Consider the following 144,179-nt stretch of genomic DNA (forward strand, 5'->3'; position numbering starts at 1 on the left):
CAAACCTTCCCAGTGCCCCTCTCCCCTTACCAAATGTTTCCTGTCCTGCAAGGTCCAGTCTACGAAACCATCCTGATGCCACTAGCTGGACCCTCCTAGCTGCTCTATCAAACTAAGCCCCTCAGCTTGACTTTCAGTCCTCTACCAGCCTGGCCTTCTCCCGACACCCAGCACGTAGCATCCCCTTTAAAGCAGGTTCCTTAGTTGTCCCCAAACAGAGATGCTTACCCCTCTCAAATAGGCTATTTCCTGCCAGGCTGCCCCTCACCTCCTCCAGGCAGCCTTCCCTGACTGCCTCAGCCCTGTCAGTGGCACACAGGTCACCATTTATTTCTTCCTAATGAGCCTTGCCACCTTTGTTCATGTCCTCAGATAACCTGTTCTAGGGCAGGGTCCACAGGATATGCTGATGGGTAGACAGGCGCTCCTAATTCCCGACTCCATGAATTCTCCCTTTTAATGTCCACCCCTGCCCCCTTCTGAGTTGTTCAGGAGCTGACTCAGGCCCGGCCTATTTGGAGAACAGTTAACTGGCCTCTCTGGGTTCCCATTCACCTCCTATCTTTGTCCCTGCCTGGGAGAAGAAAGGCAGGCAGAGGCTGCAGCAACTCACAGACACACCAGGCAGGTTGAATGTCAAGTGCACTTTACTGGTTCCAATGCTATCCTCATCGTGCCTGGGGTGCCCCTTCCCTACACTGCCAGCTGCACAGGAAGTGGGGTGGGCGGAGGGAGCACACGTGGAGTGGCTCATTCTCCTGCTCTGAAGGGTCTTGGGTGATGTTGGGCCTCAGCTGTGCGCCTCTCCCCTGCAGCCCCCATCCCATGCTAGACTCTTCTTGGGGTAGAGAAGGGGGATGCCTGGGCCTTCAGCACAGGAAGCTGGCCTCAAACCAGGCACCAGTTCCTGCTTAAAATGGGGCAGGGGACCATGTGCAAAGCTCTCCCAGGGGCAATGGTGAGTAGAAGGGGCAGCACCCTGTTCCTGTCAGGGAGAGGGCTGGGTAGCCCTGGGAGCCAGGCTGGCCTTTTCCATCAGGCCCAGAGGAGCTGGTGGTTGAAAGAGTGAGGTTCAGCCAGCTGCGGCTGGAGGAATGGCCAGGAGGGGCAGCTGGTCCAGCTTGGCACCCCCTCCCCCAGTCGTGGGTCACCAGTCCCGCTCAGCTGGTTCTCGGTAGGGCAGGCCTAAGAGCCTGAAGACGTCCTTCTCAGTGGGGGTGGGCAGTACTTGGCCAAGCCCCACCTTGAGGCCTTGGGTGTCCCGGACCACAGCTGTGCTGAGCGCATGCTCCGACAAGCTCATGCCCTTGGTCTTGGCCAGAGCCCGCATGGAGCGGTTGAAGTGGGCAGAGCCAGTGAAATAGAGCAGGGCACAGGCAAACTCGCTGTAGGGAACCACAATGATGTCCAGTCGTCGGTGCCGCCGCCCTGGCCCTGGGAGCTGGCATACACCCAAGTACTTCTGCTGCTGGCCGTTCTCCTCCTGGCTCACCAAGTCATCCGTCAGGAACCCTGGCCCAATACAGGAGGGCTGTTGGGAGGGCAGGGAGCCAGGCCCTGGGCTGCCCAGCCCTGGGCCGCCTAACCTCCCAGGCTTCTCCTGATTATCCTTGGGTCCTCTATTCCCAGCTCATCTACTTATTTGCTGGGCGACCTTGCCCTCTCCAGGTCTGTGTCCTTTTCTGTAAAACATGCAGAATAATTCTTCTCCAAGTCCCCCACAGGGGCACAGAACGATCAGAGGAGGCACTCAAACTGCAGCTATTACTGAGCACCTCTTGGGAGGTAGGGGAAGCTGATTCATCTCTTCCCTGAAGTGGCTCTGGCCACAGGAGAGAGGTGGAATTTTCATGAAGCAGGCTTCCCCTGCTTCCTGCCTAGAGATTGCCACTCTGAGGTTCTCCCTCCTGGGGGCCACGCCTCCCCTGCCCCCCAGCTCACCCAGGGGTGGGGCTTATACCTCGCTGCCGGAGGCTGTCCAGGAGGCGGCTGAAGATGCCCTGGTGAGACCGGCCGTCCGGGTGGGTGACCAGCACATCCACGTCACCACAGGTTGCCTTCCCCCGTCGGTATGAACCACATGCCACGCACAACAGCCCAGGGTTGAAGGCCTGAGCTGCTTCCCGGACCTGAGAAAGGACAGCGAGGGAGGTGAGGCCTGTGGGATTCATCACAGCAGCGCAAGGGCCTTCCTTGACTCAGGAGCCCACATGCCCCCTCATGCCCCAGGCCAATCCCTGGATGCATGATCCAGCCTGGGGGAGAGAGCCCCAAGGAACAGAGGCAGAGCTCCACCCTGGAGAGTGGCAGTTCTCCACCTTGGCTAGGACAGAAGAGAAGAAAACGTGCTCGCATCACCGGGGGTGGCCTGAGGAGAGAGATGAGAAGATGAGAAGATGTGCTCGGATTCTGAGGGAAGGCACCGCTCTTCAAGAGCAGAGAGACATATCTTCTCTGGGCTTCTGTCCCAACCCATGCACCCAGGTCTGTGAAACTCCACTGAGGACAAAGGGCTGGGTGCCGAGAAGCCCTCAGCCAGGTCTCTACAGCCCCAGGTGTCTTTGGATTTGAAGCTAAAGGCAGAGTGTGTGAGTTGGGGCTTGAGGCCTGACAGATGGCTGGCAGGGTGCCCCAGGCCCAGGCCTCGGGGGAGATGGAGCCTAGAAATACAGCTGCACGTGTAACAAAGGAAAGGAGGGAAAGCAAAAGGGAAGCACTTCTGAGCCAATGCCCACATCCTTACTTGAAGGAATAGGGCTCGGTGGGGAGGGAGCTGAGACAGAGGGAACTGTCAGCTGAAGGATCATCCCTCACTGAGGGGGGATAAGGCCATTAGCCTCCACCCCAGAAACACTGAGGTCTTTCATAGGCGGATAGCTCTCTCTCTCTCTCTCACACACACACACGCACGCACGCACGCGCACGCGCGCGCACACACACACACACACGCCCACTTCCTCCCCGGGACACTGAGATTTCTGGGGCCCTGGATACCTCAATTCTCCTGACAGGCAGGCTCCGCTAATCCCCTCAATTCCCTTCTTGAGCCTCCCAAGAGGATGGAGGAGGCCTAGGATGAGTAATCCCATCAAAACCTCCTAAGGCTGGAGACCTTAAATGGGGAGAGTGGGCCAGGTGGGGAGCCACTTCTGTTCCAGTGGGTCAGGGCTGGAGGCTCGCTGGGGCATTCTCTATGCCCAGATACCGTGGCTGAGTGACAGGTCATCACTAGCACCAAGGCCTGGTGATGGGTGGACAAAGGGGCTTGCCTGTCCCTCCCACACTAGCCTCAGAGTCCTGTGGCTGGGAGTAGAGCTGGAGGCTGATTTCAACTAAGCTGGGCCAGAGTCTCCAGGGAGTCCTACCCTATCAGAATCATAGACCAAAGTAGGAGCAAATCAGCCCCTACCCCTAATGCCAACTGAACAAATGTACCCTAGTCTCCCTCTAATTTAGGTTTTATATGAACTGAATCCCTAACCCAGCTCTACACCAAACACTAATCTTGGCTGAACCTTATTTCCAGGACAATCACAAATTTTAACTAAAAGCATCCAACACTAAGAAAACCCTACTCCTAATTCAGCTTTCCTCTAACCCCAAACCTAGTCCTATTGGCACTGTGCTTCTACACCAACCCTAACCCAAACCCTGAACCAGCCTTGGGTGACCTGCAGAAGGTGTGTACTTCTGGAGATATAAAATTTTGTACATGTAAAAAAATTGTGGAGAGAAAGAGTCCATGGTTTTCATTAGGTTCTCAAAGAAGTTTGTGAATCAAAAAATGTTAAGAACCTCTGCCCTGATCACCCTAACATAGCCCAGTTCAAATCCCAATATCCTTGAGTAGTTCTGACCATAATCCATCTCTAATCTAGCCCTAACATTAACCCAGTCCTAACACCATTCTAGCACCTAAACCAGTGCTAACTCTGCCCGATACTGAGAACCATACTGCAGAGAGCTAATGTTGCAGCCCTTTCCTACCTAAGCCAATTGCTCTTTCCCCACTAGTCCCAACCTCTGGCCCCCCCATAGCTTCCTCTGCCTGCTGGGCTCCCCTGCTGAGGGATCCGGAGTTCTTGGCTTTGAGCCAGGCCCTGACGTTGTAGTAGGACCTGGCTCTCCTTACTCGTCTGGGACACCTGCTTACTGTCTGCTCAATCTCTGCAGCCTCCTCCCTGGGCATGCGATCCAGGAAGTCATCGTAATGCTTCAGGCCAATGGCCTGCTGGGTAGTCAGAGAGGCCTGGTTTTGGATGTCTTCTAGGTTCCGGAAACCCTGAGAAAATAGCCAGATGGGAAGGCTATGAGGATCCAGGACCAATGAAGAGGCAGTGAATAAGCACACACACAAGGCTTCCATCACCCCCAGACTCCATGGAAAGCCTGAGGCAGGACCAACCCCAGGAGCGGTTGGGTCTGTAATCAGTGGGACTTGGGAAAGGCAGAGGGCATGGAAGACACACCTCAGTCCAGCCCTACCACAATCCTAAAACACTGGTTCATGACTCCATCGATCTGGGGGTGATTCTGGGCATTGCTGGGTTTGGGAACCACTGTTCTGGATACTCAGCCCAGAGGCCTGGTCTCCTCAGGAAGGCCCCTGCTGGTCTGGGGGACAGATCTTGTCTCTGCCTACACCACAGATTAAGCCTCAACAATACCAAGCAACAGGGCAGTTCTGAGAGCCAAGAGAGGGATCTGCATGGGCCCTGGTCCCTTTGAGAAGTGGTCTCTCTATAGTCTGGGTTCATTCTCATCAAAGCACAGCGTAACAGGACTGTGGGACAGGAGCTCTAAGATACAGTAAAACTGAAGTGGGGGCTGGGACAGGGTGTGACCTGATGGTACCACATCTGGGCAGTCTTGGTTCCAGCTCCCCAGATGTTAGAGAAGAGCTCTAAGACAGGCACGCTTTCACTGATGTGGTCCAGCTTCCGCAGATGCCCGCTCTCCAGGATCTCTACGATCTTTTCAGCCATCCGCTTTCCAATTCCGGAGATACTGAAGGCCTCCTAGAGGAAGGGCAGGCAGAGGCAGGAAGGAAACTGACTCCTTTAGCAGATGTCTGAGTAAAAGCCAGTATGGCCGGTGGGCAAATGATAGCTGTATAAAGCTTGGGCAGAGTTGAAGATAAGAAGTTTGGATGGAATGGGCTGGGAAACTTATCTGCTGGTTCCCAGAGGGATGGAGGTCAGCACAGGAAGCAGAGGAAAGGCAATAATGATGACACTAGTCCCCACTGCCATCATAACAGAGGAGCTAATATTTATGAGGCTTTACCCTGTATCAGGTCCTGCATTACAGGGGTCATCTCGTTAAGTCCTCATGGGAATACTGTGTCTGTTACTATTCTTAGTCCCTTTTTACTTTTGAGGAAACTGATGCTCAGAGGGTTTAAGTAACTTCCTTTAGGCAAGTTACAGTTAGTGAATGATGGGAACCAGAATTCAAACTCTGGTCTGTTGACCTTCAGAACCTGAACTTTTAAAAAACTTTTTATTATGGAAAAAATTCCTAAGGAGAGAGAACAGTATACTGGACCCCAAGTACCCATCACCCAGCTTTTATAATTATCAAGGTTTTGACAAGCCGCTTTCATTAATCTCCCCATTTTTTTCTTTTGTGCAAGTCCCAAACATCAGAGAACCTTAATCACTCCACCTGATCCCCACTTGTGACTGGTGCTTCCACTGACCTCTGGCCAGTAAAGAAAAGACCCCCCCGGCCCCCCACATACCCTCCCCTGACCCCCAGGTACCTGGTAGGAGGTGACAGGCTTGTGGAAGCTCTTGAGGGCATTAATGGCCTTGGCATAGCCCAGGGCTCTCCACTTGTCCCCCTGAACACTGTAGGCCTTGGCCAGCACTTCCAGCTTCTCTGTGATGTGGCGGTTGTAGTTGGTCGCCTTCTGGCTCGAAGGCTGTGCACAGACCCACTTATCCAGGCCCTCAGGGGCTGGGCTAGGCTCACCATCTCCCTCAAGGGGGGTTGGGTAGCGGCCGCTGATCAGGGCTTCCAGATCAGCTGCGCCAACCTGGGTCTCTTCCCCATCACTGGTTTCACCACCAGAGCCGGGCTTGACATAGGGAAGGAGAAGAGACAATAAGTTCATGCCCCCCATGAGGAGAGCTCCTCAGAGGTGGGGGCTGAGTTTCCTAGTCAGACCCGAGAAGGACGCTAGGTCTTCTGCAGCAGATTTGGGTTCCATGTCGCTCCCCTTAGGGCCCAGCCCTAGGATCCCCAGTGATATGTGGTGGATATGGCCTGGGCAAGTGCAGGAGTGATGACTGTTGAGAAGAGTTAAATGGCTTCACAGTAAAGAGAGCCCTCCTCTCTCAGGGGCCTGGGACATTCTGAACAACCATCAGGCTCTCCCTGTTTCTGTGATCTAGTTCCCAGGAGAAGAGAGCTGTGGGGCCTGGGAGGCTCCTCACCTGTGCTTGGAGGCTTGCGACTTCCTCTGCCCTCCAGGAAGGAGATACAGGTCTGGTGCGAGGAGGGGAAGGAGAGAGGGCTGTCCTGAGCTGAGCCTCACTAGCTCCAGGAGGAGTCGAAGAGTCTTGGTCTGCTTTGCTGAGCTGTGCTTGATCCAGGTACCTGCAGGATGGTGATGGGAGGTTAAGACACCAAAGTCTCACGCTACCTCTGTTCCCAATCCTTCTCTACTCTGAAATCATGGTTTTTTAATGTGTCCAATTAAGACGATGAGAATTTAATAGCTCAAGAAAACATCTGAGGAAAGACTAGGACCAGCCTACCTCTTGGGGATGAAGATGCTGAATCCTGCTGTGTCCACGAGCCTTCTCTCCTGTAGGCACGAGCTCAGCCAGGCTGACTTCACCAGCTGAGCACCTGGGGGCAGCCAGGGCAGTCTAAGGAGGCGGAGGGCTCGCTCACAGTCCATGCCTTCATCCACCACAATGTGAGTGACCCCTGGGGCCTGGGCAGGGCATATATGGCCACCATGCTGGACAATCTGCTTCTCAAAGAGTTCTGCCCGGGCTCGCCCAATGCCAGTGGGTACAACATGCGCCCGCACGGAGCTCAGCCACTCTGTGGAGGGGACATCCAGATACCTACTGTCATACTTTCAGACATGATCCCAATGAACCCTTCACAGTCCCCTCCCCCCAATCGTTTTCCTCCACCCAGACAGCCTGCCTTCTGGGGATTCCATCACAGGCATACAGTTAATTTCCTATGGGCCATCACTTGATGTAAGGGGCAAGGATTCTGATACGTCCTGTTCCCTGATATAACCTAGAACAGTGTCTGGCACCTTGTAGTTACCCTGTAAATCACTTCATTTGATCATTTATTCTTTCAACACATATTAGTAGACACTTATTATGTATCAGGCACAAAGCACATGTTTTGCCATTATAAGCCTCACAGTCTAATAGATTCCCCTCCCCCAACCCAGCCCACCATGTAAGCTTTTGCCATCTATTTGTCAATTTGGCTGCAAAATAACTTGTAAGTCTGGGGACCTAAGAAGGATCCCCTCCCCGCAGCAGCAGGCAACCTCCTAGAGAGCAAATGATTCTGCCAGTCATTTCCTTAGGGACCAGGGAGTATTTTCTGATTTATGGAGGTCTCAGGGTGGGGTAGAAGATAAAACAGCAAGTCGCCTGTCAAAGACTGGGGACCAAGCCTAGGACAAGGCAGGTAAAAACAAACCTGCAGGCTCTGGGCGGACAGAGTCAACTGCAATATCTGATTCTGGGCATGAACGAAGTAAGAAGCCTCAGGCTCAAACACATGAGGGTTCTGAGGCTGGGTCCACTCACCTCCTGCTTCTTCTCCGTCTTCCCTCTTGGGAATCTTTGCAAGTGCTTTTGATGATGGATTGGTATGAATTTTCTTCCGCTTGGGAAATGCCTTCAAGATGCCCCTGGAGTCCATTGAGGTATGGCTGGAGCCTGGCCTTTCTGTTGGAGGGTTGATCAGGGCAGCTGTCATGTGGAAACCCAGAACTGAGGCCCCTCAACCCCTTTGACTATGAAGGTGGGGTCTCTACTGACCAGGCCTTGGGGACAGTAGCCAAGTTCCCAGGAGTCTCCTGGGTGGTTTAGCCTAGCTCTATACTCACCACTTTCAGAGTACTGGGGAAAATAAGGGGAAGAGTGGAACTATTGGGGGAACTTTTGATGGGTACCAAACGATATCATTCCTCAGGGAGTTGCTCTGAAGATTAAGTGTGCAGTGTCTGCTCCTGCTGCATCCCACTTCCAAAAGGCTTTACCAAAACGAGATGCCAGGCTAGGAATGGAGCTCCATCTTTAGGAAGGACTTGGGCTCCCAAAATGAGTGGGGACTCGGGGGGACCTGTATATAATCTTTCTCTACCCCCATCACACACCCGCAGATGGCAGGTGGAGATTAGGAGGCGGCGTGGGGGAACGCCCTGCACCTGCCCTGGTCTCGGACCTCTCAGCACGGGGGGAGCGCAGGCCCGCAGCTGCAGGGAAATGCACGACTGCAGCAGGTGTGGGGCGCCTTCCCGGATTGGGGGAGTCTCGGCCTCACAGCTGGGGGTGAAGAAGACGCTGGCAGGTGTGAGGCACCCGCCGCGAACGCAGCTGGCGCGCGCCCGGGACTCCCCCAGCTGGGGGCCAGGCGAAGGATGGACTGTCTGGATCCTGCCCTGAAGGCTCCTCCCCACTCCCCAGGTTAGTTGCCGGTTGGGGTCAACTTCAGGCCGGACGGGTCACCAGGTGTGGGCAGGAGTAAATTACTTACCAGAGCAGCCAATGAGAGCAGACGAAGGGCGTGAGGGGTTGCGGGGTGGGAACACGCAAATGTCCAGAACTTCTTCCGGGTCATCCGGAAGTGACCCTAGGCGGAAACGGTTGCCATGGCAGCGGCCGGGCACGCGGCTGAGCTGAGGGAAGATGGCGGTGACGGGTTGGCTGGAGAGTCTGCGGGCGGCAGAGAAGACGGCGCTGCTGCAGGACGGTAACTCGAGGCACCCCGCGAGCACCCTCGTCCTTTCCCCCAGCGTCCGGCCCTCCGCTCTGGCGCCTCCGGGAAGGGCCTCAGCCCAGGACGGCAGGGCTGGAAGGTCGCGGCCTCCCTCTAGGGCAGTTACTGCATTTGCAAATGAGGAAACTGAGGCCCAGAGAGATGAGGTGACTGGAACACACGTCTCTGGACACCCTAGTTTCCTGGACACCAACTCACTCCGCTCTGAGTTTTGTTACTAATAAATAATAATTCTTTTCACGTTCACCGTCATTTGCTCCTCACCGCTGTCCCGAGAGGTGGTTTTGACCCCATTTTACAGAAGAGGAAACTGAAATCCAGGATTTTAGATCGGCCCCAGCTCCCCGAGTCAGTCAGTGGTACAACTGAATCTTGACCTGGGATGAACCTCAGTCTGGAGGTTCTGTTGCTGAAAGCAGCCTGGTATCATAGAAAGGCAGGACACCTGGGCTCTAGTTAACGACTCTGCCTTTAATTTACCGTGGGCTTCCCAGTCGGCCTCTTTACTTGTTTGAACCTCATTTTCCTCATCTGTAAAATGAGGTGGATGGATTACCTGTGTTGTCTCTGAGGTCCTTTCCAGCTGTAATGTTATCTTTGTAAGTGAACCTCTAAATGTTCCCTGGGTCTTTAGAGGAGACAAAGCAACCCCCTACCCCCACCTCGTGCTGGTCCTGGAAGAGGTGGGCACAGAGGTATGGATGGAGTTCGGACTTTCTTCCACCCTAGGACTGGCCAGTGCTTCAGGGTCCCTTCCTGGACTCACTTGGCAGCCAGAATGAATTTGGTCTGAATTCCTGTAGCTTTCGGGAAACCAGCAGGGACTGACATCCACAGGCAGAGGCCAGTCAAGAAAGCGTGGAAATTGAAGTCAGCTGGTCATTTGCTCATTTATTCATGCAGTATTTAGGGATGCTTTTTACTGTGTGTCAGGTTGTGTGCTAGAGCAGATAGAAAGAAAAAGACACGTCCCAGGAGTTCACATAGTGGTCAGGAAAAAAATGTAAATAAACAAAAGCATGTGTGTTAAATAGAGGTTGGACTCTTCTATAAAATGCTATGAGAGCACAGAGGTGAAAATGATTATCTCTTTGAAGGAGGACCTGACAGAAGAGGTGATGTTTATGGGTCCTAAAGGATGAATAGGTGTTTGCTAAGTGGAGAAGAGGGGATAGTTATTCCAGGAAGAATGACTCACGTGTAAAGGCACAGAGGTGTGAAAGTATATGGCTGATTACTAGGGGCATAACAAAACATTTAGTGAGGCCAAAGCATTCACCAGTCATAATATCTCCCTACACTGTGTAAGGTACTAGGTGCTAGGATGCAAGAGTGAATAAAAGGACGCTTTTCTCAAGCGATGAGGGGAAATGGTGGAAAATGAAGAGAGATTGCAGATAAATTGAGGTATGTTGTGATCGATCTCCTATGCCAAACCAAAGATTCTGAACATTATCTCATAGGACAGTGGGGTTTGTTTTTATTGTAAGAAGTACTTAACATAAATTTACCATTTTAGCCTTTATTAAGTGTACAGTTTTGTGGCATTAAGTACATTCACATTGTTACGCCACCATCACCACCATCCATCTCCAAAACGTTTTCATCTTCAGCTGAAACTCTATACTCATTAAACACTAACTCCCCAGTCTCCTTATCCTCAGCCCCTGGTAATCACCATTCTACTTTCTGTCTTTATGAATTTGATTACAGCAGGAACCTCATATAAGTGGAGTATACAATATTTGTTCTTTTGTGACTGGCTTATTTCACTTAGCATAATGTCTTCGAAGTTCATCCATGTTGTCGCATGTGGAAATGAGGAAATGTCGCATGTCGCTTGAGGAAAGTTTGATTTCCTCCCTTTTTAAGGTCTGAATAACATTTTTCCGTTGTATGTATATACCGTATTTTGTTTATCCACCAGTGTGTCGATGGACACTTGGGTTGCTTCCACTTTTTTTATTGTGAATAATTACTGCTGTGAACATGGGTGTACAAAATATCTATTCTAGTCTCTGCTTTTACTTCCTTTGGTCAAAGGACAGTGTTTAAACAAATATTTCATCAGTCAGGACTTCGTTAAGTTTTTTTGTGAGTAACATCACAAAACAACATTGTTAGTCCCCCCACCAAACCAAAATCAAAAGAAAGAAAACAAACAAAAAAAGCCAAAGGTGTGTATATGCCTTGTCAAACCTCTCCTGTTGATTTATCCTCCTAATGTGTATGTGAGTGGGCGTAGGATGCTACTAACTTCCCACCAAGAATCACTTCTGTTGCTAATGAGAACCCAACACACTTCTTCATAAATAATTTATGTTCATTGTGGAAATAAGAAAAATAAATAAACAAGTCACTGGTAATCCTGCCATGCAGAGATAATCACAATTGACATTTCCATACAGAAACTTCCATATTTTTTCCATGCATACAAACTCATACATATATATATATACTTTTTTATCATCTTTATTGGAGTATAATTGCTTTACAATGGTGTGTTAGTTTCTGCTTTACAACAAAATGAATCAGTTATATATATACATATGTTCCCATATCTCTTCCCTCTTGCGTCTCCCTCCCTCCCACCCTCCCTATCCCACCCCTCCAGGCGATCACAAAGCATCGAGCTGATCTCCCTGTGCTATGCGGCTGCTTCTCACTAGCTATCTACCTTACGTTTGGTAGTGTATATATGTCCATGCCTCTCTCTCGCTTTGTCACAGCTTACCCTTCCCCCCTCCCCATATCCTCAAGTCCATTCTCTAGTAGGTCTGTGTCTTTATTCCTGTCTTACCCCTAGGTTCTTCATGACATTTTTTTCCCTTAAATTTCATATATATGTTTTAGCATACGGTATTTGTCTCTCTCTTTCTGACTTCACTCTGTATGACAGAATCTAGGTCTATCCACCTCATTACAAATAGCTCAGTTTCATTTCTTTTTATGGCTGAGTAATATTCCATTGTATATATGTGCCACAAATAGCTCAATTTCATTTCTTTTTATGGCTGAGTAATATTCCATTGTATATATGTGCCACATCTTCTTTATCCATTCATCCGATGATGGACACTTAGGTTGTTTCCATCTCCGGGCTATTGTAAATAGAGCTGCAATGAACATCTTGGTACATGACTCTTTTTCAATTATGGTTTTCTCAGGGTATATGCCCGGTAGTGGGATTGCTGGGTCATATGGTAGTTCTATTTGTAGTTTTTTAAGGAACCTCCATACTGTTCTCCACAGTGGCTGTATCAATTTACATTCCCACCAACAGTGCAAGAGGGTTCCCTTTTCTCCACACCCTCTCCAGCATTTATTGTTTCTAGATTTTTTGATGATGGCCATTCTGACTGGTGTGAGATGATATCTCATTGTAGTTTTGATTTGCATTTCTCTAATGATTAGTGATGTTGAGCACTCTTTCATGTGTTTGTTGGCAGTCTGTATATCTTCTTTGGAGAAATGTCTATTTAGGTCTTCTGCCCATTTTTGGATTGGGGTGTTTGTTTTCTTGATACTGAGCTGCATGAGCTGCATGTAAATTCTGGAGATTAATCCTTTGTCAGTTGCTTCATTTGCAAATATTTTCTCCCATTCTGAGGGTTGTCTTTTCGTCTTGTTTATGGTTTCCTTTGCTGTGCAAAAGCTTTTAGGTCCCATTGTTTATTAGGTCCCATTTGTTTATTTTTGTTTCTATTTCCATTTCTCTAGGAGGTGGGTCAAAAAGGATCTTGCTGTGATTTATGTCATAGAGTGTCCTGCCTATGTTTTCCTCTAAGAGTTTGATAGTTTCTGGCCTTACATTTAGGTCTTTAATCCATTTTGAGCTTATTTTTGTGTATGGTGTTAGGTAGTGATCTAATCTCATACTTTTACATGTACCTGTCCAGTTTTCCCAGTACCACTTATTGAAGAGGCTGTCCTTTCTCCACTGTACATTCCTGCCTCCTTTATCAAAGATAAGGTGACCATATGTGCGTGGGTTTATCTCTGGGCTTTCTATCCTGTTCCATTGATCTATATTTCTGTTTTTGTGCCAGTACCATACTGTCTTGATTACTGTAGCTTTGTAGTATAGTCTGAAGTCAGGGAGCCTGATTCCTCCAGCTCCGTTTTTCGTTCTCAAGATTGCTTTGGTTATTTGCGGTCTTTTGTGTTTCCATACAAATTGTGAAATTTTTTGTTCTAGTTCTGTGAAAAATGCCAGTGGTAGTTTGATAGGGATTGCATTGAATCTGTAGGTTGCTTAGGGTAGTAGAGTCATTTTCACAATATTGATTCTTCCAATCCAAGAACATGGTATATCTCTCCATCTATTTGTATCATCTTTAATTTCTTTCATCAGTGTCTTATAATTTTCTGCATACAGGGCTTTTGTCTCCTTAGGTAGGTTTATTCCTAGATATTTTATTCTTTTTGTTGCAGTGGTAAATGGGAGTGTTTTCTTGATTTCACTTTCAGATTTTTCATCATTAGTGTATAGGCATGCCAGAGATTTCGGTGCATTAATTTTGTATCCTGCTACTTTTCCAAATTCATTGATGAGCTCTAGTAGTTTTCTGGTAGCATCTTTAGGATTCTCTATGTATAGTATCATGTCATCTGCAAACAGTGACAGCTTTACTTCTTCTTTTCCGATTTGGATTCCTTTTATTTGCTTTTCTTCTCTGATTGCTGTGGCTAAAACTTCCAAAACTATGTTGAATAAGAGTGGTGAGAGTGGGCAACCTTGTCTTGTTCCTGATCTTAGTGGAAATGCTTTCAGTTTTTCACCATTGAGGACGATGTTGGCTGTGGGTTTGTCATATATGGCCTTTATTATGTTGAGGAAAGTTCCCTCTATGCCTACTTTCTGCAGGGTTTTTATCATAAATGGGTGTTGAATTTTGTCAAAAGCTTTCTCTGCATCTATTGAGATGATCATATGGCTTTTCTCCTTCAGTTTGTTAATATGGTGTATCACGTTGATTGATTTGTGTATATTGAAGAATCCTTGCATTCCTGGAATAAACCCCACTTGATCATGGTGTATGATCTGTTTAATGTGCTGTTGGATTCTGTTTGCTAGTATTTTGTTGAGGATATTTGCATCTGTGTTCATCAGTGATATTGGCCTGTAGTTTTCTTTGTTTGTGACATGTTTGTCTGGTTTTGGTATCAGGGTGATGGTGGCCTTGTAGAATGAGTTTGGGAGTGTTCCTCACTCTGATATATTTTGGAAGAGTTTGAGAAGGATAGGTGTTAGCTCTTCTCTAAATGTTTGATAAAATTCGCCTGTGAAGCCATCTGGTCCTGGGCTTTTGTTTGTTGGAAGATTTTTAAACAGAGTCTCAATTTCAGTGCTTGTGATTGGTCTGTTCATATTTTCTATTTCTTCCTGATTCAGTCTTGGCAGGTTGTGCTTTCTAAGAATTTGTCCATTTCTTCCAGGTTGTCCATTTTATTGGCATAGAGTTGCTTGTAGTAATCTCTCATGATCTTTTGTATTTCTGCAGTGTCATTTGTTACTTCTCCTTTTTCATTTCTAATTGTATTGATTTGAGTCTTCTTCCTTTTTTTCTTGATGAGTCTGGCTAATGGTTTATCAATTTTGTTTATCTTCTCAAAGAACCAGCTTTTAGTTTTATTGATCTTTGCTATCGTTTCCTTCATTTCTTTTTCATTTATTTCTGATCTGATCTTTATGATTTCTTTCTTTCTGCTAACTTTGGGGTCTTTTTGTTCTTCTTTCTCTAATTCCTCTAGGTGCAAGGTTAGGTTGTTTATTCGAGATGTTTCCTGTTTCTTAAGGTAGGATTGTATTGCTATAAACTTCCCTCTTAGAAATGCTTTTGCTGCATCCCATAGATTTTGGGTCGTCGTGTCTCCATTGTCATTTGTTTCTAGGTATTTTTTTATTTCCTCTTTGATTTCTTCAGTGATCACTTCGTTATTAAGTAGTGTATTGTTTAGCCTCCATGTGTTTGTATTTTTTACAGATCTTTTCCTGTAATTGATATCTAGTCTCATAGCGTTGTGGTCGGAAAAGATACTTGATACAATTTCAATTTTCTTAAATTTGCCAAGGCTTGATTTGTGACCCAAGATATCTATCCTGGAGAATGTTCCATGAGCACTAGAGAAAAATGTGTATTCTGTTGTTTTTGGATGGAATGTCCTATAAATATCAATTAAGTCCATCTTGTTTAAAGTAGAATTTAAAGGTTGTGTTTCCTTATTTATTTTCATTTTGGAGGATCTGTCCATTGGTGAAAGTGGGGTGTTAAAGTCCCCTACTATGAATGGGTTACTGTCGATTTCCCCTTTTATGGCTGTTAGTATTTGCCTTATGTATTGATGTGTTCCTATTATATTTTTTTCTTTCACCAAAATATCATAGTAATAAACTTAAAATTTTTTATATTCACATACATATATACACATAGATTATGTACATATTCTATGTGTACATATGTACACATATGTACACATAGAATCTTGGGTACGGGAAGATATTCTAAGCACAACTTCTGGATAATAACCACAAAGGAAAAAACAATTGACTATATAAAAATTAAACACTTGTTTGGGAAAACCCACCTTAAACAAAGTTAAAAGGCAATTAAAACAGAACATTTGCAACATATATGACACGTGCTTAATATATACAAAGTTCAATCAGATTAGTAAGAAAAAGATGAATACCCAAATAAAATAGGCTAAGGCCTAAACAGGTAATTCACTAGAAACATGAACAATAAACCCTTGGAACATTGTTCATCCTTATAACCTTAAAGCCATACAGATATCCTAGTATGGTTATTACAGGATCAACCTTGGCCTCAAGTGGGTTTAAGCCTGGGCTGTCATTTCCTAGCTTTATGACCTTGGACAAGTTACATGACCTTTAATCCTCAATTTTCCTTACTTGTGAAATACAAGTACTGGAGGCACATAGGATTATTTTGAGAATAAATGCAATAAAACATGTAAAGTGCCTGGCCCATAGTAAGCACTGCATCCTGCCTGCACTTAAGACTGGACTCCAGGGGAGAAGAGAGTCAGGCCAGATACCCTCAGCTACTCACAGGGAGCACCTTATACCCCACTCCTGACAGGACAACCTGTTATAGCTCTATGAGCCAAACAAATGAGTAAGGGTGGTGTAATCTAGGCGCCTACTGAGAGGCCCTGCAAATTTGGGGGTGAGTTTCCCCAGAATACAAATTCGGAATGACTCAAGGGAACTATGTCTCAGAGGAGTGAATGGACAGTGAAAAGTCTTGGTAGATCAGATAACAGTTGCAAGTTTTGGCTAGTGACTGCTTTAGCTGGTTAAGGGCCTTGGGGCTCTATTCATCAAGCATTCGTTAGGTACCTGTATACCGGGCATTGGTACTGTTATTAGTCTCACTGAGGAGCCTACCTATATCTACTTACCTATCTGTAAAAATAGGGGAAATTATATAGCCACTTTTAAGAAAATGCTTAGTATTATATTACATAGGTGGAAGAGCTGGTCTAAGAGACGCCATTGGGTTCTTCTGTGCTTTCAATGAAAGATGAAGCAATGTTCATTAACTCTCTCAATCAGTATTTAGGTGAGCTCCTAAAATATGCCAAATACTATACTAAGTGATAGGGAAACCATAGGTGGGGGGATAAAACCCCTCTTACCTTAGTAGAAGAGACAGGCAATAATCCAAAAATCACACAAATACATGTAAAAATCATACCAAGGTAAATGCTGTAAGGAGAACACACGGGGACTAATATCGTATGGATGTGTGATAGAGATGGCCTAGAGATGTACAGAAGAAGGCAGAGCGAGGGCACGGCTGGAGGGAGGCCTTGGTCGGGAAACCCAGTTCAGTATCCTGAGCACATGGGCTTGGTTTTAGGAACTGGGGAGAGAAAGATAAATATGATATCATTCTTGAAACAGATGCTTTTAAAAGTATAGTATGTGATAAATGCTCCACTGTGGATATGAATAAAGCACCAGAGAGGCATAAACAAACAAGTGATGAATTTTGCCAAGGTGGTTAGGGGTGATAGTTTAGGAAGATTTCACAGTGGAAGTGACATTTGAGCTGGATTTTGAAGGGCAAGGAGGAGTTCAGCATTTGGGAAGAAGTTTGGAGCTGTTGCTGGTAGAAGAATCAGCAGAGTAAAGACATGTTCAGAGAAAGCTTAGAAAGGAAGTGAGTCCCAGGACATGTCCTAGAGTAGTGGTGGGCAATGGTTGGCAAGGAGTTCGTGGGAGGCTCTGGGAAGGTTTTTTTAACATGCCCAAGGCTGTTAGTGTTTCCCAGGTAGATCTCTTGACCTGCAAGGCCCAAGGCAAGAGGAGGCTCAGGGGTAAGGCACTCTCTGTTTTGTGCCTAGGGAGAAGGAAGGTGCACTATTTGTTCCCAGATGGGAAGGAAATGGCCGAAGAATATGATGAGAAGACAAGTGAACTACTTGGTAAGTGACGGGACCCCCAGCGGGCCCTTAGGAACACTTGGGGTGACCTAAGCACAGGTAAACACGCATAGCTGAGGCTTCAGGGAGGATCCCAGCACCACATGTGGAAGCTCAGGGAGACTGAAGCCCTTGAGGCAGGATTGTTCCTGAAAATAATCTGAGGTCAGGGCTGGACACCAGAGGTGGAGTGGGCGTCCGCTTGACCAGTAAACCTCACTCCACCCCCAGACAAATGAGAGAGTGAGTAATTCTTCTAAGGTGGGAATGGGCATGTAAAGAAACCGTTGGGAAAAAGCTTTACAGAGAAGGTGGAATTGGAAGTAAGCCTTGAAGGCTGAGTAGTGGTAAGGGCAGGATTTCACTGCAGTTTTTTTGGTCTGTTTTTTGTTTTGTTTTCTGAAGGCATATCGGGAACAAACAAGTATCAGAGGCGCAGCTTTTGACCTTGCCTCAGAAGTGACTCTATTAAATATGCCCCTCATTTTGGAGAAGGTCTGAATCAAAGGGAATAGGAGGTAGAAACGGTGATTTTGCAGCATTGTCATTTTCATTCCTGCAGCCCTTTTCCTCTAAGAATACGCTCATGAATAGGGGCCGTAGCTCAGATTTCTGGGAATTATTCGATTTGTTCATTCTCTGTTCTCAGGTATGCACATCAGCATTAACCGACTTCCCAGAGCTAGGTGGCTGGTTCTTTGACCCAGGGCCTGAGGCTGTCAGCAGTGGGAGTTGGTCTCTTTATTAAATTTCACCTGAAATGCTAAGACCAATGATGGAATCATGGGCTGGGTTATTTTCTTGTCATTATTCTTGACTTTAATTTCTTCCTGGGCCTGATCGACAGGTAGTATTGGCGGGGGAATTTCTTTTTCCCTTTTTCTGACAGCTCATAAATGTCTAGAACCGACAACACGGATTACACTGGTTTGCATTCTCTTAGTCTCCAGTCTTAAAATATGTGTCCTGTGCATGTTCAGCCGCAGAGTGAAGTGTTGATCCCTTCTTATTATGAGCTGCTTGGGTTCCAGTCCCAATTGGTTTAGTCTGGTACTATTAAAAATCTTGATGTGTTTAGCATATGACACTGATTTGGTGGAAACCAGTACAGTAGTAATATTCTCACAAATCATTGTAATTTATAGCGCTCCCAGGGGGTGACAGCCTTGGAATGCCTAACAGGGGTGAGCTTATGAAAGCAGAGGTCACGTGGGCTGACCACCACCATCACCAGGCCGGGGACTAGCGGCAGCTCTTCTCCCGCAGCCCCCAGCGTCACCTCTCTTCTCCACACAGAGCAAATAATACAGCTGTCGGGGTTGTGGCTGTAAAAACAAACAAACAAATAAAACCCAAGGCATCTTAGTTGTGCTTGGACATGAAATTAAAATGAAAAAAAGTCCAGGTCCCTTCATTTGTAGCATCCCACATGAACTGTCATTTTCCCTCTTGGCAGGTGGAGAATAGACAGTGGCCTCCAAACTCCTTTTTCTTAAAAGTAGAAATGGAGGTTCATAGGAGAACGTTGTCTGACTAAAGTTTACCTAATGATAGCAATACCGTAACTTTTATTGGGCGCCATGCTAAGTGGTTTACACGACACATTACAGCCCAGTGTGGTAGGTTACTGCTGTCTTAACAGTTGGGAAAAATGGAAGCTTCAAGAGGATAAGCACCTTGCTCAGAATCACACAGCTGGTTAGTTACAGAGCTAGGATTTAAGCCTAGGTCTATCTGATGAAGAACCCATGCTTTAATCCACAAGAACATTCTGTTGGGAGTTGAGGTTATTTAATCCTGTTTTCTTTTCTTACTAAATCTTGTTCTCCCCAGAATGACCCGGGTAGGGGCTGGAGGGAGCAGGACAGAGATGGGCGGCAAGGAACACCCCACTCAAACCACTGGACCCTTTGAACAGCTGATCCTTTTCTTACCCGTCTCCAACCACCCCACCCTACCTCCGCCAGCTTGCAAAATACTGTTTGTTTTTCATTTTTAAGTATAAATAATCCCAGGACCTGAACTTTCATTTGTGCATTCTTTGAAGCAAAATATGGATGGGGTTTTTGTGGGTGTAAATGGGAATAGTTTCCGTTTTTTCAGCTAATTATACAAATTGGATAATTGGCCAAACTGGTTTTCTGTCCAAAAAACCCAGAAAGTAATTTACAGAGAGAATTACCGATAGGACATCTGTCTGGGTTGGAGCTCTTCCGGTCGGTGTTAATAAGCATAGTAGTGTCATATTTTTTTTCTGCCCTCTCAATGCTATTCATTCCCACCCCCCACAGTGAATGCTGTATGTGTATTCATAGAGGAAAAAACTGAAGGGCCCCATAACAATGATCGGAACATCAAACCAGCCCTAGAAGAACACAGCATGTCCAGGGGGGCAGAGGCTGAAGGGCAGGCCGTCCCCCAGCGATTACATTCGGATTACCGGCTTAATCTGCTTTGGTATTTGACCGCCAGCCTAACCACCCCAGGCTGCATTTGGAGGATATTGAGCACTTTCATCCCCAAGCACTTCACCGGCTTTATAAATGACCCACTCGATTCCCTTCAGCCTCCTCAGGGATGGGACGTGGCAGCTGTTTAATAGCCACATAGCAATGTTGCAGTGTTTTAGGGCAGAAAAGAAGAATCCTGCATCCAGTTTAAGCTGCAGGGAGTACTTAGGAAAGGGGAATGTAATTATCCACATTGGAAGTGGGCCAGGGCTTGGAGCTCTGGGGAAAGAGGCCTTTTAGGACCTCCACTTTCTAGCCCACCTGAAAGATGGGGCCTCCTTTCAGCAGTCTGGGACATCAGCCTGCTTCCTGCTGACTTAGGAAAAAGGCCCCAGGCGCTGCCTCCCTCATATATTCCCCATCAGACCCTTTACAGGGTCATTGAAAGTCTCCTTTCCAAGGACTGGCCCTGGCTCAGCCAGGAAGATATGACAGCGTCCCAGGGAGCTGCCTTGCACACACCAGTTTGGGTTTAACATATAATCAAATCAGAGTGACAGCAGGTGCAAACAGTCTTCTGTTGCCGCAGGAGCTGTCCTTGAGTTCAGGAACAAAGACAGGACAAGAAAAGACAAAATGTATTTGCATGTGTGCATTCATGCCCACGTCCATGGGAGAAATAACAAGGACTTCACCCATTCATTTGTTGGATCTTATCTCACAAGGGAATGAATACGGAGGCTTTCTTCATATTCTAACAAAGAATTTAATTCCAAGGTGCTAAAAAAAAAAAAAAGACAAAACAGCCAAGGGTCCAAATTTCTGTGACCTGAGTGGCTTTCAAGGTCAGCAGTAAGGAAACCAGTAGCTGACTTTCCTCCTCCTTAGGGTACTCCTTGGGAAGGTTTCTGTTCCAAACCCAGTATTCCATGGATAAAAGAGAAGACAGGAAATCCTGGTATCGGAATTGCCTCTCCTGGCCACACTGGCATTGTGCCTCAGGACAAATGATTTAACAGGGTCCATGATTACAGGACGCCTCACTTATCAAGCCCCAGATAGTTAGGTTTTCATAACTTATCAATACATTTTCAAATAATTGAAGCTTTTCCTTTAAATGCTAAAATATAAAAAAGAAATAGAGCTTCATTTTTTTTTAAGTGAACCTTTTAAAATATCATGTATGCTTATTGAATGTTTATAGAATACAAGTTAGCCTTTTACTAATGATTCAAATTCTGGTCTTGAAGTTAGGAGACCTGAATTTTAGCTGTGTTTTTTGCAAGTTAGTGTATCTTTCTGAGCCTTGGTAATTCTTCATACTCTCCCCTGAAGAGTGGTGGCAAGGGTTGAAGGAGAGCAGGCAGGGAAGAAATGCTGTTTCCCATTTGAAAAATACAGGTATTGGACTAGATGCTTTCTAAAGGAACCTCCACCTTTAAACTCTGTGATGACTGTGTTCTATTATATCGTGATCCTGTCAGGGTCTAAGGATGTTTGTTTGTCCTCACACCAAATGGTCCCACATCCTTTTTAGTTCTGTCGCTGCCCTTGATGTGAGCTATCCCGTCATGCTGTTGTCAGTATGCCTGGGAAAAAATTAATTTCCTGCCTTATTCTACACATAGCATTTTATACATGTCTGAGAATCTGGGAGTGATCTTTCCTACAATAAAGAGTGAGATACATGGGTCTTGTCACAGGAAACCTCCACTTAGAGGCATTTGTTGCTTCTGAATTTGCAACTGTGAACACTGCAACCCAGAAGGCTGGCTTCCAGTTAAATAAGCAAAGTATTACATGAATAGATTTGGATATACTTCTGGTCACAGTCCATTCACTTAAGAGAGAAGAAGTATTTGTGAGAAAAAGAAAAAAGTTGCCTTTAAAGTATATTTCCAAGTTTTACTCTTCCTTATTTATTTGCATTGTAAACTTGGAAATGTGTTTCTAGGGAGAGTTTTTGGCCCTGAGACATAATAAAATCACACTGCAGAAGGCACCAGACCTTATAAAAGCACATATTAAAGGGAAAATTCGAATTGTGCAGCATACTTTTGTGTTCAGCTTGTGTGCCTTACTTAGAGCAGTGAGGGTGTTTGGGTTTGGCACAGCTGCCCAGAAGGTCTCAAAGAAACCCATCCTGAGAATCGCATTGCAGCTCTCACCACCCCGGCCCAGAAAAAGGAGCAACTGCAACAGGACTCCAGGCACTTTCTGAGTTGTTTAGCTCCTCACAGCAGCTTCAGGAAGGCTGCTGGCCTGGAGCAACGCTGGGACTGCCACCTGGAAGACCCCCATTGCTGCGGGCAGGGAAGGAACAGAGGGGTCGCACTCGCGAAAGCCCCCTGTGGCCATGGGCGTGCTGACAGCAGTCACTGTGACAGGGCTGAGCAGGGTTCCTGAGCATCCCAGCAGGGGCTTTCAGTTAGTGTTTACTGAATTAGTCTTTTCACTTAGAATTTCCATAAAGTATGTGGCTTAATTGAAAAAAAAAAATCTTATGCAAACATCTGGGTTGTAAAATAGAGATGATTATTTGCATTATAAAAGGATGATTCCACTCTACAAAAAATGTACATTAGATCTTTTATAAATAATGCATTTAAAATATGGTGTGTGCCTAAAATTTCCTGTAAATACAACTCTGGGACTTTTGTTTTAAGCCATGTGCACCTGAGATGAGTGAATTTCTATATTTGGACTTTCTGAATCATGAGACAAATCTGCCTATCAGCTTTCACCCTCTTAATTCATGTTTCCTCTGCCCATTTTTAGAGGGAAAAATGCATGTCACATTTTTGGGGATCCACATTTTCCCTGTTACTGGTAGCTACCCTTTTCCTAACATTCACGTCTTCCCTTTGCATGAAGTCACACCTGGGGTTTTCTAAACTCCACTTGGCGCCTTTCAGAGCTTTGTCCTAATTCCTTTTGTCTGGGCACCCATGATATGGGCTTTACACGTTGTCTAATATTGAAATACTCTCCTGAGATTTCAGAGGTTGTGAGGTCCCTGCTCAGATGGATAAAGCCAGTGTAAAAGCCTGTAGCTCCCACTTTTATCCTGTTCCAGTTACCTAATGTGATATTGATGATTCAGCAGAAAGAAGCAGAGTACCTTTCTTCCCCATAATCCCACTGCTTCCTTCTCTCCTCAGTGAGGAAGTGGCGTGTGAAGAGTGCCCTGGGCGCCTTGGGCCAGTGGCAGATTGAGGTGGGAGAGCCAGCACTCCCAGGAGCAGGGAGCCTGGGGCCTGAACTCATCACGGAAAGCAATTCCAATGTATGTCTGTCTGTCAGGTGTCTTGGGGAGGCTGGGGGAGTGGGCTGCTGGCCCTCGGGGGCAGGCGCCATGTCTTGTTCACCTCCTCATCTCCAGTGTACCCACCTGGACACAGTGCTCTAGAAATGTTTGCTTGAATGAGTACCCAAAGGGTTTTGGCTTAGTCATCCCAGGGCGAGGGCTCCAGGCCTAGAATGTCACAGCAATGGCAGTATCAGAGGGGAGCTGTAGGGAAGAGCTGAGGGTCTCCCATTGTGCCCCTTGATAGAGCTTTGTGGAGGGGGGAGCCATCCTTTCCCACCCCCCTCCAAGAATAGTCCTCAAGTTGGCTTTGCCTTCTGCAGCCCATCTTCATGCGCAAGGACACCAAGATGAGTTTCCAGTGGCGAATTCGAAACCTCCCGTACCCTAAGGATGTCTACAGTGTCTGTGTGGACCAGAAGGAGCGCTGTGTTGTCATCAGAACAACCAACAAAAAGTAAGTGGCATGGTGGGCACCTGCCTGCTTGTGTATGAGCAAGGTGGGGGTGGGGTTTGACCTGAGGTTAGGGCTCAGATGGCTCCCCACCTCAGAGGGCAGAGAAGCCTGCTGTCCAGCTCTGAGGGAGGTAGGAGGGCTTCACTAAAGCCCTGTAGTAGGTGCTAAAAGCTGAAGGGCTTTCTCTCTGCAGGACCAGCTTGAATATTGTAATCAGTTCCACCGGGGCAGGGAAATTTGAACAATGAGTATCTGGCCCAGTACTTGGCACAGACTGGGGCTCAATAAATATTTGCTGGATGAATGAGAGGTTGAGGGAATCACCCGGCCATTGCCTTGTGATCTTAAGTGGTTCTGCTGTAAGGTTATTGTGCCTTGACCTCTGGCTGGATCCAGTCCATGATGAACTTGGCCTGGTAACATCACTGTTGGAGCTGGCAGGGAGCCATGGCCTGGAAGGTGCACCTGTCTGAGGTGGCAGTTATCGAACTTTAAAGTACTGGTCTGGGAGCAGCAAACCTATCCCTCCCTGAACTGAGGGACAGTGAGCTGGTGCTTTGGCCTCTTGGAAGTCTCTTGCATAAAGTCACTTGCATTATGTTTCAAAGGGATTACTAGACTTCCTTTTGCTCCTCTTCTCATGGTCTGCTAGGGGAAGGCAAAATGTGGGGTTGAGGGGACAGAAAGTGACCAAAGTGGAGATCTAATCCTGGCAGGGCTGCTTCTGGGCTGATCATCTTGGAAATGCATTGATCTCGTTTGGGTTTCTGGAGCTCTGACTGATCACAGGAGAAGAGAAGAGCCCTGTGATGACTCGGTTGTGACCTGAGTCAGGGATTGCAGAATAGGACCAACTCCCATGAAATAGATTTGGTGCATTGAGATGGGAGGTTTTATGAGTTACTGGTCCACAGACTGTGAAGCCACCCAACATGTCTCATGGGGTGCTAAGCTTAGGCCAGAGGTGTCCCCATCATCCACTGATTTACAAGCAGTAAGGAAGACCCAGCTATTTGTCCATCTTCTCAGGTGGTGTGGTGCCAGCCTCCCGTCCCATCTCCCTCAAGGTCCGTGCCTCCCAGGCTCCCCTGGTGCAGCCCTGGGTTCTGCCCTCCTCTATGACTCCCATACCCTCTCACTTTGGCAGGGTTAAGTGGTGGGGAAGGGGTAGAGATGAATGAATTAATTTCAGGATTATTGCTGTACACACAGCCAGCAGCCCCTGAAGTGGGCCTTGTCTATAAATACAAAGTCATAATAATAAGGATTTGCGTTTATAAAGCACTTTGAAGCTCTCAGATAAAAGGCAGTTTATTCCTGTTATTGTTCTCATCATTAACAGGAGTCAGTGCCTAAAGTGGAATTTAGCAATTTCAGGCAACAGAGAAATTGCCTTTAGGAAAACAAACTCCGTGCTTCAGCAAACATTCCCTGGCGTAAGAGGCCCTGGGCCCAAATTAGGAACAAAAGTGCTTCTGATAGCACTTGAATCTGCAGCCCAGCAGTTTGTGGAGCTGGCTGCTGCCTCCCTTTTGTCCCCCAGAGGTCACTGTCGAATACAGATATCCAGCAGAAATGTGATTACCAGGGAGTGAGAAAAGAGAGGCTAGCTAGCGCACCAAAAAATTCATCTGCAGGCAGATCCTCTGGGTCCCATCTCCTGTGCGTATTCAGCCATAGGTGGCGCTCTTGACCAGGCGCTCCGTGGCCAGAGGCCCACTCCGGCGCCCAAGGCAGGGGGAGACATTTTTGAATTGATGGGTAAGGCCAGGTGGGATGCGAGTAGTGCCCCAGAGTGAGCAGGGCCGGGATTGGATTCCCAAAGAGGGGAGAGGAGTATGTGAGTGCCCACTTCAGAGCCTACAATGAGATCTCAGGTTCAGCGGCCCAGCCTGGCTCAGCACAGCCTTCCTCAGGATCCTCTGCTGGGAGGAAGGTGAGAGAGGCTGCTAAACCCCTAACAGGCTCTTCTGAGCCTAGTGGCATTTTCATCTTCTACCTGGAGTAGAAGATGTCCTATACCTTTACTACCCCGAAATATACAGAACTCAATAGCTATTCCTTTGAGCAGTGTTTAGCTTTTTCAAGATACTTTAAAAATCTGTTTTCTGATCATCACACCATCCAGTGGTGGACAGGGTATGTATTTTTATTGTTGTGCTATATATGAATGATTATCTATAAAGTCAGCATGATGAACAGACTTACTGAAGGGATAGTTAGTGATGGTTTCAGTGCCCAGGCCTCTTCAGTTTCCATCACACTGTGGCTTTTCTGATTTGACTTCCTTCACCTGGAGGTTCCATGCCTGCCCCGATCTGATATTCTGGATTATGGTTACCAGTAAAAGCCAGAGTTCCTTTGTTTATACCTGCCTTGTCTCTGAATAACTGGGTTGGCCATTTCTCTTGAAGGAATTGATTCCAGTGTATTATGTCCTTGGCCCCAGGTAATAGCAAGGGATGAATCAGGGAAGGAAGAAAGTGCTTTCCCAGGATCCCATTGTGGCACCATCTATTCCCAGTAAGAGTGTTTGTGCAGAAAGAAGGTTCCTAGCCTCAGCCTAGAAGCTGGCAGCTATAAGTGGAATGAGCTAGGATGTGGAGTAGGAAGATGTCCGCTTGAATCTGGCCTCTGCCACGTATTACCCGTAGCATTTGGGTCAAGGGTTCCTCATATATCATAGGAGAATACTCATACGTACGTCACAGATTGCTTGGGGAATTATGAAATCGTATATGTACAAACACTCAGCCCCATGCCCGGCCTGAAGCAGGCCCTCAACAATTCTTTGAAAATTAGAACCTGAGGAGAGCTTGGCTGATTTGACATCGGTAATACTAACACTGTGGGAGTGTTAATAGGCATCTCTAGAAAAGAGGATTCTGTGGTCAAATAACTTTAGGAAACTCACTTTGGTAGGACTTCTGAGTGCCTTTAGTATGTGAATGTGTGCTGTGACTCTCTACGAGGGGCTACTGTAGGCAGGGGTGACCAGTTTGCCTGGAGTGTTGATGTTTAAGAAAGAAGGGGAGATTTGCCGACTGATTCTCTAAGGGACGGACTGGCTAGAGGCTTCTCTCGACCACTCTGGCCAAGCCTGTGTGCAGGTGTGCAGAGCACCCACTGGAGGTGTGTGGGGCGTGGCCCATGTGACTCCACAGCCATACTGCTTCTACTTTCAGCCTCCTCCAGAGTCTCTCTCTAACGGCCTGGCTTCTTGTGCCCTTTCTCAGTTCACTAAAAGGGAGAATGGGTTGGGAAAGGACTGGGAATTGGGAAGGGGAGACAGCAGAGAGAGAGTGATAGGGTGCAGTGGATCATTTCTGAAATAGCCAAAGTGAAGGAGCTGTCCTTTTGGCACAGTTCGAGAGAGGTACAGAGTTGGCCTGTTCCAGTCCCTTTGACAGACAGCGACTTAAAGTTCATCTAGGGCAGCTCCTTTATTTTTAGAAAGGAATTTGGAGGAAGAAACTGAGGCCCAGAAGTTAAGTGGCCTGTCCAGAGTCACAGGACAGGGCCAGGGAGTCCTCCTGAGAGCCTTTGCTTCCACATACATCTTTTGGACACTTTTACATTCAGAAAGGAAGCCCACTCTGTGTTAGAGGGAGTGTCCAGGAGACCTGCAGGGTGGCTGGGTTCTGGGGGTGACCACCCCCCATATCTGCCCCACCCTTGGACAGACGCAGGGAACCTAGACCAGGTGGTCTGTTACTTTGAGGTGAGAATATAGAGCGATGGCGGGGGGGGGGTGAGGAGATTGGGGGGATTATCACTGTAATAAGGGTATCTCCCTTTACCAGTTTTATGACTTGGGCAAGATACCTAACTTTCCTGTGCCTCAGTTTACTCTTCTGTAAAAGAGGATAACAGAAGCAATCAACCTGAGAGGGCTGTTTTCAGGATTCAGTGTGTGTTGAACAGGGCCTGGCACAGAGTTAGCATTCATAAATGTCACCTTTCACGGTGTGGCCGAGACCAAGGACAGTGAAGGCAGGTGAGAATGGGGGTTGTTGTGCATCAGCGAAAAGTCCAGGAACCACCACACTATAAAGGCTTAGTTTCAGCAGAAACACAGGGTCTCCTCGGGCAGTGATATGGCCTGTTTCTTCTTCATCCTTAAATCCCCAGCTCATAGTTCAAGGTCTGGGACACAGTTGACGCCTAAGAAATGGTTGCTGCCTACCTAGGGCTTGCCTGAAGCTGAGCATTTGGACTTTTCCAGAAGCACAGTGGGTCCCTCTCCAGTCCAGGTGCTGGTGAGAAAGTGAAGCATGGTTCTTCTCAGGGCAAACCCCAAGGCCAGGGATGGAGATAAGGGAGTGTGGGCTGCTCCCTGAGGAGAGAAAGCAGATGCCCCGTACTCCCTTGAAGACTGCCCATCAGAAGCCCCTGAGGAAAATGGTTTAACCTCAGCCAATAAACTAAATCCATTAGAATACTCATAACAGAGCTGAGCCTCCAGACCTACTCTGCCTCCATCCCCCCACCTCGTGAGAGGTGATGGGAGTAGAACAGGGAAGCTGGGGTAAGTCATGCAACTCAAGTTCCCTTTGATCTTGTCATTGCTGTTGAGAACAAGCCCTGGGACTCTTTCTCCAGTCCTACTACCCCTGCCTGGGGAATGTGCCTTGATGGTGCCCCTCTGAGAGTACACAGGTGTGTCCCTGTCCCCCCTCCCCAGCACACAGCCAGGTAGGCAGAAAGGATGTCCCCACGTTCTGCGCAGCAAGGGCTTACACAGGCCCCCTGGGTTCGGCTGAGCTGTGTGTGCCCGGCTGCTTCTCTCCCGGTTCTGCTTCTTGTGTATGTTTGCAGGGAAGATGTTAACACTTCCTAACAAGCCTTTGTGTTCATCTAATCTCTGCTGTTTAACCTTTGACTCCCTCCCTATTATCAGTGTCTGCCACCTTTGCTGGCCAGACCAGAGGCCCCAGAAAGAGCCCTCAGCCTGGGCTGGCTAGGAAGAGGATGAAGCCGACATTCCACCCCGGTTTGTAGGCAGATGGATCACCTTTCCCTGGGGCAGAGTTTGGAAAATAAAGCAAACTTGTGGTGCCATTAGGATCCCCCAGCCCCCACTCCTTTTGAACTGTCAGCCTTTAAGTAAACATTCTTTTCCTGCCACGGGTCCCAGCACCTTGGCGGGGAGTGAGGAACCTGGAGGATAGGGGCCCTGAGAGCCTTCACTAAACTGAGGGATTTGGGCAGGGAGAGCAGGGCAGAAGTGCTTGCATTGATGTCAGCTCTCCTGAGTCCCCAGGGCATCAGGGCTTTTGAAGTGGACTGGGGGTACCTGCCACAACGACCAGGCCCCCCTGACATATTGAAAGCCCTATCCTCTCCAGGCCCCTCACTTGAGTTTGTCTGTACCTGTCTGCAGCGTTTCCCTGCCCAGCCACATACCCTTGCAGCAGCAGTGATGCCATGCCCAGGTGATAGGTCTGGTAGCCACTGGCCAGAGCCTAGGTCATACTTCCACCAAGGAAAATGCCAAACAGTCCTATTGCTAGAGGTGAGGCGGCCATTGCTTGTGCTCCAGTGTAATAAGCACCAGACCAGGATCAGGGAACTTTAATTCTGACTCTGCTGACAACTGGCTGTGAAGCCAGGCGAGATATTTCACCTCTCTGAGCCTGAGTTTCCTCTTCGGCAAAGGAGGTCAAATTACAGACATTATGGGTTGGATGTTGCTATCTGGGTTTGTTTTGTTTTGTTTTGTTTTTAGTTTTTTGGCTGTGCCGTGCGGCATGTGGGATCTTAGTCTCCTGACCAGGGATTGAACCCTTGCCCCCTGTATCAGAAGCGAGCAGTATAACCACTGGACTGCCAGGGAAGTCCCAGGGTTGTTTTGTTTTTTTACTAAAAGGGATCATTAATCTCTGGACTGTCACCTGCCATTGAGGGAGACCGAGTGTGGTATGTGAAAATGGAGGAGTGGGGTCCAGAGCCCCAGAGATCCAGCTTCCTTGATGAGTCACATGGCTTGTTCTCTTAGGGATATTTCTCCTTGTGGATGTACTCCCCTCTCTGGCCTACAAGTAGAGTCAGGCTAACAAGGCCTTCAAAGACCCCAAAGGAGGAAAAGGTAACTGAGGTCCTCAGTAAAGGGCCATGTAAGTGCCAACTGTCAGTCCCCAGCTTTCAAGGACAGCCCTAGATTTCCTTATTCTGTTTCTTGTTAGCACACATATCCCATTTTCTTCGGGTGCTGAGGAGGTAGGGCTCGCCTGAGCCAATTGTGTATTCCAGGAGGCTTCTTCCACGTGTCTTTGGGAGGACTGAGCTTGAAGTATGAGTCAGTCTGATCCCTGGTCTAATCAAGGAATTATGACTGGCCCTGTTCCATTGCTGGACTGGCCATAAGGCCTTTCTTTTTCTTCCAGGACCACTAAGCTCTAAAGTACTGGTGTTCTAACTGGCTTCCCTTCTTCCTCTTTGGCTGTGTGGGGAGAATTGTATAGAAGTTTGGCGTCAGAGGGCCTGATGCCCAGCTGTTGGGGTCACTTTGTTGGGTGTTCTCATGGCCTCTTGTTGTCCCCACAGGTACTACAAGAAGTTCTCAATACCTGACCTAGACAGGTATCAGCTGCCTCTGGATGATTCCTCGCTGAGCTTTGCTCATGCCAACTGCACCCTCATCATCTCCGTAAGAGTCATTCAGACTTCTTGGCCACTATGTCAGGGACAGGCTCCTTCTTCCCCTGCCCAGTTCCCATCCTACTGGAGTCCTCAGTTCCAGCCCCAGCTACTCCTGGGGTGTGCTTGCTAGAGAACAGGCCTGTCTGCCTCAGCATGGTGTGAGCCGGTGAAGGTCAGGAGGCTGATTTTAAAATCATAGCTGAAAGAGGATAGAGGGTGATGGGGAGGGGTAGAATCCACAGAACTGGGGTTCTAGATGGTCCAAAGGCCTACCCCTACCCAGCCATGTGACCTTCAGCAAGTCATTCAACCTTGTAGGCCTCAATTTCCTCATCTTTGAATAAAGGGGGTAGAAGGGGGAGAGAGAGAGGGGGAGGGGTGAGAGGGAGGAAGGGTGAGGGAGGGTAAGAGGGAGAGAGAGGAAGGGAGGGAGAGGGAGGAAGGGTGAGAGGGAGAGAGGAAGGGAGGGTGAGGGAGGGTGAGAGAGGGAGGGTGAGAGGGAGAGACAGGAAGGGAGAGCGAGGGGAAGGGGAGGGAGGGAGGAGGGAGGAAGAGAGAGGGAGGAAGGGTGAGAGGGAGAGGGGGAGGAAGGGAGGGAGGCAGAGAGAGGGGGAGGGAGGGAGAGAGAGGGAGGGGGAGGGAGGAAGAGGGGGAGGAAGAGAGGGAGAGGAAGAGAGAGGGAGGAAGGGGGAGAGGGGAGGGAGGGGGGAGGAAGGGAGGGAGGCAGAGAGAGGGGGAGGGAGGGAGAGAGAGGGAGGAAGAGAGGGAGGGAGGAAGAGGGAGAGGGTGAGAGAGGGAGGGGGGAGAGGGGAGGGAGGGTGAGAGGGAGAGAGAGGAAGGGAGGGAGGAAGAGGGAGGGAGGAAGAGAGAGGGAGGGTGAGGGAGAGAGGGAGGAAGAAGGAGGGAGGAAGGGGGAGAGGGAGAGAGAGGAAGGGAGGGAGGAAGAGAGAGGGAGGAAGGGTGAGAGGGAGGATGGAGGGAGGGAGGGAGGGAGAGAGGGAGGGAGAGAGGGGGAGAGGGAGGGAGGAGAGGGAGGAAGGGGGAGAGGGGGAGGAAGAGAGAGGGAGGGAGGAAGAGAGGGAGGGGGAGAGGGAGAGGGAGGATGGAGGGAGAGAGAGGAAGGGGGAGAGGGGAGGAAGGGTGAGAGGGAGAGGGTGAGGAAGGGGGAGGGAGAGTGGGAGGGAGGAAGAGAGAGGGAGGAAGGGAGAGAGGGAGAGGGAGGAAGGGGGAGAGGGAGGGTGAGGAGGGAGAGAGAGGAAGGGAGGGAGAGGGAGGATGGAGGAAGAGAGGGGGAGGAAGGGTGAGGGAGGGGGGAGGATGGAGGAAGAGAGGGAGAGAGAGGAAGAGGGAGGGAGAAGAGAGAGGGGGGAGGAAGGGAGGGAGAGGGAGGATGGAGGAAGAGAGGGGGAGGAAGGGTGAGGGAGGGGGGAGAGGAAGAGAGAGGGAGGAAGGGGGAGAGGGGAGGGAGGAAGGGAGAGAGGAAGGGGGTAGGGAGGAAGAGAGGGAGGGAGAGAGGGGGAGGAAGGGGGAGAGGGAGAGGGAGGATGGAGGGAGAGGAAGAGAGAGGGAGGGTGGGGAGGGAGAGGAAGGGAGGGAGGGGGAGAGGGAGAGGGAGAGGGAGGAAGGGAGGGAGGCAGAGAGAGGGAGAGGGAGGAAGGGTGAGAGGGAGGGAGGGAGGGAGAGAGAGTGTGTGTGTGCGCGTGTGCGTAGAGAGGGGTGATGTGACTGAATCATGTCCTCTCCTTGGCTCCATCCACAGTACCAGAAGCCAAAGGAGGTTCTAGTAGCTGAGTCAAACCTGCAGAAGGAGCTGAAGAAGGTAAAGACAGCACACAGCAGTGACGGGGACTGCAAGACTCAGTAGCGGACCCCTGAGGCCTGCACTTCCAGCGCTGAGTGTGGGTGAGGCTCTTCCTGTAGAGGCCTCTGAGACTTCAAGGCTTGGGCACTCCTAGCCCCTGAGTCGTGGTCTTCTCTCCTGAGTAAAATAATTCTGAGTCACTGTGGGTGCACTGCCCTCTTGTCCACCTCTGATGCTTCTGCCCCCCAGGGAGGGTGCTGGTGATGACATTTCCTTCTCCTCTAGCCTAGGGACCTTCAATATAGAACCTTCCACATAAACACATAAAGGGAGGTATGGGTCTTAGATGGAGAAGAGGATCAGGGAGCCCTGACCCCAGCAGGACAGGGCATCTTCCCCAACCTGTTTGCATAAACTCAGAGGAAAACCAGGCTGCAAGGGCCCCTGTGCTACCTTACCTTGTAAACCCTAAGTGAAGGGTGAGTGAGGAAGATTTTAAACTGCAGAAAACCTGGAAACAGCCCAGGATATTAAGATGCTGTGGGTGTAAAGCCAGCCTAAGGGTTGCAGCATTGTGGAGCGCTGGAGTAGGGTGAAGGAGGTCACTGCAGGCGGACAGCAGCTTAGCAGCCAGGAGCCTTTCCACCGTCCCCCTCCATACCCCACAGACGACACCCACCCTACCACCAGGGCCAAAGTGGTGGAGGGGGTAATGAGAGGTTTTCCTGAAGAAAAGAAACGTTTGTTCTCTGAGACACTGAGCCAGGAGATTGTACCCTTCCCTAGCATGCCCAGCCCCAAGTTTAAATCTGCTGTTCCTTCTCCCTGGGGTCTTGCCAGCCAGGGAGGAACCAGATCTGTGAACAGTCAAGCTTTATTTCTACAAAATGAACATTTTAGCATGTCTCCACAGCTAGCCTGAGGTTGGACTGGCTCAGAACTCATTCAAAATTTCAGGGTTCCCTTTGTCCTTTCTTGGTTTCAAAGCAAGACCAGGCCACACAGTACCCCAGGAGTGAGTCCCCAGCCCTAGAGCTTGGTCAAAGGTGGGGTCTGACTGAGGTGGAGGCTGGTGTCACAGAGTATTGGCAGCCTCCCCTCTCCTTCCAGGGAAGGGGCAGGAAGGGCCCAACTGGGAAGGCTGGAGCATCTCACCTCACTCTTGTGGTGAGCTGGCCCGGCTCTAAGAAGGGGTGGGCCTCTCTCCCCCGGCCAGATCCTTGCTCTGGCCAACAGGGAAGCGAGGCCCGGCTAAGCTCAGCTGAGCAGCAGAAGGTCCCTTCCTTCCACCTGGTTCCTGAGAGGGATTGCACCCCTGGGTAACCCCAGTGCCCAGGAGTCAGCAGCCTTTATCTTACGGTGCCTGAGTACCATGGTCACAGGTCTAGGAACACAGGCGGGGCCGGGGAGGAGGTATCACTGCACGCTGCAGACAGCAGAGGTCCCTGAGTAGCTGGCTTCTCTGGCCCACAGGCTGGGGTGGCCCTGTCACGGCGTTTGAAAGTCCAGGCCATGGAGGTTGTAAGACAGCGCAGCGTAGAGATGCCTGGTGGTGAAGCGCAGGCAGTACACAGGACTGCTGAGGGGCGTCGACGTCAGAGGGAAGGCCTGCACGGGAGGGACAGGAGTGGCGAGAGCGTCCCCACCGGGAGCTGGGGGAACCCAAACCCAGGATTCCCAGGCCTAATGCCAGGGGACAGGGGCCACTGTAGGCTTCCTCCCACCCCCTCCAGGCACACCCGCTCCCAGCACAGCCCCCAATAACAAGTCCCGGCATCCAGGAGGCCTGCAGTGGGCAGGACGCTTACGTGTAGGCAGGCCCTTTGGCGCCGGTCCCACAGTCGCACCACACCGTAGTAGGAGGAGCCAGTGGCCAGCAGGTGGTTCCCGTCTGTCTGCAGGCAGTACAGCGTGCTGTCGTGGGGCTCTTCCCACTCCATGACACACTTCCTGTCCGGGAGGAGGTGATGCAGGGGGAGGTTTGGGGGTGCCCTCCACCTCCACCCCAGCTTCCCCAGAGGCCTTAGGGAGCCACTCTGGCTGGGAGAAAGAGATGCCGAATCACCAAATTCCTTTAAAACCAGACTTAATGGGGGAAAGCCTCCTCAGTGAAGACCTCTTTCTCAGCAAGTCCCTGGCCCCAGGCAGGTTTATGCCTCGTTTGCGCATCACGTGGTTGCTGTGTGTCACCAGACTTAAGAGGCAAGAAAGGCCTCGAGAAAGCTGGACAGAATGCTGAGGGACAGCACCCTGATGGCGCCCAAGGAGGCTCTTATCAGGGCCTCGTGGCTATGGTCTCCTGGGTCACAGGACCAGGGCCGCCAAGGTGGGGAGTCTAAGCTTGATCTGACCTTGTCAGCTGCTCTCTACCAGCCCCTGATACAGAGTCTCCGTCCCTCTCCTTTGGGCCCGCCAGGACTGGAGGGAGGGCCAGGACTGGAGGGAGGGCCAGGACTGGCATGGGGTTCTCACCACCTGTCCTGCTGCCCGGCACACTCACCGGACACTGGCTCGGAGGTCCCAGTAGCGAACGTAGGTGTCGTAACCACAGGACAGGAGTGTGGAAGGGGACTCGTACATGACGTCCAGCACCCCCGCCCCTGGGGGAAAGTCACCGCCCAGGTGCGTCATCAGCTGTCCGCTGGGAAGAGAGGCAGGGCAGAGGATGAGAGCTTGTCCCACCCTGGCCCACACACATTCTTTTAACCTTCAAATGGCATCAGTTCCTGGGGAAATGCAGCTCTCCTTCCTGAGCTAGAATTAGATTCCCTTAGGAGGGAGGCCAAAGGAGGAGATGCCCTAGACTCCCACCCCTCTCCCCACTTCCCAGTCCCTGCCTCTCCCCCAGCTGAAGGCCTCCGTCAGCCACCAGCAGCCCCTCCATCACACCTGCACGCTGGCTGCCTGTCGCCCAGCCACTCCTCCTCGGGACGATGAATGGGCCGTGCAGAAGGGGTCGGCCCCCCTCACACACACACACTTGGTTACTTTATACGCCTTGATCCCGCAGGTCATGCGGTTCTGCGCTGCCTGAGTCCAATGCCTTAATTCCTGCCTGTAATCTGGGGCTCAAACCTCACTGGGGATAAAGACCACACAAAGGGAGAAGGGGAGTCCCAGGAGATGTTAAAACAAGTAAACACCTTTGTGTCTGGGGAGAGAAATCGCTGAGAAAGCAGCTTAGCAGGCTGGTCCCTGGTGTTCCTGGCCCGGCTGGCCCCCGGCCCGGGGCTAGCACGCCTCTGTGATCACAGCCACCAGCCTGCTGGGCTCCAGCTTGCTCCCCCCACCCTTGCCCCTCTCGGTGGCCGAGAGCAGATTACCGAGAAGAACAATTTCTTTGTGACTGTGTAATTCCCTCCGTGACCGCGGCAGTGGGCAGACCCCTCGCCCCAATGCCAGACCCCTAGCAACCATGTAGGGGGGCCTCCTGGCCCTAGCAACTACCCCTCAACATCAAGTGTACCCGCTAATTCCTGTGGTTAGGGGACGGGTAGAAGCGGTGAGTTTCTGCAGAATGACTGGGGGCAATGAAGAAGAAGGGGACACGCTCCAGGCCAAATTCCTCAGCTTCACCCAAGAGATGCTGGGCTCTCCCCTGTGATGTGACGGGAGAAACTGGGCTGTGGACACTTCACAGGGACACCCAGGTGAGAGGCCCCGGCACGGGTTAGGGAGGACTTTGTGGTCTCACCAGCCCAGCTTCGGCCCAGGCAGGTTTCACCAGAGAGCCTGAGGCAGACGAGGCCACCAGCCACATGTGTGAATGTGGACCTTAGCTCCAGTCCTACCTCACACAGACTCTCTGACCCTCAACCTCCCTTCTCCTCAGTGGAGCTGCCATCTTCCCTAAAGGAGTACCAAGGAGGAGGCTGTGGGTTCTTTTCTGCCCAACTCTGCCCACGAGTCCTGGGCAGTGTGGTGACCCCCAGCGAGAGCACTGTTGTTCTCCAGTCAGGGTGGGGGGCGGGGGGTAGGCCTTAAGTCAGCACCTGTGTCCCCAGCCTCCTTCCAAGAGAAGCGCTTCTTCCTCTGTGTGCTGAGGGATCAGACAGAAAGCCTTCTCCCCAGCATCTCCTAGAGATCACTACCTCAGCTCCCAAGAAGGCCCACCTTTCCACATGGGCCGCCAGCCATGATTCACCACCCCTGGGCAAGCCAGAGCCCTGAGAGGGCCTGGGGTCATATTCTTTCTGTCTGTCTCTGTCTGTCTCGTCCACTGGGTCAGGGCTATTTTGCTCCACAGTTCTCCCTCCTTCCAGATTTAGGGGCCCTGCCCCCTCCATTAGTGAGGCCTTCAGGAATGACTGAGGAGCTCGCCCCTTTAATCTGTAGAAGTAATTTCATGTTTGTCTGTTTGAAATAGAAGATGAAAGGCAGTGGAGATTGGGGGGCGTGAAGCCCAGCATGGCTCTACCTGCCCACCCCTGGTCCCAGGGCTCAGAAGGAAGGAGAGCTGGGCACCCATGGACTGAGGGACGGCAGCAGAAGGGCCACGCCCAGACCGAGTTGCCACCCTGGGCCCCTGCCCAGGCAGGGGGGCATCTGAGCCACCGCTGGAAAGTGTCATGCCAGTGTGTGCAATAAGAAACACAGAACTCTACCCTCTGGGTAGACCCAAAGGCCGAGCGAGCACTAGCCCCTGGAGACCAGGACAAGTCCCCAAAGCCCCCTGTCTGCCAGCCCAGCCTGGCCGGGGCCTGAGGAGTTTCTGCCATGTTAGTCCTCTGATTCTCTGAAAGGGCCACACACACTTTAAATGGGCCAATAAAAAGATACAGTTTCTTTTGCCTCTGGGCCTGGGACCCTCGAGGCTCTGTTGTGCAGTGCCTGTGAGGTTAAGTTCAGAGCATAAACTGACACACCAGGCTCTGGGAAATGGCCCGTCTCTTCAAATAGCAGCCCAGCGGTGCCATAGGAGCCCCGCTGGGGCTTTGATTGGGGAAAACAAACAGAAATGGCACCGTGGGCCCTCGTGGCCCCACCACAGGACCAATTTAACTAGAAAACTCTAGCTCAACTGCTCTGGTGGAGGAAGGAAGATGAGCTCAACAATAGCCCCAAACTTTGGGGGGAAGGGGGACAAAACAAGCTGTTTGTCTCCTCAGCCCCTCCTCCGGGTTCCTTTTCTTACAGCAAGTGTGTTCTTGTAAAAACGATTAGATTGCAATTTGTATAACGTGGTGACCCCCAAATTCAGACGTTTCACCCCTTTTCTCTGGAAAGAATGTTAAGAATGCCTCTCGGCCTCTCACGGTGGGGGGCGCAAGGGGGGCGTGCAGAGCCTTGGCTGTCGCACAACTTGTGTGGGAAAGGGGCTGCCGCTTAGAGCCTCAGGCCAAGACAGGAGCAAGGGCCAGCTCTGTCACTATAGAGGGCCAGACAAAAAGTCCATTCCCTTCCAACTCCTGCGCACAAAGCCGGGGCCTCCAGGAGCCACTGAGGGCTGGGGGGCCTCCACCCCAGCCTCCCCGCAGCCTGACTCCAGCAATTCTCTCTTGACCCAGGGAAAGATAAAGACAGATGGGGCTGCCCCTGTGAGCCTGATGAATGAGACACAGGCCGGGGAGACCTGGCTGTGTGTGGCTTCCCCCAGGAGTCCCCAGAGTACCTGGGTAGGAAAAGCAAGTGGAGTGTGGCCTCATCCCAGGGACCCTTGAGGAGGGGATCAGGTGAGAGAATCAGATCTCCCTGGCCCATCCCAACCTGCTGCCCAGGCAACTCCACTGAAGCTGGAGGGAAATGGGATGACAGGAACTTCCTGACAGTCAGGGAGGAGGAAATTTAAATAAGATACTTATACCACCCCCCATCACCATCTTTGTGGGGACAGCTAATTAGAGGTAGGCACTGGCCTTGAAGACCCAGACGCCCTGTCTGGGAGAGGCCCTAAGCACCAGGCTGGAGTTAGGCACAGAGGGGCAGTCCCTGGAAGCCCCCCTCCACCCTACCCCCAGTCTGGGTCCTGCAGGCCAGGGAAGCTGGGTGACTTGCGTCACTGCCTTCCTCCCTCTGAGTTCCCTCATCCCGGCCTCCACACGCCTCCCTTGCCTGGCCCGCCTGAGCTCCCAGCACAAGCCGTGGCCCATAGAAAGTCCTCCTGTGCTAAACTGCCCTGAGGGCAGATAACCCTGGCTCTACCTCCTCACCCACATCTAAGAATGCCCATGGCCCTCACACCATTGACAGCCACTGTTAACACACTGGGTTCCTGATGATGCTCCTTGGAGGTTCTATGGGTATTCATTCCTGCATCTGTTTGGGTGTGAGGATACCCCATCTGGCACGTGCAACTGCAAAAATGCAATGATGGCTTTTGGTGAGAGGGTGGAAGGGTGGCAAACACCCCACCTTCCTACATCGTCTCTGCCCCCAGGGGACAGATGGCCTGAAGGTATAAGCTGGACCCAACATGGTCACTAAGAAAATAGGAGGGTTCTGCTCCCTTCTTTCTTTCCACCCTCTCCTTCCCTTTCTTCCTTTCTTTGATCAATAACCATTTCCTGAGCACCTTCTGTATACGAGGCATTGCGCCTAATAGAAACTGCAGGGAGATGTGAGATGAGACTTTGAGGGAGACAGTCCCTTCTTCAAGGAGTTTTCAGTCCAGGGAGGGAGAGAAGTCTGTCATCTATCCAACTAACAATACAAGGGGAGGCTCAGTGGGTACCAGAAGAGAGATGAAAGAGTTTTATAAGGGGACAGATAAAAGAACATCTCTTCAGTGAGTGACAGGATCGTGACAGGCAGTGACAGGAGATGGGGGGCAGCTCAGGTGAAGGGCCAGCAACAACAGAGGTGCAGGGCTGGGGTACCTGGCTTGGCTGGAGGCGTGGGTATGTGTGGGGCACAAGCTGGTGGGATCTGGCTTCCTGACCACGATGGGCCTCCGGGTGCTCACTGCTCAGCTGGCATGAGAGGAGGGAGTGGTTGTCCTCGTCCAGCCCCCTGGTGGGGAGGAGGGAGTCAAGGGGGCAGACAGGTCCCACATATAACCACAGAGTCCGTGGAGACCAGGAGAAGCCCACCGAAGCTTCGCCTACCCCAGTCTCATCAGGTGCACGGGAAGGGCCCTTTCCAAGCCACAGGTGTCTCACATGCATGCGTGTGCGCGTGCACAGCCCCAGCACCTGCCCATGCACACGTGTTCAGACACTGTGGCTCAAAGGCCAGGCAGCCGGGCAGCCCACTTTGTACTGCTAACAAGAGGACCGTAATTACAGGAAGGGGCAGCCGGGCAGATAAAAGGATACAAAATTTCAACATCTGTTGCCATAAAGGGATAAGGAGAAGTGAAACGCAAAGTATCAGTTTGGTGTCAGCAGGCAGAGAGCCAATTTCAAAGAGTTGGGGTGGGAGGACAGAGGGGACAAGAAAGAAAAAGGGAAGGGGTGGGGGGAGAAAGAAAGAAAGAAAGAGAAAGAAATTACAGGGTTCCTCAAAGAGGTAAAGAAAAAAGAAAATGAGAAAAGCTGTCAATAATACTTTCAAAGGAGAAGGCAGGTACTTTAAAGAGGGGCAATTCCCATAATCACCCCGACTGAGGGCCAGGCCCCCTGCCCCAGGTGGAGGTGGAGGGCGGGGGCAGAGACAAAGCCACACCTGGGTGGGATGGGCACTAATGGTGCCCTCAGAGCGGCTCAGCCTGCGCTCAGGACACCAGTTCTTTCTGCAGACAGTTAGAAAGGGTTGCAGCCAGGCACCCGTTGTCATTCCAAACACCATCAGATGCCGTGACATGTGTCTCCCATGTTCAGTCCAGGGTTCCAAGATAAGTTCCCAGCCTGAAGGGAAGCTATACCAGGCCACATGGTGGCCATCAAGGGGGCCCTATGAATGCTCTAAGGTCACCAACTCCAGCCACAGGGGTGAGAATCAGGGAGGGCTTCATGGTGGAGGTGCTATTTATGCTGAAGAATGAGCAGGGTTTCAGTAGGCAGAGAGGGGGTATCCCAAGCACAGGGGTCAGCTAGAGCAAAAGCTCAGAGGGGAAAAATATAGGGTGTCTGTCAGAATATGTGAGAAGCTTCTTTGCCCCTACCTTTGCTGAGAAAGAGATTTAAGGGCTAAGGATGGAAATGGAGGAGTCATGGGGAACTGGGGATAATGCGGGCCTGAAGGGGAAGGGGAGATGAGGTGGGATTATGCAGGGGCCATGAATATGGTCACACACATACAGAGCAGTGCAGTACCTAGCCAAGGACTCAAATCCTCAATGCCCTAGGAGTAGCCAAGTCGCCAAAACCCACCCCTACTGACTTCCTTACCCAACAGTCCCCAGGCTGGCTTAGGACCACAGCTGGACCCACTATGACATCTCCAACGCTGAGATCACAGGCCTCTCCATCCTGGTGCCTGCCTCCCCACTGCCACTGGGGTTGCCCGTTGTGCCCTGGTCTCAGGGCACCAATAGTAGATCCAGCTCAAACGTACCTTGGCAGAAAAGGTAAAATCCACAGCAAGGGCAAACCCAGGGGAAGATCACTGGCTTGATGTGTTGTCAAGCCAGTCAGAACCGCCACCCACCACCGGGGTCTTCCAGCAGCAGAGGCGTGCCCCACACAGATAACACCTTCCCTGGGGCTGAGCCAAGGGCCCCGATCAAATGCAGATGGAGAACACAAGATGGGCCTTAATTCCTCCAGACCCAAACTCAGTAACAGGATGGCTTTGGCACAGTTCCTCAGGGCCTAGCTAGGGATACTTTAGTGGTTGGCTATCTGCACAGTCTCTCAGGATAGAGCCCTTGGGGGCCAGGGACTGGGCCTGAATGCCATCTATCCTCGGAAACAGGAACACTCTAGCACGTCCAAATTGGGTGAAGGACTCTATCTTTCTTCCCATCTGATTTAGACAGGTTAGAAATCCCCTGTCCTTTGACCTGTCCGCAGCTTTAGGAGAGAGAAGGGCAGGAAAGGAGGAAGGGAGAGGGTGACAGCCAAGTTCCTTACCATCTAGGCAATGGCTTTGTGCCCACGGGTGCTCTCAGACCTGTGTGCTCCAGCTAGCACCTCCCCATCCCTAGCCCAGAGGGAGAACAGAGTCTCCAGGAATCCTGATGAACAAAGGGCTGAGGGAGCCGTGGTGACCTTGAAAGAGGTCTCCAGGCACTGTGAAAAGCAGCCTGAGGACCAGTACTGGGAGAGACACAGATGAGGGTGTGCTGGTGCCCAGCAGGCTGCCTCTGAGCCGCGTCCCAGCCCCCACCATCATCCCGAGAGCAGCCCCTGGAGGGGCGATGATGCTCTGAGCAAAACTGCCCCTCCAGTACTCCTCCCCCGCAAGTCGTAGCACACACATAAAAGAGAAAATCCCAGAACTCCTCAAGTTTCAGCGGTGACAGGTTAAAAGCAAAGAATCCACCCAGCACGGAACACCGCCCCGCAACTGAGTCCTGCCGACGATGTTGCTCCACCTTCCAGATTGGCCTGTCAGTCAGGCTTTGGCATTATTGAAAGATCAAACTCTGTCCTGCCTGTTCATTACCTTAATCCTATTTTCTACATGGCTTTATTATCTGCTTGGGCTTCTCTGGGAAAGACAGCTACAGACAGTCGTCCTGTCCATCCGTTTCCTCCCACCGAAAGCAGATGCCTCCACCAGGGCATCTTTCCCTCAGTCCCTGCATCACTGGTCGTCCAGGCTTCCCTGGGAATGGAAGAGATGTTTAAGCAAGGCCTGGCTCCTCAGTGGTGAGGAGAGGAGTCTGGGAGCTAGAGAGAAGGGAAAGCCAAGTGATGCCCAGGGCGGCCTTGCCTCAGGCTGGCGTAAGGGTGCAATGGCTATCGTCTGGCTTCTGTGAGAACTGAGGCCATAGCTGTCTTGTGCCCATTTTCATTCGGGTCCTTTCTGGGTTCTGTAAAGACCCAGTGTTTAGGGTTAGTGAGGTCTAGGGATTTCATAAGAGAATGCTGTTGAGGCAGCTGGTGCCTTAGAACGCCATCCTGACCATAAATCTGTGCCCAGAAGCATCCCTACCAAGGCAACCACGGGCAGAAGAGGCCGAAGACGACTCAACCTTCCAGATAAAGCTGGGTCACGGTGGGGTGGTGTACACCCTCCCTGCCCCAGCTTGTCCGCCATCCCAGGCCCAGATCAATATTGATGCCAAGCATAAGGTCCAGCTATGTGACTAAATAAAACTGACTTTCAGCAGAAATGCCCCTCTGCAACCTCAACGGTGAAAAAGCAAACAATCCAGTTAGGAATGGGCAAAAAACATGAGCAGACATTTCACCAAAGAGAATATACAGAAGGCAAATAAGCACAAGGAAACTTGTTCAACATCACTAGCTATTAGGGAAATTCAAATTAAAACCACAATTAAATAACACATCCATTAAAATAGCTAAAATAAAAAATAGTGACACTACCAGATGCTGTTGAGAATGTGAAGAAACTAGATCTCTCAGACACTGGGGTCAGAATATAAAGTGGTAAAGATACTCAAAATAGTCTGACAGACAGGTAAAAAACTAAACACACACTTACTAATGACTCAGCAATTGTATTCCCCCGCATTAATCCCAGAAAACTGCAAATATATGTCCACACAAAAGCCTATACGCAAATGTTCATAGTAGCTTGATCTGCAATAGTCAGAAAACTGAGAACAACTCAAACATCCTTCAGTGGGTGGATGCTGGTCAATGGGGAAAGAAACTTTGGTACATCCATACCAGGGAATACTACTGAGCAATAAGAAATAAAGCACGACTGACACATGAATCAGCTTCTGTGGATCTCAAGGTAATTATGCTCAGTATATAAAAAAAAAAGCAAATCTCCAAATGTTAGATATATTATTTCATTTATATTACTTTTTAAATGACAGAGATGAAGAACACCTAAGTGGTTGCCAGGGGTTAGGGCAAGAAGGAGTGGAGGAGGGGAGGAGGATGGGTGCAACTATAAAGGGGTACATGAGGGGTCTCTGTGCTGATGGAACAAACAGTTATCTTGACTGCGGTAGCAGTTACATGACTCTACACATGGGATAAAACTGCAAAGAAATACGTACACACACACATACCACACGAATAAGTACAATCAGATAAAGGTCTATGGACTGTACCAATGTCAACTTCCTAGACTTGATATTATGTAAGATGTTACACAGGTACCTTGCCTTCCTACTTTTGTAACTTCCTGTGAATCTATAATTATGTCAAAATGAAAGATTAAAAAAACCCCAACAGAATGGCAGGTAATCAGATGGGAATGTGTCAAGCCTGCCAAGGCAGAGAATTGTGAACAAAAACTGGATATATTCTAACTGTTCTGTATTGTTGTTCTTACGGATCTGTAGGCCACTTCCAAAATTTCTTTATTTTAGAAAAACCATCTCTGAGGATAGATGGGATTTTCTATAGCCACATAGTCAGGCACTCCTTAGAGAAGAAGTATCATGCATCCAGACTTTTGTTGTTGTTACCATAAATTCTACATGAAATTATTTACCTATTATAAATTACTTCAACAGTCTCCTCAAGCTAACAAATGATTCCATGTGTGAAGGTGCCACAGCGGAGGCTGTCAGTGGGTTTTGGGGCAGGGTCCTTCCAGCATCCTCCTGGACCACTCGGCCAACTGAACCAGGGGCTGGCTCAGCCAGCTTTCCTCTGCTTCCCAACCACTCCATCCCTGCCCACCCTGGAAGCCATGGTGGGCTCAGGAATCTCTTACCTGTTGAGGTCCCAGATTCTTAGGGGTGAGAAGTGCCCACAACAGGCTGTCCCTGTCACAAAGGAGCTGCCAAACAAAAGGAGAGCAGTTAGGTCTGGCTTGTCAGAACTTGTGGCGGAAATGGCTATACAATTGGAAGTGCTGTGCTCATTCTCCAGGGGATCATGGGGTTAAGCCAGGATGAGAGAAGCAGCCAAGAGAGCCATCAGAGAAGTTGTGGGAAAACCATATGGAAGCACAGTGAGGGCTGTAACCTCCCAGAGCTGCTTGGCCAGAGGACCCATGGATTCAATAGCTGAGTTTGCTGCTTAGACCTGGTTGGGTAGTCTCTGCCCACCATAAAAATGGATCTCTAGATGTACAACTGAGGCCAAGGGAGAGCAAGCCTGTTGGGCTTCGGTTGTATGAACACCAAGTTCACAATGCCACACCACAGAAATGGTCTCCTGGGAATAGGTTGCTGGGTGCCAGAAGGGGATGCCCTGGTCAGAGGTGAGGGAGGCTGGGGGGCTTTACCGAAGGTTTTAAGAGCTGGGGGAATATGTAACATGGTACAAGCACCAGGTAGGTATAAAGGCACCAAACTGAGAAAAGGCGAACTATGAAAGGTGGGTAACAACGTGAAAAGGTGAGGGTGGGAAAGTAGGGAATGTGAGGGGCCAGGCAGCCAGGACTGCTGTGGAGTGGGATAGGAGTCAGACAGAGTTTAAAGGATAATGACAGACACTGCCAAGAGGCAGGAGAGAAGGAACACTCAGTATTTCCCAGAGTCTCTCTTAAACCCCTAAAAAGTTCAACATATACAATCTGCAGAGTTTCATTTTAAGTGGAGGCCCAAACCCAGTGAGAAGAAATCTGTGCAATGAGCCAGGCTGGCCATAGTGCTAGGAGTAGAACTTGAACCCACACGCCAGACCACTCCTTTGTTAGAGGATTTGGAAGGGGTTGGGAGGGGGAGCCTGCAGGAACCCTGGGCTTGAAAATCTAAACTGGAACAAGAGAGCTGAAAGCAGTTATGTCACTCAGGAGCCCTGGGGCAGGGAAGGGCCATGTCCCTACACGTCTGGGCATGGGGGGAGGAACAGGACATACTAATGACATGTTAGCAATGTGGGACAGCAGTCCATTGGCCCTGGCCTTGCCCAGCACCTGTGGCTCTCTGATCCCAAGCACGTCCGTGGGGAGGTGGATTTCCGCAGTTGGGGCTCTGAGAAGCCGATGGCTTTGGCTTGGCGGGGGGTTGGCCTGCTAGTTGCTGACGGGGAGATGTTAGGGCAGGCATTGGCCAAGCCACTGACTTACAATCAAAATTGCAGGGCAGGGATCTATGTTTCAACCCCAGGCTGACAAAAAGGCCACATGAACCACCCTGGAGCATCCATGCCTCAAGTCAAGACTTCTCTAGGGACATGCTCGGTCTTCCCAGCTTCCTCTCAACCCATAGGCATGCCAGCAGCCACTAAACTAGAGTGACATGCTAAAACAGCCATTCCATCATGCCCCAAGTGACTCCCAGCCTGGGAAGCAGCCACTGGACACTGAAGCCCCAAACTACAAAGCCAGCTGTTATCCTCACTTCCCTCCCCCACCAACATTTTTCTCTTGAGGGTAATCCATTAATAACTGGTAAAGCCAATTACTTTGGGTTGGAAACATAATAGCCACTTAGAAATCATTCGAGCGGGCAATTGGGCTCTCCAGACTTTTGAGGAGTAGGGGGCCAGGTGAGGGGCGCCAGCACAGACATACAGACAACTCTTAAGGAGGCCTATGGCAGGCCTCTGACAGGCAACAGGCCTAACTTAGCGCCAAGGTAAGTCAATGGAGAGAGATGGGAGGCACCTGTAAGCTGAATCCCTGCCGCTCCCACAGCTCTGAGCCCCAGCAGGCCGGGCCGGGGATGGGAACACCTGGCCCTGGACTCCTGCCCTCTGTCCCTGCCCACCCGGCCTGGCCCCGGCCCTCTGCCTCCAGGAGGAGGGCCTTTCCTGATTGCCTGGACATGACGGCCATGAACATTTCTTTCCAAAAGCTGCCCTTTTCCCTTGCTTAACCATGTGAAGCAGGGAGGAGGAACAGGAGGGAGAGTAGAGAGTCTCCCTGGCATTTGAGGGCTTAAGGGTTTAATCAAATATAACACTCAGTAAAAAAAAAAAAAAAAAAAAAACTATGTATGCAACAGTCAAGCAGATTTGGAGCCAGGTCCTGCTTGGAACGTTCACCAAGTCTCACATCCAAACCACAGGGACTGTCCAGGGACAGGGATGACAAACCTGTGCTGAACAGGCAGAGGCAGGAGCTGCTGGCTGCTTGGTGGCTTGACTGGCCTTCCTCTTAAGTCCTGCCACACCCTGATCTCACCTTCATGAGACAAATGGTATTTGGGGGGTTATCTTCCCATCTTCGTTTTGAGCTCATGGACTGTCTGGTGGCTCTTGTGTACTCCAGTGCCCAGCACGGCGCCTGGCCTCAAAGAGATGCCCCAAACAAACCTGTAGGCCTCAACTGAAAGGGCCTTCCAGAGCTCACAGCCAACAAGGCTGGGCAAGCTAGTCACACGAGCTGTGAGAGGGGGGGGTCCCTCTGCTTCTTAGAGAAGTAATTCCCAAATCACCAGACTCAGACCTGAATGACACATGACACAGTCATACATCGTTGGAACAGTGAAGTCCCTCATAAGCAGTGCAACCAGATAACAGATGAGAAGTACCAGCAATACCTAAAAATGTCAACACACGCATAGACACACATGCTCTCACACAAGTGCATGCACTCTCTCACCCTGAGGGTCTAAAAGTCATTCTGACTCCACAAACTCTACTCTTTTTGGACCAGAAAGCCCTTATCAGAAGCCAGCCTTCTACAATTTCTGGTCCGGGATCCAGTCCCAGACCCTGCCCAGATCCCCAACCTACCGTACTGGCCTCCTGGCCCCAACTCAGGCAAACCTGGCATCACAGAGATTATCATCAGGCCCAAGAAGCAGACGTAGGAGCCCTCACATCAGAGAGACCAGGAGAGTTAGGGGTTCTGGTACTCAAGTTGAGGAATAGAAAACAGCAAGATACAGAACAGAGGAGAGGAAAGTACGAAGGAAAATTAGTTGGGTGTGGGCATGGTGAATAGAAGGTTGACCCTGCTGCCTCTGCCTTAGTTTAGACCCTCTTAATTACATTAGGAATTGACTGAGCACTTGCTGCGTGCCAGGTTCTTTTTTTTTTTTTTTTTTTTGGCGGTACGCGGGCCTCTCACTGTTGTGGCCTCTCCCGTTGCGGAGCGCAGGCTCCAGACGCGCAGGCTCAACGGCCATGGCTCATGGGCCCAGCCGCTCCGCGGCATGTGGGTTCTTCCCAGACCGGGGCACGAACCTGTGTCCCCTGCATCAGCAGGTGGACTCTCAACCACTACGCCACCAGGGAAGCCCCTCCCTTTTTTTTTAATAGGCTCTCAGCCATTTTACTTAAAAAAATTTTTTTTAACTTATTTAGTTTTGGCTGCGCCGGGTCTTCATTGCTGCGCACAGGCTTTCTCTAATTGCGGCGAGTGGGGACTACTCTTCCTGGCGGTGAGCAGGCTTCTCACTGCGGTGGCTTCTCTTGTCGCGGAGCATGGGGTCTAGGCACGGGGGCTTCAGTAGCTGTGGCACGCGGGCTCAGTAGTTGTGGCTCGCGGGCTCTAGAGCACAGGCTCAGTAGTTGTGGCGCACGGACTTAGTTGCTCCTCGGCATGTAGGATCTTCCTGGACCAGGGCTCGAACCCATGTCCCCTGCATTGGCAGGTGGATTCTTAACCACTGAGCCACCAGGGAAGCCCTCGTGCCAGGTTCTGAGCAAGTGTTTCAAAAGCATTTCCCTGTCTAATCCTTGTAACTCTATGTAGCAGGTACCACTTTCCCTATTTGACAGACGAGGACACTGAGACACAGAAAGGTAACGTAACTTGCTCTAGCTCACATAGCGAGCAACTAGTAGGACTAGAATTTGAACCCAGTTAGTCTTAATTCCAGAGCCCAGGTGATTTTACACCCCGTGCCCCGTAAGTTCTCTCCCTAGCACCTAGTATCATGCCTGACACATACTGAAAACTCAAATGCTTACTGAATGAACAAATGGACAAGTGAACAAACGACTCCACCTGGAAGAAGAAAGGAGTGACTGTGGGGCTCTGAGGAGGGGCAGCAGAAGGGGCGTGCTCGGCAGCTGTGCCCCGTGGCTGGCCTGGAGCTGCCCAGCTGGCCCAGGCCCCAGCCGCCTCTGAGCTGGGGCTGACACACTTTGGCAAGAGAGGCCACCAGAGCTGTCACATCATTCACCAACATGCCCATCAAGGGTATTCAGTTCTCTTCAACCCGCATTGGCATTTTAATTACTGTTGGGTAAACTAATTTGTACAAATGAAGGCCGGGCTGCCTAATAGAATATGCAAGCTCTCTGACCTCTGACAGGCACTGACACGAGATACAAAGGCCGCCGAGGAAGGCTTTTTATCTGAGCCTTATTACTCTCTATTACTCCAATTAGTCAGGCTCCAGTGCTCCTAATTGGAGGAAAAATTGCAATTAAATCAATTTTTGATGGGCTGCAAGTGGGCTCCCGAACCGCCCTGCTTGTGAAACACTGATATTATAGCAGCAAAGGTCACAGGCTTCATCGGCACCTGGGGACCCCCGAATTCCCTCGGCCCCCTCCTAAAATGCCTCAAGGAAACCTCTGCCCCTCCATCGGCTTGGCCAGCAAGGGTGGGAAGGAGAGAGTCATTAGAACATGTCAGGTCTCATCGCTGTTGCCGCCATCTGCTAACCTGCGCCATTGACATCATTATAGCGGCTAAGTCCCAAAGCATGAATGCAGTGCGAAGGTCACACAAACTCACTGGGTGAGGAGAGGCTAGTAGCAGAAGTGCAAGTGACAGCACTGTGAGGGAGGGACCAGTGGAGTGGGAACAGGAGGTCAACAGAAGTCAGGAAGAGGAGAGACATAGTCCAGGGCAGGTGAAGGGTGAGGCAGCCAGTTCCTAAGATCCAGCCAACAGGGCACCCCAAGCCACCCAAGGGGAATGAAAATAGATGTACTTGGGGAGGAAAAAAAAGAAAGACAAAGGAATCTTGTTCTTACCAGCAAACATCCCACCTCGCAGTGGGGAAATATACACCTGAATGCTGTCCACAGACCAGAAGGCTGAGAGTCACATCCATGATGGGGGCAGGAGCACACTGTGGGGCCTACCATCTATATAGCAGTGCCTGCCTGTGACGGCTGGGGAGGGAGTGCACAGAACTAAAGCTTAAGAGCAGGGAGGGGAAGGTAAACACAACTTCGTTCATCAAACTAAAGGATAACAAGACCAAGAAGCCTATCTGAAGCTTGAATGAGTAAAGTTTAAGGCAAATGAAAAGAAGTTCCATTTCACATAGCAACTGGCATACCACTACCTCAAAGAGATGGTGCAGACAGAAAATATAAATTCAAAAGAAGGTTAGCCAACTTCATGGGTGATTGAATCAAAATGGATTAAAAGGGAAAGAATGATATGCCTTGTCTTCAAGGAGTCAAGACCAAAAACATGTTGAATAAATGATGGTCCATCTACTTAATGGAATATTACACAAACATTTAAAATGATGTTCCCAAAGAATATAGACAAGATGTTTATGATACTATTATAAGGAAAAAAAGTAGGGTACAAACAGCATTAACAGAACTATTTTAAGAATAGCTTGTGAGGGGAAAGTAAACACAACTTTGTTCATAAAACTAAAGAATAGTAAGACCAATTTTTTTAAATTACAAAGGAGGCAAGAATATAAAATAGGGGAAAGGACAGTCTCTTCAATAAATAGTGTTGAGAAAACTGGACAGCTACTTGCAAAAGAATGAAACTAGACTATCCTATACTATACACAAAAATTAACTCAAAATGGATTAAAGACTTGAATGTGAGATCTGAAACCATAAAACTCCTAGAAGAAAACATAGGCCATAAGCTCCTTGACACCAGTCTTAGCAATAATTTTTTGGATCTGACTCCAAAACAAAAGCAACAAAAGCAAAAATAAACAAGTGGGACCACATCAAACTAACAAGCTTCTACACAGCAAAGGAAATCATCAACAAAATGAGAAGGCAACCTACTGAATAGGAGAAAATATTTGCAAAGCATACATCCAATAAGGGGTTAATATCCCAAATATATAATTTTGGATATATATTTATATTATATATATTACATATATATAAAGTTGCAATTTTGGAGATATATATATATATATAGAGAGAGAGAGAGAGAGAGAGAGAGTTGCAATTTTACAACTCAATTGCAAAAACCAAAGAATCTGATTAGAAAATGGGCAGAGGACCTGAACAGACATTTTTCCAAAGCAGACATAGAGATGGCCAACAGGCACATGAAAAGATGCTAAACATCGCTAATCATCAGGGAAACGCAAATCCAAACCACAATGAGATATCACTCACACCTGTTAGGATGGCTATTATCAAAAAGACAAGAGATAACCAGTGCTGGTGAGGGTATGGAGAAAAGGGAACCCTCGTGCACTGTTTGTGGGAATGTAAATTGGTGCAGCCACTATGGAAAACAGTGTGGAGTTTTCTCAAAACAATGAAAAATAGAACTACTATATGATCAAGTAATTCCCTTCTGAGTATTTATTTTTTAAAAACACAAAAATACTAATTTGAAAAGATATATGCACCCCCATGTTCACTGAAGCCTTATTTACAATAGCCAAGACATAGAAACAACCTAAGCATGCCTTGGTGCATAAATGGATAAAGAAGATGTGGTATCCATGTATACAACGGAATACTACTCAGCCATAAAAAAATATGGAATCTTGCCATTTGTGACATGGATGGGTCTTGAGGTATTATGCTAAGTGACATAAGTCAGGCAGAGAAAGACAAATGCTATATGATCTCACTTATATGTGAAATGTATAAAAAACAAGCGAACAAACAAATCAAATCAAAACAAAACAAAATGAAAAACCAAGTTCATAGATACAAGGAACAGACTGGTAGTTGCCAAAGGGGAGGAGGTAGGGGATGGGAGAAATGGGTGAAGGGGGCCAAAAGGTACAAACTTCCAGTTATAAAATAAGTCATGGGGAGGTAATGTGCAGCGTGGTGACCATAGTTAATAACACTGTGTTGCACATCTGAAAGTTGCTAAGAGAGTAAACCTTAAAAGTTCTCATCAAGAAAAAAATTCTTGTAACTATGTGAGATGACGGATGGTAACTAGACTTATTGTAGTGATCATTTTGCACTGTATACTAATATCAAATCATTGTGTTGTACATGCGAAACTAATATAATGTTATACCTCAATTAAAAAAAAAGCCTGGGTGTAGAAAAAGAAAGAGTGGAAGGAAACACACTAAAATGCTTTAAGTGACTGTGTTTGGGCAACAGAGTGATTAGCAATTCTTTCTTCTTTTAAATTTTATTTTCCAAATCTTCTTTAATGAGCATGTGCTACTTTTTAAAGGGAAAAGCATATTATTTACATCTTGTGAGAGAAAACACAACATAACCAGACATTCCCGCCCGCTGACTCACGGCCAAGAACAAGTGGACCCGATAATGAGCTGCCTGCTGGAGCAGGTGTCAGCAATAGTGGTCCTGGCATACCTTGGGCTGAAGCTTTGGGATGGACCAGTAGCCTAAGGTTAGGACAGGAAGCGCCAGATCAGAAGGGAGGGATCTTTCTCCCAATTAGGTGCCGGCCAGTAGAGAGCAAGACTGACTCCTGATTCCCACAGCGGGCAGAGGCCTGGAACACCTGTCCCAGCGTCCGTCTGTCTGCCTGCCTGTTTTGTCTGTCTGTCTCTCTCTGTCTCTGTCTCTGTCTCTGTCACACACACACACACACACACACACACACACACACAACCCAGGCCCCTCTCAGGGGATGGCCCCTCATCAGGACAGGATGGTGCAAGTAAGCCACCTAAAACGTCAGGCTCTGGAAAGAATGTCCAGAGGCTGGGCCTCCCAAGGCTCACCCTCCTACTGCAACTCTAACAAACAAGGGCAACAAAGCAGGCTTTCTGCTGCCCCACAGAGGAGTACAGTTCAACAGCTGGGAAATTCCTCTATAGAAACACAAAATGTTCATTTTCCATTTTAACCAGTGGTAAAAGGGCAGCCTGGCCAAGCATATAAGACCCTGGCCCAGGCTAAACAGGTGGAGGCTTGATGTAGTGGCTGCTCTTCCCAAATAAACCAATTCCACTCAAGAAGCAGACACTTAAGGACCTCCCTGCTGGTTCAGTGGTTAAGAATCTGCCTTCCAATGCAGGGGATGCAGGTTCGATCCCTGGTTGAGGAAATAAGATCCCACATGCCGCGGGGCAACTAAGCCCACATGCCACAACTAGAGAAGCCGATGCACTGCAACTAGAGAAGCTCGCATGCCACAACAAAGACCCAGCACAGCCAAAAATAAATAAATCATTAAAAAAAATAGAAACTTAGAAACTTGAGCAATGGAAGGGCAGAGTTAATAAAGAGAAAAAATTAACTACATTAAAAACAAAGTCTCACAGTACAATGGAGTAACATATGTTCATTCAATCTATTGAATTTAACAAGATATGCTGGAGAAGAGTTTCTACACTCTATTTTCCATCTATATGGCCTCTAAACACAAGCTTCATCCACTCCCAAGAAGAAGAAATGGCAATGTGTTCCAGTGCTAAAGGAAAAACTGACTGGGTCAGACTTCCTGAGAAATGATGAACATTGATTCACAAAACTATATACCTAACAAGAGGCATGGAAAAAGAAGAAATACATATGGTCTTTATTTGCAGACACTATAACTGTCTACCTAGAAAATCCAAAAGACTCAACTAAAACTATTGCAACAAATTCCAGAGTAGGATGAGGTGGAGGGCATGCTGTGGATGATAGTGGAAAGGAGTGCGGCCTCAGGACTGCTGTCTCTGCCACCCAGTAACCATGTGATCTTGCATGAGCAATTTAACTGGGCTCTAAAGCCCAGTTTCTTTATCTATAAAACAGAAATAATATTAGGATCTAGGCACAGGCTTACTGTGAAAATTATATGAGATAAGATGCTTAAAGCAGTGTATGGCACACAGCAAGTACCCATAGATGTGAGCTGCTATACACAGCAATCACCAACCAAAATGAAATTAGAAATCCATTCACAAAAAAGAATTACTTCTGGGCTTCCCTGGTGGTGCAGTGGTTGAGAGTCCACCTACCGATGCAGGGGACACGGGTTCGTACCCCGGTCCGGGAAGATCCCACATGCCGCGGAGCGGCTGGGCCCATGAGCCATGGCCGCTGAGCCTGCGCGTCCGGAGCCTGTGCTCCGCAACGGGAGAGGCCACAACAGTGAGAGGCCCGCGTACCGCAAAAAAAAAAAAAGAATTACTTCTTTACAATTTCTTTGTAAAATAGCCAAGAATAAATCTAACGAAAAAAAACAAAAACAAACAAAAAACCAAGACAGCCCCATATGAAAATACTCTGCTATATCCTTTACTAATGGACACAGAATTGCTGCATAAGTGGAGAGATATATCATGTTCCTGGATGGGAAGCCTCAAGATTATAACTGTCAGTTCTCCCCTAATTAATCTATAAATTCAATACCGTCCCAACCAAACAAGATTTTTTACTTAATCAGTTGATTCTAAAATTCATCTGGAAGAGAAGGTGCACAGAAGAGCCAAGAAATATTTTTACAAGAACAATGAGAATCAAGTCACTTGACCATGTTATCAATACTAGAATAGACAAATAGATCAATGGATCAGAATAAAGAATCCAGAGTCATACCCATATATTTGTAGGGTATCAGCAGATCCTAAATGTGGCATTTAAAGACAGTGGATGAAGGGACTTCCCTGGTGGTCCAGTGGTTAAGACTCCATGCTCCCAATGCAGAGGGTGGGGGTTCGATCCCTGGTCAGAGAACTAGATCCCTCATGCCGCGACGAAGAGCCCACATGCCGCAACTAAAGATCCCACATGCTGCAACTAAGACCCGGTGCAGCCAAATAAATAAATATCTATTTAAAAAAATAATAAAGACAGTGGATGAAAGATGAACTAATCAATAAATGGTATAGAAACCATAGGACACACATTTGGAAAAAATAGAATTAGAGCCCTACCTCAGAGCAGACATCAATTCCAGATGGATTAAGGACATAAACATTTTTTAAAACTATACAGAAAACCCATAAACGTGTTAGAAGAAAATACAGGAAAATAGTTTTACAATCTTGAAGTAGGATAGACATTCATAAGACAAAACAAAACTCTGAAACCATAGGGCAAAGATGACAGAACTAACCTCCAAATTACAAAAACTTCTACACAACAGCAGACACTGTAAACAACAGGCTGAAAGGGATCACCAAATATATGTAGTAGTCAAAAGATTAATACCCAGAACGTATAAAGATATCCTATAAATCGCAGGGGAAAAGGTAGATGAATGAGCAAAAATTTTCAGTAAGTAATTTATAGAAAAAAATATATACCTGGCCAAAAAAAACACATGAAGTAATGTTAAACCTCCTAGTAATCAAAAAACTGCAAATCAGAAAACAATGAAAAATAACTGCAAACACATAGAGCATTTACCACATACCAGGTACTGTTCTAATCACTTTATATAATTAGTTCATTTAACCCTCAAAACATTCCTACAGGGACTTCCCTGGTGGTCCCGTGGTTAAGACGCCATGCTTCCACTGCAGGGGGCACGGGTTCAATCCCTGGTCTGGTAACTAAGATCCTGCATGCCATGCAGGGTGGCAAAAAAAAAAAAAAATCCTACATATTTGATGATATTTTTCTAGGTATGATAATGGTATTATAATTCCATTTTAAAAGCATCACTATCTTTTAGAATATACACTGAAATATTTATTTATATGCCTGATATCTGCTACAACATAATATGGGAAGGAAGTGTGTGGGCAGTATTGATGAAGCAAAATTGGCCAAGAGTTGATAATTATTCTACTTTTGCGTATTTTGAATTTTTCCATAATAAAAAAATTTTTTTAAGTCACTATGAGGTATGTACTACCACTATCATCCCCCTTTTACAGATGAGGAAATTGAGGAATAGAGAGGTTAAGTAACTCTCTAAGGTCACACAACTAGCATGTGGGAAGACTCATGATTTGACCTCAGCCAGTTGGGCTCTAGAGTCCAGTTCTTAATCACTATTCTATACTCACTCCCAAAGTTAGATATCATTTTTTACCCTTTAGAGAAACAAAAAAATTTATTTTTAAAAACCTGATATTATCCAGTACTGATAAGTGTAAGAGGAAATAGGTATTTATATACTTTGTTTGTGGGGTATATAATCTGATATAATCCAACTGGAGGGTAATTTGGCAGCATCTAAAAACTTTTAAATGTACTTACCCCTCAATCCAGCAAGTTTTTTCTAAGTATCTTTCCTAGAAAAATATCTGACTATATGTACAAATAGGCAAGCACACAGATGCTTCCTGAGGCACTGTTGGTAATAGCAAACCGCTGAAAACAGCCTAAGTGTCCATCAACAGCAGGATGGCTAAGTAAATGATGGTGCATCTATATTATTCTGAATTAGAATGCAGCAGTAAAAAGAATGTGTTCTGACAGCAAAGGACCTCTAAGCCACATGGGTCCCATAGGAAGAATTCAAGTTGCAGAACGAATGCATATTGTGAGCCTAAAACAAAGCAAAACCATGTATTTGTGTGTGTATACAGATACACATACACACTCATGAAATTATATGATGTCTGATGTTCGCTTCAAATTAAAAGATCTGGAGTGACACATACAGACTTCCTACAAAAAAGGGGTAGGATGGGGGGAGGGGTCACAGGAAGCTGAAGAGAATTTTAATTTTATATTCTCATATATATTTATATAATTCTATATAATTTATATATTTTTAAACTGAACTTTTTACAATTGGAACATATTTATATATTACTTATCTAAAAAATAAAACAAAATAGAAAATGAGAAATTAAAAGGAGGATGGTAATAAGAATTTCATTTTTAAGTTGCCTGAAAGAAGAGTTGGGGACTTCCCTGGTGGCGCAGTGGTTAAGAATCCGCCTGCCAATGCAGGGGACATGGGTTCGAGCCCTGGTCCGGGAAGATCCCACATGCCGCAGAGCAACTAAGCCCATGCGCCACAACTACTGAAGCCTACGTGCTTAGAGCCCGTGCTCCATAACGAGAGAAGCCACTGCAATGAGAAGCCCGCGCACCGCAACCAAGAGTAGCCCTCACTCAACACAACTAGAGAAAGCCCGCGCACAGCAACGAAGACCCAATGCAGCCATAAATAAATAAAATAAAATAAAAAGAAAGAAGGGTTGCATATCACTGGCACCTGAATTCAACATGATTCCGACTCTCACACAAACCACACAGTCTCATGGCTCCCTCCTGAACCTGGCTGACGCCCTTTGACAGAGACCCTTCACCTGGAGGGCTTCTGAGTGATTAAGGTCTAGAAACAGTTGCCTATGAGAACTCCAGTTTCATCCCTGCTCTTGTAGTATGTACTCCCTAAACTTCTGCTTCACAACCACTCTCTCTGTAAAGAGGTTAACAACCAGTTTCTTCAAACAGGTGAGCTACTGAGCTCTGATGGGAGCCCATCAGGGGTCGAAGGCACGGCTTACCCCACAACGGTGCCCTGTACTAGGTACTCAAATGACTGCTGCTGCTCTGGCTAGCTAAGCACAAAATGTATTTCCAACTTCAAGACGAATCCACTTTTTCCTTTTAGACAGTCCATTTTGTCATCATAGTAGTGGTCACGTCCAAGGCCTGGGTCATCAGGCTGCTAATGTCTTCTCCTGGGCATGGGTGGCCCACATGGTCTGGTGTTACTGGGGAGACTGAGGCCAGACAAGCTCCGGTGTTTTTTCAGGTTTCTTGATGAACATCAGTGGCTGGCATTTGAATAGGGGCATGAGATGGAAGGAAGACAAGAACCACTAGAACCAACTGTGGCCCTATAAACAGAAAGGAAAGTAGAGCTCAACTGGACAGATGCACAGGTAACCCAGATACCAACTCAACAATTAATTTTAAAATCTGATTCTTCCTAAACATGCCCACATTAACAAACCACAGAGGGACCCTGAGATTCAGACCTGATCCAGATTTGGGCAGGAGCATTAAGTGTTTATAACACAAATAGAGAAGAGAGATGAGGACATGTCAAAGAGGACTCTGTGTGACCTACGATCCTGAGGTCCTATGTCCCTGACCCACTGTCACATTTAAGCCCAGCAATGGAGTTCCCTAGAGATGCACTGGCCTGGCTCTTATTTTTATTCTCAACATTACATAAGCACCAATATAGGGTATTTTCATGTGGCAAGCATCAAAGTATAATCAAGACCTTCTAGAATGAGGTTCTCTCTGAGGAATCAAAGGGCAGGAGAGCCCACCCACACTACCCACTCCCTGACTGCATGGCCTTCCTCATCCACTGGCCTCATAACTCTGACAGGGTTTAAAGGGAAAGAGGCCCTGATGACTTTCCAAAAAGAAGCCCACGGTGACATCAAGCAAGCTGAAAAAAGGGAGGCAGAGGGTGTGAGTGTTGACCTATGGATTCACCACCACCATGTGCATCCCTGGATCACTTCTCTTCCATCAAAACAGGGGGAGGAGAAGGGGAGATGAAGCTCTGTACTCCTCAACCTGGTCTGCTTGCTGTGGCATTTTCCATTACCCTGAAGGCTATTAGTGGTAGAGGAGTGGTCAAGGAGAGGGAAGGGGGTGCCATGGAAGCTGATAGGCCAGGAGGGCCTGCTATGCATCATAAATTATACACAACAGGGCTATAAAAGTGGGATCCATGAAAAGAAGAAAGGAAAAGAGAAGAAAGGAGAGGACTATGTCTATGTACACAGTAGGAAAAACCGAGCCCTCAAGAAAGAAGGTCTCTATCGTAGAGGAGGACCACCAGCTTGGTGTGAAAATTCAACAAATAACTCTCGTGTCAACTCCTTCCCTGTCATGATAGACACCAAAGGCCCCAGAGTCCTCATGCTGGCACAGACTGAGGCTTACTGTACAAGGGGAAGTGGAAAAATCATACAGCTGGAGATAGTAGAAAAGTAAGAATACTGAGGTCCTTTCCTGCAAGACTTCCATTACAGGGCTTCTCAGGAAGGCGAAGTTCCAAAGAACTTCCTTGTTTCCAGATTAGTTGGCAGCACCAGGAATCCTGAACTTGAACTTTATTCCTCCCCAAGATTTCCTGCCCTCTCGATAATGGCACCGAGGAGGAGAGAGGCAGGAGTCTCTGTGTTCCATCCTGTTCTGCTGGAGTCCTGGAGCCTAATGCAGGCCACCTGCTAGTCATTTTCCTCTGGAGGAGGCCCAGCCAGGTCAGGTCTGTGCCATCCCAGGACTTGGCTCCAGTCTCTCTCTGCCCCACTGGGAGGGTCCTGGGCCACTGCTCATTTGTCCAACTTCCCGTGTCTACAGTCAGGTTCTTTCCCCTATGCATGTCACATGAGGAAAGTGGCAGGTTTTTCTAAGGACACCATCAACAGCTTACAGAGGCGGAATGTCTAACCAGCAGAGCAGTAATGAAGTGAGAAAGGAGGTAAAAGGCTGCAGTGCCACGGCTCCCTCCAGACTGACTGACTTTGAGAGCTGGCAGCCAAGGCTCTGAGCTCAGTTACCATCCACATACTAGTGCCATCCACCTAGACACTTTAGGACTGGATGTCAAGGAGTAATTTGCCCTTTATGAAAATACTAGACACTGTTGTCTGCACTATACGCTCTCTCCATACAGGTGATTCCTGAGAGACTTCCCATGTTCTTACATACTCTCCCTCCCTGGCCACAGTTAACTGGTCAAGGGGTGGGCAGCTGACCCAAGCAGGGCCAGTGAGTCTCTGCCCTAGGGTTTTTGGATGCCAGTCACTCTCCATGACCTAATCTACGAGCTGCCAAACTCAGAAGCTCTTGGCAAGAGAAAAAGGAAGGAGCTGAGATCAAAGAAGAAACAGAAAAAAAAAAAGAAGAAACAGAGATGAGCACCCCAGAAGGGTAAGTCCTGGCAGCACTGTGGTCTCTGGGTCCAGATATTCCTGAGCCCCGCTGCATTTGTGCTCTTCCTTTGGCTTGGTTGCTCAGCTTTGCCCTTGGATTTATGAGCTAAACATTCCCAGTTTTATTCAAGTTAATGTGAATTTGGTTTCTGTCACTTCCAACCAATTTGTCCTGACCACTACAGAACCTCTATTCGGTAGTCACTGGGCTTCTCACCCACCTGAATGCCCTCACTGACAGATGACCAAAGGGTCTTGCCAGGCACCTATGGGACACCTTGAGGCCTGGCTAAGAAAAGACACCTCGACCATGAAATCAACAGCTGGTGGGTCTGCTAGGAGAGCAGATAAACAGGGCAACACCGTCTGGCCTGGAACTTCAGATGGGGGATGAGGTGTTCTCTTATACTTAGGCCCAAGGAGAGCGCCAGGGAAAAAATCTACTCTCCCACACAGCAGTGGGTGGGGAAGACAGTCTATACAAGAGCAGATAACAAGGATGCTGCTTGAGGGATGGGATTACAGTTTCTAAGGAAGAAAGCCCTGATCTTCAGAGATCTGGCCTCTGGGATTCCTTTTTACAGACTGATGAGAGTGAAAGTTCTGCCTGAAACCACAAGGCTCACTCTGACAGGACAGAGTTTGGTCCACTCTCAGACCCTTCCATTTTCAACAACTAGGGTGCGAGGCATCTGAGAAATAGGCAGTTTAATGATACTTTCCAGGCACTTACCTGACTTGAATAAAGACACACAAAATAATTAAAATAGTGATGAAAACACAGGAGTTAACTTTACTACAAAATTAAAAGTTTAAAAATACACACACCCAAAATTAAAACTTTGTAACCCCAAGCAATTCCTTTGTTACAACTTCTTTTATCTCTTTCCTATCTTGATCCAGTACCAATGGTACCAAAACCAAGGGAAAAATAAATCTGACTCTATAAGCAATCTCAAATATTCCACTGCTGAATCCCTCTGAGTGACAAATACCAAAAAATGAAGAAGGAACCAAGCAGAAAGTTCACACATAGGATATAAAATTTTGTTTTTCTTAAAAAACAAAAAATAAAACCGAAAAACCCACATTCTGTCATACAGAGTGAAGTAAGCCAGAAAGAGAAAAACAGGGACTTCCCTGGTGGCGCAGTGGTTAAGAATCCACCTGCCAATGCAGAGGACAGGGGTTCAATCCCTCATCTGGGAAGATCCCACATGCTGAGAAGCAACTAAGCCCGCGCACCACAACTACTGAAGCCCGCACACCCTATAGCCTGTGTGCTGCAACTACTGAGCCCGCATGCTGCAACTACTGAAGCCCACACGCCTAGAGCCTGTGCTCCACAACAATAGAAGCCACCACAATGAGAGGCCTGTACATCACAACAAAGAGTAGCCCCCCACTCGCTGCAACTAGAGAAAGCCCGTGTGCAGCAACGGAGACCCAATGCAGCCAAAAAACAAACAAAAACACAGACACACACACAAACACAAACACAAATGACAAGCCAGAGAAAAATTCTAAAAAAAAGAAAGAGAAAAACAAATACCGTGTGCTAACGCATATATATGGAATCTATAAAAACAGTACTGATGAACCTAGTGGCTGGGGCAGGAATAAAGACAAAGACATAGAGAACGGACTTGAGGACAAGGTGGGCAGGGAAAGGGAAGCTGGGACGAAGTGAGAGAGTAGTATTGACATATATACACTACCAAATGTAAAATGAATGGCTAGTGGGAAGCAGCCGCATAGCACAGGGAGATCAACTCGATGCTTTGTGACCACCTAGAGGCGTGGGATAGGGAGGGTGGGAGGGAGACACAAGAGGGAGGGGATATGGGGATATATGCATACATATAGCCAATTCACTTTGTTGTACAGCAGAAACTAACACAACATTGTAAAGCAATTGTACTCCAATAAAGATGTGAAAAAAAACCCCACATACACCTAAAGCAGTCCCCCCAAAAAACTCTCTCACTCTTTTTTCTTACTGACCGCACAGTGTGGCATGTGGGATCTTAGTTCTCCAGCCAGGAATCGAACCTGTGTCCCCTACAGTGGAAGGACAGAGTCCTAACCAGTGGACTGCCAGGGAATTCCCCTCTCTTACTCTTTTTTTTTTTTTTTAACTGAAGCTGGCCCTATGTCAGAAGGACATTTGAAGTCATAAATCAGAAATTAAGTATGAGGAAACCAGGGCCCATTCATGGGCAACCACATTCTGGAGCATAAAATAATAAATGATATCAGATGTTATATAAAAACGCTGTAAACATATCACTATATATTGCATGAATAGACACATGTGTACATGTGTTTATGTGTATCTATCTATATACACCTATAAAAATTTTGAATCAAAACATGACAAGCATTTGAGCTTCAGGTTCCTCCAAAGACCCATCTCCTTACAGGTAGTTACGGTGTGGAGCCAGACACAGTGAGCAGCTCCCCGTTCCTGCTTCTCTCCAAGCTATTCCACACCCACCCAAGACCCCGAAATTCCACCCAGTCCTTGCTCTACGTAAAACTTCACCTCCATGCTCCTACTCAGAACTTTGTCAGCAGCCCTCATCTCCCCACGGCCAGCCTGAAGGCACCAAATTCCACCTCCTAACGCCCCTTACTAGGCAAATAACTTGGCATATTTGTTTTCTGGGAAAAGTCAACCCCTCAATGTTTCATTTCACCTCTTTGGAACACTGGAATAAAGGCCAAACACATCAGGAGCCACAGGGAAGCGCTGGGGCCAGGGCAGTACCTGACTCAACGTCATGCCCACCATCAGCGCCACCACAACCTCCCTTAAAGTACCAACATGTGGGGTACGGTACCTACCTACCTATGCCACCTGTGATCTGTGGGGACACGTGTGCATACACACCTATAAATTACCAAATTACAGACTTTTGACGTGTAAGTCTACTGCCCTACCCAGATAAGATAAAATAAGATCACCTTATCTTTCCAAATTGTGCTTCTCCTTGGGAAGAAGAAATTTGAAGGCAGGGGTTTTGCCAACTGGAGAGTCCCACCATGAGCCGTATCAGCCACGCCAGATACCAAGAAAGCACATGCCAGCCCAGGCCACTGATCCCTTTCCTGCTGAGTCACCATACCTCACCCCCACCCAAGCAACATGAAGAACACTGAGATTACAGGTGCATCCTTCACCACCTCCCCCCAGACCATTGTTGGCCCAGGGCCAGTAGGTGGCTGCCGGCCACTCAGCCCTCAGTTGCTGACTATCCGAGGTGGAAAGCTATGCTGTGGCTCAACTCCCAGATGTAGGTATTTGGCTCCTGGGAGGACAGAGAACATGGGCCCAGTCACAGCCTTGGGAAGAGGTGCATATGCCCAGCTGGGTTGTCTTGGCCTTGCCCTCCTTTGCCGAGAAGGCACACACAAGTAGACACACACATACAGCCTGTGTTTGCTCCTTTCGGTAAGGGGGCACCCAAGATGCTGCACACATAATCACACAGCTGCACCCACTGCTTGGTGTTTCCACTCCTGATGAGGAGAGGAGAGCAGTCCGTGGGCACACGCATGCCCCCCACATATAAACCCCTATGTACCCACTGTGCCCTGCAGGAGGAGTCTCTCTCCTCAGTCTTCCTGGGTACTCGTGATTTTTAGTCAGCCCAGGTGTTAAGCCCCGGCCATTTTCTACCCACTTTGGCCTGTCTCTGTCCCTCCCTCTGCCCGCCCACGGTAAGTGCTTTCAGGCCACACAATGAGTGGGAGGAGGAGAAACACTTCTATTGAGGAAGGCGTTTTGTTGTTTCATCACTAAGGGGGAGCTGGCGTAGGGGAGGAGGGGGGACCCACAAAATTTCTAATAAGCAGTTTCTCTCCTCAAAGCTAAAATGATTTTCTTTAATTGCTCAGTGGGCCAGTTTATTGCGGGGGGGGTCTCTGCCCCCCCCAGCCTAATTGACTTACTGAAGTTTAACAGGGGCTTTCACCTGGAGAGACTGCAATTATTCCCCCCACCCCACATTCGTACCTGGGCTCTCCCCGCAGGGGGCCTTTGTTCCCCCTAAATACAGCAGTGACACAAATGTCCTCAGCAGCAGGGGAACGCAGGGAAGTGGTAATTTTCAGCCCAACGCAATTAGCTGAGGGCTTTTCAGCCTTCCCCTTGAATGGTGGGGAAACTTCGGCATGTGGGAACGGTGAGCTGGGGCTGCTCGGTGCAAGTCAAACAAAAGAGGCCTCTGAATTGGGCCCTGTGGTGAGCCAGACCAGGGCTGGTGGGGGCAGCTGGGACTGGGGGCTGGACAAGGGACCTACATCGTCACCCACCCAATCTGTGTCTTCCAATCAGGGCCAGTGGCCCCAAACAGCTTTCTGGGAGGCAGAGGCACGCAAGACGGTTGACTTGTACCTGGCACCACAGATCTGCATTTACGAAGCAAAGAAGAAGGAAAAGGTGGTGGATTGAGCTGGGGCGGGACAAGGGGGGCCAGAGGACCACAGTGCTGTGTCTGTCCGGCTCTCTCCAGAGGTCCTGGGGCTGGAGCTCACATTACGTTTGGGCCTTCACGGACAGCCCTAAATCAGGAAGCTTTAGGGAAAGAGACGGGCTCCCCTGGGAGTGCAGAGACGGGAGACCCAGGGCTCCTCTAACACTTAGGTCTACTGTTGCCGTCCCAGCAGTCCCTACTGCCCAGCTAAGCAGAGGAAAGCGAGTCCTCTGCTTAGGGGTGGCCCTGAGGCTAGGGAGGCACAGGGTGAAAGCAGCTTGTGGCTTACTTGAGGTCAGCGCCAAGGTATCCAAATATGGGCTCCAGCACTGGAAGTAACCACTGAGCCGGCAGCAAGCAGGCCTGCCAGCCTCTCACTACCAGCCCTAGGAGAGCCCTGACCCCAGACCCAGGAGAGAGAGAAGCAGTTCTCCTTGAAAGAATGAAAAAATGAAAACTAGAAACAGAAGGGCTGGGTGACAGATGAGCTGTGCATGGGTGAGGGAGAGAATGAGAAGCTGAGATCTGTGCCAGGCAAGAACACAGGTCCGGGCAGGCAGCAAGGCAGGCAGCACTGTGGGCACTGGAAAGGGCCCGGAGCTGGGACTCAGCAGGCAAGCTTTCAGTGCCAGATCGGCTGCTCACAAGCTGTTTGACCTTGGGCAAGCCTGTAACCTCCCAGGGCCTCACATTTCTTGTCTGTACAATGGGAAACAGTTGTACCAGAGCATTGTCTTTAACTTTTTATAAAAGCAACAGAAAACTTTTGTGAGTTAGCATCTCTAATAGATTTATAAAACAGGAACCAGAGGAGCTGTTCCGGTTGAGCACAGGTGAGGGGTGGGGGCCGAGCCACACCCACATGGCCTCCAACCTTCTGCCTTTGACGCAGACCTCAGAGCCCTACCGGGAAATCCCAGAACCTGAAACCATCCAGGACTACTGTACTACTAACACTCCACTAAGAACGTTACTACCCAGCAGAACCCAGGACTGATGAAAAGGAACAAAGCTGAGCTTCCCGTAGCACAGGCCACTCTCTACGGCCCTGCCTCCCGGCTGCCCTCGAGTCACACCAACAGAAGTGGGATCATGCCCCCGTTTGCCATCAAAACCCTCACCACACACGACAGTCTGTGAGAGCCCAGATGAACTATATTCAGGGGCAATTACCTCTGGGGCACCTGGAGCAATTCCGCATGTGGCTGATAGGCAGTGGTCAGGTCAAACTTTTAACCTCTTTATCCAAAATTGAGATCTGGCTTTAAACACTACTACAGTAGGACATGCTCCCCCAACCCCGCTCCCTCACTGGCCTGGACTAGCTCTTAGGAACGACTGTTCCTGTCCTCACCCCACCTCCAGCCCTGCCGAAACAGGTTCAAAGTGATTCCCTGCAGAGGAGTCTACAACGTAAAGGGTGGCTAAACCAAACACCCACAGTTCAGAGACGTGAAAGTGGACCCTCCCCTCACGCCCTGCCAGCCCTGGAACGGCCTCCTCCTTCTGGGAGCAGCCCATACTGACCACCTGCAGGGGACAAGCAGGCCTGTTGCGCAGAACAACTGGCTTGGCTGCAGTCACATCGGGCCTGGATTCTGTCTTCCCACCTTCTGCTGCCCCTGCATCAGCCTAGTGTCCCACCTGCACAGCCACCTCCCCCTTCAGATGGATGCTCCTGCCCTGGGACTGACCACCACTGTCATGGAACAAGGCCTTGCCTGGGCAATTCCTGAGCTGGAGGCAGGCAGAGAGAGGGACCTCATTCTTTCAACAAGTACCTGAAGGCTATCCAAGCCAGCCCTGTGCTAGGAGCTAGGATGTTCAAGAAAATCAAAACTCAGTTTTAAGGCCCAGCCAGAGAGTCAAGTCTTCAGTTCATTTTTTTTTTTAAATTGGAAACAATTCAAGACAATCAACAAGTTCTAATCCCAAATGAGAGCAAGATCCCTGTGGGCTGAGAAAGCAGACAGGGTAACACAATGGTTAAAAACCATGAGCTCAGGGGCTTCCCTGGTGGCGCAGTGGTTGAGAGTCCGCCTGCCGATGCAGGGGACACGGGTTTGTGCCCCAGTCTGGGAAGATCCCACATGCCACGGAGCGGCTGGGCCCGTGAGCCATGGCCGCTGAGCCTGCGCGTCCGGAGCCTGTGCTCCGCAGCGGGAGACGCCACGGCAGTGAGAGGCCCGGGTACCGCAAAAAAAAAAAAAAAACAAACATGAGCTCTGGAGTCAGATGCCAGGACTCAAACCCTGGGTGCATTAATTACCAGATGTGACTTTGAGCATGTGAATTAACCTCTCTTAGGCCTCAGTTTCCTTGCTTGTAAACTGACAATGGTGACGGTACCTATTTGGAAGGATTAAGTGAGATATAAAGGGCTCGGCATAGTGCTCGGCGTTTAGCTGGCACCCGTATGTGTCGGTCATCCTCGTCCTCATCATTATCACCATCATCAGCTAGGCATTAGAGAGGCACTGGGGACTCCTGGTCCTGAAATGGCCTAGTAAAAGAAGCCTGTATCATTCCCCTCCTGAAGCACCAGGAACTGGGTTAAGAAGAGAGACCTCGGGTTCCCTGTCCCTATTCTGCAGATTACTTCAGAAAGCTACTGTCAATGCTGATGACAGATAGGACGAATTAAACCTGGCCAGGGACGCAGGAGATCTTGAGCCAACCGGGGGCCTTAAAGGGGCAGGTTGGAATCTGTGCCCCTTCAAACTGACCACAGCCCCCTTGGCCCTCTCCCTCGCTCCTGCTCACTCTCTCCCATCAGCCTGCTGGCTGGAATGCAGGGGTCCCTGTGCCAGAAGGCCCAGGCTAGGCAGGAGGCCGGGAGGCACAGGTGGTTCTCAGAGGAGATCCCTGAGCTCCAGAAAGTATTTCCCCCACAGGCCCAACAAAGCTGGGGCTTGTTGTTGGTCAAGACGCCTTTGCTTGTCTGGGCTGCAGCCCAGACGGTGAGGCGGCTGGGGGAGGCCAGGGGACGCAGGGCTGCAGGGTGTGTGTGTGGCAGGGAGGATCGGCCAGCCCTTTTGGCACCAGCTTCCTCCTTCCCTGGGTTTCTCACTTTGTTCAGCACGGCAACCCAAAGAAGGCTGGGGAAAGCACTTTTCACTACCCAGCAAATAAAACCACAGGGAGAAGGAGAAGGATGAAAGGTTTGGGGGTTTTTAAATTTGGTTTTGGGGTATTTAGGTGGTTTTAAAAAATAATAAAAGGAAGTTGTTCCTGCAACCCAATTAATTTCAAACCCAGGATTCAGATCATAGCCAACAGTGATCTCACAGCACCTAACACATATTTTCCCTCTTCTGAGACTTGAAGTCCCAGTGGAGCAAGAGTTGGTCCCAAGAGGCCAGGAGGGATGTTTTCTACCTCCTGGATGGGAGTGGTTAGGGATGGGGCACAAGCATGGCTTCAATCAACCCTACCACAAAACTCTGGGACTTTCAGCTCCCCAGGTCCACAAACACCCATGCAGTCCTACTAGTCATGGGTATGCATGGCTTTCCAAATGGAGGTATGACACCAGAGGCTGCTGGAGCCCACTTATTCTTAAGAATCATGTCCTCCTAGCCCCAGGCCTTGGCAATGGGCAGAGGAGATTCCAATGGGGACCTTAACTTATCTGTTTCCTTCATTATTTCCACGAAAGGAGCCCTCACTCACAGGTCATTCTGCCTCTGTTGGCTCTCTTCCACTGGGCCCCAGAGCACTGACTCCAGACCTTCCTCGGTCCTACTACCTTAGAGAGAATGAGGGGAGGGATTATTCACACTGGGTCTTTGACAAAGGAGAGCTTTTCATACAGCAGTTTAAGGAGACGTTCGGACTGGGAATTCCTTCCCTAAGCAGCTGCCTGCCATCCCATCCAATTCCTCAAGTCTAGCTCAACCCACTCACACCACATGCCCAACACTTGCTTTGGAACAGATTTTTTCCTGGTGGCATGTTTTTGTCATGCATTTTTGAAGTCACAAACTATAAAAACTATGGGGTTTTCTCTCTGGAAAAACATTAGGATACCAAAAAGCTCATTTGATTGTAAGTTTCCTTTCTTTCCCACTAAGGCACTTGGGATGGGACACAAACCTTTCAGAAGAATAAAAGAAATGACACAGATTTGCAAACACACTTGACAGTGCTGGGGGTTCCTGATTTACTGACTGGGTGACCCACCTCACTTCAGGCTTTCATTGCTACACAGTACCTGTGCCGCATACTGGGTACTGTTAGCTGCTGCTAAATTGAGGTATTCTCAAGTCAAAGGTTTCTAGAGAACCCACTTCCCATCCGCCTCCCTGCTCCTTCTGTGGAAAAGCCAAGGAGTTTAGACCCTCATGATAAAGCTGCTCAGAACCCTCGGGTCAGCTGCCACCAGCACAGGCCTGGGCCGCTGCCACTTCAACGGCTCCTGCCTCTTCTGTGCTCAGGCCCTGCATTCTCCCAGACGACCACAACTACCCACCGTGACTTGCTTGAGAAGCACACATCTTCTTCCAGAAAACAACATTTCCTTGCACTCCACCACCAATAGGAGGAAAATTCACAGAAAAGGGGAGTCCCAAAAAGAAGACTGGGCAAAAGATAATCTGGAGAAAAATATAAGACCTTCAGGAAACACAGTGATTGCCAGAAACTCAACAACCAGGTCCCTAGCTCCTCCTCCATGCTCTAGGGAAGAGAAAATGATGAAACCCAGTGGCTTTAAGAATCCACATATATGTACACTCACTTATGTTGAGCTGTCTTCTTGAGGTGACCCCATCCCAGGAGAAGCAGTGACATCAACATAAAGTAATGAAGGTTAAGGCAGAGGATTCCATGTGGATCATCTCAGGTTGTTCTTGCTTGTGGGGAGGGGCACCCAGAGACCAAGGAACCTGCCTGACACCCTGACACACACTTTACAGATGCCTGGGCTCAGAGACAGGTGACAGATGCATACACACAGAGCTGCAGAGAGAAGGGCACAGAACCTGTGCCTGAAAATTAAAAACCCAGCATTGGCTATCTATTATTCAGTTAATTTTCATTAGGTGCTAACTGCTTCCTCTGATCATCTCCTCTCCTTTTCTTTGGAGAGGTAGAAAGTGCACAAAGGGATACTTCTCCCTCTTTGTGGGGAGGAATGGGGAAAAATGAGAGGGGGCAGAGAGGAAGATAGAAGTAAGCTGCCTCGTAAGTACCTGAGAAATAAGGTGCTCAGTGAGCTCGTAAATCTCACCCAATCCCCTGAAGAAAGGGATCAGGCCTCCATCAGGGATTAGGTCTAACCACCACAGGAAGACATCCTGTATACTTAAAGTCCCAGGAACCTCAAGGAGGTTGAGCTAAGTCAGAGACCTGTGGATTAAAAGCAAAGGATGGTTTGAGTGGGAAAAAGCAAAAACTCTAGTCCTTTGATGAAGTCACAAGCAGCACTGATTCTAAATGAGATTTTTTCGAACTACCATACGACCCAGCAATCCCACTACTGGGCATATACCCTGAGAAAACCATATTTCAAAAAGAGTCATGTGGGCTTCCCTGGTGGCGCAGTGGTTGAGAGTCCACCTGCCGATGCAGGGGACACGGGTTCGTGCCCTGGTCCGGGAAGATCCCACATGCCGCAGAGTGGCTGGGCCCGTGAGCCATGGCCACTGGGCCTGCGCTCCGGAGCCTGTGCTCCGCAACAGGAGAGGCCACAGCAGTGAGAGGCCCATGTACCAGAAAAAAAAAAAAATTTTTTTTAATAAAATAAAAAAACAAATGAGTTTTTGTACCCCTGCTCTTAGGACCCAAGCCATGGGAAAAAACTCTCCCATGACAAAACAGTACCTTTTCTCAGCTTCCCTAAGAACACTGAACACCAGATAATCTGACTAAACAGAACCTAGACAAGTTGTGTCTTCGAGCAAGCCCCCTAGATCAGAGCTTTCTTGGGGACTGATTGTACTTTAGACATGAGCCCTAGGGAAGCAGCAGCAGGAAAAGGAGTCAGAACTTTAAGGCCAAGCTCATCTGACTGACTCAGATAATCATCCATGGACAGGACCAGGGAGCCCCTGCCTGGACAGAAGTTACTATGCATCCCAGAAGGCCCAGTTAAAGGCCAGCCCAGCCCAGCCCACCCCCTCCCTGGCCCCAAAGGAGAAGGGCCTATGCTTTCTAGGAAACAGCAGTTGTGTTAGACCATTGCACTGCATCTGAATTCCTCCATTTTGTAATTTTAATACAAAAGTTAAGATGGTCAAATATCAAGTCTCCCAGGATGGCAGGCTTTCTGATCAACATTTTTCTTGTCATTCCAAATTCTTCAATCTTAGTTCCAGGGGCTTCCCTGGTGGCACAGTGGTTAAGAATCCGCCTGCCTATACAGGGGACACGGGTTTGAGCCCTGGTCCGGGAAGATCCCACATGCCGCAGAGCAACTAAGCCCGTGCGCCACAACTACTGAGCCTGCGCTCTAGAACCTGCGAGCCACAACTACTGAGCCCACGTGCCACAGCTACTGAAGCCCACGCGCCTAGAGCCCATGCTCCACAACAAGAGAAGCCACTGCAATGAGAAGCCCGCGCACCGCAACGAAGAGTAGCCCCCGCTTGTTGCAACTAGAGAAAGCATGCGAGCAGCAACAAAGACCCAACACAGCCAAAAATAAATAAATAAAATAAATTTAAAATCAAATTCTTCAATCTTAGTTCCAGAATTGAGGTGCCCACCCCCACCAGGACTTTTTCGCCTTTTACCGTCAAGGAATGAGGGTGGACTCTAAGCAATCTCCACTGGTCCATCGCTCCAGCCACCTTGCTCCAAACTCTGCCTGAAATCCCTGGGCGCTCCACAAAGTTATCAAGAGCAATCCCTGCCTCTTCTTCCAACCTAAATACAATTATACTTTTAAAAGGGAAAAAAACAGCCCAGGGAATCCCCAAAGAGGCCTGCTGCACTCTTCCCCCTTGCAATGAAGCTTAATAATGAAATGCCCCGTGCTCCAATTAGTAAGAAATGCTCATTTTCTCCAGCTGAACACCCCCTATAGATACGTCTAATTTGTTCCCATGCTTCCATCTCTCTCCTCCAACGAGTTTGCACTTAAAGGTTATGATCTGTTGGTGCCTCCCAGCCAGGCCCTGGCAAGACAACCTGGGGGAAGAGACAGTGTTTTCTATAACCTTGGAGCCCCAGCCTGACTATTCCTGATACCCCTTCCCTTCATCATCACATCCATACACATAATCTGTCTCTTTCAGGCTCTTTATGAGTTATCCACAAAATGGAAGAGAACGGAAAGGAGAAACAACATTTGGAAAAGTTAAGGGAAAAGAAGAGTAAAAGAAAAAAAGAGGGGGTGGGTATTGCTGTGAGTGCCCATTTCTCAATGAAAGAAATGTCCTTTGCCACGGAGGGACCCAAAACAGGAGCTGCTCCTTCCTCGTGGGCCCCTTTGGAACTCAGGTCCCTCAAAGGTCTTGGAGCTCCAGCTTCTTTCCCCTCATCAGGCCTGGTGTGTGACTGGCACCAATTCCTGAGACAGTCTGAAGGGTGCCAACAGCAAGCACAGAGGAGCCCCTGTGCTCGGGGAACCCTGGCGGGATGTCTCTCCCAGGCCACCTCATCTCAGTGGCCAGCCTGCATCTCTGCCTTCTGATTGTATGGAAAGTGAGGACACAGTCCCTTGCTAAAAACCTGACTCCTAGGATGAAGGCCCCACCCCCAGCACCACACCAGATGCCAGGACCATGGCCTGGCTATAGGTGTGGGGTGGGCAGGTCCTCCCTGACTCAAAGGTATCCCTAGGTTTCTCTCTCCCCAGAAGTAGAGCAGGCCACAACCAGGTTGATGCTCCCAGAGTCTTCCTCTCTTCAAATCATGCATATGCATCTTCTCTCCAGCCAGGCTAGGGGCCCAGAATGGGTAAAGACACCCTCTCCCCCAGCTCCCGGCACATGGCTATACTGCAGCGAGGCGAATGGTAAAGACCGAAGACATCCTGTTGGACCACCCCTAGTGGGTCTACCTGTTACGAGGCCCCAGTTCTTCTCACTGGGGAAAATGCCTCCCCTTCTGTCCCTGGTTTCTAGGGCCTCTCCCCTTAACTGCCGGAGATGAGCATTTGCGATTTGCCGATGCTCCCCCAGACACTTCGCCTCTTTTCTGCCTGGTCCTGTTCTCCCCTGACCCTTACCAATTGCTAGGTAGTCATCTGCAGCAGACTTATGCTCTCCCAGCACTCCTCCTGCTTGCCTCCATCTCCTCCAACCCCTGGAGACAAGGCCCTGCCCTGGCTCCCTGAGACTCACAATCTGTGCTCCTGCCGTACTCAGTCACAAGGGGGACGTAACTCACTTCAAGCTTTACGTGATAGAACTAACCGCCCCCCTCAGGGGTGGGGAGGGGGGCAAGCAAGCGTGTGCCTGAGCATCCCAAGGTGCTCTTGTTTTCCAGGCACCCCGTCGTAGTCTCTGACAGACGCACGGATGGGGGAATCCTCTGCCAGCCAGAGTTGGCATCTCACCCTATCTCTCAAATCTGCCACTAGCCTCCAGGGCCGAAGACCCTCCAAGAAGAAGAGGCCCTGCAAGACAAAGACCTGAGGCCCCCCAGCCTGGCCTCCCAGCCCAACACAGGCCCGCATTAAAATCAACACTCCGTGAACACACAAAACTGACAAGGCAGAGGGGGAGCACACATCGGATACAAAGATCGGGCTCTCGGGAGACGCGGCCTGTTGGTCTCCCATGTTAGCTCCAAGTGACTAAGCGCAGGGTGGGAAATAACGCCATCGTGGCCGCCAAAGCTCCCGCCTGGGCTCCAGGTTGGGCAGCCTTTTCACGGGGAGGATGCCTCTGCCTGGAAAAAAATGCAAGCATTGTGTGGGAGCCATTAATGCGTGAGCCTCTGCACATTCCTTCAAGAAGCAGGAGCACACTAGTCCCTGAGCCCCCAGCCCTGTGCCCCAGCAATTGTACAGGCTTGGAACACACTGCACATGCCACCTGGTCCTTCCCCCCAGGCCCCTGGCTCTGTGAGCAGTGGGGAGGGCCCCGCCAAACACCCTGGCTTCATTGTGCCCCAGAAAGAGGGGACTAATTACTCGCCTACACTCTGGAGCGCCCAGGAAGAAAACAGAGGCCAGTGGGGTGGAGAGGGTGGGAAACGGGGGTGGCGGGGTTTGAAGAAGGGAGAGAGAAAGCCACAGGATACATTTCAAAGTTTCTCTAGCAATTTGGGGGTGGGGGAAAGAAAGCCTGGTCCTGATGTGAAATCATACAGAGGTCAGGGCTGGGTCTCCCACCCTTGTGAGAAAGTGGTGAATCGAAGACGGTTTATCAAACGATCATTTTTTTCTTTTGAAACTGGGAGGCAGCAGCTTGGACAATTCTGCAGATGTGCTTGATGAATTAGGGACAAAAATGGCCCTTCTCTGCCCCCCTCCTCCCCTCCTTCTATAAGGGCTCCCATCGGGGGTTGCTTCTCCCTCCACTGCCTCCCGGGCCCTCCCCTCCCTTCTTCAGTGGTCAGCTGAGACCCCACCCACTGCTTGCTTTTGTACTCTTGGCCTTTGGACATACTGACAAGGGCCTTTATGAGACCCCAATCAAGACCCCCATGTCACAGGTACCTAGTAGAGACACCAGACCTTTTCAAACAAGGGACAACAAGGAGAATCGGCGGGCCCATTGTCTCTCCTCTGTGCTAAGTGAGATGAAAGGGGCCCGCAGCCCCCTCCCCACAGCCCGCCTGCCAATCACCTCTAGTTATTAAGGTCACAATGTGTAAATTCTTTTGACCTGCACCTAATCAAAGATTCACCGGCCCTTTCAAACCCGAATGGGGAGGAGGGGAGAGATTCCCTCCCATAAACCCAGCAAATTCTCCCTCAATAAAATTTCTCTCTCTGATTCCTTCTCTGCTTCCCATCTCCACCCCTTCGCTTCTCTTCACTCCGCCCTCTTCACCACTAGCTTCAAACACAACTGGCAAGCCCCATGGAATTACTACCCTCAAAAACCCAAGGAGGATTTGAAAGTTTCTATTTAATTCTCTTTAAATAAAAAGTTTTTGGACAGGCATAGTTGCCCAAGGAAGCCCAGAACCTGGGCAGTCCCTGGGCTCTGATGCCGAATCTCTCCAAATGGCAAAGTGGCCGACTGGCTTTTTTCTCTCTCCTAAATTAGCCTCTCTTGCTTTGCCCAGGATACCATTATACATGGAGAAAAAAAACTGGGATGAATGATACTCCCTCACATTGTCACTTAGCATCTCTAGCTCAGTTGCTGACCCTCCAAAACCCAGCTTACACTGAGTGGTTTTGTGAACTGAGGTGAAAAAAATTACCAAGCCCAAAGTAGGCAACCCTCAAGAAAAAGAAGAAAATAACCATAAGGTAGAACAACACAGAACAGAATAGGAGCCAGAGGAAAGAACCTGAGAGAAAGCAAAACTTAGGATTTTTTGTGGTTTGAAAACTACAAAATGCTTAAATCAAGCAAGGAGAATAAAAGGCTTGCCAATCTCCATCCATCAATATCAAGCTACGCACTTTTCTCTTACCTATCTTGCCTGTCACTTAGAATAGGGAGAAGGCATAACAAGAAAGGTAGTGATACTTTATGTAAGTTGCCCCCAAATCCTCATTTGTCTACTGTCTGCTCTTGGGGATGCCTCGCTCTCCCTTTACCTGTCTCTCTCCTTCTTTCTCTCTCTCTCCTTCTCTCTCTGCTCCTACTTTTCCTCCTGCCTCTGTGATGGTACCTTTTGCTTCTTGGTTTCTCCCTGCCCAGCTGTCTTTACTTCTCTCTGAGCTTCCTTTTGGTGCTAATCCCTCATGTTATTTCAACTGTCGTCTCCATGCCGAAGCCTTCCACATCTCAACCCCGGGTCTGAGCTCCAGGCCACCACTCCTGGCTGTCTCTGGCCATGGCTACCTCACTGTCCCTTCACTGCCTCAAACAGAACTCAGTCTTCTCAAAGCTAGGGTCCCCGTCTGCCATCAAGCCCATAGAGGAACTCAGGCAGGTCTCTCCCCGCTCTCCCCCACAAGCAGTCATGACCACCTACAGACTTTTTCCTGTTTCTCCTGCTGTCCTCAGGAATCCAGTCCGTTACTGCTAACAAAGTGTACTCCGGAAAAGCATCCAAACAGCCTCAGTCTCCCCGCCTCCAAAGTATCCTACATACTGTGCCACCACATTAATCATTTAACCGCTTCAATCTGGCCAAAGATCTTCCATGGTTCCCTATTATTCTCAGATTAAAGTCAAACTCTGCTCTTCAAAGCCCTCCAAAACCAGGCCCCAAAGCTCCCCTCCAGCCACATTGCCCACTACTCCTTTACACAAACTTGTCTGCTCTGAACTCCCAAACTTACCTGCTCTGAACTTCCAAACTTACATTGAGCTTCCCTATCCTTTAGCATGTCTTTGCTCATACCACTCCCCTGCCCTCAAGTTCCTGTCTGCAATTTAAATAGAACCATCTTTTAAGTCCCACTTCAAATTCCATGTCATCCAGGAAGCTCTCCTTATTTAACAAAAAGGCTACTGCTTTCCTCTGATTTCCTATCGATAACCTTGACAGTTGATGGCACTCACACTGCGTATATACAGTGTTGTCTGAGTACATGTATTATTTTACCAACTGGAATATAAGCCCCTGGATGGTAAAAACTGTCTCTTGTGCTTCATATTCCCCATGCATCCTTGCACACAGCAGTATTCTTGATACATCTATAAGGCTGGCACTCAGAGATATGCATTACATAGAAAATTAGTTCTGAGTTTGCCTTGTCTTTTTAAAAAAATTTCAGTATTTTAACTTATTTCTTTTCCCACAAAAGGTCCCAAGTATGAAACCATGTTTAATGCTGCAAAAGCAAGTGTAAGGAAGGACCTTTTCAGGGTGATGGAAATATTCTAAACTGAATCGTGGTGACGGAGGCACAACACTGTAAATTTGCTAAAACTCATGGAATTGTACACTTAAAGTGGGTGAACTTTATATTATGTAAATTATACTTCAATGAAACTGTTTAAAATAATAAATAAATGTAGGTCCATGTATCCTTAATTTAAATAACTGTAAGGGGAAAAGGAAGGGTTCTCTCTACAGTTACCTGATATTGAAATAGACATTTAAATGTAATTTATGTTTTTTCTATTAATAAAAATAGGCTCATTATAAAAAAAAACTTAAATACAAAAAAGTAAAACGAAAGTAAATGTCAGCAGAAATCTACCACATAAGAAATAACTGAAAAGATAGTCAAATAACTATCATACTGCTTTGTGACCTTTTTTCATTCAACACTATGTTATGACATCTTTGGGGGTCAATAAATATGTACATCTATATCATCCTTTTAATGGCTATATAGTATTCTATTGGGTGAATGTAAAATATTTAACTAGACTCCTACTAATGGATATTTATGTGTTCTTAATATAAGTCTTTATGTATACATCTTGCATACTTGTCTGATTATTGCCTTAGGATAAATTTCTAGAAGAGGAATTTATGTGTCGAAAGGTTTTTACATTTTTATTTTGATACTCACTGCCAAACTAATGTAATTTTAAAACTAACTTTTCCTCTCCTTATTCTTAGACTTACCATTACCAGCCTGCAAAGAAGGATTTTCCTGGCCACAAACCTCTAACAAGTGAAGAATCCTTTGAATAATCTTTATTTTTTGTGTTAACTTTCTGTTTTTATTCTCAACCACAGCTTACCGTGGATGCTAGTGAGACTCAAATTGGCCAGGAAAGTAGAGTGCTTCAAACACATTAACCCATGTGTCCCTCTCTCTGCCAGATGTTACGAACCTCACCTTCATACCCAGCTGACCCTCCTCTTGGGTCACTTACGATAGGACCCACTCCAATCACTCACTTGGTCTTTTCTCATTCAGGCCCAGGAGGAAAGAGGCCCAGCCTTGGCCAGGACAACTAATGCTACCACTGCAACAAAGCAGAAAATAACAGGAGAAAAAGAGGCATTCAGCAAGAGTAGAGCCCTCAGGAGCAAGAGACAGTGGGTCACATGCTCTGAGCTAGGCCCTCTCTGTAGCCCCTGAAGGCCACAGTGCAATGAGTTCAGGGTGAGGAGCCTGTGCTAAGTGACGGCTGAGTGAATCTGGACAGCGTCCTATATGGAAACTGTGCTCCTGAGACTCCACAGAGTTTTGATCAGGCACCACAGGAATGATCCAGAGCAAGACTCAAGCTAATCTCTCTCAAAATTCCCCAGTCAACAAAGAAAGGAGGAACGGACACTTATGGTGGCCTCAAGCAGAAAGGGGTCCACTTCACTTTACCTTGCACATCTCAGCTTTACTTCCCTCTCTGTCCAGCCAGCACATGTCACATGTGCAACAAGCCACACACAAAGGAGGAGAAGTAACCCCCACCGTTGCACGGTGGCCTTTACGACTGGCGGATATTTATACTTGGAGAAAGCTCACCCTCCACGCTGCCTTCTGGCCTCTCTTTGTGTCTTCCTGTCTAGCTCAGCTCCTAGAAAGAAGCCAGTATGAAGCTTCACACCTGACCACTTGCTATGCCAGCATAATGAAAGTGATGCCCATCCCCTGCCTATCCTCATCTCCATCACCACTGAAGCTTCCAGAAGCAACATAGACATAAGTGTCTCCAGCCTGAAGCCAAAAGCCACACCTCTGTAGGTGGGGCAGACAAAACATGGAAAGTCAAGAACAAGGCCTGGTGACCCCACATTCTGCTTCACCAAGCCTGTCCATGGTATTAAGAGAATCAGAGAAAGCAGAAGATAAAGGGCCTTGGCCTTAATGCCTTCTCAAAGCAGGGGAGCTCCTGCCTTTGGGAGGTGTGCTCTTTAGCCCCCAGGGCCGGTGTGCACGTTGTCTAAAGTGCACCAGCTTTAGATAGGGCTACTGTTTCCAGCCTGCTGCGAAAACCAAAATACTACACCATGACCACCATGGCCACTGTTTGAGAAGCTGGATTATGGCTTTGCTGTAGCAAGGTGCAGAGGAGGAGACAGCAGTGCACACTGAGCAGGGCTAGAGATCAGTCTGAACACAATAACATAGAAAAGGTGTGTATGGTGGAGGAGGGAATTGCAACAAAATATAAGTTATAGTTATTTTAATCTCCTAAAAGTTTCTCTCTCAATACTTGAAATCCTCTTTTGCAAATTAAGGCCCTGCTGAAGATTCTGGATGTTATCACATACCAACTGGCACCCCACCTGCCCGTCCTATACTTTTCTGTGCCCCATTCATGTTTTAAATTTGCATTGCAAACTATGAAAAAGTAAAGCTTCCGCAGAAAGCAATTTCCTGGGCCAGCAGCTCTTGGACTAATACTCCCTTTGCAGTTACCAGGGATTCTGCATGCACGTACTCCCTTCCCTCCTCCCGCCAGCCCTCCCCCTCCCCCCACTCCTCCCTCCCTTGCCAGCACCTTCTGCCTGAGCCAAGCCTATCTGACAGGGCACTACGGACAGTGTCACAAACTACCCCCTATGAAAATGCCCTGGACAGAAAAAGGAGCAAGAACCAGCTGGGAAAGAGGGGAAGGATTTGGGGTAGTCAGCTTAACAGAGCACCCCAGAGGCACAGCGGTTTGTCTGTAGTACAAGGCTCATAACTTATACAAAACAGGAAATAAAACCCCTGCCCCCAAAAGTTCACAATCTGAAACTTCAAAAAAATTTCGCCACCAGGGAAGTCTCTCATAGAATCTTTACAGGCAGTTTTCCATACCAATGGTGTCAACATCTGTCACCGCTAGTGGTATACAGGGATGTCTATTGTCTTCCCTGATGGTGTGAGGAAAATGTTCCAGTTCTTGGATCTCAGGCTGCTAACCCCCCAAAAGGAGCTACTACAATAATGAAACTCACGACACTCACGGATGCAGGGTAACTGTCATGGACAGGAGAATTCCCGTTCTTGGGTCTTAAGGCCATGACCAAGCTGAGCCACATGTGACTGTCCTGAACTCAGAAAGGGGAAGAAATACAGCTGACTCTGTGGACTGCCACCTGGAGGCCCCAGGGACCAGGACTCTGGTAGATGGAAAGGTGGTGGGGAGGAGAAGACACCATTTCAAAAAATCTCGTTTGAAATGGAAAGGAAAACAAGAACTTAAGTCTTGACTCCAAACTGATGTACTGAAATCTGCCCCAAATGGCCTGAGAGCCACCTAATGACAGGAGGATGGGGTGATCCTTCCACCTCTGACATGACCCCCCAATATACAAAAACACATTATGCTACTAATCCAGCCACACACTGCCTTTTTCACTTGGGCCCAGTACAAAGCCCTCTCCAGCCCCCAGTCTACTTACAAGAGAGAGCTCCATTGGCTCAAAAAGCTAAAAGCACAGATATTTCATGAAGATCCCTCTTTTGACTGATCTGAGTGCTGCAGCTAACAGGTGGGGAAATCTTAAACATACGAGTGTTATCATGACAAGACCACTGGAACGGATCAGTGCCATAAGTCAGACAGGGCTAGAAGTTTCCGCCCCACCATCAGGTTCCTCTTTAGCCTTGACAGATCAAACTCAAGCCGAAGCAGGCTACAGAGATCAGTTCAGTCTCCGAGCCAAAGGTCTTCACAGTGAGGGACCAAAGCTGCCCGGACTGGGCCTCTGCCGGCCCGTGTCCCAGATTAATCACCACCAGGAGGGGCTTGGACACCAGGCTGCAATCTGAGCCCAGCAGCACCTGCACAGGGGTCACCCCGGCACCTCCCTCACTCCCTCGGGCAAGACTCCAGGGCATGAGGGTGTCCACCTGTTGACTACGCTACTTGGAACAGGCAGGCCAGACGCTTAGCCATCTTCAATCCCGCAGATAAGTCACAGACGGTTTGAGTTAGCGCAGAAGGTGGAAAGACATGGTGACTCAAGGAGTGAAGCCAGGGCTCCATGAGAAGGAAAATTCTCAGCCTCTGAACAGGAAGAAAGAGAGAAAGCCCTCAATGCCCCTCTCACCACTGTCTAGAGAGAAAATCTAGCTCAAGACCAGCAGTGAGTGAACTAAGCCCTCAAAGGTTATGAACTAATGAGATGCTCCGTGAGTGTTTGGGACACATTCTCGTCAGCCGCAGATCCACTGGATGCTGACAGGAAGGAGGGAGACCAGAGCAGGGATTTCTTTTCAAAACACCCCCAAATGCTACCAATACGCCTGTGTGAAGGAAACTTAGACATAAATTCACTCTGTGAGGGTGCAGGAGAGCTTCCTCTGAATGCCAAGACCTTGGAGAACAGTTTCCTCAAATGATCTACATCAGTAAGCTATTTCACACACCTGTACACATAGAGCTAGTGACTATGTACGGTGCATTACACATGTCTGTCCATGCTAGAATGCACTCTTTAGGACCAATGGGCCCTATTATAAATTCTTCTCAGATGGCAATTTCTTTTATATTGTTGCTTCTCTAAGTCTACTAGAACAGGAGAAAGTATTCTTGAGACCAAAAAAAAAAAAAAAATCAAAAGGAGGAAGATAAGCATGAAGATCTGTATCTTAGAACGCTCTGTCCCAGGCACTAACCTGTGATATAAGGAGAAACCACTCGGATGGATGCACCCTTTTCCACCTGCCTCATGCCCCAGGGAAGGAAGGGTGGGAGGGGTCTGAGTCAGATTGAAGTGTGTGTCCCTTGAAAGAGCAGAGAAAAGCACAGGTCGGATAAGAGGAGAAAGAGCTCCTACACAGCGCCTTCATTTGAGGAAGAACACCCACATCCTGACTGTTACACCTTGTACCTCCAGAGCTCCATCTCCAGGAATTCCCTTTGAACTCCCGGCTGCAACCCAGAGTTAGGATAGAGCAGTGGCTACAATTACACACTTGCTTGTTGGGGGGGTGGGGGGATGCTGTATGTGACAGGCCATGAAAGGTCCCTGCCTATAAAACAGACTGGAAAACAAACCCTTAATTTAAATGTTAATGAAAGTGCTGTGGAGACATCAGAGGCTTCCCGGCTGCTCAGAGAACAGCTACACCAGCCACAGAATTTATGGCTCCCCTTCACCCTCCTGCCTCCCTCTCTGCCTCATCACCCACTGAAGTTAAAAAAAAAAAAAGAACAACTAATTTTAACATTAACTCCATGCTTCCACCTTGGGATGTGATTGCTAAATTATCTGTTGGCAGAACACTGATCAAAGGTGGAAAAACACAGGCACATTGCACACACAACCCAGAAAAGTCAGCTGCAGCTAAGGCAGGAAAATTACCTTCTCTCTTCCTGATGTGGGAAGGGTAGAAGAAATAGCGGTGCAGGTAGGGACTGGAGCTGGGAGGTGCAGGCAGCAGGAAGAGGAGGAAGACCCTGATCCCTCCCATGTGTCTGCTCCCCATCTGAGAACTTAGCATACCATATCTGCTAAGTTTCGTCTGTCTCTCCATCAGACTATGCTGTCTAGTTCACTGTTGTTTCCCCAAGGTCTAGCACACTGTAATGCTTAAGAAGTATCTGGAGAGAGAAAGAGAGATAGGGATGCAAGGAGAGATACAGAAACAGAGACAGAGTGGAGAAAGAAAGAATTTAAACAGAGGTTGAGGGATGGAAATGTATCCCTGTAGCAGGGGCACGGTCTTGAGGCACGGACTCTATGTCCACAGCATCCCGCCTTCCGCAGCAGCACTCTCTGCTTCTAGTTGTAGTGCTTTATTTAAGTCAGTTCTTCCCAACTAGCCAACCGTCCTGGCCAGGGAAGGAGTCGCTCCCACAGATGGGGTCTGGGCCAGCCAGAGCTGGTTGGGTTGCAGGTCTCAGGCCAGCAGCCCAGTACGTGAGCTTCCCTGTGCCCAACATGCCCTGGGTAGTGGCAGAAATCCAGGGTCTTGAGGAAGTGAAACCCACCCCTGTGGCATTTCGTCCTTGCTACTGGTGGATGTGTCGGCCGGAGAGGCTTGGCTTAGCACCAGCAATGAACTCTAGGGTGGCGGGCGCTGCCCTGAGATTCAGCAGAACCAGACTCTGATTCAGTTATATCTCTACACTGATCTCTTTCCAATCTTAGGTCATTTTAGGCTGGACCAGTGGGCCCACCTAGCATCACGCAGAGCTTCCTTCTTTCTCCAGGCATCATGCAGCCCCTTCCAGCCATGCCAGCCTCTGGTCCTTCCATGCTGTCTTTGTACCTCAGACTCTCTTATCTAGGGCCACCACACGCAGGAGACTCCCTCTAGTGTGGTCTTCAGCCTGGCAACAGGGGACACTGAGCCACTCCTCGCCTAGAGAAGGTGTCCTTTCCCTAGACAAGCCCCTGACCCTGGGAAGGGAGAAGAGACAGATCTTGACAGCTGTGGGCCAAACCATCAGGATGAGCAGCGACAATGTGAAGCATGACAGAGCCATCCATCAGAGTCTTTCCTCAGGTTATCAAGGTTAGGGATGCCCTTCAGGAACCAGCTCTTTATCACCAACTAGAAAAAGCAAAACTCAGAGGCACAACATTTACTTTTGATTTGTCTTCCCCTAAAAGCACTGAGTGAGTTAGGAAGCCCAGGGCCAAAGAGGTGCTGAACCACTGGGAACCAAAAGAATCTAAACTAAAAGTTGGCTGCCTCCTTTTTTCCAATCTTTCAAACCTGTCAGAGAAAACTCCAGATGCAATTACCTTTCACTAAAGAAGGGCGTATTTCAAAAGGCTGGTGAATGTGTCTGCCACACACGCAACACACAGTAAACCCTGTAGACACTGGGAACAAACACCCACTCTCCCCAGAAATCCACCCCCTTACCAAACAGTACACAGTGATGGCTTTCCTTCCAGACTCTCCCTCACCTCCGGGAGAAATGAAGCAAGAAGGGGCAGCTCCTCCATCAAAACCCCCCAGAGGCCACAACTCACTTTACAAATTTGAATCGGTACATTACAGGCAGACTTGGACTAATCCCCCCCCAAAACAAACAGGCCACCACAGTGAGCAAAATTACACTAAATTATATTGTATATTTAATAACACAGCTAAGAAAAGTTTCCACACCTATACCACTCATATGTTTCCCTAATGACAGAAACAAGAGAGAAGGGATTAAAACCCAAGGCTCCTGGGAAGCCTTCCTGACCACACTCACTCACGTGATAGCAAGTGTTGCTCGGAGATGGGGAAAGGATTCTTCTGAGCACCTCCTTCTTTTTGGAGGGCAATAAATATGGTGTCTGCAGAGGAAGGAGGCACTGTGGGCTTCTCTCTCTTCCCCTCCAAGGCAAACAGGGCAATGGGGCTCCAGACTCATTTCAACATCAAGGCACCCCCCAGCCAGCTTGGAAGGGCCCTGCAAACCGAAGATCTATGTGCACTGGCACTCCTGGGATGGTGTAAGCATTCACAGCTACACGAGTGAGCCCAGGCCTTGATTACATACTGCCTTCCTCCCCTCCCCCTCGCTATCTCAACTCTGGCCTCCAGAAAGAGAATGTTCCCAGATCCCCACAGAGGCTTTCAAGGGCCACAGCTACTGTCCAAGATTCTGGTGGATGAAGGCATTGCAGTGACGTAAAGGCCTGCCTCGTGGCCCTCCCTCTGCACCACAGCACGTGGCAATAAGCTGGAGACCTGAGCCTCTTCTGCCCCGTCCCACATGTGCCCTTCTCTGAGCCTCAATTTCTCCTTCTGCCAGGAGGGGAATGACCCTCTCCCTTCCTCAACCAGAGACAGACTAGTTTCAGGCACTCAGTATCATCTGGCAACCACTACAGTTGTGCCCCCATCTTTCCCCCACCACTGAATCAGATCCTCAGGAGAGCTACCCCACAGCAAGTGTTCAGTCAATACACAGGGAGCACAGAGGAAAGGGAGTGAGAAAAAAAGAGATGGAAAATAGAAGGGATGAAATCGAGTCTTTAACAGTTCATTTCCTTACTCTGAGTATTTACTAACTTTATTCAGCTAGAAATAATCTTTTAATGGCAATACAATGTACTGCATGTTTTAAAAATTCTGCTTTTCTGTGATACTTATGGAAAAGTGCTCAGAACTCTATGTGACCTCAGGAGATCGTATCCTGAGACCAGTTAGGACCCACAATCACACCCAGACGTGTGCCCTTCCACCTCCAGCATCTCAATTCAGTTCCCTCTCAACCAGTCCTTTCACTCACCAAACAGCTCCCAGTTGGGCCTCCTCTACAGGAGGAAGGATGCATCTATAAGTCATAAATCCTAAAAGCAGAGTTATTAGTGTTGGGGCCAGAAGATGGGTTGGAGGGCACATAGGAGGTAGAGGGAAAGGTCCTTGCCTGCCACCTTCCCATGGAGCCTACTGGTTTTCCTTCCGTTTTTTGAGTACCTAAACATGGCTCTAAGCACATGACTGGTATTGAATATTATCCTCCAAGAGTGTTTACAAACCAAGAACTCAAGGTCAAGAAAGGAAGAAGAGGTGACATTTGGACACAGGACAGAATACCTGCTTTCTCCCAGTCACGAACACCTCAAGTTAAGCCGAGGGCTTGAGGTTTCATGTTTCATGCTACAAGTTTCTAAGTACACACATGTGAAAAGAAGGCAGATAAGTCCCAGCATCAAAGATAAATACGATGAATAGCTCTGACAAATTATTTTAAATAGAAGAAAGAGACTGAGATGTGCCAGGTCTCCCAACTGTCCAGGCTCCTTGGAGGACAGCTGCTGGCCACCCACTCTCGTGTTTTTCACAAGGGGTTCACGGCCACATCACATTAGTGACACTGACGACCACACTCAACAAGAAAGGTGGCAGGGAAGGGAACAGAGGCAGCCACGGAGGGCAGGAAAACCACAGGGGAAAAGGAAAGGAAAGAGATTCCTGCTGAGTCCCCACCTCAAGAAGAATGCAAAAGAGCAGTGTAACTCCATGAGGGACAGGAGAAGCCCCAGGGAAGGGTGGAGACGTGAGAGCAGCTAAAGCAGCTAAACAAATGCTTTACCAGCTGGGAGAGATTCTGGCTGACACAAGATTCTAGCCCTTTTAGCTTTGTAGAGTATTTTCATATGCATTATTTCACATCATCTTCACAATGACCTAGTAAGGACTATGAAAGAAATGGTATTCATATTTAACAGACGAGGAAACCACGGCTCCGAGGACTTACCCGAGGCCACCCTCCTGGTTGGTGGCAAAGCAGAACTCCAGTTTCCCAGAACAGACCCTACAGCTAGGAGGCAGTGTCTTCCAAGATTGGGAAAATGGTTCAGTTTACTGAAAGGTTCAAATTCATTGACACAGTGAGAAGAAATGGATCTAATAAGATGAAAAGATTCCTATCCCAATATATTTTTGGGGTAAGAGAAAAAGAAGCAGAGAGAACACCAACATATACTCTGGTCATTTAGTGTAATGACAGAATGCCAAATACAAACTACTTTTTTAAAACAGTCCAAGACACCATTTGTGGACTTGGGGTAAAGGTCATCTCAAATAACTGTGGGTCATGGAGCTAAACAGCCAGCCAACAGTGAGTGAAAGAGTCATCCCAGGGGCAAGAAAGTACACCAAGAAGACATTTAAGGAGAATGTTAAGAAAACATGAGACCTAGGTTTTCACCAAAGTTGGGGCATATCAAGGACTTAGCAGAGGGTCTGGCATAGAACATATGACTAATAAATGTTAGCTGCTGGTAACAGTAGTAGTTATAGAGCAGTGCTAGTAATATTAGGAAGCTAGGTCCTTCCTCAAAGCCAGCTTCCAAGTTGTGGCCAAAAAAGCCCCAAAGTCAGTTTATTGTGATCTAAACTGCTTCTCAGTGACGAAGGCAGACACTGTCCTCAACCTTTTATTGACATCATCTTCAACACCTGCCACGCTCTATTCTGTTAACAGGTAGCCTAATACATTCCAGAGGAGATGGCTAGAGTAGAGGAATATGAAGATGGGGATGCTGGGAGAGCCTGTATGTGTCTTTAGCCTAATTCCATGTGCAGGAAGCACATGGACCATCTCCAGCCTTAAGAGCATCCCTCCACCACCGACCTCACCCCAGGCCACCCCAGTCTCCTGAAGCCAGCGGGAGTCCTCAGGTAACCACCAAGATGAAGTCACCAGCCTACCTGTCACCTCCCACCCTTACACATATCCAGCCCACAGACACCCAGGCTTGGCTAACTGGCTTTAAAGGGGGCAGCATTAGGAAGAAACTGAGGAGGGGCCAGAGCTCAATGGCTCCATTTTCCACCCTCTGCTCCCACACACTTAGGCCTCTCTACCCCCTGCTGGTCTTTCCTTCCCTTTTTCCTAGGATTGCTAGAATGATTTGTTCTGAACAGCGACAGGTTTATAGGTTAGCCGACACCTCCGCTCTGTGGAATTTTAATTAACTTCTCCCATCGTCAATATGCTAAGGAACGGGGTCTCCATTCTCTGAGGTCAGCAACGTGTTTCAGGTCCTGCTATATCAGCCGTCAAATTGAAGAATTAATGACGTGGCTAATCGGCTCTAATTCTTTAGGAGGAAAAAAATTTGAAAGAAAGTTGTGGAAGGGGCAGGAGGAGGGGTGCAGGCTCCTTGGGGTGAGGAGAAAAAGGCTGAAGGGGGCTGCAAGAGGGGGGATCAACTCTCTCATAAAACAAGTGACTGACTTAAACCCGATGTTGGAGGGTACCAGCCCTACAGCTTTCCCATTGATCATTTGGTGGAGAGTGAGGGGTGAAGGAAGTGGGAGAAGACACTAAACACCCTGACAGAGCAGGTGCAGAGAGGGTGTCTATGTACTCTGCTGGTGGGGAGAGAGGCCCTGCCTCGGTTCAAGAGAGCCTAGAAAGCAGAATTCAGGATGCAAGGCTCATTCAATCACAGGCAAAACTAGAGAAACACCAGTCAGACCAAAGGGTAGGGTAAAGCCGTCATCAAAATTGGCACTTCTGCTATAATTGTCAACAAATCTACTCCACATACACGACTTTGCACGAGGGCCCAACTGGACATGGGCCCCAAGCCTCTCCTGATGACGCCCACCTGACCTCATAAAATAAAAGCATTATTACATGGGATAAAACCATACACCAAAACATCTCCCTTACCTGTGCAATGGGCTGATAGCAATGGACCAGACTCGGTCTTCAGTCTGGATGGTGTGTAAGCACTGCCCCAGCCGGCCTGAGGCCAAAGGCCATACCTGGAAACAGGAGAGGAGATGCTCTCGTTGGCGTTGCCTGGGATCGGGATGAGGGTTGGAAAATGCACCAGGTGGAGTCACTGTTCCTAGGGTGGGTGGGGAAATGGAGAATCCTTTCTATCCTGTACACACAGAGCTCAGGGTAGCAGCAGAGGGACCTCTCCAGCTTCTGCCTTGCCTACCGCCCAAACAGACGCTGGCTCCCAGTCCTAACCACCCTTTCACGTCCACCTGAGAGCCCTTACGCAGCAGCCAATTGTATACCAGGGAATCAGGAGTTCCACGTTCCTCAGCTGAGACCTGACTGAGACGCGTGAGCAGGTGAGGCTTGCCTCTCTTAGTAACCTCCCCGTGTTTGTGGATTTTCCTTTTCCTGTCTCTAACCAAGATTTTACTTTGGGGAGGTAGGGAGAGGGAGGAAGATCAAGGCCCAGTATGAGTGGACAGAGATAGAATTAGATTAGAATTAGAGAGAGAGGAGTAAAAAGAAAGATCCAAGGGAAGGAAAAATGGAAGAAGAGGACTTCAAAGTGGGAAGGTGGTGTGTTGTTGTTTGTTTGTTGATAATGCCCAGAATCCAGTGCTATTCATGTCAGCAGGGAATTTAGCACCTAGTGTCACCAAAAGTAGCAGAAAAGCTTAACTCTTTTAAGCTTCCATATCTCCTACTGGTTAAAAATATTGCTTGGAGCACATTATCTGGTCCCTATCAGTCAGGAATGTACATTAGCAGCCACTCTGGGCTTAACTCTAATCAACACTCACAGAGCCCTCTCAGCGGTCAGTGCATTTAGAAATCTCCCGTTAAGCACAAGGCCCCCTCACCTCACCCTACCCCAGATGACACACACAGGGGACTAAGCCTCTAACCAAACAGAGAGGAAACCTCAAATGTACAGGGCTGTCCCCAGACAGCAGCCAAGGAGGGATCCCGAGGAGGCCAGATGGATCAGTGACCTCTCAAGGTCCCTGCAGTGCTATAAGGGGAACACAAAAAAGTCAGACAGGACCTTAGATGGAAGAACTTTCAGGAAACATTCCTTGAGTTTAAGGGGTAGGTGATGGAGTGGGGGTGGTCCTGACTGCTTAGGATCACATGATACCTCTTCTCTATAAAAGGAGAAAGTGTTTCTTAGATTTTGTGTGTCTATGATAGGGGGAGAAGGGTGTGAGTTACTTTTCCCAACATCGGGAAAAGAAAATAAATTTAACAAGAAGATCTGAATAAGGAAAGGCAGAAAACAAAGGTAAACACCACAACTTTCCTGGAATGCCAGGATTCTGGCTCATTCTTCTGGATTAGGTCACTTTGGTAGTAACTAGATGCATCTAATGTCCTCTTTCAGACAGCCTTGGCTTGGAAGAGAAGTTTTTCTTTTCCCTGATGCAAACTACCTAGGAGGCAGGTTCTTGTTTGGTGTGGGTGACTAGAGACTCTGATTACAAAATCTCTGGGGGCAGCCCTAGGCCTGAATTCACTAGTGTCCTCCACTGAACAGGCTGGTGGATCCTCAGACTGAAAACCACAGAACAAGGTTCCTGGTCTCCAGGGGTGGCTCTGGAAGCATGCTGCCAATTTCCCAAGCACGATCTGGGGAAAGTGGCCCTCCTGACCCGCACCAGTAGTAGCACACCATCCACCAAAACATGAGTATGCTGATCACATCTTAACCCTCAGTGATCAAATTCAAAACAGACCCAACCCTGGAGAAGATATAACTCAGTGGGAGTGGGCATTTACACAGTCCTTATAAAAAGCAGTTGGTGGGCTTCCCTGGTGGCACAGTGGTTGAGAGTCCACCTGCCGATGCTGGGGACACAGGTTCGTGCCCCGGTCCGGGAGGATCCCACATGCCGCGGAGCAGCGGGGCCCGTGAGCCATGGCCGCTGGGCCTGTGCGTCTGGAGCCTGTGCTCTGCAACTGGAGAGGCCACAGCAGTGAGAGGCCCGCGTACCACACACACACACACACACACACACACACACACACACACACACACACACACACACACACACACACACACACACACACACACACACACACACACACACACACACGCAGTTGGCAATATGTATCAAGATCCTTAAAATAACCAAAGCCTTCAACTCAGTAATTCTATTGCTGAGACTCTATCCTAAGAAAATAATCCTAAAACGAAGAAAAACCTAAATGATAATAATATTCCCTGCAGCCTGCAGTAGCAGAAAGAGCATACATGGGCTTTAGGATTAGACAAATCTGGGTTGGAACCCTAGTTGCTACTTATTTATCTCTGATGTTAGGGATATTTTATAACTTGTTAGCCTCAGTTTCCTCATGTATAAAATGGGAAATAATGCCTATCTTTTAGGGTTGCAGTGTGGAAAAATGAAGATAAGTGTAAAGCACCCAGCACAGAAGCACAGTATTTGGCAGACATTAGGCATCAATAATGGTGGTCCTTATTACTACAGGAAAGAAATAGATACAAACATCCACCAATAGGAAAAATAGTAACTAAATTATGGTGAGTCCATTGTGAAGCCATTAAAGATGACACAAGTAATTTGCAATAAAAATGGAAAATCTTATAAAATAAAGTAGACACAGCAGGGTACATTGGGTATATAAGATATATTATGAATGCGAATCAAAACTACAATGAGATATCACCTCACACAGGTCAGAATGACCATCATCAAAAATATCTACAAACAATAAATGCTGGAAGGGGTGTGGAGAAAAGGGAACCCTCCTACACTGTTGGTGGGAATGTAAATTGGTACAGCCACTATGCAGAACAGTATGGAGGTTCCTTAGAAAACTAAAAATGGAACTACCATATGATCCAGCAATCCCACTCCTGGGGCATATATCCAGAGAAAACCATAATTCTAAAACATACATGTACCCCAATGTTCATTGTGGCACTATTTACAATAGCCAGGATATGGAAGCAACCTAAATATCCGTTCACGGAGGAATTGATAAAGATGTGGTACATATATACAATGGAATATCACTCAGCCATAAAAAAGAACAAAATAATGCCACTTGCAGCAACATGGATGGACCTAGAGATTGTCATACTGAGTGAAGTAAGTCAGACAGAGAAAGACAAATATCATATGATATTTCTTGTATGTGGAATCTAAAAAAATGGTACAAATGAACCTCTTTACAAAACAGAAATAGAGTCACAGATATAGAAAACAAACTTATGGTTACCAAGGGGGAAGGCAGGAGAGGGATAAATTAAGAGATTAAGATTGACATATACACACTACTATATATAAAATAAATAACTAATAAGAACCTACTGTAGAGCACAGGGAACTCTACTCAATACTCTGTAATGACCTATATGGGAACAGAATCTAAAAAAGAGTGGATATATGTATATGTATAACTGATTCACTTTGCTGTACAGCAGGAACTAACACAACATTGTAAATCAACTATACTCCAATAAAAATTCATTTAAAAAATAGATATATTATGACCATAATTATGTGGGGAAAAATTACCCTAAAGGATAGAATGAGAAAATGAATAAATGTAAATAAAGTGCTTATTAGCACAGTGCCTGGTTACATTCTATGTTATTATAAAACAAAAAAAGCAAACCTATGCACTGAAAAACACCTAAAAGAAAAAAAAAACAGTTCAAATGTTCCCTCCTTCATAAAATCTCCCCTTCCAAGTCAAATGTGATCTCTCCACCCTCCAAACTTTCTGGCCCTTTTCCTAGAGCCTTAAACTTCATAGTCCTGACCACTTCCAACCAGCTTCATAGCTTCATAGCTAGTGCATGCAGTCTCAACTCCCCTTAAGGAAAGGCTGTATCTTCTTCCCCTTTGAAGCCTCACATAGAGTAAGCACTTATCAGAATGAAAGAAAGAATAAAGAAAATGGAAAAAAATGAAGGAATGATCAGACCTGGCCCAGGCCCAGCAAGAATGTAAGCTACCATCCTATCACATCTCAGGATGGGGCCAGCCTCACCAAAGCCCAGAGGGGCAATCCAAGCTAAGTCACAGTAAATCTGAAACTAGGATTGGAGGCAGGGGAAGGAAGCTCTCTGGGCAGTCCCTAGCTCAGAAGTTTTGCAAAGAAAATGTTTTGTTTCCCTTCACCCCAATAAATCTCTTCCCTAAAACATAGTCCATTTGGGGGAACTCCTAAAAAACAGGCTATAGATGTTTACAGACAAACATGACTAAGTTCTTATGTAGGTTCAGGTATTAGAAACCTGTACAAGCAGCTGGAGAATTACAGATGCCACCAAAAAGAAATAGAAAGTCAGTTATAAAAGACTAAACGTGGGTAATGTGAAAATGGTCCAGGAAGATGAAGACGGCTAAATGCAAAGACAACAATAGAAGGAGGGAACCGAAGCAGCATCCAGAAAGCCAAAAAGATGAGCTGGCCTGGAGGTCACTGGGAAATCGCAAAACAGCTGACTAGCTTCCTGGAGTTGAAGAACCAGGGGGGAGAATTCTGTCACTGACTAAAAAGAAATCCTCAAAAGGAATAGGATCTACTGCAGTGACAATTTTAGAATTAGAAAGTACCGATTTTAATGCTTCAAAACTCTAAACCAGTAAATAATTATACTTAAAACATGAAACTAACCCAATATCCTAAATAAAATTGCTGTCAATCTTCAACTGTAAGCAGTCTATAGCCCTGAATTGCTACCTGTGGTCATAAAGCTTAGCTGTACACTGCTCTGGGTGTCATACCACAGAGAAATGGATAGAAGAGATGTCACTGAAGGCTTCACGGGGAAGCTTGAAGCTGTGACAAGAAAATGCTAGAATGAGATGAGACTATCTAGGTCCCACATGCACAAAAGGTTTCTGTGCAAATTGACTTCTGAGCAGTATAGCAAGTTAAGGTTGGTCTCTTTACAAGGAATGGTACAGAGACAATGACCAATCAGAAACCTGAAGTAAGTATGGGGTGGGGGATTCGGAAGCAAGAGATAGGAAATTCAGTTTCCATGTTGGTTCAAAAGATTTTCTGGGGTGAGATGAATTGGGAGATTGGGATTGACATATATACACTACTATGTATAAAACAGATAACTAATGAGAACCTACTATATAGCACAGGGAACTCTACTCAATGCTCTGTGGTGACCTAAATAGGTAGGAAATCTAAAAAAGAGGGGATATGTGTATACGTATAGCTGATTCACTTTGCTGTATAGCAGAAACTTAACGCAATATTGTAAAGCAACTATACTCCAATAAAGATTAATTAAAAAGAAGAAACCTTGATTTTAGACTTCTGGCCTCCAGAACTGGGAGGTAATAAATTTCTGTTGTTTTAAATTAAAAAAAAAAAAAAGAAGAAGAAGGTTTTCTGAATTTTTCTCAGGCTCCCTGTGCTGATGCACACGTCTCTCTGACAAAATACAAAGTGTAAGGAAAAAATTAGCAAAGGGAGGAGAAACTTCCATAAATACAAAGGAACGTATTTAGTCCTTCTTTTTACATAAATTAGCAACATTTTCACATGAAGGTGTAATCACTAGAGGGAACATGGAGCCAGAAAAGTTAGTAAAGATTGCAACTTCTCTCTCCTGAGTCCCCTCTCTATGTGTCCTAGAGTCCCATTTGCTGACATGGTCAAGCATTTTGCTCCTATCAGCACTGTGGAATCTCCAGATGCTGGGAAACACACAAGCAAGAACCTATCGAGCTTCCTGCACCATCAGCTGAATTATCAGCAAAGTTCCCACAGCAGTCTCAAAGGATCAGGCATGTGTGGGTCCTGGCAAGGGCTACTGGACACAGGGATGGAGAAAGTTCTTCTCTGCCTCATGGGTGAAAGCCTATTTGACCCAGACGTGGAGGAGCTGAGTCCATAAAGCAGGGGTTACACTACTTTATCAGTCTCATTCTGTTGGGCCTTGGCAGATGTCTGACTTTAGACCAGGCAACTTGGCAATGACACAACAAACAATGCCCTCCTCTAGTCGTCCTTCCACTGCTTACTGACCACATCACTCTCCAGAGAAGCAGTAAAAACACATTTTAATTATCAGCCCGATTGCTTATAAACAAGGTGGTAAAAAATTAACCTTCTCAAACAGAGAGTGAGCAAAAGGAGGGAGATTTTAAAATAAAATATTGGGGTTAGAACTCAACCCACAAACTTGAGAAAACTCAGCTCAGGGAGGAAAAGCTGGCCAGGCCTCTGTTTTTGAGTTCACGCCACATTTCAAGTGAGTGGCAAGCTTCCCAGCCACTGTCCACTCCTTTCCCAGGCCAGCTGGCAGGGACATAGCCTGGCATGGCAAGCTGCATGCCAGAGGCACATAAGTGAGTTCTTTATTGTGTCGTTTCCCCCACTGCCCCAACTCAGTACCCTCAGCCAATCCTGAGACTCAAGGTCCTATCCACCCTCTCCCACCCCACTCCCTATAGACAGTAGGAAATAACAGTATGTAAGGGGGAGACCACCTCACCTTGGCCGTCCTGTCTCTGGAGCCACTCACAATGATGCCCCCTTTGCAATCCACACAGTTCACCTCCTGTTCATGGGCTGAGTACTTGACAGTGAAGGTGCTATGAATCTTATGAATGCCAATCTTCCCATCTCTACAAGAGAAATAAGAAGCCAACCCCCAAGAGCCAGTTATTCTCTCTGTAGGAAAAGAACAAGTCTACAGAAACAGCTGGAGTCTCCAATGACTTCCAAATTTGCTAAGCTTTAGACAATTCAGCCCAATAAGGTGCTGAGTTTCTAGATACCTTTACTTCTTCAGTATACTTGGGGCTGAACAGAGAGCTGAGAGACAAAACAAATTTCCCACTTGAGAGTATCAAAACCAGTTTCACTTTTCATTAAAGGCTCTTCCTGTTTTCCTTCTCCAGCTAACACTATGAAGTACCTGCTTTAAATGGAAAAAAAATTACCCCTTCTTCTAGTCTCCCTACTCATCCCTTTGGAGTTGAGACAGAAAAGTCAGAGGCAGGCAGAAGGTCTCTGAAGAATACTGAGGAGGAGGAAGGAAGGAGAAGCCTGCAGCACTTACCCTCCTGCACTGATAATATGCGAGTTGGCCAGCACGAAGTGGCAAACGTCCTCATCATGCCCAGCAAAGACTCCCAGGGGCCTCCGGTTCAAGCTGGCACCATCTGGGCGGAACTGATAGGCCAGGATGAAATTAGCCTGGGATATGTACAGAGAATCACCCTCTAGCTGCATCCAGGGCATCTGACTGCAGAGATGGAAAACAAAATTTAAGGACCATCAAGATATAGCATGAAGGGACTTCCTTGGTGGGGCAGTGGTTAAGAATCTGCCTGCCAATGCAGGGGACACGGGTTCGAGCCCTGGTCTGGGAAGATCCCACGTGCCGCAGAGCCGCTAAGCCTGTGCGCCACAACTACTGAGCCTGCACTCTAGAGCCCACAAGCCACAACTACTGAGCCCGTGTACCACTACTACTGAAGCCCACACACCTAGAGCCCGTGCTCTGAAACAAGAGAAGCCACTGCAATGAGAAGCCCACGCACCACAACGAAGAGTAGCCCCCGCTCACCGCAACAAGAGAAAGCCCGCATGCAGCAAAGAAGCCAAAAATTAATTAATTAATTTTTTTAAAAAAGAAGAAACCTCCTCAAAAAAAAAAAAAAAAAGAAGATATAGCATGAGAATTCAACTTCAAATTCCGGAGAGGCTGACCAATCCCCAACTTAGCAATAACCTGCAAGGTTAAGTCTATACCTCACTCACCTTCTTCAAAACTACCTACCCTTAGGCTACCTTTAGAAAACTAGAGTGATTGAGCTTTGTGGTGACCTAATCTTCTTTGGACTTTCTAAAAGAAAGTCAGAATAAAAGACCAATTAAATATCACTTTTAAATGGAGAATGCTTGGGACTTCCCTGGCGGTCCAGTGGTTAGGACTCAGCGCTTTCACTGCCAGGGCCCTGGGTTCAATCACTGGTCAGGGAACTATCCTGCAAGTTGCCCGTGGTGCGGCCTAAATAAATAAATAAATAGAGAATGCTTAAGGCTTGAATTACTGGCTACCTATACTTCTTGTGGGTAGGCAGAGCAACGAAAATGCAATGATTGAGGGCTAGGGAAGGGCAAAAAGAAACCTTCCACCCAGATGAAGTAATCTTTTCATTCTGTGTCCTCACTGATCTGAAGTTTAAGTGATAAGTTTCAAGGTTCCAGGACCTCCATACACACCTCTTTCCCAATAGATCAGTTAGGGTGTGATAGAGAAAGGAAAAGAGTGAACCCAGGGAAGCCCCATTCCCTTGTCCTACTAGAGCAAAAGGGCCTTTTTTTTTTTTTTGGCTGTGTTGGGTCTTCGTTGCTGTGCACGGGCTTTCTCCAGTTGCAGTGAGTGGGGGCTACTCCTTGTTGCAGTGCACGGGCTTCTCATTGTCATGGCTTCTCTTGTTGCAGAGCACAGGCTCTAGGCACGCAGGCTTCAGTAGTTGTGGCACATGGGCTCAGTAGTTGTGGCTTGCGGGCTCTAGAGCTCAGGCTCAGTAGTTGTGGTGCAGCATGTGGGATCTTCCTGGGCCAGGGCTTGAACCCGTGTCCCCTGCATTGGCAGGCAGATTCCTAACCACTGCGCCACCAGCGAAGCCCAAAAGGGCCATTTTTAAGTGAAAGGAATAAAGCCATTTAGGAAAGGATGCTAATGTACTGATTAAATTCCTAAATCCTCACAGAGGATACCTACATTTCTGTATTAGAGGGTAAGTGTGGCAATGGAAAAACATAGCTCCAGAGCAGTCTACTACAGTTCAGAGACTACAGAGAAATAGTTGGCTCTCACAGGCAGCTGATAAAAGAAATACACAAATAGTTAAAGATTCCCTCTACAAACTGGCAGGAGGAAAAAAGGTTAGAAACCACAGGTCAGTTCCATGGCACAGAGTGAGACTTAAGAAGAAAGAGGACTCTGCCAGACACCATGCTCTCTGGTGGGGACTAAGCCCCTTGCACAAGGTACATCCCAGCAGCCTCTCCTACACCACATAGGGGTCCTAGAGCTACCAGGTCCCAAGCAAAGCATAGGGACAGATGATTCATCCCCATTTATAGAGACACCATCTCCCACTGCCAAGCCTGTCTGAGCAAACTGGGTTGTGTTTCTTCCCCAGACTCCTTAATACAAGTGTCATGGGAATGTGGAAAAGTTCTGCAAAGATGGACCATTAAGTGCAGCTTGGACTTTGTAGTAACTAGTTTCTGTACATGAGGTTTTTACAAGCGTGTGCAAATATTATATGGAACATTTGTAGAGTGTGTGCAGATGCCTGCACTCTCATTCATTATGCACATTCCTCTTCAACATCCCCTTGCACGAGTTTGTGGCACACTCAAGTGGGCAGCAAACAGAGGGGTTTGGAATTCATGTGTTTAGAGCCATCTGGTAAACAGCCATTTGCCCAGGACAAGAAACCAGGTTCATGTCAGGTGAACAGTGGAGAATCACGGGGCAGCCTGGTAACCACTTTGTGTATTTATTTGCCAAATTGCTTGAAACCAGCCCGAACAGACGTCAGGAACAAAACCTTGTTAGAGAAATAAACTCTTCTTTCTGGTAATAAAAGGCAAAAGTGGGAAGCAGAGGGTAAAGCCCTTTGTCATACAAATCCATCTTTCTCCCCTGTAGTTGCTTTACCATCATCACCACCACATAATTTGCAGTAACCCATGTCAGTGAAAGCAGCAGAAATTGTATACAAGCAAGAGAAAAAGGTCATCAGATGAAGAAGCCTGCCTGAACCTATCGGCACAGGTCCAGGTCCGCTGGAATGTGGAATCATGATGTTCCCTATCCATTCCAACCAATCAACAAAGAGCACTTTTTTGGTAGGGAGTCAAATAATAACTATGAAATAATTCAGCATCAATGAAGTATAAAATTTGTGGCATTAGCAGTGCCAAAGCCATTATCTAAATTTCCTGCCATTTTTTCCAAGCTCTACCTCCTGTAACATACATATCCAAACCTTCAGATCCTATTTTGCTTTTTAATAAAAGTAGGGGAGAGGGCTACAGGAAGCCAAGAGTGAAGGTGTAACTCTCTAGAGTAGAAAATTTTTTTAAAAAATTGTAAAACAAGATGAGCTGAAATATTGGCTTCATTTATTTCTTTTGATGAGGTGCATTAACAGAGGTTACCTCTGAGTGGTAGGATTATAGGTAAGTTTTATTTCCTTCTTTAAGCTCTTCTATGTTTTCAAATTTCTACAATAAACATTTATTATTTTTATAATCATAAAAATATGGAATCTGTTAAAATAAATTACATTTTTTATAATCTTTTTTTAAATGTGAAAAAAAGTTGTCCCTCCGATGCCCCTTTTGTGGTATTTAAAGGATCACCAGTGCCCCATCACCCAAGACAGGCACATTTATACTCCAGCTAGGACTAGATTTTTCATTTCCCAGCATTCTTTAATGTCCCAGGTAGCTCTGAAAGAGTCAAGAGGCTACTTACCTGCATTTCCACTTCAGCAGAATCCCCTCTCGGCAGCGCCCCAACCTCCAGTTCTGAGATACCTTCACCCGTTCCTTCACTGGTACACTGGCCATCCTGTGTCCAGACAGAGCAGATAATCCAATCACTACAACTCATTGCCAACCAGAGAAAATTCCCTGGGCTTTTTTACAAGTCAGGACTCAGAACATCCAGAAAATATGTGAATATAAGTGAACGGGTTAGGAGACAAGTAAGAAATAACTCTTCTCCCTCCACACTAGGATAATCAAGAAAGCCAAGGAGAACAGCCTGTCCTTTAGAGTGTCCATAGTGATGCCAAAGCTATCTAACAGAGAAGGGATGACAAAGAGTACTGGGACCACTGGTTAGCCATGTGGAAAAAAAAAAAAATCCCTACCTCACACCATACAGAAAAATTAATTCAAAATAGATCACAGATTTAAACATAAAATCTAAAACTATAAAGCTGTTAGAAGAAAAAATATAAAAATATCTCTGTGGCTCAGGAAGTAGACAACAGTGTAAGACACAGAAAGCAATAACATAAAAGAAAAATCCAATAAATTCGATTTTATCAAAATTAAAATTTTCTGCTCATCAAAATGAATACACAAGCCCCAAAATATGAAGAAATCCTCCCTGTATGTGTGTGTGTGTCTGTGTTTGAATAAGGAACTCTCCTACATCCTTGTGAGAGATGAACATGGTACAGCCTGGGAAAAGGTCTGGCAGTTTATTATAAATCCAAACATATACCTATTCTACGACCTAGCAATTACTCAAGAGAAATGAAAGCATATGTCCACAAAAGGCTTACTCAAGACTATTCATAGGAACTTTAGTCATAATAGCCAAAAGTTGTAAACAGCCCAGGCATCCATCAAAAGGAGAATGGATAAACACACTTCAGGGCATATTCATACAATGGAATACGACTCAGCAATAAAAAGGAAAGAATTATTGATACACACAATGATGTGGGTGAATCTCAAAAACATTCTGAATGAAAGAAACCTTACACAAAACAGTTCATATTGTATGATTCCATTTATGTGAAGTTTGATTAGAAGGATAACTAATGAATGGTGAAAAAATCAGAACAGTGTTGACCACCAGGGTGGAGATGGGAATTGACTGGGAAATAATATGTAGAAGCTTTCTGGGGTAACACTTTATATCTAAATCTTGAAGGAATTTGGGTCATGCAAGTGTGTATGCATTTGTCAAAAACGTATCAAATGATAAACTTAAAATTTGACCATTTCATTGTATATAAATTTTTCTTAAAAAAAAAGAACCATAAACCAATATACTCTAGTCAATGATATGCATGCACGCAAAACTGTTTAGAGGTGAAGTGTACTGATATCTGCAACTCACTTTAAATGCATGATAAGGCAAACATAGTAAAATGTTCACTGTAGAATCTAGGTGGCGGGTGTATGAGTGTTCATTATACAATTCATTCAACTTTTCTATATGTTTTAAATTTTTCATTCAAAAAATGTTGAAGGGGAAGTGTCAGTAGTACTTTCTGGATGAAGCAAGTTGGAGCAGTAAGAGATGAGGGAGCTCAGCAGCAACATGAATGGCATAGTTTTGGGGTGGGTTGGAGTGGTAGGGGGTAGGGAGAAGAGCTCAAGTCCCTTGTGAAAGTGCACATTTGGACGGAATTTTGAAACTGTGGGCAAGAATTTGAACATTCCATTTCAGGCCCCCATATCTCCCCTGTGTCTCCTTGACTTGCTCGACTGGACAATACAAGGTACACTGCTTGGGACACAGAGTAATAACTTGTCATGTCTACTGAGAAAAGGAGAGAAACAAACATTTCTTCCAGTATCTACTATATCTTCACCTTTACTACCCTTTACTAAAAGACAGCAAGCAAGTCCTGCTTTCAAGATTCTAAAAGATACAAAGTAAAATCTCAAAGTAAGGAAAGAAATCACTACTTAATTAGTGCTGTTGGGTTTGTATTACATGTTCCAGTTTTATTAGAAAGAAGGGAGGGAAGAAAAATATGCATGCCTAGAAAGAACACTAGAAGATTTCCAGACTCTAAAATGGTTAACTGTGGACAGGCAACTTTGGGTGTTTTAACTTTCTTCTTTGTGTTTTAATGTATTTCCCAATTTTTCTACAATGTAATATTTTGGTAAAGATAAAAATACTCATTAAAATAATAATAATGCTTTTGATAAAACTGGATAACAGAGCAAAAATTTTTCATTTCATATCACAATAGGTATAATAAATTCCCCCAAAATAAAAGAGTACATTTAAAATAGTTTTTTTAACTAAAAGGCTTTAAAGTATTTAAATTTTAAATACTGCATAGAAGAAAAAAGAGATTAAAAAAGAGATTAAAAAGGAAGCAACAGAGCAGGGGAAAATTAACAATTAATGCTACGGGTTTTATCCCTAAAGTTTTATCCCTAAAACTTTTAGGGGACTGATAAAAATCTATCAGGATAACACTCTGTCATCCATATCAAATAGCAGATAAGAATAGTCACACAGGGGCTTCCCTGGTGGCGCAGGGGTTAAGAATCCACCTGCCAATGCAGGGGACACGGGTTTGAGCCCTGGCCCGGGAAGATTCCACATGCCGTGGAGCAACTAAGCACGTGCGCCACAACTAATGAGCCTGCGCTCTAGAGCCCGCAAGCCACAACTACTGAAGCCTGCACAGCTAGAGCCTGTGCTCCGCCACAAGAGAAGCCACCGCAATGAGAAGCCCGGGCACCACAATGAAGAGCCGCAACTAGAGAAAGCACGCGAGCAGCAACAAAGACCCAACTCAGCCAAAAATAAATAAATAAATTTATTTAAAAAAAAAAGAACAGTCACACAGAGTTCCCATGATAAACACTGGGGAAACATCCCGAAACAATAATAGTTTACAAACATGCACATTAAAACAATTAATATAAAGTATCACCTCACACCTATTAAGTGGAAGAACCACATACTAGCTTTGGTTTGATAAAAGGATTTGGGTTTGTTTATATATCGCTAGTAACACTCTGGTATAGCCTTTCGGAAAGGCATTCTGTCAAGAAAAGAAGTTAAATGATAGCTTCTGACTCAGCATTCCCAACACTATATCACAAAGAAATAATTCAAAAGAAAAATATTGTTTTACAAAGATATTTATAGTTGTAGCTGTATATTAGAGCTAAAATCTAGAAATAGCCCAAATATCTGTCTGTGGGGGAAAACGGTATACTAACACAATGGAACACATTGCTATTAGAAACGACAAATGTGAGCACTGCAAAACATTTTGGAAATTACTGTAACAAGTAGTGGTAATTTTAAAACAAAGTCAAATTTATAAAGGTAAAGGTGAGGCGATACTACATAAAATTATGTCTCCATAAATAGCTCAGAAGAGGTAAACAGATGGAGTTTAGGAAGTACTTTTTTAAATATGTATCACATAATTGCTGATACTTTGGTCTTTTCATTCACCTTTAACCTTTTAATTTACTTTCATTTAAATAACAGATTAAATGAAGTTGTGAGAAAAGCACAGAATGCAGACATAGGAAACTGGGATCTGGGCCCCAGTTCCGCCTCTTACTAATGATATAACCCTGGTTACCTAGCTTCTCTAATTGTCCATATCCGCACCTATGAAATAAGGATAGTATTTCACACAATTATGGTGTTTTAAAATGACAACTAAAACAAAATACAGGATAAGTTATAAATCACTTGAAAAAGGTTAATTATTTTTACATAAATATAAATATAGTAGTAGTTTATATCGATGAATAGTGACATCACTAAAGCTAATCTAATAATCATTTCTTTTTCTTCTAATTAATTTAATTGTAACTCTTGGAAATTGTTCTTCTAATGTCAAATATTAGCCCTCTTTCAGGCTGAGTGATTAGGATTTGGGTACACACATGTTAAAGCTAAAATATATTATTGAATTATTCCACTGGGTGAACGTGGTCCCCAGTTTCACATTTCTAGAGAATAACCTACACTACTAGATGGTTAGAAAACCTCGGATCATAAAAGGCAGTCAACAGGATGGACCAAAAGAATTGAACTCTTAGTGAAAAAGATCAGACCCACTATCAAATCTTATCTACAAGTCCCTCCCAGATATAAAAGAGGAGATTGTTCATAGTTAACCTCTCCTCTTGAGTTAGGTCTAAGTTAGTAGGTGGAGGTGAAACCAAAAATTGAATATTCTGGATCATAGCAGGAAGGAAACAAGGGAGAAAGAATCAATATACTTCCTGAATTGGGATAAGGACAATACTTCTCTCATCTCCCTGGTCACTTAACTGCCATTTGGTGACACTTTACTAAGGGTCAAAGCACTGCCCTGAGGGCCTGATCACAGAAGCAAGAAACTTTCAAAGTTGAACTTTAGATGCTGCTACCAAGCAGCAGGTGCAGGCATCCTCTCCCACAACCAACACCATAATCAAAATACTTGGCTCTGGACTTTCAAATCAAATTTCAACTTTTTAAAAACATTCCATTTGGCTTTCACTTGAGAAACAGTTACACTTTGTTAAAAGCAGCTTAACAACTCAGCTTTTTTTTTTTTTTATCCCTTTTGTTTGTTCAGTTCTTTCTGATGGTTAGTTTCCCTAGCTGGTGGCCAAATCATATCTATATTCTTATTGGCTTCAACACTTGAAAAATCACAAGGAATAAAAAAACTCCTCTGAAGACAGGTATCCCTCCCTCCCTGTAGGGATCTATCACAACCTAGTCAAAGGGAGTCGGCAGAACAAGTCCAAAGTGCCTGAGAAGACAGGAGCAGGTGCCCCTGGGAATTCAATAAGGACTCTTGCTCCCATCCTTGAAATGCTCTCAGCTTGGCTGTTTCTTCAACAGTTACTGGTATAAAGTGGGGGTGCTCCCCCCCAAAATGATTAGTGCCCTGTAAATAAACCTCTGGCACAGCTATTAATGCATGGAGGAATCTCTAACCTGGCCTGTGGGCCTGGTGGAACTTCCATTTTCCCAGCCCTCTTTCTCTTGCCTCAGGCTCATTTTTCCACTTGGCCCCCCTCCCTCTCAGCTTTCCGGCACTTAGTCACCATTATAGTTTGACTGCATTCCTGGGTGCATGACCTATTTTAAACAAAAACAACACAACATGCACCCACAGTAAGCTATCAGGCCCCTTAAAATCTTGGCAACAGTGAGTCCAGAGGGACAGAAATTAATCTAGGAAGTTATCTAGAGTCCCCTTTCATTTCACCTCTCCTCACTCACACCCCAAACCAAAAGCAAATAAATAAACTGAATTTGAAGAAAAATGGCTGGGGGATGAAGGAGGGGAAGTGTGAGTATATTAGAGAGGTATTTACCTGCACAGTCTCTGACATCAGAAACCTCCTGGATCACAAATCAATTTCCCTCTTTGCCCCATCTTGAAGTTTGATTCCCCTTGATACCGCCAATGTTGCCTACCTGCGTGACTGACATGATTTCCATAAGCATAACTTCCTGCTGCCTATTCAGTAAAGGAGGGTGTCTGTCCACAAGTGTAGAACAAGGCCATCTCAAGGGGAAGTGGGCTAAGAATGGGAGGCAGGGCTATGCAAAATGATGCTTGGGGGCTTGGAGTTTTAACTCAACACCGTCTCGATTTCTTTGATCTTCTTGCTCACCAGAAAGCAGATTTCCCGCCATACTGGCTGTGCCCACCAGCTCTGCTACCAATACTAAGAATTTGGCTCTAATGTATGTACAAGTATTTAAACAGCCCAAGACAAGAAGCTTCTAACTCTTCATTTATACACATGTTAGACTAAATCCTCCAATGGCCTCAGAAGCAGAGGTCTATAATTAAGGTTCAAAATAAATCAGTGAAAAATCATATATTGTGTTAAACTGCCTATCCTTCTGGCCAGGGAATAGGGAACAGCCTCAACATCCAAGGAGAAGTGAGATTACAGGGAACATGCCAATCTTGAGGACAGGACCAAAGGCAAGGAGAGCATGGAGCAGACCCACATCTCCCTTGAAAGGCCTCCAAATGTCAGCTCCCTTTACTCAATTCAACCTCACCTCCCATGGCTCCACACTCTGCAACTGAACTCCAGCGAAGCCGTCTCTCTTTTACATTCATTCCTATCCCCATACCTTCTCCTATATTGCCAGAACCAGCCTACTTTGTCCCTGACAAATGCATGCTTCCCCCTTTGGGCACTAGTCAAATTCACCCATTTTTCTTCAAAATCCAGTTTAAGCCTCTACTTCCCTGACTCCTCCAAACATTCTTCTCTCTCTCACGTGAACCCTTAGACTGAACCTACCATAAACTGAGGCACTGTTAGCTTTTCACAGCTGTATGTCTTGTTTCTCCGATACAGTCATAAATTCCACAGGATTGAGTCTTAAAACTCTTAGTACTTCTAAAAGTGTATCTCAACCAGTATGCTGCAGAGCAGTGATATACCAGGAACCCTGAATAAGTGTGCCATAAAATTTTTAATGATTTATAGACTTTATTTTCATTCAACCAAAGATCCACATTTTTATGAAGATATCTGTCAGACAAACCACGGAGCCACAATATGGCTCATGACACAACTTGCTGAGAAAAAGAGAAAGATTGCGTGTTCAGAGGAACATATATAAACTTTACCTCAAAAGATGTAAGAGAACAAGGTCAGGGCAGTAAACAGTTCTACTCAAACAGTAACATACCAAACAGTGAACAAGTAAATGGACAGGTTTTTCAACTTTCTGAAACCTGCTTTTTTTTAAAAAAAGACATTCATCTTTTAATCCTTTAATGTACTATCAAAAGTTTTAACATCGTACAAAAATATGTCTTAAACACAAAGGTAAGAACCGTGGTCCTAGCATAATAGGTATTCTGATAGATACTGCTTAGGTATCTATCAGAAATACAGTTCCCCCTTTGGCAAGTCACACTTTCAACAATACCTATAGATTTTCAGGAGCCTAGACACACTACCTTCAAGCTCCAGAGGCCCTTCCTAAAAACGTACAGTATACCACATCTTCAGAAATTCAACAAAGTCCTCTAAATTCTTATTCTAGAGAGGCTCAAGGGAAGGAATCTGAGCAGATGAAGTATCTTAACGTGTCACCCACATGTCAAAGCTGTCCAAAGCAGTTTCTGAAGCACTGGGCATAACCCCGATCCTTTATGTGAGCTTAGGATTTAGGGCCGTGTTCACATTCATTTCCTCCTGCTATTGGTCAAGTTCTGTATTTGTAGGGCACTTGACCAGTGTGTGTATTCTGCAAGAGGTTAAGAGATATTAAGCAGGAGAAAAAAGAATTTTATGGTCAAAACATTTTGGACAATACTGAAACAAAATTAAACAGGTCCCTCTAGCACAGGACTTCTCTGAGCCTTTAATTTACCAATGGGCATTGTGAATCCCCAAGAGAGGGGATGTGGAACACAGCATTTCCCACACTCATTTAATCACAGAATCAGTTTTTCAAGAATCCCACAATACAGCTTTCAGAAAGGCTGATGTAGCACTTTCTGAGAATAAACAACAGCAAGAAAGATGCCACTGTTTTTTGTGAACAGGCTATCTTCTGAGTCATGAATCAGGCACTACCACAGACTCAGAAGTGGATTTTGTTCTCATACCTTCAAAATGACTTTTCCCTGGGCTCTCCATCTGAAATGTGAGGAATAATTATACTGCTCTGCTTCTCAGGGTTGTTTTTTATTGTTTTTAATCTTGCAACTGTGTTTCATATTAATCACCAAAACAGGTTCTCAGCCCAAGTGGCCAGGCTTCAAAAATCCCTGGTGCCCTTCCAGCCTGGATGAAGAGATGGAGAGAACATGAACCAGACGCCACCCAGAAAGTTTTTACTCCAGTTTCTCCAGAAATCTCCAGTTTCTAGGCCATTATGATAAAGTCAAACCGCAGCGAAGATAAGGGATGAATGAGAGGTTCCCCTTTAGTAACTCACTTCTGGAGGGAGGCCCCTTTTAATCACACACACCACCTGGATCTGAATCTTGACTCACCTTTTCAGTGTGGAATTTCTAAAGGAAATTCTAAGAAACATAGGAGATCAAAGCTGGATCTACAGGGAAGAAAGAAAAAGAAGTGCTGGAAGAGGACTATTTCCCTTTCTCCACAGAGAAAGAACCAGTTACAGAGCTAGTGAGCAGGGGAAATATCATTCCTTTCAGTGAAACAGCTTTCCAGGAAAAGTATCTCAACATATTTACTATAAAACAATTTAATTTCCCTGTCCCATCACCTGCCACCCCATCCCCATTCCCCCCCCAAAAGCCCACAGGTTGTGGATTTCCTCTCATTCTTGGCAGAGTTACCAGAAGAAATATAATACCCCCTGCGGACTGCTCCCAACAGCTGCTGGAACAAGGGGAGCTGGGGGTAACCTTCCAAAGCTGCCTCGAAAAATGACCATTCCCCCTGCCAAACCATGTAGCCAGTGAACATAAGACAGCTCTTTTTCTACTTTCTTAAAGGGGAGACCCCAAAAGCAACAGTGTCCCCTAGACCAAAATACTTGCCTCCAGCCTTTCTGTTCTCCTCAACTTGACTCTAAGCTGAAACTTCTAATACCTATTTCTTCCCTAACATGCACTTCTTTTTTTTAATATTTATTTATTTTATTTATTTATTTTGGCTGCACCGGACCTTAGTTGCAGCATGCGGACTTTTTTTTTTTTTTTTGGCTGCGTTGGGTCTTCGCTGCTGCGCACAGGCTTTCTCTAGTTGCAGCTAGTGGGGGCTACTCTTTGTTGCGGTGCTTGGGCTTCTCATTTCAGTGGCTCCTCTTGTTGAGGAGCACTGGTTTAGGCACGAGGGCTTCAGTAGTTATGGCACGCAGGCTCAGTAGTTGTGGCTTGTGGGCTCTAGAACACAGGCTCAGTCGTTGTGGCGCACGGGCTTAGCGGCATGTGCGATCTTCCCGGACCAGGGCTTGAACCCGTGTCCCCTGCATTGGCAGGCAGATTCGTAACCACTGGGCCACCAGGGAAGTCCCCCTAACATGCACTTCTTAAAACAATCATCTACTTCACAGGACTAGCATTTTTTGTTTGTTTGTTTAACCCACCAATATCCAAGTTAGGGTTCTTATCAAACTCCTACTCAAGGTAACTTCCTTGTCTCTGTCCACCTCCCCAATGCCACATTCCTCATGTATGTGTGCACGCATGCGCGCGCGCACGCGCGCACACACACACACACACACACACACACACACACACACACACCCTCCTTTCAGGTCAAAAGCCTTCCTAGAGAAAAGTATAGGAACAAATTGCACTGGTTGCACTGTACCCCGGCCCTTTTCCCCTTCCCCAACATCATCATACACTAAATGCACCTCAGTTCTGTCTAGAAAACCCCCTTGCCAGGCAGCAGAGACACTTCCAGTTAGCCTTCAGCCTCTCAGCTGAGACCACCAACAAAGAAGTTCACGAATGTCAATTGGGGGCACAGGCAATATCTCTCTTTGCCGAGGAGAAACTGGACAGAGCCTCCAGCATCATTCCCCAAAGGTGACAGCCGGGGTCGAGTGAAGACTGTGAAAATTGTACAAGGGCTGGGGGAGAAAATATAATGTAAGGAATGATTCGGAATCAGGGGCAGGAGGAGGCGGAGGCATGAACTGGCTGACCCCAAATGTCTTTTCCATCTCTAACTCCTATGATTCTTTGACCTCCAATTTTGTGCTGCGAACAAGGAATGGAAAGTCAACAGACGTGGTGATGTTTTGAAAGAGCCTGGCAGTCTGCTCTTGTCATTTAGTGGCCTTTGCATGTATTTTTTAAGGTGTCTTCAAGCCCTGTCTTCATTTCACAGTTGTCACCTTTCTCAACAATTTGAGCTCATGTCAAACACCAAAAAAGAAGAAGAAGAAGAAAGAATGTACTGGCAATTAATTGTCGGCTAAAGAGGGGCAGGCACAAAGGCCCATTGGGTGGCCCAGACTCCCAGGGAGGGCAATGTGGACAATTTGGATATAACGAAGAACTAACTCAAAGTTGAGACAAAGGAGCCAAACCTCTAACAAGAGATAAATTCTTTCTCCAGATAGTCTCATAGTCAGTTTTAGATACAGTTCAAGCCTTTACATGATTCAAGATTCATAAACGTGTTCTTAATTAGCACAACCATCTTGCTTCTACTGATTACACCTGGAGTTCCATCTGAAAGCTGTTCAAATCTGGGCAAGACTGCTGAATAGAAAGGCCTTTCCTCAAGGATAAACCAAATCTTTGGATTCTCAACCTCATCGGATGGTTGACACACACACCTGAGATAAATTCTGGAGTTTATCAAAAATGTGTTTCTGTAGATCAGAGTGGGGGGCATGTCAATTTTCACTGGAAATTCAAAACTCAACTCCTTCCTCATTTTTCCAAACAGTCAATCTCGTCTTAAATTTTCAAAATTTATTGGAGCCTGGCCTCAAGAAGAGTCTACCTAAAAGTCTCCCTATTCCATGGTTATGAGTAAGGACCAGAAACTAATCCAATGCCAGGGTCAATCCAGAGTTAAGGTTAAGTTGTCACACAAAGGTAATTCTTTTCTATGTAAAACACTCAAAAATAATTTTTTAAAAAATGTGTATGCTTCATCAGTAACCTCACTGCCAGTTTGATTTCAAGCAGCTCAAGCACAATCTCTACCTAAGGTGAAACGGCTAGACACAGAAAACTGAAACTAAGAAAACTGAGAGTATTGAAGTATTTTCAGAGATTTCATTCAAAATAAATTGTTTATCTTGTAGATTATGAGGACTTTGGATTTCTCCATGATTCTGCCTTGAAAGCTAGGAAATTCATCCCCTACTATTCAAGTTTTACAAGACTGGAAAGGATATAAGCTGCTTCCATATTCTCATAGTCTTGGAGGAAAAGGCCTCTTGCATTCCTCCAGTTTGCATTTGGAGGTACTGACTGTACTAGACCATTTCCTGCTTCCACAGGTGTATTGTTTCATTTATTTTAAACATGTAAACTGAACTCACTTTTATTAACTCACAAAACCATTAAAAATAAGGCCTTTCCAAAACAGTTGAAGGTAAATACATCCATATAAGAAACCTTTCAATGAACCAGAGAACAAGTAAGTGACTGCTTCCTAGGTAAGGCAGAAAGGTGAAGGAGAGAGCCAAAGCTACTTTAAGTTGCTAATTGTTTTCTGAAAATCACTGTTTAGGCCCTAAAAGTAACCAGTGAGCAATGCCTTCTCTGTTCAGTTAGGAAACTTTATGCTTTCTGGGTCAAAAAAATGCTCTTAGGTGCAATCATTTTAAAACAAACAAACACATTCTGCTTATCTGTGTCCATCTCACCACTCTGGATGTTAATCATCACTGAAATAGATACCCCATTCCCCTGGCCTCAAAGAGCTCCAAGCCTACTAGACCCTGGCTGAGGAATGAATGTACATGCCAGGGCAAACACCTCAGAGCCTGACTCCCTAAACACCTATTGTTAATTCTAGGCAAATCTATCACAGGCAAATGCAAGAGAGCACCCAGGTAATGCTCAAAGGATATTTAAAATAAAATTCAAGTTTGAAAACATAGAGGACTTAATTTAGGAGAAGATCAAGACTGCAAAAGTATTTTTAAAAATAGATTTACATACATGGATATACTTTTTTCTTTCCATTCTTTGCTCTTGTTAATTTTACAGTATCAGAATTTACAAATAGCACCCTTGCTCTTCCACCTCTCATACTTTCTAACTTCTTGCATTTAGCCTACATTATAAACTGACGGAGTTAAATTTCACTGTTTTGTTCTTGAAGACTGAACTAGCTTAGTTTTGCCCCTACTGTTCAGGAAAAACTTAAAAGATTGCTATATGAAACATTTCCTTGATTTTTATATTAAAGATATTTCTATTCCCCCAGGCTTCATAAAACATTCAAATAAAACTGATTTTAAACCAGATGACTGACTCAAGCTGTCTTTGTGTCCACTTAAAAAAGAAGTTCAGGATACCTACCAGTGCTCACTGTTTGGGCAGGAGGCCTAAAGGGAAGCAAATTATTTGTTTGTGGTTTTAAACTGGCCAAAATGCCTTCAAGCACAAGTATAGACCATTAACAAATCACAAGGAACCAAAGCAGTTCATCTTACTCAACAAAGCTATGATCAGTTAGGAACGGCCAAACTGAATGGGACTTGCCCTGGGCCGGAAGGTCAGTAAATCTTACTTTGTGTTTCCGAGAATTCATGAGGCTCTTCGGCAGGGAGTACAGACCCTAAAGCTCACAGGTTCTGCTGTCATGTTGCCAAAAACATTCAGGACAGGTGAGGGAAACTAAGCAGTGTGTGTGTGTGTGTGTGTGTTTTCCCCACCTCCTGTCTTTAGGCAGCATCTCCAAGTCAAACCATCTTCACTTTTGCTATATAGACTGACTAGAGGAGAAGACAAGCAATTAAAACGTTCCATTTTACACCAATTTATTGAGTGCCTACTATGTGCTGAATACTGTGCTATCACTTACACATCACAACACTTAAGTCTCATTTTACTGGATATGTTATTCCCATTGTTTACAGATGATAAAACTCCGGGGCAGTGAAGCTGTGTGGCTTCTGATAAAATGCAGTTTTGTGTTGTGCTTATAAAAACTTATCCTACTGTCCAGTGTGCAGTTAATTAGCCCAAAATATGAACTACAGCCCTGCCACTATCCAAGCAGCCGCATCTGCATTGAACTTTGGGCCCAAGCTCCCTGATGCCCTAAGAGGGCTGGGGTACATGCCATCTCCCTCCAGGGATGACAACCACCTCTCTTGGTGGCTTATCACATCTCTGCAGCTGTCCAAAAACAGACCACACTGGTAAAGATTCTCTCCACCTGCTGTAACACGCATAGCTTTTCCCCTCAACTCAGAAAATACGAGCAGTGACCCTGCTCTTTATCAAGTGCTGTGGTAAAACAACTTCCCTAGAAAGTTGGAGATACCACATCCTAGGACATAGGCAAGAAATCAAAACACACATGGCTAATAAATAATAAAGCCAAATCACCTGGCAGTCTCAAAGCACTTTATACTATAAACTGATTTTCATTTTGTTATTATTGCTTACAGAATGCACACTCATTCACATTATCTCTTAGAGCATTTGAAAAGGAAAGAAAAATAAACATAAATTCTTTCATTTGTTCATTCAATCTCTATAAACAAGAAAGCCAAATTTTGCCATGGCTGACTTGGGTTTCGGGCATTTTAGACAACTTCTCTTCTAGGTCAACTGACATGTTCTTTGAAAGAGCTTTTCTTACAAAAAATGAAGGTAATAAGACTTGCATGCCCCCCAAATCCCAAAGAATCATTATCATCAACAACAAAATCATACTAGAAATAATAAAAGTTAAACAAAATTATCAGGTTCAAAATTTCCAAAAGATTGTAGCAATCCTGGACATCATTAATAATACCCAGCTGAAAAACATACTGAAAAAGAGATTGCATTCACAATAAAAACAAAATGAATAGCATATTTAGGAATACTTAGGAATAAGTGTAACAACAGACATGTAGAAACTTTATAGTGAAAACCACAGAAACTTTTGAAAACGCACAGAATTTTTTTTTTTTTTGCTGGGGTGTTGAGTGAGAGTGAAGACGTCACACACATACAAATCCAACAAGGATAATCTAAACCTAACAGATATTAGACTGTCAAAAAGCAGCAATGTTTAAAATAGAATGGAAATGGAAAAATACATCAGTGGAACAAAATGGAGAGTTCAGATATAGACCCAATATATATACATATATAATATGTATGTATGTGTGACTGTATATACACATAGCTATATAAACTTAATATCTGGCAAAGTAAGCTTTCTAAAACAAAATTTTTTTGTCTTTCTAAAGGGAAAGACAAGAATTATTTAACAAAAAGTGTAGTGGTAACTAGGTAGGTGTTTAGAAAAAAAGAAGGTTGAACTCACCCCTTATACCAAAACAAAAGTGATATTAATCAAAGTGTTAACTATTTTTAAAAATCAAATTTTAGAAAGACCAACAGAATATCAGAGAAGACTTATCAGGTCTGTGGAGAAATCATAAATTTCTCAGTTTGCAGGGGTGGGGAGATTTAAAAATCACATAAAAACTGACAGATTCTGATATATTTAAATGTAAAACTTCTATAGGCTAAAAACAGTGAAGTAAAAAGAACAAACTGGGAAAAATATAATATTTGCATCAAAGATGACATACTAGAGCCTAATATCTATGACCCACAAAGACTGGAATCCTTTATAACAGTAACTTCAGGACCCCAATAATAAATGTGCAAAGGCTAGGAAAAGACAATCTCACGGGTGAAACAAACACAGGGGAAAATATTTATGCTGGTCAGTGGTAAAGGAATGCAAAATAACAAAATTTTGAGATACCATTATATGTCCACTAACATAGCAAAGATTTTTTAAATTCTTACATGAAATTAGCTTAATAATTTGTTGCTATTGTCACTGTAACTTGGTACAACACCTTTTTACAAACCATAACCTTTGATCCAGTAATGCCAATATTGAGAATTTATCCTAAGGAACCAATTCAAAAAGACATATGTATTATACAGTATGTGACATATCTCAATAGAGCTGTTACCAAAAAGTGCATTAAATTATTCATTTCCTTGTTATCTATGATAGCAAAAAGCTGCATACAACCTGAAAGTCTAATATTAGAGGAATGTTTTTAATCTCATGGTACAGCCCACAAACATTTATTATGTACCTATTCTGTTAGGATCAGTAGGATAGCAACTAAGAGGAGGAAAAAGTGTGCAAATGAAAAGTAATTTTTAAAACTGAATAGTTATCTAGAGGTGGTGGTATTATAGCTTTTTATGTTTTGAACCAACTTTCTTTAATGTTGCTATACTGTATTAGAACTACCTTTTTTCTTTTTTAACCCAAATTGGATGGAGTTGGGTGCAATCTGAAAGCTTTTACTCCTCCAATTCCACATTTTTTTTTCCCCTATTAACTGCTTACATGGTTAAGTTTTTCATTCACAGGTCTCAGATCCTACCAAGTACAGGCCAAATTACAATACCATGCCTTCGTGTACAGTCTATACTGTACTCATCCAACCCCCTGCCATAAGCAGGCACCCTTTTTTGTGTCATTCTGCCTCCATCAAGTCGTAAACTATGGTTGACACTTGGACCAAGGGCCTTCTTTTGGGGTGTGAACCCTTTCCTCCGTATTCGATTTTATCCACGCCCTGAAGCCTAACAACCCTTGGAAGGGGGTGAGAGGGTGAATGTCCACAAAAACGTCCTGAAAGGCCACATAGTGGATATGGGTCCTACACCTGGACGGGTGGAGGCCTCTAAAGCCACAGACCAGCCGGGCTCCTCTGGAGCTGAGGAACCCAGGCGGTCAACGTCTGCGAAAAGACACAATTAAAAGCTGACGCGAGTGCTTAAGATGGCTAATTGTGAGGAGCCGCCCACGGGGAGGGTGCTGACTGAGGGATGCTGTTGGGAGGCCTCCTCGGATGGGGTCCTCTGAGAGGAGCAGGGTGCTCGGGGAGGGATCGGCGGAGGCCTCAGAATTCGGGGTGCGACACAGCCCCAGGCCGACCAGGCCGCGGCGCCCCGCCCTTTCCCGGGACGAGGGCCGGCCCGGGGCGGGGAGCGGGTGGGCGAGCGGGCGCTTACAGGTCGGTGCCGAGACGCGTGAAGCCGGAGTTGAGCGAGGCCCGGGCTATCCGGCGCCAGAGCAGGTCGCAGTTGGTGAAGCGCCGCAGCCAGCGGCACACCTGAGCCAGGCGGCCGAGGGCCTGCATGTCCAGGTAGGAACAGATGAGCAGCAGCAGCTCCTCCGGCAGGCGCAGGAGCGCGGGCCCCGCGGCGGGGCGGCCGGCAGGCTCCCGGGCTCCCGCCTCTTCCTCAGCCGCCGCCGCCATGGCCGCCCCTGTCCCAGCGAGGCGGCCCCAAGCCTGACACCCTCGTCCCTGTGCTCTCGCCGGCCTGGCCTCCTCCCGCTGTCCAGTTCTGACCCTCCTCTCCTCCTTCTTCCCATCATATCTTCCTTTGGCCTCCTTCCGCGCCCCTGCGCTCCCCTCATCTCCCCTGACGATCCTTCTCGCCCCTTCCTCTACGCTTCCGCCTCCCTCTCCTACCTTTCCCAGGCCTGCCCTCTCTCCCGCCTCGGCCCCCAGCCCCGCTGCCTCCTTCGCCTGTGGCGGCTGCGGCTTCCCTTCCGCCCCGCTTCCTCTTCCGCCTTGCCCTGCTCCTGCTTTCCCCTTCCCCTTCCCTTTCCTCCGCTTTCCCCTCGCGGCTCTCCCTTCCTGCAGTTTCCTCGTCTCCCCGCTCTCGCCCTCGCCAGGCCCGCCGTTCCCGGGGGGCCCTAAGCCGCCCTGGCTGCCCATGAGCGGCCGCGGAGCCGGCCCGACGCAGAGCCAAGCCCGAGCCGCCGCCACCGCCGCCGCCGCCCCAGGAGGAGGCGACACCATGTCGGACCGGGTCACATGGGGCGGCGCGGGCCGAGGCCTGGGCCCGCCCCTCACACCCGCGGCCGTGGAGCGGCTTCGGGGTGCGGGCCGAGACCGGGGATATGCCCCCTCCCATACCCCGGGCCGCCCGGAGCGTGTGCAGGAAGCGCAGCTTGCGTTCATCTAGCATGCAAGGCCTGCCGAGCACCTGGCTACGGCGGCAAGAGGAGCTTCCGCATTCAAGAAGCGCTTAGTTCTAGCCGCTGCCCTCAAGAAGCACACACTTGGATGGCCTTCCCCCTCCGGTAGCCCTCCTTTACTTCGGCTGATGCCTCCTTTCCACAGGCCACGTACCAGGGCCCCACGAACTGCATCCCTAGAAGTAGGCCGGGTTCTCACACGGGGTGTAAACCACAGTCCTGGCAATGAGCTGGCATTTTAGACGTTTTGGGAGGTTGCAGGCCTCTAGATCCTGAATCCATAACTCCCCAGTCATGTATAAGCAAGTGGTAAAGCTATTAGTCACCACGCAAGGGCAAGTGGATTCTCCAAGGTCATCCAGGAGCCCTTTCCCACACCACCCATTGCATTCACAAGGCCACCAATTTGAAGCTAGAGCTTAGAAGAATCTACTGAAGTCTAGACATGCTGTCCTGCACAGGCCCCTCTAGTCACACGTGGCTTTGGGGCATTGGAAATGTGACTAGTCCAAATCGAGGTGTGCTGTAAGTGTGAAAAACCCACCAGGTTTTGAAGACTTATAAAAGAAAAAGAATGTGAACTTTCCTATTAATAGTTTTATATTAATTACATGTTGAAGTGATAAGATTTTTGATACATTGGCCTAAATATACTTTAATGTAACTGGTAGAAAGGTTAAAATTATACATGTGACTTGAATTTGTGGCCCACATTATTTTTTCTACTGGACAGCATTGGGGGAGGCAGTAAGATTGGGAAGTGGGGGAGGAATATGCCTATCCCTGTCTGTATCCTGTACCCCAAATCCTAACAGTAAGGATTTGAGGGTTTTATTTTGTATTTACATCTTAGGATCCATTTTCAGAAGCAAGAATGAATGAGAAATCGACTCTGGAAATTATTCAACACCTAGCATAGGCAAGGAGAGACTTAGGAGAGCAACGACATTGCATTATGTCACTGCAGAAGCATCATGTAACAAGGTCAGACCGGAATCTGGCTTTGCCCTAGAATTACTTTTTGATCTTAGCAAAACAACAACAAAAAACCCCACCTATCTTGGCCTTTTAGTGTTCTCAGTCTGTAGTGGAGATAATGCCTCTGCCTTACTTTCGAGGGATAAATGAGATGATCCCTGTAAAATGCTTTGAACTCCTCTAAGAAAATTCTCAATAATAGTTACAGGTCAAATCCTTTTACAAAAAATACCCTACAAAAGGAAGAAAAAAAAAAGGTACAACAAAGGCTTTGTGTAGAAAAAGATTTCCAAACCCCAGCCAGTGGTTTACTTATTAAAAGCAATATTTGACACATTTCAGTACAACTAAAGAATTTAGACCATCTCTTAGAAATCATTATAAAGAAATCTACTGATTTCATACTGTTAGAAGGCTGTTGAGGTAGGAATGCTGAATATTGAGGTAATATCAATTCAACACTTACTGATTTTGCTACAGTTGTGTACTGTGAGCCACTCTGAAAGGAAGAGAGAGATGACTATAGCATATGGTTCCTACGTTTTGTGTTCATATTTGTGTTAAACACGTTTGTAATTTCTTACTGTTTGACTATTTTTTAACCGTTCCTTTACACAGAGTAAAACTAAGTAGTTCATCTACACTGTACCTAGTTTTTAGTGGAAGACTTGAAAGCACAGAAAATTATTTAATTAACCCAACATAAATCAAGTCAGTATTAAAATCCACAATCACACAAATGCAACTTATTCTTTACCCCATGTTGGCCTCATTGCTGGAGAAATTAAACCATCATTTAAAATGATCAAATCACCCTTTTTCACACCCAAACTAGAGATCAAGTGAACGGTTTAAGCTAGAATTTATGGTTTACTGATTTACAAGATAAGCCAAAGTACTCACCAGGCAGAAAGGCAGAGCCAAAATGGAAAATTGACATATATTCTATTATTTGGTGGTGATGTGTATCCCTAAATTCCTGAGCTTAAAAAAAAAAAAAAAACCTACAGTTTAGTCTCAGCTCAGAGAAGCAGCTAGAATTTTTCATCAACCCTCCCTCCCCCACAAAACAAAAAAAATCCAATGTGGGGTTTAAACCAAACTTGGAAAAAACTACATCACAAAAAGCACTTTTAATGTTCTTTTTGGAGACAGGTTATTTAAAAAAATCAGCTGGATGGGAATTCCCTGGCAGTCTAGTGGTTAGGACTCCATGCTTTCACTGCCAAGGGCTGGGTTTGATCCCTGGTTGGGGAACTAAGATCCCACAAGCCTCATGGAATAGCCAAAAAAAAAAGGATAAAAAATCAGCTGGGGCTGAAAAGATGGTTTGTAACAAAAGTAAATGCGTATCTTCATGGGGAACCTGAATAGTGTTTTATTATCAAAGAAAATAGATATGTTAATAGCCAGAAAAGAAAATAGAAAGAGTACACTGGACTTCAGAACATCTTTCAGAAAAGTCATCAACTCCCTTGAAGTTCAAATCCAGGAACCAATCATAGTGAAATAATATGGGGGGTGGGGTGAAATTTACCTTGTTTTTATAAGGCATTTTATTTAAAATTTTTAAAACTTGCATACTAATAAGTAAACTGAAAACATTGGACTACTTTTAACTTAGAATGCCAAAAACATGGAATTCATAATATTTTAAAACATAAGACTCAATATGAATTTTTTTCATTGAAGTATAGTTGATTTACAATATTAGTTTTAGACGTACAGCGTAATGATTCAATATTTTTATAGATTATATTCCACTTAAAGTTATTATAGAACTTCCCTGGTGGCACAGTGGTTAAGAATCCGCCTGCCAGTGCAGGGAACACAGGTTCGAGCCCTGGTCCAGGAAGATCTCACATGCCGCAGAGCAACTAAGCCCACATGCGACAACTACTGAAGCCCATGACCCTGGAGCCTGGGCTCCCCAACAAGAGAAGCCACCACAGTGAGAAGCCTGCACACCGCAACCAAGAGTAGCCCCCGCTCACCGCAACTAGAGAAAGCTTGTGCGCAGCAAGGAGGACCCAACGCAGCCAAAAATAAATTAAATTAAATTAAAAAAAAAACTTTCAAAAAAAATAGTTATTATAAAATATTGCCTATATTCCCTATGTTGTATGAGACAATATGAATTTCATACTGGGAATTTAGAAATACTAATATTAGTTTACTTTTAGAGAGAATTTTTAAGTACAGATATAAAGTTCTTTGTGTATGTCCATGTAACTGACATGCATAGTAGTGATTATTGTTATAGGTAATGTATAATATATGTTTAAGATTGTGAAAAGGCTACAATTGTGTGTTCCATCCATTCTTATAAACATAGGTGACAGTCTCAGACAGGAGCCTTTTCCCACATCCAGTACTCCTGCACCCACATGCCCCTTAGGTAAGTCCTCAGGGCCCCAGCCTTTAACTTTAAAGGCAAATTTAGTAGGGGAATTATTCTGAGATGAATGAGAGAGAGATTATTTTATGAATGACAATTTTCAATGTCATACGTTGGCTCAGACACTGACCATTATTCCTTTATAATAATAATAGCTTATATTTATTGAGCACTTACTATATTTCAGGAACTATCATAAGAGCCTTCCATGTATTGTCTCACTTATTCATATCAACAACCACATAAGGAAGATACTATTAACCCATTTTTTGCAGAAGATGAAACTGAGGCCTATGGTCATGTTTCCTAAATGACAGAGCAGGTATCAAATCTAGACAGTCTAACCCCAAAGCTTGTACTCTGAACTGTGCCTTCACCATACACAGCAGAAAATGGAATAGGAATAAGGCATTGAATTCAAGGTCCTCTAGGATCCCTTACAACTAATATAGACACACCTAGTAATATACTTTACTTCTGACCATCAGGCAGGTCTGATATCTAAATAAAAGCTGCTTCTAAACAATTAAAGTAGATCCTGCATGTCTCAGTTACTTTTTAAGGGTTAACCATGTAGAACCTACAGCCTCTTAATGCTTTTCATAATCTTTTTGCAAGACTTTAAAAGGATTTTTAGGAATTAATATATCTTACAAAAGAATATATAACTAAAGTTTAGTAATTCCTTCATTTTGCTTCAGCTTCAATTTCTTATGTTAAATTTAAGCAACAGTGTGTGTATGGTATGTATTATGAGCCTTTTTTGTAAATTTGTCCCTACCTATATATATTCAAAGTGAGACTTCGTAGAATGATGTTAATAATGGTTATTTCTAGGTAATGGAATTTTGGGATTTTACTTTGTACTTTTCTGTATTGCTTGATTTTTTTTTAATAAGAAGCATGTATCACCTTTACAAAATCAATAAAGTCGCTCAAAAAGAAGAATAGAGTTGTCATGCATCCAAACACACCATGCAACAATGGAGATTTGGAGCCTAGATCATTGCCAGAGTTTTTAACTAGCCACCTAAGTTTCTTCCAACTTTATTTATTCCATTAAAATGTGTATCATGCAATAGTAAAATAATGAACAGAGTATTAGAAAGAAGAAATAAGAGGCCTAACAATGAATACAAAAACATTTGAGACTATCATAAATAGAAGGATCAAGTCTAAAGTGTTGTTTTCAGAAATTACCAGGTTGGTAGTTTATATTCTGAAATCCTGTTAGAAACACAACCAAGATCTGCTCTGTTTTTCTATGAATCCACTATCTTTGTCCTATTCAAAGATAAAATATTTTAATTTCATATGAAATAATTTAAAGTATTGTTTAAAAATAGTACTTTATGCAGAAAAGACTAGAAGGAAATATGTCCATATGCTAGAAATGGATGCTGATGAGAGGTGGAGTTACGGGAAGTTCTTTGTGCTGTTGCTTTACACTTTTCTGCATTTTCTAAATGTTCTGCAATAAGCATATATTACATAGATAATCAGTTTTTCTTTCTTTTCTTTTTTTTGAATTTATTTTTTATACAGCAGGTTCTTATTAGTTATCTATTTTATACATATTAATGCATATATGTCAATCCCAATCTCCCAATTCATCCCACCACCACCCGCTTTCCCCCCTTGGTGTCCATACGTTTGTTCTCTACATCTGTGTCTCTATTTCTGCCTTGCAAACTGGTTCATCTGTACCATTTATAGACAATCAGGGTTTTTTTAAGTTCTTTTTTTAAAAAAAATATTTATTTAGCCGCGCCGGGTCTTTGTTGCGGCACACAGGATCTTCGTTGCCGCGTGCAGGATCTTCACTACAGTGTGCAGGATCTTTAATTGCAGCATGCGGGAGCTTTAGTTGCAGCATGCGAACTCTTAGTTGCGACATGTGGGATCTAGTTCCCTGACCAGGGATCGAACCCGGGCCCCCCGCATTGGGAGCCTGGAGTCTTAACCATTGGACCACTAGGGAGGGGTGTCCCCATAATCAGTTTTTTCTTTAAAGAAAAAACCTAAGAGGTGTTTACACCTAAATGTAAGAAATAATTTAATTCAATATAATTTAATTCAACTAATTAATTTTAATATTTTTTAAAGTTCATTTTACAAATCTCCCACACAGAAGAATTCCAAATAATTTGTTATACTTCACCTTCAAGGAGGTGGAGCATATAACTACCCCCCGCCCCCCCCACCCCACACGCACATTCCTAAGAGGACTGCATGTGGTGACTTCCTTCCAAAGAATACAATATGGAAAGAGGAGGAAAGAGTAACTTTACAGTGGAGAAGGCTGACAAACACTATTTCAGCCAGGCGATCAACACCTGTTCAACATCAACAGTGGTAAGTCACATTGATAGTAGGTACCCTTGATATACTGTGATGAAAGTGGTACTTTACCTCTGTGGTCGTCCTCCCCAAAAGCCATAATCCCAGTCTAATGAGAAAAACATCAGACAAATCCAAATTGAAGGATGGTCTACAAAAGTACCTGACCAGTCCTCCTCAAAAATGTCAAGATCATCAGAAACAAGGAAAGTCTGAGAAATTGTCACAGCCAAGAGGAACCAAAAGTGACATGACAAATAAATGTAATGTGGTATCCTAGAGCAGAAAAGAGAAAGGACACTAGGTAAAAACTAAGGAAACCTGGTTAGTCCATTAATCATTACAAACGCACAATACTGATGTAAAATGTTGATAATGGTAGTGTATAAGAACTCTCTGGGCTTCACAATTTTTCTGTAAATCTAAATATATTATACAAAATAAAGGTTTTTTAAAAAGTTTATTTTAGCCTTCTGTGACTTTTTACAGAAAATCTTTGCAAAACTTGTAATGCACATGAAGGCAGTGTGTTTACCAAGTTACAGAGATTTGCAATATTATGAAACCCTATCCTGTCATCCCAAGTGCAAAAGAAAAAAGTAAAAATAATGTCCCATAAATCATCTCCAACAAAAATTAAACTGCTACTTAAGATTTCTAGTTATCCAAATTTACAGCTATACTAGAAAGATTCATTTTCCAAAGGGTAAGATGTCATTCTAAGATACTGTCCTGACTTTACAACTGTGAGAAACAGACATTTCCAAGCACCAATTTATGTATATGTTATACACACATGTACACAAAATTTAAGGACCATATGGCAAGTAAGGTAAGGGGGTGGGCAAGACAGAAATATAAAATGTAACTGTAGGGATAAAAAAGCAGATTTCTAGATTTGCCAGTTAAGTAACGTTATCATTAGTATGAGATAACTTTCTTATGTCAATAGGTGGTGTTCAAAGAGATTTTGAACAAAATGTAGAGCATGCCATCAGCATTAGGATCTAAGATAATTCATGGGATATCAGAATTTGTGATTTTTCTGATCTCTGTCAGGACACTGAGTCATTTGGCAACAGATGACAGAAGATATAAAATTTGAAAATCAAGGGAACTACAAAATCTTGTGAAATTTTCATGATTATCTGGGGATTTCTTTAAATACATACATATATAGATAAAAATAAAGTTACCACTGAGATAAAATATATACAAATATGAGTTGTTTTTCAAGAAAAGAATGATAAGTTCTAGGAAAAAAATTCTCTTAAGCATCTTCAGTTCTTCTGGAAGAAAGTACCATGTCAAATATAAAATTCTTATTTCTGTTCTATAATTATTACTGTTAAAGAATGCCTAACTTCAGGTAAATTTTTTCATTTGAGACATTCAGTACACTGACTGAAACCACAGTATATAATTTATTTATCTTGTCCTAGGTTTGGGGTCCTGTTAAAAATGTGAAAAACACAAAAGACAACTTTTCTGGAATATCATTCAGTTACATTATTTTGAACTGATGATGGGTTGTGTTCAGTTGTTAAATATAAACAAAAGTTTGGATGTGAATGGAATAAGGATAGGTCTTATTTAATTGGGCGATTTTTACTTTAGTTTTAAAAAGCGTATATATATATATATATATATATATATATATATATATACACACACACACACACACACATACTAAGTAAAGAGAATTATGACCTTTAGACCCATATTTAACTGTTATCCTTTGAGAACCTATGTCACTGCTTCTAAAGAATTATACACTCTATATAATGTGCTTTTCCCCCTTTCTTATGGCAGCTGTTTCAAACCCAAATGGAAAGGTGAATGAGAAAAATCCCCTACATTTAAAACCTACCATGGAGAGAAAAGCAGGAAGAAGTCTAAGCTAGCCCCTGGGGATCTTCCCAGGTTCAGCAAATTGACCTGAAAAAGGAGTACAGCTTGAGCTCTTCTTCTTTAGCAGCACAACCACCGGTCAGAGAGGTTTCCAAACACATGGAGTTTAGCGAGACCACCTGCTCCTAACACAGGAAAACGGCCACTGGACCACCAACTCTGTTGCCTCAAGTCAACACCAGCTCCCCTTCACAACAGATGACAGGCTTTCCGCTAGCAGCGTCTCCCGGTAAAAGAGTGAGCAAAGAGGAATTAAACTTCACATCTGTGATAGAAGCTCATGAATTAGGAGTGAAATGGACAGATGAAAAACCCAAAACTGAAGTCAGTCTGAAAGTAGAACCAAACAGTAATTGCACAGATATCAGGCTTGGCGAGACAGAGCGAGGAATTCAAATCCCCACTTGGCCAGGGCATGGGCCTCCAGGTGCTATGGAGACAACAAGAAGTAGAAAGGAACTTTTGCCCAGGTGCTCATGCCTTCCTCAAGCATGACCAATCTCAGTGGGTGTGTGGTACAACCCAGGAGGCTTAATCTATAATCTCTCAATGCAAATCAAAACTATAATGAGGTACCACCTCACACCAGTCAGAATGGCCATCGTTAAAAAGTTTACAGATAGGGAATTCCCTGGCGGTCCAGTGGTTAGGACTCCACACTTTCACTGCCAAGGGCCTGGGTTCAATCCCTGGTCAGGGAACTAAAATCCCACCAGCCGTGGTACGGCCAAAAGAAAAATGTCTACAAATAATAAATGCTGGAAAAGGTGTGGAGAAAAGGGAACCCTCTACATTGTTGGTGAGAATGTAAAAAATTGGTGCAGCCATTATGGAAAACAGTATGGAGCTTCCTTAAAAAACTAAAAACAGAGTTGCCATATGATCCAGCAATCCCACTCCTGGACATCTATCTGGAGAAAACTCTTAATTCGAAAAGATACATGCACCCCAATGTTCATAGCAGCACTATTTAGACATGAAAGCAACCTAAATGTCCACTGACAGATGAAGGGATGAAGAAGATGTGGGGTGTGTGTGTGTGTGTGTGTGTGTATGTATATATACATACATACATACAGACAGACAGACACAGTAGAATACTACTCAGCCATCAAAAAGAATGAAAGAATGCTATTTGTAGCAACATGGATGGACCTAGAGATTATCATACTAAGTGAAGTAAGTCAGACAAAGAAAAATATCATATGATATCACTTATATGTGGAATCTAAAAAAATGATACAAATGAACTTACTTACAAAACAGAAACAGACTCACAGACATAGAACACAAACTTATGGTTACCAAAGGGGAAAGGGGAGGGAGGGATAAATTAGGAGTTTGGGATTAGCAGATACAAACTACTATATATAAAAAAGGTAAACAACAAGGTCCTGCTGTATAGCACAGGGAACTATATTCGATATCCATAATGGATATGGATTATTCAATAAACCATAATGGAGAAGAATATGAATATATATATATACATATATATATATATACGAATCACTTTGCTGTATACCAGAAACTAACACAACACTAAATCAACTATACTTCAATTTTTAAAAATCTATTTTTCAAGATCTCCACCACTCAGACCATGCAACAGAAGGAGAGGAATCACTATGATCGGGCCCAACAGCTTGCCCAGCTCTCCCAAGAGTTGAGGTCAACCGAAGTTCCGGTTTCCCTGATTTGAGTCCTTAGTCATGTATGAGATAGCCTGTTGAATTGGTGTTCAGTTAAAGGTGTATAAAGCAATATTTAATATTTTGTAGGTTAAGAGAATTAAAATTAATATCAGCTGTTAGAAGGAAGTTCTCAATTCAGTATCCTATGTTAACCCACATAGGGAAATCAATGAACAATGGAATTTTAAATGTTGAAGTGGATGGGATCCATGATGAGATGAAGAGGAAGTAACTAAAAGTCTTGGCATCACCCAACTTCTATAATGTCAGATTTTTGAAAACTATAAACCCATATTCCTTTGGGTAATTTTTTTAAGTTTCAAAGATTTTAGAAAATAAAAATTTTAAATTTTTTCAAGAGCCTTCCATGTTACAATTAAAATCCATGTTACTTATTCAGCAGTACCCATGATAGAGTCCTAGAAACAACCTGAGAAGAAACAAGAATAGAATAGACAGAGAATAGAAATGTTTGGAACAAATGATTCCAAACTGTTTAAATACATCATGGGATATCCATAGAATAGAATAGTAAACAGCTGTGAAAAAGAATGAGGGAGATCAGATCAGACGCATTGTTACAGAAGGATCTCTAATATACATTAAGTGAAAAAAGCAAAACGCAGAGTGTGGATAATATATTGCCATGGACGGGGGGGTGGACAGTGGGAAACTATATTTGCCTGCTTTGACTTTTTGTGTGCCAAATCTCTCTGGAGAAATACACAAAACCTAGTACCAGTGTTTGCTTCTAAGGAGGAGAAATGGGTGGGTAAGGGACAGGGTTTTTTTTTACTATACACTATTTTATATCTTTTGAAGTTTAAACTATTAACTATTTGTATTACCTATTGAATAATAAGATTATCTCTTAAAAAAAGGTAAAAGAGTATTTTCAAGCATATTTCGGGAATAATGAAAGAAATTGCCACTACCTTGCAGTGGCACTACAATGAAGAAGGGGGTGGGGGGAATAAGCAATATGTTAACTAGGATGTCAGAAGGTAGATCAAAATTAACATGCAGATTGTGAAAATATGACAATTACTGACGGAATAAGAATAAAGTCCTTCTCATTGCATTTAAGTAAGCAGGGATATGTTAGGAAAAAAGACTAAACAGATAAAATGCTGGAAATTAAAAAATTATAAAAGTCATTTGTGAAACAAAGCTTCAGAATGTTGTAATATCATAGAAAATGTATAAAGAGATTTTCAAATGAACCCCATTAATCCAGAAATCAGTAAAACAATTTCTCTTTCTTAAAATGCTTACACAAACACATCCCTAACACACACATTAAGACACACACTGTAGGCAGCCTACGAGACCATTAAGACAATTCTAGACTTTTATAGCTATTTCTTTTTTAGGGGTCATTCTTTGCATTTTTACTGCCCTAAATTTACCTCTTCAAGTCACAGCAATGAAGAATTGAGCTTTCTTTCTTTTTTAGTTTTATTTCCAACCGAATCTTTTGTACATTTCTGGAATTTAAGCCACCTATGTTACCGCTACTTATCTATAACACCATTGCTTTGAGGGATTAAAGCAGGTTTCTTGTAATACACTTAGATCAAGAGTTATCTGAGTTGAGAAGAATATCCTGTTTGTGTTGGGGATGGGGAATTTTTATTTTTTATTTTTTATTTATTTATTTTGATCTTGAGTTGTTTTGATTTCCCCTGAGAGCAGTAATCTTCAGCAAGTGATATTTTTAAAAAGCCCACACACCACAAAACATTCCAAGTGATTTTAACTCCTGAATGAGGTTGGGCTACCTGAGTGATTCTCTCTCTTCTCTTCTTTGGCAGAAAGGATTAGAAACCTCCACAGAACTTGCTCTCTATTAAAGTGGAGTGCTGTGCATTCATTGGCAAGAGGTGAATTGTTTTCAGATTACATGCGAAAGAGTGTGTGTGTTTCTTTCCCACATCAAAGACTTGGATGGAAGCAGTTCTGAGTATTGCCAGGGATGCAAGAATTGGTGCTAAAGTGATTAACAAAATTGCTTTCCTGCAAAAGAAGCACAAAACATTACCTAGGGATTAGAGGAGGAGAGGGCAAGATTAAAGGTGATGTTGAATTTTGGGTGGAATATCTTATCCATCTTTTTCAAATCATGCTTCAAGGATTCTGTGGCCCCTCCTTAAGGAAACTTGAACAAATCAAAGTCTCGCTTTCTCAAGTTTTGTACACGGGGCGCTGACAAGGTAAAATTAAAACTACTAACATAAGCGGCACTTACTTTCGACCTCCATATCTTTATCTCACACCACAAATACGTTTTGAATGTATTTTATTCAGCACACACCAGCAACTCCATTGATCAAAGATTATTTCATTTGTAATTGGTTTGTGTGTCCACCTGTTGGACTTAAATGCTAGCGTTCTATAGAATTTCTGAAGTTGTTCGGTTTTAGTGAATCTTGACTTGATTAGTATACATTCCTTTTTAAACATAGCCTTCACAGTTGAAACCTTCACCTAACCAAAATGTAAAAAAAAAAAGCCATAGAACCTATATTCTAAATAGTGAAGGAAAGATCATACAGCAAACCTCACAATTCCTAGTTTAGGACATTATTTTAAGGGGTCTCTCTGAAATGCCCTATGACATTCTTTGTCACTTAGCATTTTTTTCACCTCTTTCAGAAACTGAATGTAGACCTCCCTTCTTCCAAGAAGTCCTCCTGACTTTAGAGTCCCAATCAGAGTCAGACAGAAACATATAGGTACATGTAACTGTTCTGGTATGAATAAACTTTTTCTTCCTTTAAAACATTAAGTTCAAAAAAGGAATGAAGCAATTATCTGGGCAAGTAGAAAAAACACGAAGTTGAGTGTAATAAGCAAAATAAATTCAGAGCAGTATATACAGTATGATATCATTTATGAAAAAAATCTAACACAAAAAACAATATCATAATTCTTTAGGGACCATATACATGCACGTAAAAGTAAAAAATTGGAACAGAATTATATACCACAAACTCATGGTAGTGGCTGCCTCTGGGAAGGAAGGTAGGAGGTTTGGGGGCCATGATGAAAGGGAATTTTAGCTACATCTGTAATGTTTATTTCTTTTACAATTTCTCTTTAAAAAATTAAGATGATTCACTTACACGCAGTTAAGGCACGTGAAGTGTCACTGAAATTCTGGTCTAAAAGACATGCATTGCTTGTAGGGTTTTTTTGGTCTGATACAATGTCTCACTTTCTTTATAACAATAAAACCTGTTTCAAATTGATTAAATAATTCAGGATGGTTGTGACCTCTTCCTCTCCCACAATAACATCCTCATAAACTAATGTACTGTGGAGGTGGAATTTATCTTTGTGTGTGTTCTGTAAAGAGTAAGAACACACCGCTGAGTTCTCGGTAAAAAGAATCAATAGATGAATAAATAAATAAGCGTTGTTTGCTTGCTGCCCTGCATGCAATAGTTTGTGGACATTTTCGTTTTGAAGTTGTTTCTTGAGGTTGCCTGTGTGACTTCTTCGCTTTCAGGAACTTGTTGAGAACAATCATTTTTTATCTGTCTTTCCTTTGGGGTCCCGTAAGGTCACTGGACATAAGATAGCTGTGAAATTTGACATTGTTCCAATTTAAATGCTTTACTCCAGCAAGTGCAAGACTGTGGATGCTTCGGTGTGGATTGCCACGGCCAGGCTGTTCCTGAGACTCGCCAGCCCTCCAGGCTTCAAAGCCTGCCATCCTTGATCTCACTAAAGAATGTTTTTGAATTCTATGTCCATCTAGTGGTTGCCTGCAAAGATCTACTTGGCTTTTTCTTTCTTCCTTTTCTTTCACACTTGATCAGTGAGATTCTGTTTGTGATGGGGGTTTTGCCCCCCTTGGTCTTTAATTCTTTCACAGGTGGTTTCAAAGTGTCTATCCTTAGCCCCTGCTTTCTATAAACAAGCAGGAATTCATGAACCGCAGTTACTGATGGCTGTCCTCACGGAGCAATTCTCCTCTCACTTTGAAAACAGGCTGTTTTGTGGACAGTAAAGTACAGTTCTTTTTGGTAGATGAGATTAGAGGCTTGAGGGGAGGCTAGAGGGAGGGGAGTTTTTTCCTTTCTATTATTTTATTTTTTAACTGGAGAGCCTTTGTGATGTAACTCGTTTTAGCAAATTCAAGAACTTTACTTATTTTACACACAGTTAGTTGCACCCCTGGTTAAAGATGACATGGCACTAGGTAGAAGATGCTGGGAATTGCTGATTTGCTCATTAATTCCAACATCTCCAGCATCCCAGGTGTAAGGTTAGGAGTTGAAGGTCAGGTGGTGACAGAGCTAATGTGGTTGCATATCCAAGGGATCATATTATATCAATTCTACCTAAGAATTTTGATGTGCCATGGGAGTTGACCTTTTCTGTCATTAAATATTCTTCAACAGTATCATTTTAATGGCTGCATAGCATTCCACTGAATAAGATGTACCACAATTTACTCAACCAATTCCCTATTGTCGGAAACAGGTGTTTCCAATGTTTTGGCATTATAAAGAGCATTCCATATTCACATGGTTGAATTTGCTGATAAATTCCTAACAGTGATACTGCTGGGTCATAGGGCATATACATTTGTTAAAGATTTGAAGATCAGCATTCATTTTAAAATTCAGTTAAAAAGGAGAGATTGAAGGACAGAAAGAATTGCTACTGCAGCTACACACTTAAGACCCCAAGCAAACTACTACTTAATCAGTGGAGAAATTCCCTCACACAATGTAAGGAGTGGGCATTGTCTGTTAGCCCTCCAGCAACTCGTCTTTCACCATTGACCTACACTGAAACCTTCAGCTTAGGAAAAGAATGTAGAAACCTCTTACAGGAAGGCTTGATTCAGTGGTACTCAGGGTCCTATAATAGTCTTTGTGTGAGCACTTTCCTCACTGTAGTTCACTACTGGATCCAGGACCAAGCTGAATCTTTTTCACTTTGCTCATTACTGAAATATGATGCTATCTGTGGGGTGGAAACTGCAGTATTTAAGAGTACTCAGGAATAACACAATTGAGAAAATAAGTTCAAGAGGAGGAATCATTCAGGAATAAATGACAAGGGGGTAGCTTTCTCGGTTCTGAACTGCCTAATTATTAGTTGGTACAGGCTATGCCTCCACAGAGCCTTGAACTTGGAAATCCTGGACAATCTTTAGTTATGTTGCTCGCTTAACTCACAGACCTTTGCCACCCTAGGCTTCGTTGTCAGTACAAACCCCTTTGCCTCGCCTCAGTATTCTGGTTTACCCTGACCTCTTTCCATCCTTAGTGCCCCAGCATGAAACCTTCCGTTCCATCCAAACTGAAACTATTTGCTGTATTCCAAACAAGCAGCATATACTGTGGAAGGACTTTTGGATTTGGTCCAGATAATCTGGATTTGAGCCCTGGCTCTGCCATTGCTTTATTAGGTGACCTTGGGCAAAACAATCTTACTGAAGGCTCAGTTTCATCATCTGTAAAATAGGGATGACAAAGCCTAATTCACTGTGTTATTATGTATATGTTAAACTAGACAACAGCACGTAAAAGAAGTTGCAATGCAGAGCGTGCGGGGAGTGTTTGATAGGTGACATGAATATCTTGTTTATCCTGGCCTCTGAGCATTTGCTCCCACCTGTTCTCTTTCTGGAAAAGTTCTCTTGAATCCGAATCCCACCCACCCATCAAAGCAAATTCATGTTTCAAGCCCTCCCATGAAAACTCTTAGCACTCCTTGACTAGACTGTTCATTCGACAGGCCAATCCTTCTAAATGGACTCTCTCCTGGAACAATTTTCAGGGAGTCCTGATACCAGTTTTGCCCCAATAATAATCATAATTAATGTATAGTACTTTACTGCTTACAACAACCTATAAGGTCAACGAAATGGATATTATTGTTATTATCATCCCTATTTCTCAGAGACTCAGAGAGGTCAAGTGATTTGTCAAAGGCCACAAAGCTAGTGTATGGCAGAACTGAAAACAACTCAACTGATTGCAAAGCTTATGCGCTTCTCCTCACACAATAAAACCTACTTCCTTATTTAACTGTTAATGGACATTTGTCCCTCTGTGAAGTAATATTATTATTGAATTTTAGGTCCTTGCCTAAGAAGAAAATGGTGGCGTTCTTGGGTATGGTAACCACCTAAAGAAACTTATTTAGTGTTTTCAGAGGCATGAAAGACATGCACATAATATGCCAGTTCTTGGGGAAACGTTCCAGGTCAAAACTTCGCGTGAATTGTTTCCCTGGGACTCAGAACGAAAGCTGGGCCTTTGGTGGGAAGACGTCCTTTCCCTTATACACCAAGTAATCACAACTCAGAGCAGCCCTCTTAGAAATGGTTCCCCCTTGGGACTTCCCTGGTGGTTCAGAGGTTAAGAATCTGCCTTTCAATGCAGGGAAGGTGGGTTCGATCCCTGGTAGAAATAAGATCCCACATGTCATGTGGCAACTAAGCCCACGCCGCCACTGCTGAGCCCACACGCCTCAATTAGAGAGCCCTCGCAACGCAATGAAAGATGGTGCGAGCCACAGCAAAGATCCCACGTGCCTCAACTGAGACCCGACGCAGCCAAGTAAATTAATTAATTAATTAATTTTAAAAAAAAGAAGTGGTTCCCCCACTGCACTTGCTACCTCTGAGCTGCCCTTCTGCACCACCCGTCGAGGCTCAAGGGCTTCCGCTCAAGGGAACCATAGGTGATCCTAATTAGAAGAGATTCTAAGGGTCACCCTGTCACTACATGGTCCTCCAGCACACCAACATGTCTCCTTAGCTACACATTTCATTCCGTGACAGCTCAGCAGACGTTCTGCAGGTTTAGGGAAGGTGTGAGTTCACAGACATCAAAGCAGAGCCATGTCTTCAGCTACCTCAGTCACTGAGTGAGCTACTGCCTTCTGTCCAGAGTGTCGGTCTTACCTGTTGTCAGTAAAAATCCCTGAAAGCCACATGAATCTTGATTTAACTGTTATCCTCGATTATGTTAATAACAGTTGCTTAAACTCATCTCTACCCTGCCCCCACCTTGGACACATGGGCATTAAAGTTAAATTTGCTGAGTTGCTTCCAGATTTGTTCAATATACATGTATTGAGAACTACTTCCCAGGTACCTTGCCAGGCACTGGGGGATAAAAAGGTTGGGGATAGAATCTTCTCATTTAAAAAAAAAATTTTTTATTGAAGTATAGTTGATTTACAATGTTATGTTAGTTTCCGGTGTACAGCAAAGTGATTCAGTTTTATATGTATCTATCTATCTATTCTTTTTCATTATAGGTTACTACAAGATATTGAATATACTTCCCTGTGCTGTACAGGAGGACTTCGTTGTTTATCTATTTTATGTATAGTCATTTGTATCTGCTAATCCCAAATTCCTAATTTTTCCCTCCCTACAATCTTCTCATTTTTCTCAACCCAGTTTCCACTGAAAGCCCCACTTTGTCACAAGCAACAAGCATCAAATCAGCAACGAACCCCGAGTCACACAGAGACTGTTCATGTTTGCAATCTCGTTGTTTTCTGAAACCAACATTAGCATAAATGTTAACACAGCAATGACTTAATTATACTCTAATTACTCTGAGCCAAAAACGGGAGTTTGATCTCAATTCACATACTATTTTGGTAGATTGTTACATAAAACGCCAGACATAATATGCCTTCATTTTTACCCACGTCGTCTGGTGAAGCCCTCTCTCCCTTTTCATGTTGCTGCTACCTCTAATTTTCCCACACCCACCATTCTCTCTCAAACACTAAGACCTCAAAAATCTCTCCTCCGAAGATCTTAACCTCAAGAGTTACACGTTTTCCCTTATTTCTCAACAGTACCCACCCCTCCCTAGAAGTTCTTTGGCATAACATCAACTCGGTCAAATGAAATAAACAAATATTTACAAAGTGAGGAAGGAGGGAAAGATGGGGAGGGGGACAGCTGTGATTACTGACCCATCCTGCCCCAGCTTTCCCTCACTAAGAGTGGCTTTGGGTGCAAGCTCAAAACGGCAGTTAAGATAAAAGTCTAGTTTCTTATGCTTTCCTAGAGACCAGCAATGAACAACTGGGATTTGAAAAATGCTTTAAATACCATTTACAATAGCACCAAAAAATATAAATACTTAGGTATAAAATCTAACAAAACATGTACAGGATCTATATGTAGAAAACTACAGAGCACTGATGAAAGAAATAAAAGAAGATCTAAATAAATGGAGAGAGATTCCATCTTAGAAAGTCAGTATACAAAAACCAATTGCTTTCCTATATACCGGGAATGAACAATTGGGATCTGAAATTTTAAAAAAAGATACCATTTAAAAGTCTTGTCTCTTAGAGTCATTCAGTTCAGGTGATTAGCACATCAGCTTGGTGGCTTAGCAATTTCAACCTGACTATGTCCTGTAGTCAGAAATCCTGGGATTACTGAGACCTTTCATGTAGTGGCCCAGATCACATCTTCAATTTTGAGTCAAAGCTGTCTTTTGAGGGATCCTAACCATCCCTGGATTCCTCTGAGGTACTATTTGTCAAGTCTTTTTTTTTTTTTTTTCCTCCAATCCTCTTTCATTTAGGCAGCCACATCTTCCCTACAGGCTCCCATTCCTCATTTTCAAACTTCCCTGCCTCTCTTGCCTCCAACTGGTTACTGAACTTTGGTCTGACACTTCCAAAGGCACCTCCAAACTTCCAGCAAGTCATCCTGCCCTGTGTACTGTTTCCCAGCTAAAGTCTGGCTTCTCTATTCCTCACTCTTCTCCACCTCCGTCTCCTCCCCTGCTTTTCCCCAGGGTATAGGTCAGTCCTTCAAGAGTGTACTTACCATGTTTAAATCGTTTTCTCGGAAACAAATATTTGCATATGCAAACCCCACATTTGCCATATGGTTTTTCCTACTTCCCAGCCAGAGGAACTCTCAATTTCATATATATATTGGGAAATGAAGTTTTCCCCAGATGGTCTCTCCAAAGCACCAAAGCAAGGTCAGGGTTTATGCATTCCTTCAAAGGTTCTGGGCAGAGGCTAGAATTACTCATGTTTTCTTGGTCCCATCAGCAGTTATTTCATCAGTGCACCTGATAAAGGGATACAACCTGGCTCTTTCTGAGCTAAAAACACACCAGAGTTTAAGGGAGATGTTGAACCATAAACTGGTATCTTCAGGGAAGGGAGAAAACCTGCCCAGTTGCTCAAATAATTTTAAAACAAATCCCCTAAGAATACTTCCACAGGGAGAGAAAAAGAGTTTGAATATGAGAAAGATGATGAACCAGGTGTGCCGAAAAGGTTTCTTAGTCATTCTTAGCCCTAGAAGGGGATGGGCGGGGGTGGCCCACATCTCTACTGGGAAACATATTTCCCCCTTTTAAATCAGGAAAGAAAAAAACAACAACATAGCCCCAAATAGAGAATGTTTTCTTTTGTAACTGGAAGCAAACATCACTGATGGCTTTAACAGCTGCCTGCCAACATGGCCTGAGAAGCAGGCAAGCTCAAACATTTTTTGAGATCAACACATGTACAGACATACAGTATATTAGGTCAAGTTATAAATCCAGGAATAAAAGAACAAATAAACAAGTTTCAGCTTTCTCTAGGCTTTCTGAGTCCAATACCAGCTAAATTAGACTCTGAAGCAGAGAAATCTAGCTTCCAAGAAGGCAGGTCTCCCAGGAGTTCAAGTCAAGCCTCCCTCTGGTAGGAAAAGAAGGTGCCGTTGTAGATTAACTGGCTGATGGCTGACCAGGTCCAGGCTGATGGCCCTGCCTAGCAGGGGCTTCCCTGTGTCCTAGCCTAGCAGACCCTGAGGATGTCTGCCATTGACTTGATCTTTGACCCCAGTAAATCATTTAATATGCCATGCGCCTTTGTCCATATGTTCATGTTTGGTGTAATGTGGATGAGAATTCCAGCAAGTCTGGGTGTGCCACCCATTAGGGCTAAATCTTTCCCTTTGGAGCTTCTAGGAAGAGACTTCTGGACAGCTGCATTGCAGGGAACCAAGGTGTCTGGACAAACCAAATTGAAATGCCTACAGATGGTGAGACCAGCCTTGCCTTAACTGCGACTGAAAAGCAAAAGAACAAATTTGTTCTTTGGTTACCAAAACTGACACAAGATTTTTGTGATAGGTTTGCCTTAGGGCAAGAAACCCACTAGAGAGTCATAGATGGGAAATGCTCAATTATTCTCCCAATCCCACCACTATACTAGCAAGATGACCTTGAGCAAGTCACTTAGGCCAAGGTTGTTCACACATGAATTGGTCATGAAATAAATGAAATAGATTAGAACTAAATATTTTTTAATGAAGTCAAGTTGAATAGAATAGAAAATATCAGTGCTTAGTTCACAATAAGTTAACCCCTGTCGTATGTGTGTGTGGATGCATGTTTCCTGGGGTCATGATGAATAATAAATTTCTTACTGTGGGTAACAAACAAAACAGCTTCCCACAGTGGCTTAGACTGTAGGCTTTTGATTTCCTCGTCTATCGAGTGAAAATCATTCATTTTATACATATACGTATATATACATAGATATTCATACACACACACATATACATGTATAATGAGCACCACAGTGTGTCAGGCACAGTGGTATGTGACATATACAGGTACGACAAGGCCCTGTCCTCATGGAGCCTCAGCTAGTGGGGGAGCCAGTCATAAAGTAATTACCTAATTATTTAACTACCATTGTGTGAAGAGAGTGTGTAACACCAGGTTCCTAACCTGGGCTGCAGGATCAGGGCCAGCCTTCTTAGGAAGTGACAAAGAAGGAGGCAGAGAGTGATGCAGGCAAATAATGGGGGTGGAGGAAGCATTCCAGGCAGAAGGACCAGCAAGTGTGAGGAGACCCTGAAGAAGAAGGAACAGTGTCAGTTCTACCTCCGAGATTTCTATGAAGACCACATGAGACGACCATGGAAACACTTTGTAAACTGTGGAGTGATGTTCAAATGTGGCAGATTATTATTAAAACAATGAATATAAACACGCCTTAAAGATGAGTTTAGTTTCAGCAGGTGGCCCCGGTGCTAGGGTCACCCTGAGCTGGGACGCTGGCACCGTGAGGCTAAGCAGACTCCTGGGCCCACACTGCCAGAAGCTGGCCAGAAACTGGATTCCCGTGGCAGGTGCCACGGGGCTGATGTGGGCCACCGACTGGGACTGATTCTGGACTGGGTGCCCTACTTCAACGGCAAGTTTAAGAAGAAAAATTAATGAAAACAACCCCCCTCAGACCCCACCTCTGGTATCTAGTGCTGCCTCCTTCCATCTGAGTCTGGAGCAGCCCAAGCTCTTGGGGTGGACCAACCTCAAGGAAGTCCACAGTGCAACTTAGACTTTCTATAGTTTTGGTGCGTGAATGCACACAGCATTAAACCTTGGTCTGAAACCTGCCCACCTGGACGAGCTCATGCTGGGGCTTGGTTACCTTGACTGAAGGCCCAGGGGCTCAGCTGACCCGGGGATCCTTTCAACTCCAAATCTAGGAGTTTTCCCAATGGCTGGCAGAAAAGGTTTGATTTTTTTTTTTTTTTTTTTTTTTTTTTTTTTTTTTTTGGCGGTACGCGGGCCTCTCACTGTTGTGGCCTCTCCCTTTGCGGAGCACAGGCTCCGGACGCGCAGGCTCAGCGGCCATGGCTCACGGGCCCAGCCGCTCCGCGGCATGTGGGATCTTCCCGGACCAGGGCACGAAGCCGTGTCCCCTGCATTGGCAGGCGGACTTTCAACCACTGCACCACCAGGGAAGCCCAAAGGTTTGATTATTTAAGATGTTCAGTAGATAATACCTGCGCAATGTTTTTTATTTTTGGTGGGGGGTCGGTACGTAGGTCTCTCACTGTTGTGGCCTCTCCCGTCGCGGAGCACAGGCTCCGGACGCACAGGCTCAGCGGCCATGGCTCACGGGCCTAGCTGCTCCGTGGCACGTGGGATCTTCCCGGACCAGGGCACGAACCCGTGTCCCCTGCATCGGCAGGCAGACTCAACCACTGCGCCACCAGGGAAGCCCGAGCACAATGTTTTTATCTATCACTGCCCTAACAAGTTACCCCATGACTTAGTGGCTTAAAACAACAAACATTCATTATGTCACAGTAAAAAAAAAAAAAAAAATGAGCTTAGTTACCTTTATTAATCCGTTCAGTGACTAGTTGAATACTGCTCAGTGTCAGATATTGTTCTAGATTTGGGGGTTACAGTAGTAAATAAGACAGGACCGTGGGCTTCTCTGGTAACACAGTGGTTAAGAATCCACCTGCCAATGCAGGGGACCTGGGTTTGAGCCCTGGTCTGGGAAGATCCCACATGCCATGGAGCAACTAAGCCTGTGCTCCACAACTACTGAACCTGAGCTCTGGAGCCTGCAAGCCACAACTACTGAGCCTGCGTGCCACAACTACTGAAGCCCACACGCCTAGAGCCCATGCTCCGCAACAAGAGAAGCCTCCACAGTGAGAAGTCCACACACCGCAATGAAGAGTGGACCCTGCTTACTGCAGCTAGAGGAAGCCTGTGCGCAGCAACGAAGACCCAGTGCAGCCAAAAATAAAATAAATTTATTTAAAAAAAAAAGATAGGACGGCTGCCCTGGAAGGTTCCCTTTCAGAGAGACAGACACTAAACGCAACCGTAATTTCAGAGAGTGGTAAAGTGGTGCAGAGGAGTAGAGAACAATGGAAGTAGACAGGAAGGCAGGGCTCTCTGAGGGGGTAACGACCAACTCTGAATAAAATGAGATCTGCCACTTTCTGATGATGTGACCTTGGATACCACCTAACATTTCAGGACTCAGTTTCCTCATCTGTTAAATAAGGATACTTATACCCATCTCTTGGGACTTCCCTGAGGATTATCTTGCCTGAGACAAGGAACTCAAGGCCTCCAGTACAAAGCTGAGCTGGCATTAAGAGACACTTCATTGCTAAATAATTGAGTGTCTACTGATCTGATGCTCAAGATATTAGGAATATGTTTAAAAAGATATAGAATGACAAGGAGGAGAAAGTAGGTCTTCTATTTTCAGACCAGGCTGGACAAGTCCTTCAGATGGAGTCGTTAGTGATCTTCCACTCTGTGCCAGTTGGGTCCTATTGGAAGAAGATGCTGAGACAGTGAGGTGTGCGAGCAGTATGGGGTGGGGGGCAATGGTGTCTGTGAAAGGGAGAAGAGGGAAGAGCGGCACTGGGCAGGAAAAGGCTCTAGAGGAAAGACTGCTGGTTAGAGGAGTTCTACACTGGGCAGAAGAGGCCAGGCCTCACACCCCTGCTATGCTCAGCCGTTAGCCAGCACTGTGAAGAGCACGGTTTCAGCTCCAAGAGCAGCCACGTGGTAAGTTCCTCCTTGAAGGGAGATCTGGGTGGTGCACCTCCATAACTGCCACAAACTCCCAGTCTCACACCAAAGACTTTTGCTGTCAAAGTAACAGTGCTTCCTTGGGAGAGGAAAATGAGATTTATCCTGACTTGGGGAAGGCTGCACAAAGGAAAAGCACTCCAAGGGCCACAGAACCCTAGGCCTGATTTTATGATACTCTGTGTCCATTAGGATGCCTCTGACCACAAGTTACAGAAAACTCAACTCAAAATGACTTGAACAATAAAGAACATTTATGGGACTTCCCTGGTGGTCCAGTGGTCAAGAATCCACCTTCCAGGGCTTCCCTGGTGGCGCAGTGGTTGAGAGTCTGCCTGCCAATGCAGGGGACATGGGTCCATGCCCCGGTCTGGGAGGATCCCACATGCCACGGAGCAGCTGGGCCCATGAGCCATGGCCGCTGAGCCTGCATGTCCGGAGCCTGTGCTCCGCAACGGGAGAAGCCACAACAGTGAGAGGCCCACGTACAACAACAACAAAAAAAGAATCCACCTTCCAATGCAGGGGATGCGGGTTTGATCCCTGGTCGGGGAACTAAGATCCCACATGCTGAGGTGCAACTAAGCCCGCGCACCACAACTACAAAGCCTGCGAGCTGCAACTAGGGAGAAGACTGGGCGCTGCAATGAAAGATACCACATGACCCAACTAAGACCCAACACAGCCAAAAATAAATAAATAAATATTGGATTGGTTCAAGATGGTGGAGTAGAAGATCGTGTGCTCACTCCCTCCTGTGAGAGCACCAGAATCACAACTAACTGCTGAACAGTCATTGACAGGAAGACACTGGAACTCACCAAAAAAGATACCCCACATCCAAAGACAAAGGAGAAGCTGCAATGAGATGGTAGGAGGGGCACAATCACAATAAAATCAAATCCCATGACTGCTGGCTGGGTGACTCACAAACTGGAGAACAATTATACCACAGAAGTCCACCCACTGGAGTGAAGGTTCTGAGCCCCACATCAGGCTTCCCAACCTGGGGGTCCGGCAATGGGAGGAGGAATTCCTAGAGAATCAGACTTTGAAGGCTAGCGGGATTTGATTGCAGGACTTTGACAGGACTGGGGAAAACAGAGACTCCACTCTTGGAGGGCACACACAAAGTAGTGTGCTCATCGGAACCCAAGGGAAAGAGCAGAGACCCCATAGAAGACTGAACCACAACTACCTGCTAGTGTTGGAGGGTGTGCTGCAGAGCCAGGGGGTGGCTGTGGCTTACCGAGGGGACAAGGACACTGGCAACAAAATTTCTGGGAAGTATTCCTTGGCATGAGCCCTCCCAGAGTCCGCAATTAGTCCCACAAAGAGCTGAGTAGGCTCCAGTGCTGGGTCACCTCAGGCTAAACAACCAACAGGGAGGGAACCCAGCCCCACCCATCAGCAGACAAGCGGATTAAAGTTTTACTGAGCTCTGCCCACCAGAGCAACACCCAACACTACCCACCACCAGTCCCTCCCATCAGGAAGATTGCACAAGCCTCTTAGATAGCCTCATCCACCAGAGGGCAGGCAGCAGAAGCAAGAAGAACAATTCTGCAGCCTGTGGAATGAAAACCACATTCACAGAAAGACAGACAAAATGAAAAGGCAGAGGACTATGTACCAGATGAAGGAACAAGATAAAACCCCAGAAAAACAACTAAGTGAAGTGAAGATAGGCAACCTTCCAGAAAAAGAATTCAGAATAATGATAGTGAAGATGATCCAGGACCTCAGAAAAAGAATGGAGGCAAAGATCGAGAAGATGCAAGAAATGTTTAACAAAGACCTAGAAGAATTAAGGAGGAAACACCCAGAAGAATTACAGAACAAACAGAGATGAACAATAAAATAACTGAAATGAAAAATACACTAGAAGGAATCAATAGCAGAATAACTGAGGCAGAAGAACGGATAGGTGACCTGGAAGACACAATGGTGGAATTCACTTCCGTGGAACAGAATAAAGAAAAAAGAATGAAAGGAAATGAAGACAGCCTAAGACACATCTGGGACAACATTAAATGCAACATCATTCGCATTATAGGGGTCCCAGAAGGAAAAGAGAGAGAGAAAGGACCCGAGAAAATATTTGAAGAGATTATAGTCGAAAACTTCTGCAACATGGGAGAGAAAATAGCCACCCAAGTCCAGGAATCCCAGAGAGTCCCAGGCAGGATAAACCAAGGAGAAACACACTGAGACACATAGTAATCAAATTGACAAAAATTAAAGACAAAGAAAAATTACTGAAAGCAACAAGAGAAAAAGGACAAGTAACATACAAGAGAACTCCCATAAGGTTAAAAGCTGATTTCTCACAGAAACTCTACAAGCCAGAAGGGAGTGGCACAATATATTTATCATGAAAGGGAAGAACCTACAACCAAGATTACTCTACCCGGCAAGGATCTCATTCAGATTCAATGGAGAAATCAAAAACTTTACAGACAAGCAAAAGCTAAGAGAATTCAGCACCACCAAACCAGCTCTACAACAAATGCTAAAGGAACTTCTCTAAGTAGGAAACACAAGAGAAGAAAAGCACCTACCAAAACAAACCCAAAACAATTAACATTAAAATGGTAATAGGAATATATACACATTGATAATTAACTTAAACGTAAATGGATTAAATGCTCCAACCAAAACACAGGGGCTCACCGAACAGATACAAAAACAAGACCCATATATAGGCTGTCTACAAGAGACCCACTTCAGACCTAGGGACACACACAGACTGAAAGTGAGGGGATGGAAAAAGATATTCCATGCAAATGGAAATCAAAAGAAAGCTGGAGTAGCAATACTCATATCAGATAAAATAGACTTTAAAATAAAGAACGTTACAAGAGATAAGGAAAGGACTTCCCTGGTGGCGCAGTGGTTGAGAGTCCACCTACGCATGCAGGGGACACAGGTTCGTGCCCCAGTCGGGGAAGATCCCACATGCTGCGGAGCGGCTGGGCCCGTGAGCCATGGCCGCTGAGCCTGCGCGTCCGGAGCCTGTGCTCCGCAACAGGAGAGGACACAACAGTGAGAGGCCCATGTACCACACACACACAAAAAAGAGACAAGGAAGGACACTACATAATGATCAAGGGATCAATCCAATAAGAAGATATAACAATTATAAATATATGTGCACCCAACATAAGAGCATCTCAATACATAAGGCAACTGCTAACAGCTATAAAAGAGGAAATCAACAGTAACACAATAATAGTGGGGGACTTTAACACCTCATTTACACCAATGGACAGATCATCCAGACAGAAAATTAATAAGGAAACACAAACTATAAATGACACAAGAGACCAGATAGATTTAATTGATATTTATAGGACATTCCATACAAAAACAGCAGATTACACTTTCTTCTCAAGTGCACATGGAACATTCTCCAGGATAGATCACATCTTGGGTCACAAATCAAGCCTTGGTAAATTTAAGAATATTGAAATCATATCAAGCATCTTTTCTGACCACAATGCTATGAGATTAGAAATCAATTACAGGGAAAAAAAGCATAAAAGACACAAACACATGGAGGCTAAACAATATGTTACTAAATAACCAAAACATCACTGAAAAAATCAAAGAGAAAATAAAAAAATACCTAGAGACAAATTACAACAAAAACATGATGATCCAAAACCTATGGGATACAGCAAAAGCAGTTCTAAGAGGGAAATTTATAGCAATACAATTCTACCTCAAGAAACAAGAAAAATCTCAATCTAACTTTACACCTAAAGGAACTAGAGAAAGAAGAACAAACAAAACCCAAAGTTAGTAGAAGGAAAGAAATCATAAAGATCAGAGCAGAAATAAATGAAATAGAAACAAAGAAAACAATAGCAAAGATCAATAAAACTAAAAGCTGGTTCTTTGAGAAGATAAACAAAATTGATAAACCATTAGCCAGACTCATCAAGAAAAAAAGAGAGAGGACTCAAATCAATAAAATTAGAAATGAAAAAGGAGACGTTTCAATGTACACTGCAAAAATACAAAGCATCATAAGAAACTACTACAAGCAACTCTATGCCAATAATATGGACAATATGGAAAAAATGGACAAATTCTAATAAAGGTATAACCTTCCAAGATTGAACCAGGAAGAAATAGAAAATATGAACAGACCAATCACAAGTAATGAAATTGAAACTGTGATTTAAAATCTTCCAACAAACAAAAGTCCAGGACCAGATGGCTTCACAGGTGAATTCTATCAAACATTTAGAGAAGAGCTAACACCCATCCTTCTCAAACTCTTCCAAAACATTGCAGAAGAAGGAACACTCCCAAACTCATTTTACAAGGCCACCATCACTCTGATACCAAAACCAGACAGAGATACTACAGAAAAAGAAAATTACAGACCAATATCACTGATGAATATAGATGCAAAAATCCTCAACAAAATACTAGCAAAGAGAATCCAACAGCACATTAAAAGGATCATACACCATGATCAAGTGGGATTTATCCCAGGGATGCAAGGATTCTTCAATATACACAAATCAATCAATGTGATACACCATATTAACTAATTGAAGAATAAAAACTATATGATCTTCTCAATAGATGCAGAAAAAGCTTTTGACAAAATTCAACAACCACTTATGATAAAAACTCTCCAGAAAGTAGGTATAGAGGGAACCTAACTCAACATAATAAAGGTCATATACGACAAACCACAGCAAACATCATTCTCAATGGTGAAAAACTGAAAGCATTTCTTCTAAGAGCAGGAAGAAGACAAGGATGTCTACTCTTGTCACTATTATTCAACATAGTTTTGGAAGTCCTAGCTATGGCAATCAGAGAAGAAAAAGAAATAAAGGAATACAAATTGGAAAAGAAGAAGTAAAACTGTCATTGTTTGCAGATGACATGATACTATACATAGAGAATCCTAAAGAGGCCACCAGAAAACTACTAGAGCTAATCAATGAATTTGGTAAAGTTGCAGTATACAAAATTAATGCACAGAAATCTCTTGTATTCCTATACACTAATGATGAAAGATCAGAAAGAGAAATTAAGGAAACAGTCCCATTCACCATTGCCAGAAAAAGAATAAAATACCTAGGAATAAACCTACCTAAGGAGGAAAAAGAACTGTACTCAGAAAACTATAAGACACTGATGAAAGAAATCAAAGAAGACACAAACAGATGGAGAGATATACCATGTTCTTGGATTGGAAGAATCAATGTTGTGAAAATGACTATACTGCCCAAAGCAATCTACAAATTCAATGCAATCCCTGTCAAATTACCAGAGGCATTTTTTACAGAACTAGCACAAAAAAATCTTAAAATTTCTACGGAGACGCAAAAGACCCTAAATAGCCAAAGCAGTCTTGAGGGAAAAAAAATGGAATCAGACTCCCTGACTTCAGGCTACACTACAAAGCTACAGTAATCAAGACCATATGGTACTGGCACAAAAACAGAAATATAGATCAGTGGAACAGGATAGAAAGCCCAGAGGTAAACCCATGCACCTATGGCCAACTAATCTATCACAAAAGAGGCAAGGATTTACAATGGAGAAAAGACAGTCTCTTCAATAAGTGGTGCTGGGAAAACTGGACAGCTACATGTAAAAGAATGAAATTAGAACAATCGCTAACACCATATACAAAAATAAACTCAAAATGGATTAAAGACCTAAATGTAAGACTGGACACTATAAAACAGAGGAAAACATAGGACAAACACTCTTTGACATAAGTCACAGCAAGATCTTTTTTGATCCACCTCCTAGAGTAATGGAAATAACAAAAATAAACAAATGAGACCTAATGAAACTTAAAAGCTTTTGCACAACAAAGGAAACTACAAACAAGACAAAAAGACAACCCTCAGAATGGGAGAAAATATTTGCAAATGAATCAACGGACAAAGGATTAATCTCCAAAATTTATAAGCAGCACATGCAGCTCAATATTAAAAAAACAAACAACCCAATCAGAAGATGGGCAGAAGACCTAAATAGACATTTCTCCAAAGAAGACATACAGATGGCAAAGAAGCACATGAAAAGCTGCTCAACGTCACTGATTATTAGAGGAATGCAAATCAAAACTACAATGAGGTATCACCTCACACCAGTTAGAATGGGCCTCATCAGAAAATATACAAATGCTGGAGAGGGTGTGGAGAAAAGGGAAGCCTCTTGCACTGTTGGTGGGAATCTAAATTGATACAGCCACTATGGAGAACATTATGGAGGTTCCTTAAAAAACTAAAAATAGAATTACCATATGACCCAGCAATCCCACTACTGGGCATGTACCCAGAGAATACCATAATTCAAAAAGACACATGCACCCAATGTTCATTGCAGCACTATTTACAATAGCCAGGTCATAGAAGCAACCTAAATGCCCACTGACAGATGAATGGATAAAGAAGATGTGGTACATATACACAATGGAATATTACTCAGCCATAAAAAGGAACGAAACTGTGTCATTTGTAGAGACGTGGATGGATCTAGAGACTGTCATACAGAGTGAAGTAAGTCAGAAAGAGAAAAACAAATATCGTATATTAACACATATATGTAGAACCTAGAAAAATGGTACAGATGAACCGGTTTGCAGGGAAGAAATAGAGACACAGATGTAGAGAACAAATGTATGGACACCAAGGGGTGAAAGTGGAGAGGGTGTGGTGGTGGGATGAATTGGGAGATTGGGATTGACATGTATACACTAATATGTATAAAATAGATAACTAATAAGAACCTGCTGTATAAAAAAATAAATAAAATACAATTCAAAAGATAAATACATAAATAAATATTTTTTTTAAAAAAGATCATTTATAATCTCATACAATAAGTCTGGAGGAAGGAGGGCCCCAGGGTTGTTTAATTTAGAATTCAATGATGTCATCATCGCATTGTCACTTTGGATGAAACATTTTTCAATTCTGACATCCTCACTCAGCATGTCACGACTGTCTCCATTAGCACCCTTCATGATTCCAAGATTGCTGTTGCAGTTCTAGGCATCTCAGGTGGACAAGATAAGATCTAGCAGAAGAAGACAGGCCCTATCTTCCCATGTGTCTTTTTTTATCAGGAAATTCTTCTCAGAAGCCCCCCCACCCCTGCCCAGTGGACTTATCCTCATATCTCATTGGCCAGAATCTCATCTTATACCCACCTGTACTCAAATCACCAGTAAGACCAATGGGATTGCCACGACCTGCAGACCTGGTGGGTCTGCAGACCTGGTGGGTCTGCAGACCTGGGATAATGAAGTTAAGAAAGTTCTTTTATTTTTAATACGTGACTTTATATACATATATATGTATACACTCACTTATATACACATATATACATCAACTATGTTGAAATACAATCCTCACACTAATATATAACTTTTTTAACTGAAAAAAATATTGATCCTTAACTTTTTAAAAATTGTGATTGAGAGCTGAGGGCCGGACACCAGGGAGGAGATGCACCAGCCCCAAGTGACAGGCAGAGCCCCGATGACATTAAAACAGCCCTGGGGCTAAGTGGAGGTGAGAAACAAAGACTCAGGGAGATTTGGGCTGTGCCTGGGTTCCACAGCCAGCAAGTGACTGAGGCATCACTTCATCCAGTTCTTCTGACTTTAAACCCTTCTGCTCTCTCAAGTGTCGGGTGCCTGCCACAGGTCATTCATAAGGATGTTAATCATTTAGAAGGATGGGAACCTTCCCTACCTGGAGAATGCTTTTTCCTGAACTCATTGTCTCTTTTTTATTTTTCTTTTGTGCGGTACGCGGGCCTCTCACTGTTGTGGCCTCTCCCGTTGCGGAGCACAGGCTCTGGACACGCAGGCTCAGCGGCCATGGCTCACG

The 144,179-nt window shown here is 45.6% G+C and overlaps 3 protein-coding genes across 4 annotated transcripts; 1 reads left to right on the forward strand and 2 right to left on the reverse strand.

Annotated features, from left to right (window-relative positions):
• Positions 1-670: 670 nt before the first annotated feature.
• Positions 671-8,791, reverse strand: POLL (DNA polymerase lambda). Its single transcript, XM_082673515.1, has 9 exons — positions 8,749-8,791; positions 7,797-7,937; positions 6,765-7,059; positions 6,441-6,603; positions 5,765-6,082; positions 4,845-5,018; positions 4,154-4,282; positions 1,961-2,129; positions 671-1,512 (listed from the first exon to the last, which is right to left on the reverse strand). Exons 2-9 carry the CDS (start codon positions 7,909-7,911, stop codon positions 1,148-1,150), a joined length of 1,728 nt encoding a protein of 575 aa, XP_082529641.1. The 5' UTR covers positions 7,912-7,937; positions 8,749-8,791; the 3' UTR covers positions 671-1,147.
• A 62-nt stretch (positions 8,792-8,853) lies between these two features.
• On the forward strand, positions 8,854-32,567 carry DPCD (deleted in primary ciliary dyskinesia homolog (mouse)). Of its 2 annotated transcripts, XM_082673905.1 has the most exons (6): positions 8,854-8,964; positions 17,368-17,448; positions 23,057-23,181; positions 23,526-23,659; positions 30,206-30,308; positions 32,061-32,552. In XM_082673905.1, the coding sequence occupies exons 1-6, from the start codon at positions 8,901-8,903 to the stop codon at positions 32,163-32,165; spliced, it is 612 nt and encodes a 203-aa protein (XP_082530031.1). In that variant the 5' UTR covers positions 8,854-8,900; the 3' UTR covers positions 32,166-32,552. The 2 variants fall into 2 exon arrangements, with proteins under 2 accessions (XP_082530031.1, XP_082530032.1); XM_082673906.1 differs by lacking the exon at positions 17,368-17,448 and having other exon boundaries at positions 8,864-8,964; positions 32,061-32,567.
• A 393-nt stretch (positions 32,568-32,960) lies between these two features.
• Positions 32,961-113,392, reverse strand: FBXW4 (F-box and WD repeat domain containing 4). Its single transcript, XM_082673769.1, has 9 exons — positions 112,627-113,392; positions 96,942-97,037; positions 93,498-93,683; positions 92,928-93,060; positions 86,375-86,469; positions 43,788-43,853; positions 34,603-34,743; positions 33,911-34,052; positions 32,961-33,710 (listed from the first exon to the last, which is right to left on the reverse strand). Exons 1-9 carry the CDS (start codon positions 113,337-113,339, stop codon positions 33,591-33,593), a joined length of 1,692 nt encoding a protein of 563 aa, XP_082529895.1. The 5' UTR covers positions 113,340-113,392; the 3' UTR covers positions 32,961-33,590.
• Positions 113,393-144,179: the final 30,787 nt, after the last annotated feature.

This window comes from Grampus griseus (genome assembly GCF_964374135.1).
Source record: "Grampus griseus genome assembly, chromosome: 16".
Taxonomy (NCBI): Eukaryota; Metazoa; Chordata; class Mammalia; order Artiodactyla; family Delphinidae; genus Grampus; species Grampus griseus.

Coding starts and splice junctions, on each gene's coding strand:
- FBXW4 (XM_082673769.1), bottom strand. CDS start 113,339: ATGGGCAGCCAGGGCGGCTTAGGGCCCCCCGGGAACGGCGGGCCTGGC. Junction 93,061..93,497: donor CATATTATCAGTGCAGGAGG/GTAAGTGCTGCA, acceptor TTTCTCTTGTAG/AGATGGGAAGATTGGCATTC. Junction 43,854..86,374: donor GCTATCAGCCCATTGCACAG/GTAAGGGAGATG, acceptor TTTGTTTGGCAG/CTCCTTTGTGACAGGGACAG.
- DPCD (XM_082673905.1), top strand. CDS start 8,901: ATGGCGGTGACGGGTTGGCTGGAGAGTCTGCGGGCGGCAGAGAAGACG. Junction 23,182..23,525: donor TCACGGAAAGCAATTCCAAT/GTATGTCTGTCT, acceptor TGCCTTCTGCAG/CCCATCTTCATGCGCAAGGA. Junction 23,660..30,205: donor ATCAGAACAACCAACAAAAA/GTAAGTGGCATG, acceptor TTGTCCCCACAG/GTACTACAAGAAGTTCTCAA.
- POLL (XM_082673515.1), bottom strand. CDS start 7,911: ATGGACTCCAGGGGCATCTTGAAGGCATTTCCCAAGCGGAAGAAAATT. Junction 7,060..7,796: donor AGACGGAGAAGAAGCAGGAG/GTGAGTGGACCC, acceptor TCCCCTCCACAG/AGTGGCTGAGCTCCGTGCGG. Junction 6,083..6,440: donor TCGCAAGCCTCCAAGCACAG/GTGAGGAGCCTC, acceptor CCCTATGTCAAG/CCCGGCTCTGGTGGTGAAAC.